This window comes from Phoenix dactylifera, chromosome 15 (assembly GCF_009389715.1).
Source record: "Phoenix dactylifera cultivar Barhee BC4 chromosome 15, palm_55x_up_171113_PBpolish2nd_filt_p, whole genome shotgun sequence".
Classification (NCBI taxonomy): domain Eukaryota; kingdom Viridiplantae; phylum Streptophyta; class Magnoliopsida; order Arecales; family Arecaceae; genus Phoenix; species Phoenix dactylifera.
Genome location: NC_052406.1, coordinates 6,950,265 through 7,092,177, shown reverse-complemented (window position 1 = coordinate 7,092,177; position 141,913 = coordinate 6,950,265). Strand labels below are relative to the sequence as shown.

Below are 141,913 nucleotides of genomic sequence, written 5' to 3'. Positions count from 1 at the left end.
GAGCAAAAGGAGCATCAGACCGATGACTTTCTGGATCACAATGGCCATGTTCTGGGTTCCGTGGGGTATGTCTTAAATCTTAATGGGTGTCTCTGGGGGCTCCACACATGTAGGAAGAGTTTCGTGATGAGATTAGCACATCTGCAAGCACTTAATGTGTGAGAATAACTGTTCTGGGTGGCCAAAAGGAGTGCACGTAGAATGCCCTAAGGGAGGTCACCAAGTGTGTGGCAATCTTATAAGCAGGATATAATATTTCTAGACGACTTTAACGTGCCTTTACGTGCAGGGAAGGCAATTGAGGCTAATGTCCCATTTAACTTGCTACAGTTTATCAGGTTAAAAACTCCCATCCAGATTCTTATTAGGTTGTGCTCAGATGTTCTCCTATTCAAATTGAAGAACTAGATCTATCATGTGCAATGCCATGGATAAACTTTTCTTTCGTTCTTTTTTGTTTTCCTGATAAAAAATCTAGAGAAAGATTGGAATCTGTCGGGACCTGTGTGCATGTTTAATGGAAATGGTCTCATATTAGACGATCAAGGTCTCAGCCAGGACAAATTAAGCCAAATTAATTAAGTCCAGGTGGCTTTGGTTTCCAGGTTGTGTTAGACTCATTCTCTAGCCATCTGACACAACCTTGACTTTGTCAGATTCTCCAAATTTGAAATGCTGAAAAATGTTACTTGCATAAATAATTCAGACCGACAATTAAATCCATATCGAACATCTTATGGCATATAAATATAAGCATATTTTGACCATTCCAAACTAAGTTTCCTTGGCGGCCAATCCACCCTCCAAAGTTTCAGCTCTTATAAATCCTTGTCTTCATGGAATCAACACTACCGTAGAGTCTTGCCAGGTAAAAGAAAGGAGGAAGAAGAGAAGGGGAGGTCTCCATATTAATTCTTGCTGGTTATGGCTCCCATGGGTGTTGATGTAGCTGAAATATGTGTCCTCAAGAAGCTGCATAAAGAGAAGATAAAAAGAAGAGAAGAAGACAACGTTTCCAAAGAGAAGAAATCTATATGGGGTATACTCCGATTGGTTAAGAAAGTCCATCCGAGTACTGCACCAAGGGTGAAAAATGGCAAGTTGGGTGGTTAACGCGTGTGCCAATTTGATTAGGAGTGGTTGCTCAAAGGAAGGTGGTGTAATTCACTTACTTGTAAGAAATGTATTGTTATAAGATTCTATATAATAGTTAATCATCAGTCGCATTCTTTTTCTTATCTGAGCAAATCTATTCATTCATATGGCTAAGATTTCTTGTATTTCATTAAAGAGATGCTTCAGTTGATGTAGTTGGTACAGTACCTACGAAATCGATGACCATTTGCTCGTTTGAGGATCGAGTTGCAGGTGGTTTGGTGAAGGGTGTAATCAGAGTTGAGCACACCAATTTGCACCCTGGTATTAGAGTACTACTCGTCTACCATTTTGAGGAGCCCAAAACAGAGCTTCGTCTCTCTCCACCATCCGTTAAATTTATCTGAACTTAAGCTTACTACAGTCCTTATGTGGTTGGAATTAAGTGTTATGAAAAGAGGCCTCTTATTGGTTATGTCCTAATTCAAAAGGACAGTGGCTCTTTGATCTATGAGCTTCAAGCGAACAAGATTTTTCTTATAAGTCCGTGGATTTGGTGAAGTGATGATGCTGTCTCTCCATCCTTTTTCTAGAAGAGAATAATCTTCTTTGTTTTCTAGGGTACATGTAGCTCTGCTCTATTTTATTTTATCTTTTTAGAAAAAGAAACCTTGGTATCTAACTCTACAATCTTAAATATATGCTTTGAATTAGCAAAGACTCAAAAAACCAAAACTACCATTTAAATCATTCATCGATCTACATAAATCATCAATAGTTTAGGGGGAAATAGATCTTTAATCATGAAGCCTTTTTTTTGTTTTTGGAAAAAAATCACAAAGCATAATATATCCGACTGGTCATGGCCTAATTGAGTACTTGGAATGGATTGCATACAGCCTTACAGTTACTGTAGTAACTCTCTCGCAAAGCCCAATTAATTGAGACTACCAGCTTGGGAGGCTGAATACAATACCCTCAGTGATAGGCTGCACTACTAGTGCGAGCATGAACGTTGCCTCGACTTGGTGCAACGGTTGGCCCACACTTATTTCTTCAGAACGAAGTAATGGCAAGCTACGTAAGGAGTCACCAATAGAGAGCCTTGTTCTCCAACCAATAAGAAGACAACACCATGGATGTATATATATCTACATAGCCCTTGCCTCCATCTTTTAGTCCCGTGTTGAATTTTTACAGCTAAAGCTTCAAGCCTCCAAAAAGACATGGTTCCTCTTGGATTCAGCTCTGCCCGCATCAATATGCTAAGAGGACGAAGCAAGGAGAAGATGGAGAGAAAGGGAGAAGGGAGGGTGGCAAAGAAAGAGAAGGGATCCAAGAAAAAGGTTCATCCAAGTGGCTCTCCGGCGTCAGTTTCCACTGGAGAAAACGGTGGAGCAGCATTCTCGGAGGCTAGAAAGTGAAGTATGTCTGCTGCTATAAAAGTCAGGTGTACGTGCTGAGTGTTTATTAGCTCTGTAAATTGTTATATGTAATCTAGTTGCTTATTTAGTGAAACAGAAATATGGGAAGAGAAAATATGTGGTGTCTTATATTCTCTTTGTAGTTCACATTGGAGAGGCGTCATTGAGGCATAAAGGCCTCAAAAATTGGAAGTTCGCATTAATATGGCTTGATACCGTGCCAGAATAGAGCTTATTGAGGTTTTCCATCAAAGATACGAACGTCATATATATGCCCTTCGACAACAGTCCTATAGTGGTAGGCAGAAAGGGGTGAATGTTCCCACATATTTGCTTTTATATTTGTTTCTTTTTCATGACATAACTAACTATCCAACACCTACATATGTCCATGCGCATAGAATTCAGCTTACACTATTGGAATGAGCCGAAGGTAGAAATTGGCTAAATATGAGTTGAGATCCTCTATAGCACGTATATTTTGCACCGTAGAAAGACTGTACAATCTTAAATAGCTGCTAACCTGCTACATCATTTTTCTTAGAGATGGATGGCTATTGTTCGTCTCTCACATGTAAAATTGTGTTTGGCGCTGAACGTGACTGTTCGGATTTCCGTTTTCATTTCTAATATGGATGACTTAGTGGCTATGTAGAGCTGTACAGTATTCTATGGTTCGAAAAGTGCACCAGAGAATCCGAACAAGATTAGTATATCTTAATCAACTCCCACCTTTTTTTTTGATTGTTTTGTTGGAGAATATCATTCAAGATCCATGGGACCAAACATGCCTATAACTTGGTCAGAGATAACATTTGATATATGTGAGATTCGGTAGTTAGCATGAAACCTTAACGTAAGAGACATTGTTCTGGCTGCAAGGGGACGTGGCTGACGGCACCTAAGCATGGCGCCATTGGCATGTCATACCTGCAGGCTAAAGTCGCATCCTTCTTCCAACAACCCTTTATGTTTAAAAATAAAATAACAATGAGATGGGAACATCACCATCTAGGTTCAAACACAGAACTTCACCGAGATCCACTGTTCTCAAAAGAAAAAGAAGCGTCATCGCCTAGGTTCGAACCAAGTTCCTCTGCTTCCCGCCAGCAACTTCCCCTTGGACAAATTATTTAAGACTTTGTAGATCAAAGTTGGTTTAGAGAAGTACAAATGACAGAGTGCTTGTATAGAAACTTCTTTGCATGGTCAATACTATCTTGGTGACTATTTCATGATAACTTTTGAGAATATAGTGGTTATTTGCTTCCATTTAGATTTAAATCTAAGTTCTTTCAATTACCAAGAAACAGCTAAGATTATTGGCTTTATTGCATGGTAACTCATAAACTGACACAAGTTACTGCCGTATCGTGCATTGAAGCCATTGCAGTCAACATGCTTCTTGGTGTGATAACCAAGAAATTAGTGATTCTAGACAAGGGTGGATAGGATGTTTTGAGAGAGCTGGTGGATTCAAACAAAAATCTTCTTCCACTTGGGGGGGCTCGGCTGTCCATTTCATACGAAATTCTGTACCACCCCTCTTTTTAGTTGCCATATATATATATGGTGATACAAATTCTTTCCCCTCAATATCTCATTTTATCACATAAGGAGAGAGTTAATGTTTGCAATATGATTTGTAGTCTAAACTATTAGTTCCTTACTGGTGTTTTTTCTCGGGTCATTTCCTTTGTGTTCCTCATTTAATGAAAATTATTAGGCTATCAACTAATCTCTCTCTCCAAAAAATCACATAAGGAGAGAGCATCTGTAAAAAAAGGTGTCAGAAAGTATCAACAAGCTTTTTAAGCCTTTGATCCCATTTGTATAACAGGGGAAATAAAAGTGCAAATGGGTTGAGTTAGATTTAAATCTAGCATGGTTACATGTCTCACCTAAACAAGCTTTTTAGGTCTTTGATTCCATTTCCATCACATAGATTAAGGAATTATATTTAATAGGAAACCATTTTAACTTACAAGCAGGACTAGTTTTCAGCACATGCAATGGAAGTGCCCTGTTAAAAAGGGAACTTTCCTGCAGTCTAACTAATTGATCACAAGTATCCATCGTTCCATCAAAAAAAAAAAAAAAAAGGGTAGTATGCATTGCAGCACTAGGTTTTGATTATAATTACTATTCTTTTCCTCTTTTTGAATTTATTTAACTATGTACCAGAATAATTTAACTATGTGCCAGGCTAGATTAAGTATGTTCAAAGCTTATTTAACCGTGTGCCAGGATGATTTAATTGTGCGCCAGAGTAAATTAAGTATTTTCCAAGCTTATTTAACTGTGTGCCGGGATGATTTAACTGTGTGCAAGGCTAGATTAAATGTGTTCCAAGCTTATTTAATTATGTACCGAGATGGTTTAACTGTGTGGCAGACTAGATTAAATGTGTTTCAAACTTATTTAAGTGTGTGCCGAGATGATTTAACTATATGGCCGCCGGCACCAGAAAGGAGTCGAGCCATGGCGGCCGCGGAAGAAGGCCGAGCCGCGGCCGCTTTATTTATTTATTTATTATTTTATTTCATTACAATATATTATTTATTTATTTATTTATTCATTCATTCATTATATATATATATATATATATATATATACATATGTATGTATATATGTATGTATTTATTTATTTATTTTTCTCTTGTTTTTTTTCTTCTTTTCTTTTTTTTTTGCCCTTTCTTTTATTCTTTTTCTTTGCTTTTCTTTTTTTTTTCTTTTCTTTCTCTTCCCTTCTTCCCTCATCCTTTCTTCTTCCTTCTCCTCCCGCGAGGCCGGCGGCGCCGGAAGGGGCCGGGCCATGGCGGTCGCAGGAGGAGGCCTGGGAGGGGGCCAAGCTACAGCCGACCGCGGCTGCCCAGTGATTCCTTTTCTTCGGCACCTCCCCACCGTGGGGCGTTTTCAGCAGCATGTAAGGGGGCAGGGCCATGGCGGCCGCGGGAGGAGGCTCGGAAGGGGGCGGGCCGTGGCCGGCTGCAGCTGCGGCTGGCCAGCGGTTCCTCTTCTTTGGCACCTCCCCACCGTGGGGGCGAACGCATTTCCAGCGGTGCTGAAGGAGGTGGGGCCAGCGGCGGGCACAGAAGGGGCGGGCCGTGGCCGTCGGCTGGCGCGGAAAGAGGCTCGGGAGGGGACGGGCGTGGCCTTCGGCGGCCTTTTTCTTCCCCTCCTTAAGTGGGAATGGAAGAAGCGGAGGCATTTCGTCTCATATTAAAATATTAAAATATATTTGGATCGATCGTTAAACAACCGAATGTTAAAGGCCGGTCAATAAATGGACCGGTCAAGTCAATATTCGCCCGCGAAGTCATTAGCTTCCGCGACACAAAGCTTCCAACGTCAGCGTCAGGTTTGCCAATTCGTGGGCTCTTCTCTTAGGAGCCACCCTTGACCGGACCAAAACTTTGAACTATACGTCGTCATGCATGACACCATTCATCTCACGTCAACCGCCCACCGGCCCACCACTAACTACCAACCAGAAAACACGTTCCCAATATTTCATTTTGGCTTGGCCGCCAAGCCATGACCAGGCTCTATAAAAATCCATCTCTAGTGGCCTACACATCACCAAGCTCTTAGTTGGAGCAGGAGGAGGAATTAGCAGCACTAGTTGAAGAAGAGAACAAGAGGAAAAGGAAGGAGGAAGAGAAGAAGAAGGTGTACCTGGCCCTATATTCACTCGAGTCATGGCATCCACGATGGGAGGAGACTTCGCCGAAGCCTATGTCAGGAGGAAGCTGTACAAGGAGAGGATGAAGAGAATGGAAGAAGAGATGGGAGGAAAGAGGCTTGAAGAGAAGAAGCCCAGCAGAGGTTTCTTTGGATTAAGAAAGAAGGTCCATCCAAATGGTTCTGTGTCATCAAGTGCAAACGAGAACGATCGGAATGCCGGAGAAGTTGCAGTGGCCCGCTGAGAGGATCGGAAGAGCAGTGACTATGTGTAACTATCTCAGTGAATGGAACCCAACCTACTGAAAGTTGGTTGGTTATGACCTTATGATGAATTCTTTGTGTTTTTGTAGTAATTGTTTCTTTTTTTTTAAGGGAATTGTTAGTCATTATTTCATATGTAGTTTATAAGGTTTCTTTATTCTGTAATAATTCTCTATATAGATTCTTTATAAGAGTTGGAGAGGGAAAAACCACTCAAATTCATAAAAAATATATGTTCAAGCTGTTGAAGCGATATAAGAAGGTGTTGGTAATTCTTCGGGCATGTGTCGTGACAGAGTATGTGCATGCGTCTCGCAAGCTTTGGACATGAATAGAGAAGTCTACAAGCTTAATAGTCATCAGGACCAAATTAATTTTAGTGTGGTCTTGTCCATTTGATCAAGAATAGATCCAAAGTTACGTACTAAACCAACCAGCTTGAGATCTAAATCCTACTCTAAACAAAGTTGGGTCGGGCGGCTTACAGCCTAGAGTATCCAAACTAAACTCCATTAATTTACACCACTTGTTTTCTTGCTTAACAAGGCTAACAAAATTCCCATTTGAGTGACACCATTAGTGGAAGTGGAAGCGGAAGCACTGATGCTTAATGAATTGGTTACTAAAATGACTGGTCGAATCAAATGCCTCCAACTTCCTGAATGGAAAGAAAAAGCCTTCTTTATATTATTTGGTCACTGAACAAAATCTTAATTGGTATTTACAATGATATGTTATTACTCAGAATATGTGTGACAGAGGTTGATTACACACCCCGTGGAGACATATGAGGGAGAATTATATTTTCTTGCCATTCTGAAAGAGAATAAAAATTAGAACATGTTTCCATAGATGCGAACTCAATGACTGATGATTCTAGTACCAGATCAGCTAAAATAATTGTAAAATGAAATTGGTGAAACAGCCAAGCTCTACCTAGTCTAAAGCACTTTGGTTCCCTCATCACTTGGAAGTATAGAACAAGCCAATGAGTCCATCTGTGTCTATTCTATTTCCTTTACCTCACAAGGTGGCTCCAATATAAATAACTTCTTGGTTCTTTGGACCATAGCCCACACTTTAGGACAAGTGCTTAAATTTTAGACATCGTGTACCTAAAATAATCGATACTTGAGTTAAAATTGGGCATAAAGCAATCGATTATTGATGGGGGACTGCAGGAGTGCATGAGAAATGTGTTGCTGAAGTCTCCATAATTTCCTCAAAGAGACCAAAGCTCTCTGGGCTCCAGTAGTGGGACACTTTGGGCATCCTAGAATGGCGTATATCTAGATTAATCTTCTGAGGCTGCTCGCTGGCACATGAAAAATGTTTTGACATGCATGACACCATCCAAACCTTGTACACTACTTGTTATTACTTCATTTTGCCTTGGCCACCAATCCAACCACAAGTTAGCCCTATAAATTCCCATCTCTTATTTCCTAGAGCTCATTTCATCCAAAGAGTAGTAGCACAAGGAAAAGTGTATTATAGACTTTCAAGTTCGAAGTCATCGAAACCATTTGGATTGATTTTTCCAAAGTCTACATCAAGGTCCACCAATCTGATAGTGGGGCTCGTACCAGTTAATGACCAGTATGGTAGGATATCGATATGTACCATACTGAGTTGGGGCGTACTGAACCATGAGGAGAGAAGGGAAGGAGGGAGAGGAAGGGGGAGAGGCTTACCTTGAGTGCGGCAAATAGCATTGTGTTGTCGAAGAGGGTGGGGAGAGAGCGAGCGAGCATTTGGCAGAGAGAGAGAGAGGGAGAGAGAGAGGGAGGATAGAGTAGGAGGGGAGATAGTCGATGATGTCCAATGGAGAAAGTGAGTGAACAATCAAACCATTGAACTGGGTGGGGGGGAGGGGGAGAGAGAGAGAGAGAGAGAGAGAGAGGGGTTTTACAAACTGAACAATTTCAATTCCATGTCAATTCATTTCGATATGAGCTGAATTGCCCAGTTCGGGATGCTTCGGTGAATGCTTGTTTACATCATGAAAAACATCTGAAAAGAGAAGATGAAGATAGAAGAAGAGTTTGGGGCGGAGTACTGGTGGGTAAGAAAGAAATGTCCATCCAAGTGGTTTGGCGTCACTGAAATTGCTCTGAGTGGATCCAAGGAGACTTGGCGATGGACCAGTGAAATGAGGAAGTGTGGTGGTAGTGCCCGTCGTTTTTAACTAATTGGTGGTTGGTTGTCCAATATAGTGGTGTAACAATGCATTGAATGGCTCCTTTTGAATTATTTGTGAACGAATATTTGGCTGATAGCTTCCATGAAAAATACTTGCAACTCGAGCGTTGTCTTGAAGCATTTGGGAGGGGCCGAGGGGGAGGGGGGTATTCGCTTCTAAGATCAATGATGGGGACTTTCAAGATACTTTGGATATGAAAAGAAATTTTCCTTTTATCATTATCTCCTGAAAACCCTTTTATAGGTGTTACAAGTACTGAGGCTGCCTAATAAACCATGTAAAGCAAAGATAATGATATTGTTTGGTTTAAGAAAATGCAGAAGTAAAAACTCTTATTGCAAAAAATCTAATCTAACTGCACACATTTCACTGGTAATGGGGGCACAAGTACTTTATAGATCATTCTTTCTGAATCAATTGCATGTCTAGCATGTATCAAAATATGAGTATATACATGACATACTTGGCGTGTGGAATCAGAAAACTTCCAATGAAAATCTTCAAAAATCTGGTGCATTGTGTTTGATTTGTGATAAAGGCACTTGCCTACATCTCAGAGCCCACGAGGGAAATCAATCAATCCATAACCATAATATCAAGACTTGCCCCAACTATACCAGCTTGATTTACTCTAATAGTTCCCACATTTCCTGACCACTTCCATTCCTGCTTGCAAGAGGCTGATTTGAGAAGTTTTCTTTTTTTTTCCCTTTGTTTTCCGGGGCAGGCCTGAAACAGAACGAGGGATTCTCATAAATAGAATCAATCTTTTAAAAAAGAATCATTCAATAATACCAAGATCATAGCAAAGTAGCAACAAGTAGTTCTTGTCTCAAAACTCCCAGTTATATAGCCACAACATGCTTCCAATTTCCTCCTGCACAATCAGATGGGCTAAACCCCAGAACCGTAGCAAAACTCTAGTCACAAAAAGATAGCCTATTGTCATTACGTATAGGAGCTCCGTCCAAATAATGATGCAATGGCAATGCCATTTGACTGATTTTTTTGCACCCCGCTAATCACCTAGCCATGAAAATATTGACTCCAAAGAGCCGACTGGAGATGATCTAAGGAACTACAATCTGGTATCACAGGATTGTGCATGAACATCTGTTCTGCTTTGGGGCATTTGCGAGTCGTTTCTCTGTAGAAAACCATGATCCATGTTAGTATCGTACAGAATCAATGACATCTTCAGGCTAGCATGATTCCATGTATGGCATCCATAACAAAACTCATGAATAATAGATAACAAGTTTATTTCATTAAATAAAAATTTTATATCCAGAATAAGATATATTGACACTTAACTGGACCATATATCGAAATCAGAGCATTAAGATTCTAAATTCCTTATCAAAAAAAAAAAAAAAATCTAAATTCAAACTAAATGTTAGATGCTGTTAGACAAATGAACAACATCATAAACATCTAAAGCCCAAGCATTTCCAAAGCCCACACAGATTAAATAAAATCTTAAGTCCAGCTCTATATTGGAAAAATATCAAAGCAAATACCTAGATCATTAACATGGGTTCTGATCACTTCAAAAATTAATCATATATTATCTGTGTTTATCAAAAGCAGAAGTAAAGGTGGCTTGCAGAAAAGGGAAAACAAGAAAGAAGCATGGGCATTGGTATGCATGGGTATAGGTACATACCTTGTGAAGCCATTATCGATACTCTATATTCTCATTTCTGAATTGTATTACTAACCATGTAATATGAACAATCAACAGATCCAAGAATGACGTGGAGGTATCTCAGTAAATGCTTCTATAAAAAATTCTCTGGGTTTATCTTACTGTCATCATTCCACAGCTGCTGATGCATGGATGCTTCATTCATGTAGCCAATAAATTATCAAAGAAAATACCACCCAACAGTCTTCTGAGTTGAATTTGCACATGTTTATATAGTAAAACAGCATAAATCAAATGATTCGTTTGTCTCAGGTGTTTCATTAACAAGCTTGAACCAGAGACAAAAACCTGTCCCAATTTTTCAGTCGCAATGATGTTGTGCAGCAACAAAAAGTTAAGAAGATGGTTCATAAAAAGTGAGAATAGAAGCAATTGTAAAGAAGTGGGATTACTTTTATCCATTCACAACTAGAGTTGGGTCTAATAAATGTGCCACGAGAGATATTTCTTGTAAAAGCTTCCAGAAACAATTTTAGAAGAGGTGCAGGGAACATTAGGCATATTATCTTTGCTTAATTGCACTCATTCATTTAAAAGTTCCTCTCTCAACTTCCTAGCCTGACAACTAATCATTTAACAAACAAACATACTTCATATATCAGAGATGAGACTGGTAGTTGAACATTTTTCGATGGTTACCTGGGTTTGTTCTGACAATCAGAGACTGTAAATATCTTCCTCAATTATCAGATATGTAGGACCAAACCCAACTAGCTTACTCAGATTTAAACAAATTATATTATTGGATATTCTCTCATAATTATACAAGGACTATCATGACAAGCCCAACCCAAACAAATCAATACAAAACGTTGAATTGGATTGGTTGCTAGGCTTAAGCTAAATAAGTTTGCATGTAAAATTTTAAATGCTTGACGTGGCAACTGGTATTAACTTGTTGCTCTAAAATCCTAGAAACCTTAGGCTCTAACTTCCTGTATTATCTTCCGTGCTCCTCTATAAATGGCTAGTCAAAAATCCGTACCCTCCCCAACAGAGCCAGGGGTGTACTGGCTTCTTAAAAAACTCATATGATATAGAGACAAGTTCAGCCAACATGATTTTGCCCTCAGTTTGTTCCTTAAGGAACCTATATGTGATGAATTACGTCTAGTCTTACGATGATTAAAGACTTAGTTATTCATTTTAGAATAATACAAGTATGAACTGTTGGTTCAAATCTTAGCTTGTTCATTTACTAACTCGTAATTCATAATTTGATTCTATCATTTTGAGGATTTCAGACTTAGATATGCCTAAAGGAATCCAACCATAGTAGTGTCAGGCTCATCCTTGGATTGACCAATCATTTGTTTCTTAGACGAATCAAGTTTCAGGGTATTCTGTCTTCAGAGATCAATGATCTAATCTTCCAAGATTTGGTAGCCCACCTTATTAGGGTGAAATTCAGTCTTTACTAGGATGAACCTTTAGTGCATTCCTTAGGGAACCCATATTTCCTAATTTAGGTCCACCTTTAGTGAGAATAAGATTTCGACCACTCCATACCTTATAAATTTATTATTTGGATATTCTCTGACATATGTTGAATTAACAGTTCACTTAAGGTGAAATTCTTGTTTTGTTCCATGAAGCACCTACATTTCCTTAAGCTAGGGAGACTAGGGACTATCTCCTTCTTTAGGGTATCCAACTGTGTAGATGCTAGATAATCTCTTGGTAGACACCTAGATTGCTCTTTTGATAACACGTTGCTCACATTGGGTGTTCCATTCCTAGAAACTTAGCAACTAAAACAACCAATCCATCCCTTTCTTCTTCCCCACTCCTTTAGACATGATAGATTATTTGTGATAGGAACTCAAAACCCATAATAAATGCCAAGATAAACTCTCCTAACATATCAACCATTTTCTCCAATGATTACCATCTCCTTAGATTAATTTCTCCTGTTAGCAACAAGCCAATTTGCTCCTGCAAGAATCTTCATCAACTTGATCCTAAGAGGACATTTATAAAATTATAGCTCATCTACATTGTTCCTAAAAGAATCTAAATCTTAGCTTGCCTTATTCGGGAGAATCCTCACCCCCCCTCCCCCAAACTTAGCTCGAGTTATTTTACTCCTGAGAAAACCTACTCTACCTATGCCTCCTATTAAATTGAGCCTTCTTACTCCTAAATGAATACACACCCTGTCTTAGATAGAAACATTTTTCAATGAGAACTCCTTGACTCTTTGCAAGTCATTTGCTCCCTTTTAGATCACCATGATTCTAAAACAGGAAAACTTTGACTTTTTCACCAAAGCTCCTTCATGCCCCATTGGAGCCCTTATGGAAGGTCACTCTAGTCCAACCCAACTTTCTTGATGGCAGTAGCAATGCTACATCTCTCAAAAGCAGTAACATTCAACAAACAATATAGTAAATCAACAAGATTCTCTATAAAATGGTATGTAGGTAGGTTTGCAATCTCGATATTGAATCCCATACAAGTACCATGTTGATATAGTATTGGTACGCTTGGTATAGGGATCGGTTCGGCATATTAAACTTGGTATGCCTCCTGTACCTAGTCTCGGTTTGGTGCTGGTGCATAAAATATATTTTTTAGCAATGAACAAATTATACAAGCAGAAGGTATGCTGCCTTAGAACAACACATCCTCAATGTCAGTGCTATGAGATGGTTGGTGATCAACTCTCTTTTCATAAAAAGGGTCCTAAATCAGATATTCACTTTCATACATAACTTGAGAGCATGATATGCCGTACTTCACCGGACGGTATCAGGCATACCGTACTATACCAGACAGTACCAGGCGTACCGTACTGGTTCGGTACCGAGCGTACCATACTGTACTGGTTCGATACTGGTATTGGTGGCGTACCAACCCTCAGTACGTCAAAAAAACTCCATACCGTACCGTACCAATACTATGCTAGTGTGGCACCGGTATGGGATCCGATATCGGTATGGCAAACCTTAGTTGAGAGGAATGAGAAAATTTTCAATGATAGAAAAAAGATGCAGGAAGCCCTACTGGATAAAGTCCTCTTCTTAATATATGATTAGATCAGGCTTGTCTCATAAAAAAACCGTGAGTACTTGTATTTCTTTCTTTTAGGAGGGTCTCCTAGGTAAGATCCCTTTTCCCTCTCTTTACCTTTTTCTTCTTTCCTTTTCTTTCTGTTCTCCTTTGAGAACATGTACATTACTTCTCTTAGTGAATTTAGGCTCCAACACATTTCCTCTCTCAAAAAAAAAGGATTTACTTTCACCTATGGATGATTTAGTAATTCATTGACTATTAAGAGTCCACTGTCAGAAAGGCATGTCAACCCCATGTACTCTCTCTCTCTCACACACAAACACTCACTCTTTTTATTCTTGCCTTCAAATCGCTTCTCCATGGCTTACTGAAAGTGTAGATAGGAGCGGTGTCGATGGAAATCCCTTCAATCTAGGTCTACTGCAGTAGGAAGTAAACAAGTTGTTTCCTTCATAGAGGAAATCTTTTTTCTTAGAAAATAGCAAATTATTTCATCTAATACATAGTAACTTGTTTCTAGAGAATGAATAACTTGTTCAAGCTTCCAATTACATATTTAGGTCCTTTTTTGTAAGCAATTAGAGAGAAAGTCTTAACTAATTTACTACAAAATGCGAATGCAGGCAAAATGTTGGAGGCAACCTTGTCCAGTCAAAACTTTATATAATAATTCACTTGCATGACTGTGATCTTACAGCTGGTCACCTCCAACTAGGATGATCCTTTCTCTGAAAAAACAGCATGCCAATGTCATAACCATACTGTACAATTTACAACCAAGCCCAGTTTTAATATCTAATCCAATAAAGTTCTAATTTGCATATTAAACTGCAGACGAATGTCATATTGATTCAACCAAACTTTTTTACACCTGAAGGCCATTACCCATATTGGCTAATGCCTTACTTCAAACAAGTTAGTAATTTCTTAACAAACTCCAAGTTGAATTACAAATGATGCATCAGAATCTAAATCCAATGAGAAAATAGTCCCAAAATTCCAAATTGGCTTCTCATCAAGAAATGTAAGTGTGACTACATATTTACTGAAAGCCCAGAGGCTGTATGACACAACTTGGTTAACACTAGCAAGCCTACATGCAAGACCTGGCAAAAGTCTGACCTCTTGACATCCTTTTCCAGATAGCAAACAGACCCATTCCCGTATAGCTCAAGCAATGTTCCAATATCATGTGATAAGGGCTCACAACATAAACCACACAAGTAGCATCATATTCTGCTATGCAATAACCAAACTGAAATCTAGAGTTATAACCAGCAATAATAGCAGTTTTCAGTTACACACTGATTGAATAGCAAACATAGATGTCATTTTATAATAATATATTCATTAATAAGGATGAATTCCACTTTTTGCAAAGTAGTCTAAGAACATATGAACCAAATTAAAAAATGATAATCAAAAAAGAAATACCGCTGTTTTTGTCAAGTTGGGGAGGCCGCACAACAACATGCATGGTTATTACACCACCAGGAAGCTCTCCAACCGGTACCCTGGACTCAGCAAGAGTCCTGTTGTTCTCCAATATTTTCCCAGCATTGATGAGCTTCAAATCATTTATTGTTTTTGGAGCAATTTCTTTGTCTATCAGCACAGCAATTTTTCAGCAATAAAGCATTTAATCAATAACAGAAAGACAAAAATTCTCAAGTTATAAGAGATTGAAATGTTTCATAATAATATATATATTAAAAAAGTAAAAAAAAATAATGTAACACATAATGACAAAAATGTTCACATTGATAGACTAGATAACACTTACCCAATTATAAATAGCTCACGGTACTTATCTATGCAGGCTTATCATAAATAATGTTTTTCACAAAAAAGCCTGTAATGATTTTCTTTATGCAACTCTTTCCTTTACAATGAGGTATGTGATGGTACGTTGTTGCTGTTCCATCTGGAATTAGGCATTAATATCCATACTAGACGATATTTGCTGGCTGTGCATATTATACTGACGAGCTACCAATAACATTCATGCCCTATTACAGTTAAAATAAGGCCCAGAAACACAACGATTCCCTTTTATCATGGTTGTTTTACAATTATTTGTTGATTAATACTTCTCAGAGGCTCATCTTAGCACACAGTTGCTCTTCCTCACAGCCTCAACTGAAATTAACATTTATCTCTCCTGTCTATCCTTGCCAGTGGCATATTACATGTCATGACTCCTAACCTTGGATCCAATTCTTATACAAAACCCCAATTCAGACAGGTGAGATTGCAAGATATAAATCCATATCAAGGAAAAGCAAAAGACCAATAGCAAAGCAGGATAGCCGGCAAATACAGTATTCGCTGACATGAATTTCATCTTGAACTACAAGTAAGAAAAGAGAGATGTCATAAAGTCGCAGAGGCATTTGCATGATCCAGAAACATGATCCATGATGAACACAATAGAAATATAGAACATGAGCTTCCAAGAATCTTGGTGAAATTGATCCACAGATTTTACAGTCAGTACGGAAGCAACAGAACCTAAATGAGGTCATCTTAAAATTGCTACCTTTACTGTGGCATCAACTTTTATGACAGAACCAGCATTTTAATATTTATTGCCATTCATTTCATCAATAATGACAAAGGCCTTCAGATGCAAATAGATGATGATCCAGTAAGATGCTTGATATCAGATGGAAGAATGTAATTTTTCTTTGTAGCAAATTTGCACTTAACCAGTTAAATTGCAAGACTTGCTACTTTGTTTAACTCTTTTTTGAAATATATTTATAAATCATGTTGTCTTTTTGGTTAATATACGTGCCACAGCAGAAAAAACAGCATGATCATGCAAAATTTTTCACTTTAACACCTTCTAATATCCTAAATTTGGAAGATCATGTTTCACACATTCAGGACAGAAGATTCCAGCATCAGCATGTTGAACAAACAGATAAAGCAACCATATTTAGTTACCATAACTTGATATGGCTTTTGTGTCTTTCAAGGAAAATGTATCACACTTGAGTAGTAAGATGATTTGCTGTTGAATGTTTCACCACTCAAACACCAATCAGGTAAATTTATTTATGACTGAGCTTATGACAATTAGGAATGCAACATGGCAAAAAATTGAGCAATTAAGAGCTACTTCACAAGCCAATAGATGCATATAAATGGATAAGGTTAATGAGGCAAAATCAGAAAGGAGAGAATCAATAATAGACACAAGACCAACTAAAGAGACATTCTACCAATTTTTGGAAAGTTACAACTTAAGTAGGAATAAGCAGATGCTAAATATGTTGAGAAAGAACCAATTGATGATCCTCACATTGAGATTGCCCCGTATTACAGTAAGGAAATTGTGGTCTTCAAAATGTGAACTTAGAACAGCCGGTCATCATAGTTAGTGGAACTGGTTGGTAGAATATGTTAAAGAGAACAAAAAAAACAGCTAAAGCAATCATTAAGAAGTAATCTCTTCCAAGAAAAGAAATGTTCAACATCTCTTCAGACACACAACTAGGAGCAAATGTTGAGGTGACAGGTTCAACAACAACATTTCTGTGAGGGTCATAGCAGGAAGGGCAAAAAGGAGAAAGTAAAATCATATTGCTGCTCTACAAAAGGCTTTTGCATTCCCGAGCATAATTTTAGCAATTATCAAATATTATGACAAGTAAAAACCAAAGGACTTTTCTAAGCTTTTAAAAAGACAAGGAAAACATACATAAATCTATTGTCTCCCTCGTGCATACAGATCACTTGCAGAAATATAAAGATATTAGGCTAGTAGGACTGACATCTAAAGATGTTCACTCTGTAAGCCATCAAACATGCACATGCACGAACGCAATAAACAAATCCAACCAGAAACCCAAGATATATGCCATCGATTTTCTGAATTAAGTCAGGAAATTAATCAGCCCGAATTTCATGCTAAGGAACAAACTAATCAACAGTTTCCAGTAAATATGCAGAACCACAATTAGAGGAAAATAAATCAAACCGCAGAGAGAGGCGCCAAATACTATCAAATCTCACCTTGAGGCCATCGAGCCAGGATGAGTTCTTTGAGAGATGCAACGGTGGTTGAAGGATCATACTTGTTTGGCTCGATGTCCGTGCCATCAAAAAGCCTAAATTTGAGCTCAATCAAATCATCTCCAGCCATTCGAAAACCACTTTAGATGAAGAAAGAGAACCCTCCACTCAATTCTCCATGATCTCCTGCCCACAATTCAAATCAATCCCACCTAGAATCATAAATTCCGACGACTTCTGGAGTCAACAAAGCCAAATCCCTCACAATTCACATCAAAGTCAACGATCCGTGATGGATCTTTAAAGAAAACAGCAATCAGCAACACCCATGTCAAATTACAAGTTTCCTCCACAACCAGCAACAAAATTCCTCAAAATCTCGGATAAAAAATGGCCTCCTCGCCTCGAAAACCAAATTTTGGCCGATTTCGACGACGACCGAGATCGAATTTCCGGATCCCACAGCGACAAATCAAAACCAAACCCCTCCTACCACGTCAACTTTCGCTTAAAAATTGGATTTGAGGGATTCCGACAGGCCAAAGAGGAATCCCAATTGGGAATCCCCCGCCCTCCCCAAACGTCGTCGAAATCGGTGAGAGGAACGAACCGAAGAAGAGCTCGCTTCCCTGCCAAAACGACCCCCTCCCCCGCCCTCCGTTATTGCAATCAGTGGGAACCGAAACCAAACACAAACATGCAATCTTCTCCCGGCAGGGTATTTGACTCAAATCTATCTTCTAACAAAAGAGCCAAGGCAAAGGAAAGGCCTTGGTAGTATTTAAATTAAAGAATCTTTTATTTGGATTTACCTAGCTCTTTTAAATAATTTCTTATTTTTGCATGAATCTTGTTACACATAGACACTGGACATATTTAATTCACAAGTAGATTCTACCTTTTGATTACACTTGCCAGTGTTAGGTATAACCAGGGTACTAGTTATTTCTTAACTGTCTTATGAGAAAAACAAACCATTAAAACCCTAAATTTTAAGTTGTACTTCCTAATAATCAAAATTAATATAAAGATTTCTAGAAAAGATTCATATGGGTGGTAGCATAATTCTACTGATGTGGAGCATCTAAACCTCCATTTTTCTCTTTTACATTTGATTAGGATGATAGTTATCAATTCGTAAATGGCACTCAACTATCTCTTATCAACTTTGACCATTAGCAAATATGTTTATAATTTAGGAGATGAGAGAAGCTATCAACTAAAACTGGAACCCTAACTCTTAATGTATTATGATGATAAAGCTAATACTAAAATAATTAGATAAGATTCATAGTGATAGCAATATAGCGCTACTGATGTGGTGCATCTGAACTTTTATTTTTTTACTTCTGCATACAGAAAGGGTGGCAATTATCCATTCATAAGTGGCCGTCCTTTCATCAGCCTTGATCACTAGCAAGTATTTGTATAATTTAATGTATGTGATGTGAGAGATTAGCAACCGGAACCCTAATTCAAAGTATGATACAATTCATAAGGGTGGTAGCACAATGCTAATAATATAGAGCATCTAAATCTCGGTCTTATAATTTTTTTTATTTATAATAGCCACTATAGCACGCGGACTGTGAAATTTATTAACAATTTGAATGATTCCAATGGATAGAGTCTAGGAGGAGAATAAATTACTTGAAGATAAGTACATGAGAGGTAGTTTAGTTACTATATGTGAATTCTCTCACATTACTAATACACCATGAGAATAGTTTTTGTTGAATAACGTGTTGTCTGAAAAAATCAACACTAACTTTGGTAGAGTATTTGATAAATATACGTATTCAACTAGTTCTAATTATTAGAATATAGATACAGAGATGTAATTTAAAAGGATAAAATTTACTATTACACATAAATTCTTTATTTTTTGATATTATATATCAAAATATTAAATATATAACAAAACAAACTGCAATACATGAATATTTTGTTGCCAAATTTATGAATCAATTAAGAGTTTCCCTATTTATCATCAAAAAGGCAAAGCTGATGCTTGCAAATAAATTTGATAAAACTGAAAGATAAAAAGATAGCATAAAAAGATCTCAAGTAAAATGATCGTTTAAAACTTAGAGATATAGTTCTATGACCCTAAAAAAGTGCTAAAGTAGAACAACCATAGAGTTTTTCATTATACAAATGGAATGAAAATACGAAAGTTAGATAGACCTTCAACTAAGAGATTGAGAAACAATTAAACAAAACTTATCTCGTCATTTAATGTCATGCTCGACACAATGGAGACCCCCCTACTTGGTCAAAAGATCATGTCTAACCTCATGTTTAAATAACTCGTATAATTGATTGCAAGGATCTTTTTGCAGCCAATTGGATTTGCTAGGACATGTATGTAATAGCTAGAAAGCAATGGATTTACTAATATTATTAACATATATTAAGTATTTCATATAAACAAAGCATATTATTAGCATTAGATTCATCAGTCATGTCAAATGGTAGCTTATGATTATATGGAAAGCTGTTTTCTGAACTTATTGGTGTTTCATAGCTCTAATATGCTAAATCGCGGTGAAATTATTATCAATCAAGAGAAAAATCAAACACTAGCTCAGTGCAACAATTCTCTTTTGAGTTGGGGACTAGAGGAAGCAATCTAACATGCATGAATGGTAGTCTCTTGCATCCTTATCTGAGACAATATATTGACAGACAATTGGTGCTATTATAATCTCGGTCGCGTTATCCATGACTATTTTTGTAGGTTAAAACAGACCATAAGATCGGTGGACCCTTCTGATGATTCCACCGGCATCAGCCATTCTGGGACTGCCACAAAGTCCATTAGTTATTTGATGCCAAGGCACATCTTGATCAATCAGAATTCACCCCAATTTTACAAGCATAGGATCACATCAACATATCTGGTCCCCTCCACTGAAATGCATACTTGTGAGTAGTGACCAGGAACCAATAACAAGGAAATTGGTCCACCACTTTGGCTAGAAAACTTTATAATCCTTAGTTTTAAATGTGCTGATTGAGACATCGCACCTACCTTCCCGCAGGAGGGAAATTGTCTGGTGCATGTCAAGAAATAAAAATTTAAAGCAGAACACATCTTTGATGCCTTGCGTGATTGTAGAACCCACAAGGCTTTCTATTTCATTGCAGGCAGGTAAAGAAGTCCAAAACAAGTAACCATACATCATCAAGAATAGAAGTGCAAGTTTTCTTAGCCTCAGATAACAAGTATTTGAAATTGCTTTGATTTTGCTTGTAGTTACAAACATGTTAGTTTATTTGGAGTCATGTAGGCAAGTGTAGGCTATCCAAAATTATTCAACTCCTATCATCATCATCAAAAAAAAAAAAAAACTGATGAAAGGAGGGGCTCCACAGCTCCCACCTGCCACTCCCTTGCCCATATTCTTCCACTGATGTTGGTAATATCACATCAGCATCTTCGTCAACATCACTACATTGAAGATGTCAATGTGCAATTGCTTGGCATGCAGTCACCCCAATGCAATATTCTAAGTAATGTGAGACCCACCTGGGCAAAGATTCAAATGACATAAGTGCAAGCAACCCCATTAGATGCAGTGTAGGAATCGAACACTTTGAGAAACTAGCAACAGAGGAACAAAAAAGTATTAGCACTACACTTTCCTTGGACATCAAAATATTCAGAGATTCTATTGTTGACATTAGCAAAGAGCAGGCTGGGTGGTAACATTTATGTGGGATCTATTTTAAGGGGGAACTTAGTTGCTAATTAGCTTGATGCATCAGAAGGAGAAAAGAATCTTAAAACATTAGAATAGAGTATTAATATGATAACCAGCAGAGGACATCCATGGGATGACAATAGTGGGTACAAGCCATATTCTTTCAAGTTCACAGATTAAGGTTCTGCCCAAGAGTTCCCATAAATAAAGAACAAATCTGAGTTAAATCGAGATAATCAGGTGGTAAAGAGTATGCAATTTAAGACTTTGAATATTTTTTTCTTGAAAAGTTGGATGGCGATGAAAATCCTGGAATCTGAAATGTCATTGGGAATGGTTTGGAAACCATCCTGGATTCAGAAGCAGAAGATATAAACAAAGTAAATAATAATTCATCTCAAACGTTAACTATTAACCTGCCATAGTTTTTCAGGCCTTGGTCGATTCAGCTAATTTTGAGGGCAGTGCAACAAGGTCACGTGAGCAAAGTTTCGCAGCTTGCATTATTTCTCCATGCAGGGTGCAGTGGAGTTGATGATATTGGCAATAGCATTCAACAATTGTTACTGCCATTATATGAAAAAAAAAATGAAAATTGAACATCTCATTAGACCTAATTTTTTTTTTTTTTATGATGTAAAGGGGAGGCAAAAGGAGCCACTCAGTTTTTATTGAAGATTAATCATATTTACAATAGAGATGAGGGACAGAGATGAGTTACACTGTCAAGAGAGGAGAGGAACAAATGCGAGAAAAAGAAGCTAAATGATTCCAAACCAAGTGTTGAATTGTCGAATTGTCTAGACTAAAATATTAAAACTAAAGAGACATGCTTCTGTCGAATTCTCTCGTTCCAAAATCTCTATCGTTTAGAGATCTAACAGTTTGCATCCATCCGAGATGAAATGCTATCATGGGCAAGTGCTGAATAACTTTTTCACTGCAGGAGCATAAGGAAGCATATACCTTTGAAACTATAACAAATAGCTTTCGTAAAGTTGCAGCGCATACAATTGAATGAAGAAGCTATTACATTCTCAGAGCAGCCAAAAAGAGAGCACTTCAACGATAAACAAGAGGCCCACCATCCATTTTTTTAACATGCTTCCTATCTTCAAAAGAAGCATAAGTGAATGTAATGGAGAAAAAAAATTATAGGTGACAACAAAGATAATAAGGTGGCATATATCCTCAAACAACACGAAGAAACAAAGGGACAAAGTCCTAATGAATACGAACAAATCATCTTCTATTTTTTTGTGGAAAGCCAGCATTATGTTCCTTCATGGCACGTCTTCCAAGCAATTTGGGTGGCAACCTGAGAAAGAGAATTAAGTGGAGCCTAATCTCGAATTTAATATACTTAACCTAACTAAGCATGATGTTACCTATCTTAACAGCATATCAGCAAAGAAGTGTGCAAGGTACGAATACATGTGCATACCATGTCCGTATGTATTCTATCAAAATATCGAAATAAAGATAACTGCAATTTTTTTGCTTTAGAATTTCAAAAATAAATCATCCAGGATCCAATAGATATGATGAATGTAAAGTTTCTAATGATCACAAATCTTTGGTCAGTATAAATCCAGGAAGGACGCATCAACATGTTGCAAATTTGATCAAGCCTTGCATGAACCTGATACGATGTAACTGCCTTAACCAAAATACTAATTATTAATGGAATGATGCCCTCATATAGAACCTTAATAACTTCTCAAACAAAAATGTACAAGATTTATGGAGAGTTCCCAAACCAGTGTGTCTGAGGGCTTTTTTGCACCTTCTGGATTTCTTTTTTTATTTTATCAATTAAAGATATTCAGTTCCGAATTAAGTAAATACGCTCAAAGGTAAAAGAGTTATGAGGTTGCAACAACTAACGACTACATTGGACAAAAACTTTAAGCCTAACATTTCAAAATTTCATAACTTATAAAAATATATCTTCCTCTACAATAGTAAGTGGGAATACTTAGGAATTCTCTAAAAGCAATATCCATATAAGGCTTTCTGAAATAAACCTAAATAAAAGGCTCATGAATGGTTTACCAACAATAGATACATATATAATTTGTTGTATATATATTAAAAACTATTAGCTTAGCTAGTTGGCACATCTCTTCAAAAAGCTTGCTCTTTAAGGAGGTCTAGGGTTCAAAATATGCATATTTCTAGTTTTATTACAATTAAGAGAGACTGACATGGAGGAGAAGGCCGGTAAGCAATCTATATTGATTTCTGGTTAGTAAGACTCAGGATGGGAAGCATTCTGAGCTCCCTATGAACAGACAACTTTAACTTAGAGAATTATGATTTAACCAAGGCCTCAATATTAGCATTGCAAAGATAACATCTTCTTCATCCAGGGCTACAAGTGAAAAATTGATGTAAGGTACATAACATCCTAAAATTATTTTTCTTGATCTCAAGGAAGTCATAGGAAGCCACAATAGCATCTTCTTCTACCAGCCTTATCTTCCGATTAAAATAATTATTAATATGAAAATAATATATTATACATATAAATATATATTAATTCTATAATAATAATTTATAAAATAATTTATAGAACTAACAAATATATTTTTATAAAATATAATAATAATTAATATATAAATAAGAATATTAATATTTTATTATAATATATTTTATATGATTAAAAATATATTTTTATAGAATATATAATAATTTTGATATTTTATGATGAGTGATGTTGAATTTGTATAAAATACTGGATACTTGGGATTTTTTTTTTTATGCTAAGGATACTTGGGATCCTTGAGCACTGGAAAATAGCATAACGAAGATTTTAAATCAACGATGATCGGATCAGCTGGGATAAAAATTACTGGTGATTCAGGATCATCTTGTGATTTCATTTTGTCGCCAAATGCCGCCATAAAGTTAAAAGCTATAAAATTTGGTGGTGCGGCCACGTGTCATCGCCGTAAGGGAGTTGGCTGTCGGCGAGCACCGATTCCACAGCTCCGGGCCCAGTGCTTTCATAAAATCCCTAAAAATAAGTCTCTGCGAAGAATAAACCATGGCACTGTTTTTTCTCTTAAAATCCACCTATTCTTTTGGCACTTTTTCTATCTTGAGATCTTGTCTCAAAACCCTTTGAAAAAAGAGTTCTCGATTCGAAAGCAAAGTCTAGATTTCCCCCAAAACTCAGTCGAGAATCTCGTACCAAAATTTCATGGAAAATAAATAATCCTATTCTCCTTCTTCCTAATGGTGAAGTAGTTTATTTCTACTAATTTTTCCCAGCTTTTCTCTACAAAATCTCTTCTTTGTTCTATATCCATAAAAAAAAAAAAAATCTGTTCTGTTCTCGATAAACCCTTCAAAGGAGGCATTTTTATGGCAGTTCCGGAGGAAACTGTGGTTCTGATCACAGGATGCTCTGAGGGCGGTATTGGATATGCGCTTGCCCGGGCCTTTGCTGCAGAGGGATGCCTTGTTGTTGCGACGAGCCGGTCTCTGAACTCCATGAAAAGCCTCGAGGATGATTCCAGGTTCTTTCTCCAAGAGATCGATGTTCTCTCGGAGGAAAGCATTCGGAGAGCTTTGACAAACACATTGGAGAAGTTTGGCCGGATTGATGTTCTTATAAACAATGCCGGGGTTCACTTGGTTGCGCCACTCGCCGAGGTTCCGATGTCTTCTTTCGAGCATGTCTTCAGTACTAATGTCTATGGTAATCATCTCTTTTTACCTGGTGGAAAATTGAAATTTTTTTTTTTGTTTTGTTGTTGTTCTTTAGTTTTGGTTATTGTGATCATGTACCATTGTGGTTGCCATGTGTTAATTTGGTGTGTATGTTATTTCTATGATTAATTGTATTGAAATTGTTGAATTGAAATGTTTTTGATTTTGAGAATTATTATTTGTGAATGAATATTTGCCTTTATGAAGTGATTTCTCTCGATTAGAGATCTGCCTTTCAATCGATACTGTTCGTGTCTTCAATGCTGCTTTGTGATATTGCTGACTTTTTCCCCCGATAATTAAGATCTGGAAACATTTCAAACATTACTTCCAAGTTAAAGGACACTGGGAAGATGGGGATTGGTGCTTCAAATAATCATTTCTTACAAACTTGAATGGTTTCTCTTTTATTTCTATCGGATCAGTTTGTTTCAAATAGGCTCCTTTATAGCACTATCAGAGGAACCAGTGGTACTTCTGATCACTGGCAACTCTGAGGGCCAGTTATAAGCTATACTGTTGCTAATCCTTTCCTTCAGAGGGATGCCTTGTGATCACTGCAAATTGATCTCTGAACTCCATGTAAATCCTCGAGAATAATTCCATCTTCTTACTACAGGAGCTTAATGCTCTTTTGAAGGAGGGCATTTGAAGAGCTCTGACAAACACATTGCATAATTTTGTCTGGATACATGTGCTTGTATCAACTTGGTGGAACTTTTGGTGTTTTTTTCTCCTTTTTTTTTTTCTGTGCAAAAGCCACCCAGCATGGATAAGGGGCTTGTGGTACTTATTTCATTGGGGTTGTATTTGTGAATGGTTTAATGGTTCCCATGAGTTAATTGGTTCATATTCCAATTCTCTCACTAGTTTTATGGAAATTGGTTATTGAGATCTCCTCAGATTTAAAAGTTATAGTTTTCTAGTGATTGTTGTTTAAACTGGATTTGTTTTGAGTGGAGAATCAGTGCTTAGTTTGGTGTCTCTCCATTTATATAATGTTGTCTGTAACATTGTGAACTTAGTTGCGCAAAGATCTCATTTCCCACTATTTAAGGTGGCATGTTACTAGTTCGTGGACCATGTGCTAGGAAACAGTCATTTGAATTTATTTCATAACTTCAGTGCCATGCTCAGTTATATTTTCATTAAAAGTGGAATATAGAAGCTGAATTTACAATTTTGGAAATTGTGTTTTAAGATTTCTGCAACACAAGTCCAACGTGGATCCAAAGTCATTCGAATATTATTGGGATTTTTTTTAAAAAAAAATCAGGTGAACTAGAGATTGATAGAAGAAATATTTGAGGGTACTTTTTGTTTGGCATAAGCTCTACTGAGAAAAGTTAACAATAACAAGCTTGATGGGACTAGAGGGCAAAGTCAGACAGAGTGCTAGAAAGGTCTTTGTGGATGGTATTCTTCATAGTAGGTTGCCTTCATTGATGCATGCTTTCTTGTGGTGAGCTTTACTATGGGAGGAGCATGTAATCGTCTTTCTTTTTAGACTAATTGTGCAGGTTTTTATAGCTTTAATATTTCTCCATGGTCCACAGTTGAATCTCTTGCGAGCTTCAGACCATGGACTTAACCTAGTTGGAGGTGAAGCTTCTATAAGTCTACTTTTGTGGTAACTTTCTCTAAGCATGTTCTTATAATTGCTTCATCTTTTACTATATTGCAATCGATTTGCAGAGAATAGAATTATGATAATTGCTATCAGAGCCTCAGGGTTAATGGTGAAAAAGACTATGAGCAACTTAATTTAGGGAACTTTAGTGCCAAGCCTGTTCTGCTTTATGGTAGCAAAACATGAACGATGTTAACAAAGACTTATGCAAGATGCGAAACAAGGTCAACTAAACAAGTATGCAAGATGATGAAGAGCAGATTGGGAATGACACTGAGCACTATCTGACCGTTACTCATATATACAATGCTATTTATTGGTATTTGACTCCTGATTATGGTTATAATCTGAGAGTGTTAATAACGTCATAAGTATTGTCTTTTTATCTTAAATAATAGAAGTACTTGTTCTACATGAGTGTGCGAATTAATATGGACCATTTGTATATGTTCAACAAGGATAGCAATAAGTTTCTAGTAGTGCAGTTGAGGTAGAGGACATAGCTATGGAGGATTTTTTTTTGCTAGCATATTGTCCTATTTTCTTAAGGAAACCTGCTTATGTTGCTGTACGGAAAGGATACCGTTGAGTTAGGGCCACAACAGACATTTTTCTTGCATAGATATGAAAGGAGCTCAGCAGTTAAGAATTTAATAATCAAGTGGATGCAGTGAGGGACATTAAAAGGCCAAAGGCAGAGTCCCCTCCCCATTCATTTGGGCATGGTATGAGCTGAACTTGTCTACTCAAAAACATTTTATGATTTTTGGGCTTGAACTGAGCCATGAGTATCGTGAGTTTGGATTTGCAAAAGTTTGCATTGAAGGAAGTTGTAGACATAGGAAGTTTAATGGTGAAGGGGAAACATAGGTCGGACTTACGTGTTTCCGTTATGGTTATGGCAATCTGATGTTGATATTTTAATCTTGGAATTATCCATTGGTTGAGCAAGCCATATAATAAATTTAATGTTTAATGTGTCTTCCTTGTTCCTTATCTTGATGAATCAGGTGGTCTCCCTCCCTTTTAATCAAAAAATAGTTTAATGTTTATTTTTTCCATATTTTAAGCAAAAATAACAGGTTCTTGGCGAAATTTGGAGTGCCAAAATAACATATTTTAGGCCTGTAGAAAGATCTAGAAGTACAAGGTTAAGTAAGTTCTAATAAGATTAAGCAGTTGTTGATGGAGTTCTATTTTTCTCAGAATGACCAAATCTAGGTGTCTCTAATGAAGTAGTTTGAGCAATGTTGTCACATCTACCTTGCTAAGGCATCTTGGTTATTCACCCTGTTTCGAATGGAGTAAACTGCTGGCTTTAAGCACTTGCTAATTACCATTGGTGCAATGTAGTTTGAGCATGAGGCTTAGGTGTCAAGTTTCCTAATGTCCCTGGTGACAAGTATATTTGGTTGAAAATCATATTGCTAATGAAGATCAATCCACTTTGCCACTTTGAATATTTGATAATAGAAAATCTGGCACTCATGTTAGTAATTCGTTTAGTAGGGGAACTCCATAAACCTATGCTACGTGTCTGCACTATGGGCATCTGTAAAAGATACCTGTTCTTAGAGTGCCAAAAGATGTTATTCTATGTTATGTTGAGTACAAATATTGACAATTATTGATGAGGGTTCTGGTAACACCTTCTTTCAGACTGATGGTTTGTACGATGAAAAGTACCTCCTGCCTTTGACCTTGGTTGTGCACAAAAAACTTTATGCTATTTCTAAATTGCTTTCATTATCTATTATTGTCCTGTTCCTAACATGTAATTATTTTGTTTATCTAAACAATTTGAGGGGTGCTTGGCTGAACCAAATTACTAGGCTTGATTTCTTTCTTAAGTAAAACAGCTTAATTTCTTTTCTATATTGGTTATTCCAAGGTTGGCGGAACCGTCCGGTTCGGGGCATCCCGAGCCGTACCGGCGGCAGACCAGGACAGCTCTGGCAAAAAAACGGAGACGCCGTCGCCGAAGAGGAGGAGGAGAAGAAGGAGAAGGAAAGAGAGGAAAAGAGAGAGCGAGCGGAAAAGGGAGGGAGAGAGAGAGGGAGGGAGGCTGGCGAAGGGTGGCGATTTGTCGATTTTACTTAAAAATCGCAAAACTTTTTAGTGGTCGGACCCTTGTCTCGAATGAAATAAGGGTCCGGCCGCAGCCTCCGCCACTTGCACCAGCGCCGGCCTTCGCCATTTGCACCAGCGCTGGCCTTCGCTACCCTCCGTCAACTTCCCTCCCTCTCCCTCTCCTCTCTCTCTCTCTCCCTCCCCCGCTCGGTCTCTCTCTTTTTCTCTCTCCCACGGTCTTCTGTGTCGGTACAGATCCGGTACGGCACGGTGCTGCCGTCTCGTGCCGCCGGACAACCGGTACGATGCCCGGTACCGGCACAGCAGACCCTGAGTTATTCTATTTGATTTGGCATGGCATTTTACAGCGATAATGATGGATAATCATTCCTAGCTGATTGTTGGCATGATCTTCTCTATTCATTTTATTGTTTTGCTTGCAGGTCCCATGAGGTTAATTCAAGCTGTAGTTCCCCACATGGTAACGAGGAGAAAGGGTAAGATAGTAAATGTGGGAAGTATTACTGCCTTGGCTCCTGGACCATGGGCAGGTGTTTATTCGGCATCGAAAGCTGCTCTTCATGCATTAACTGATACTTTGAGGTCTATACGAGTACGCTTTATTTAATTTTCTTATCCATGGAATTCCAGAAAGCTTTTCCCATGTTTATTGCCTTCTAGTTGCCATATTTTAATTCTAGTTTTAACCACTCGCCGGTTCTTATCTTACTGGATGATGGTTTGAATATGTAATGGGCTTGCCAACAATAAAATTGATAAGAATGATTGCTGAAAGAGTTTGGCAAATATGTCATGCTATATTAATCCTAACCTACTGGTACCATCAATTGCTTTGTTACCTTATGCATGATTAATGAACACATTTTAGTTAAAAATTATGCCATCGTAAATTTTCCTTTCACTCTGGTGATTCAAATGCATTCTAAGTGTACCAACCAAGATAAGATATGATTCCATTAGAGAAGAATAGTTGTTGTGGCTCTTTAAATCTAGTATTTACAGAGCAGGCATTTCATGTGGAAGTCAGTAAAAAAAAGGGTTGTTTGTTATTTATAGAAATATGATGCCAGGTGTTCTATAGTTGGGTGATGTCACAGAAAAACTGGCTCCGTTTGGTTCCCTTATCATGGACTTCTATTTTTGGGTCATCAGACATTAGATTGTTTGTCAGACAAGCTTTTTATTGTCTTATCATCTGAATATTCCTGCCTATTGTGTTTGAAATGATTTAGGTCATGGTACAGTTATGTTATAAATTTGTAATTCCATATCAAAGTTAGGCTCACTGCATCAACTTTATTTGTTTTCCTTTGAAGGGGTAAATTTTGAAACCCTGAACTATATGTCTCAAGATATTTGCTATACCATGTAAATATATCAGCAAAGATTATTTAATCAGTCCTTTGCATCTAACGAAGTTTTCTTGGTTAACAAATATTAATATCATTGTGGTAAATTAATGTGTCACCTTTTTACTCAAAAAATGTTGATGTCATTTTTACCATATTAGCCAATACTTTGACATCTTGATATTGGCTTAATCTCGGACACTCAAAATTTCTTAGCTTCCATCTTGGCCAAGATTAACCAGAATCTCTATTCATCAAATAGCCAGATATCGAAGATTAAATGCCTTGCTCTTGTTTATTAACTTCTTCTGTAATCTAGTTCATGATGCTTATTTTCATAGACCACTTTGTACTTGGCTCCTGCTTAGTTCTATAAGTTTTAAAAATTCCACCAGCGTATGATATGCTGTAATACATTATTTCAGATTGGAACTCCAAACTTTTGGCATCAGTGTCATAAATATAGTTCCTGGTGCTATCAGATCAAACTTGGGAAATTCTTCAATAGCTACCTACAGCCGGATGCCCGAATGGAAGTTCTACAAACCATTTGAGGCTTCAATCCGAGCAAGGACTGATATCTCTCAGGGCCCCGGGTCTGCACCAGCAGAAGAGCTTGCAAAAAAGACTGTTGCATTGGTACTCAAGAAGAACTCACCAGCATGGTTCTCTTATGGCCGTTTCTCTACAATTCTAGCAATCCTCTACTACCTCCCACTATCTATTAGAGACTACTTCTATAGGAAGGCTTTGAAATGTTAAATGGGGTGTTTGCTTCTCTATAGTTCAATGGAGTTAAAGTGGTAATGTAGGTAGGCATGTAAATGGTCTTGGAGCAGATCATCTCCGTGCGGAGTATTAGAGCACTGTAATGTTGTGGTTCATGCTGTAACCAAAAGCATGTGTTACTTATATAAGAATGATCGGTGTACTCAATTACTCATGCTTCTCTTTTATTGCTTTGGTTGGTCAGCTGTTGTTCTCTTTTTCCAGTGCATGTGCCGGCTGCCAAACCCTAATCCTGTTGGCATTTTATCTACTGCTTTTCTTAGGCCAAAAATCCGATCTTTTTAGTGTTCTCCTTGTGGCTAAGAAACAAAACTGAGTTCTGTATTGGCATAATAGGCATCGCCTTTCCGGCGGCTCATAATATAGCATAAGATTTGGTTTGCCGGTGGTTGCACGACAATTGTTTATATAGCACATCGCATGGTCGCCACCGGCATAAAAATATTGCTTTAGACAGGTTATTGGATACTATTGTATAATTTATGTCGTGTAATACTGCTGGTTTGGATGCTATATTTTCTTTCTAAAACAACTTGTGGTGTTAGTTTCCAGATTGGGTGCTGCTAGCTTATGGAGACAAAAAGGTAGAGTCAGGGAGGAGGAAGGCCCTTTTTGGTTAGGATATGTAAAGGTCTTATAAACTTTTAATACCATGTAAACAGCATGCCCTTTTTTTAAGTTTTTCTCCCCTCTTATTTCTCTTTCAATATTCTTGTTGCAAAAGCTCATTTCAAACCGCACCGACCATATTTGTTGAAATTATTTCAATTGCTATATATATAAAATATCCGCTTAAAAAAAAAAAAATATAGTGATCTCAAATATATATATATATATATATATATATATATATATATATATATATATATATATTTGAGATTACTATTTTTTTTTTGCTAAAGCGGATATTTTGTACATTACGAGTACGGATACACTCAATAGAATCAGCAAAAAATAAGTCACAAACAACTCTTCCTCTCCGGCGCATAGGGTGCTTCCGGCATGCCTGTCCACATATGCAGCCACCCAGTCCGCCGTCTCATTGGCCTCTCGGTACACATGCTTAGCCTGAAAGGTCACTTCATCTCTTACCATCGCCAAAATGTCTTGAAGCAAAGGGTGTGCCCCTCTACCAATGTACGGGCCCTCTTGAATCCAGCTGATCACGATGGCCAAGTCACTCTTCAGCATGATGAAGCTAGTCTGAAACACTTGCCGCGCATGACACAGACTGGTCTAAGCCGCCGCAACTCTGCTTTAGAAATCGAGATGTTAAAGATTTAGCAGCTATCGGTAATCAGTATATCTCTCATTCTCCAACCCCTTTAGCACGTACTAAATTATTTTTTACCACTCTAATTAGCCATGTCACCCAATTTTGAAACCACTATCCTAAGTTGTCATCAATGCTCCATTTAGTATCCTTCGTATAATTATTGCGTTAAGTATTTATAATCTCTTTACTATATGATGCAAACAATCAGATTTCACTTTCAACATTAAACTACTTCGTCGCCTCTCATTTGTTGCAGAAGTAAAAAAGATTAAGGATTTTTGTACATACCACACATAAGATTTTAACAAAATTACATGAAGACCTTCCCTTATCTCTCTCTCTCTCTATAAATCAATCAAGGTAATATCGACCCTTTTTATAGAAAGCACCTTGGGCTCGTTTGGTTCGCGGGAAGTATTTTTCCTTCTAGGAATATGATTCCTGGAAATCAGATTCCTAGGAAGAGGATACCTAGGAAAGCACTTTTGGCATGTTTGGTTAACCATGGAAAAGTGACAAATTTCCAAAGTGCTTATGTTTGGTTGACCATCCCACTTTCCTAGGAAAGTTATGTATAATTTCTATTATGCCCTTAATAAAAATTAGGTCTTTAATGCCTCTTTAATGCTTCTTTAATGCTGAAGGGTCTTTTTGGGAAAAAATAAAAAAGGAGTGATTCCCACCTCATGGGAAAGTAACTTTGCCATGTTTCTCATGGGAAAGACTTTCCCATGAAATGTGGGAATCATATTCCCATGGGAATACAACTTTCCCATCTCTCTCCTTTGAAAACTCCAATCAAACAAGAGGCATTTCATTACTTTCCCGTTGACCATACTTTCTCCCCTCCCTTTCCTGCGAACCAAACGAGCCCCTTGTGTTAGGCTGACTTTAATACGATAGTGGATGACTTTTTTGTTTTTGGGTTGGCGTTCGGTGGAATCCCTGCAAGCTAGGGACAAATTACCGTCGTTCTGATTGTTATCAAAAAAAAAAAAAATCTCATTCTTATTTTGATTATAAGATTTGAGTGAAAATAGCCTGGCTCGACCTGCCCGGTCTGGTTTCGAGCAGCTTCTTCCTTCCTCCTCCTTGTCCTTGACGACGGCGGCGGAGGACGACCAGCGCCACCTTTCCGGCGGCTCATGCGGTATGTCAAATCTCCCTCCCTCTCTATATCTATCTTTATCTCTCTTCCGACTGCCCGCCCTACTCCACCGCTGCACCACCCCCACCGCCATCGCCACCGGACTTACTACCGCCGCCTCCTCCTCCTCCGGCCTCCAACGCTGCGGCACGGCCACCACCATGACTCTTCCTTCTTCCCCATCCTTGCGCCACCAAGACTGGAGAGATAAGATATCCTGGGCCTGCAGGATAAAAGCGGACCCGGTTCGGGCTAGGAAGGAAAAAAAGCCCCAAGTCCGACCGTGCCGGGCTTATCGAATGATGTTTTATTTTGTCTTTTTAGAATCCTAGTTGTTGCATCCAAATTTATATCTGTCAAGTACAGATCGCTCATTGCTCCCAGTTAGAGCTAATTCTGTGCCTGTTTCTGATTATCTTGCAATTACTGTGCGATGTCCAGAGAACTATTTTTCGACATCTAGAGGATCTAATGGATTCACTTTTGCCACTTTGTTCAGGATCATTTACTACTTGCTTCCAAGCAATCTTAATGGTGTAGTTCCATCAGCATTATGAGGGCCTTGTCCACTTCATGCTTGTAAGTCCTTTTCTTTTCTTTTGAAGATCATGTTCAATTGAGTAATTCCATATGATTAGTATCTGAAAGTGGCTGGTTTGTGACTGCTATATGATTGCCGGCTTTTCTCAATATTTGGATGTTTTTGTCTTGTAGAAAATATACATCATTTGTCATGTTCGATCTTAAACTTTCCTTGGTGTCATTTTGCAGGTACATCGATTTCTTGGCCGTTGAGTATAGCTGGCAATTTATGCACATTTATGGTAATGATCCTGAAGAGGCTAGGTGCACTTCTGCAGCAGTGCTCCAAAACCAAGGCTTCCAACCATGGCGCCGCCGTTCATGCTGTTATCATCAAAATGGGTTTGGGATCTGACCTCGTTCTCTCCAACCATCTAATCAACATGTATGCTAAGTGCAACAATTTTAAAGCTGCACATAAAGTTTTTGATGAGATGCCCAACAGAAACCTTGTCTCATGGTCAGCTATGATTGCTGGCTACGATCAGTCTGGCAATCCTTTAATGGCTCTAAATCTCTTTGCTCGAATGCAACTCCTGCCCAATGAATACATCTATGCCAGTGTGCTCAGTGCATGTGCAAGCATTTTGGCCCTGAATCAGGGAAAACAGGTTCATGCCCACTCACTCAAGTCTGGATATGATAACGTTTCTTTCGTTTTCAACTCTCTTATGTCCATGTACATGAAATGTGGTTGCTTTGATGATGCCTTCATCATCTTTAGCAGTGTCTCAGAACCCAATTCCATATCTTATAATGCGATGATCACAGGTTTTGCGGAGAGCTCGCAACTTGAAAAAGGTCTGGAGTTGTTCAGACTAATGAACCAACGAGGTCTGCATCCAGATCAGTTCTCTTGTGTGGCTGTGTGTGGAATTTGCACCACGTTGGAGGATTTGGAAACAGGACGAGAACTCCATTGCCAAACGATCAAGCTTGGGGTTGACAGTTCAGCATTTGTTGGCAATGTTATTTTGACCATGTACTCAAGATGCGGTTCAATGGAGGAGGTAGAAAGAGTCTTCCGATCAATCACAAAGAAGGATGTCATTACCTGTAATACATATATTGTTGCGTGTTCCCATTGTGGACAACCTGCCAAAGGTTTGATGGTTTATAGAGAGATGGAGGAGATGGAAAATGCCTTCGGGATCAGGCCTGATGACTTCACATTAGCCAGTGCTCTGGCTGCTTGTGCCGAGCTTGCTTCAATCCAGTATGGTCATCAGATCCATGCTCGTCTCATTAGAACTAGGATTCATTTAGATGTTGGAGTTGGCAATTCGGTCATCAACATGTATGCCAAGTGCGGTTGCATTGCATATGCTCATCATGTATTTCAACGCCTCCTCAACCGAAATCTGGTTTCTTGGAACACAATGATCGTTGGGCTTGGAAATCATGGCTATGGGAAGAATGCTGTGGAAATTTTTGAGCAGATGAAGACAGCAGGTGTGCAGCCGGACTCTGTCACATTCATTGGGCTTCTAACAGCTTGCAGCCATGCAGGATTAGTAGATCAAGGTTTAGCTTATTATAATTCCATGCAGGAAATTCATTCTATATCTCCCAAAATCGAGCACCTGTCCTGTTTAGTTGATATGCTGGGTCGAGCTGGGAGATTAGAAGAGGCTGAAGTATATGTTAAAGTGTCTTCTTTTGTGAATGATTTGGTCATTTGGGGTAGTTTGCTGTCTTCATGTCGGCTTCATAAAGATGTCATTGTTGGGGAAAGGGTAGCAAGAAAGCTGCTGGAGCTTCAACCTAGCACGAGTTCACCATATGTGCTCTTGTCAAATTTGTATGCTTTAGATGGGAGATGGGATGGAGTTGCAGAAGCGAGGAGGCTATTGAAGGGCAGCGGAGTGAAGAAAGAGCCGGGTCATAGCTTAATTCAAATAAAGGGCATTAGCGAAAAGTTTACAGCCGGAGATTTTTCACATGCTAGAATTGAAGAAATAGTAGAAACTTTGGATAATTTAAATTTGAAGGCAAAAAGGTTTCATTTATAGTTATTTTTTTAATTATTTAATTTATCTATTGTTAGCCTGGTGAAGAGAAGATGTTGTATCAGACTTCATATTTTGTTCCAGTGCAATCAAACTCCCGAAAGATATGACAGATACAGCTGTGTACTAAAATCGTCATATATTTAAACCATCAATAACCTAGCTCTTGCTTTGGCAAGATGGACAGAAGGCTTTCACTGTCAAATATTAGACTTAGTATTTTTGACCCCCTGTTTTCTTGGATGGCTACCAAAATCCAGAAGTATTTAAATCCCATTTTATGGTTAGGCTTGGATTGTCATTCTAAATATTTCAGAAATTTGAACTTTAATTCTTTTGTGAACAAGACCTGGAAGACTTGGTCATTAACTACTAAAGGTAGCTAAAATTATCGTTCTCATTTTTTTTTTTTGAGAAAAATGTGAATTTCTCACCACCATCTCATTGCAAGTATGAAATGATACAACAGGGAACTCACAAAATAGACCCCCTGAAAGAAAGAAAAAGAAAGAGAGGAGGAAAGAAAAAGAAGAAAAGAGGGGAGGAAGGGAAGAAAAAGAAATGGAGCACAAGGAGGCTTCAGACGACCCTAAACAGGTGAGAACAGACTCCTTATCATTCCTCATCTTGCCCCGTGAAGCTTTGCTTTCGCCTCTGCCGCTTCATCTCCTCCACAAGATGAGAGGGGGAAAAACTCTAGAGGGGGGGATATGGGGCAAGGGGAAAGAGTTAATGTTCAGAACTTGGTATTCAATTTTCTGCCCTTATCTACATGCTCAACAATTTCCTTGTGAGCTACTTATCATTATGAATATGCTCTTCAAATGCTCAACAGACAAGATCTGTAAATGAGGTAAAAGTCTGCCACTAGCCTAATCAATAGTAACAGTACTTCTACCATCTGCTTTTTTGTATCAGCAGCAGGATAGATGTTGATCATTCTGGATTTATTCAGGAATTTGCTGTGGTTGTCTTTATGTAAGCACAGAATGCCGATAGGTGTATACCGTTTAGAATACAAACATGCAGTTGACTCTTGCTCTACCTTTCCCAAGTCCCATCATCTCTATTGGCACTGTCCTCACTTTTGAACCGTATATAAGACACCTGGTGCTTGTGAATTGTGATCAAGGCTGCAAACTCTTAATTCTAAGAGCATAGTTTCATGCATAATGCCTTCAATAATTATTATCTTTTAAAACACAGAAAGCATGGTCCATGATAACTTTGTCATTCAATTATTCACCTGGTTTTGAAAAGCTACACCTTGTCTCATTTCCTATTTGAATTGATAACATTTAGTTGCCTCCTTGTAGAATTCATTAAATGTGGAAACAGAGGCCTCGATACCACTCTCCCAATCATATGCTCTACAAGATGAAGAGAACCCTGATATTTCCAGAAAAGGGGAGGGTGCCGATGCCTTAGCAATGTTTTCCAAGAATAAACAGGTTATTTCATGGCAAGAACCTTTACATTGTAAATGCATTTTCTACTATTATGATACTTAGTCAACATCCATTTTGCCTTTCAAAAAGCTCTTGGTTGCTTTCTTTTGTGATAATGAAGGCTTCAGTATCTACAATTGAAAAACCAGAGGACAAGAAAACTTCTAAAGATGGAAAAATAATACTTGATTTAATGGAAGCTATTCGTGCTACTGAAAGAAAGCAAGCTGAAGCAGACGCTTATATCTTTGCTGAGGAGAAAAGGAAGCTAAAGGTTTGCTTTCCTGAATGTTAGAAGTTATTTGCAAATCTTTGGTGTGTTTGTTTGTTTTTGTGTATGCATGCATGCAGTGCTGTATGGACTTTTCTAGCATAGTATGGCACATGCAAAGGAATGTGAAAAATATAACTTATCTGATGAGAAAGAGATATCCAAATTATGGTACATGATGTATCACTAAAATGATAAAAGAAGGTAGCAATAATAGTATGGCACATGCAAAGGAATGTAAAAAATATAACATATCTGATGAGAAAGAGATATCCAAATTATGGTACACGATGTATCGCTAAAATGATAAAAGAAGGGTGGCTTGGTGCACGAGGCTCTTGCAATTGCAGGGTCTGGGAGGGTCAAATGTACAATAAATTTTCTTTAGATATTGTTTTTAGATTTTTTTTAAAAAAATATAGGTGCATTTTTGTACAATAAATTTGTATTGCTTCGGCATCACACAGTTTGATGATTAAATTCCTCTAGTCCATTCCTTGTTTCAATATTTTGTTAATTTAGAAATCATAAGAGCACCACCATTTTTCCCCATAAACTACTGGTCTTAATCTCTTCAGAATGATTTTTGTTCAAACTTGTTACTTTGTTCATTTATTGTTACCAAGATATAGAATGTCAATAAAACCCATAGTTTCTTACCTTTAAAATTTTGATAACAATGCACTTTTTTCAGGCTAATTTCCTTTGCCTCTACATTACACAATTCAATTATAAAAATCCTCTAATCAGTTTTTGTTTTGATATTTTTCTAGTTTAGAACAGTGCCTATCTTTCTCGATAATCTAATGATCTGAAATCAGTAAATAAATTTCGTTCAAACTCTTCTGTTTCTGAATGATCTAGTTAACTGAACCTTTAAGTCGTAGATATTTTTCTTTCTAAATGAGATGTATAATATATAGTGATCTTGTTGTTTTATGAACTTCCTACATTGATCAATGATCCATATCCAAAAGATCACATTGATATTGATGTCAATATTGACATTCCATTAGTTATTTTTATATGTACCTATCATATCATATTTTATTCAAAGAAGTCATTTACTGCACTAAATATGCCGGCTCAGATAAGGAAACAAAAGTTGTGAGATAGCTTCACTTGGCAAGTCTCTACAAGGCATTGACAGATCCTCTTTTAGATTCAGCACTTGCATCTCTTCCAAAAGAAACACTAAACTAAGGAACAAAGTAAGATGCAATTGAATTAAAAGGCAAGTCAGATTATTCCCTTAGACTCATGGTTGCTTAGCTTGCATTTTCATTGCTCTTGCTACTGCTGATTTGCTGCTATTGTAGATTTCTGTATGAGTGCATCATTATCTACTTGTGGCAAAATTGATTGCATGTATTTGTTGTATTTAAATTGGTGATAGAACTTTCTATGTCATTTACATATGCTCGAAGACTGCTAATCTATCTTCTTTTCCTCAGCATAATTTTTTATGAGTATCAATTGATAGTGATCTACAATACCAGTATGTTAAATCAGAGGTTTGCTGATCTTGTTTTGTCTTTTATTACAATAATGGAATGTATTCATTTGCATGTTGATAATGCATGAAGGGATTAGAGAATTCCATAAGAAGAAGATAAAATTGTGAACTTGTAAATAAAGCATTATTCTTGTGTTGCAGAGGTTCTAATTCATGAGCAAAGGAGGGCCTTTTCTTCAATGCTATTATTTTCTCAGATCTTTGGCTTTCTGTAGGGTCATAGGCAATGTCCTATGCAATGGGGGGTCGGCCTGATCAATAACCCAACCATGACAAAGGCAGATCAAATCCATGTCCTTGATACAACCATCAAGAGACTTTACGAGCTTGCTAAGCTGGCAGTTGGGAGAACTTGTGCAGGCATGTGTTTAGTCTCACATTAGTTGTTTTGTGGAGATCTAAGGTACTTAAGCAGGTCTGATGACCCCAAATGATAACATTTTGGCCACGTTTTCTCGAGTAAGGTCTTAGGTCGTTATAAATAGTATCAAAGCAAACCCAACCCCTCGTTCATGTGCCTAAGGGACTGCAGCACAGTCCTTTTGAGGCTAACCACAGTGAGAGATTTTAGTGTTTCAATGAATTCTACCATTTCCTCTCGCCATTTAGTGTGATGGCTACTAGTAAATGCTCTTATGCTTCTGTTCATCACTATTATATGCATGCTAACCTGTTGGAGAATTGCATAGAATTTTTGAAATCTATTCCTTTTTTTTCCTAAAAATGCGAGGTTTAACTAATTGGTGGCACTTGATTAATCACCCATAGAATTTCCACTTTTCTTTAGCCTTCTGTTTTCTTTTGGTTTCAATTGATGCTTCATGCCTTTTTATCTTTTTACTCAGGGATATGATTTTTCAACTGCGCTTAGGCACCTGATTTAGGGACAGCTCTTCATTGCAGTTTGATTCCTTAAAGTGAACCCTTAGCCTTATCCCAGCTGGGGGTGGTGGCATCCTTGCTCATACTGTAGCTCACATTGAATCTTCAACAATGGTAACATAATGTAGCAGCATGTTGCTTTGAACAAGGGATGCAATTCATCTACCAAAGTAAATATTACAAAAATAACTTTATATGGACTATTAAGAGTTAAATTCTTTTCCTTCTGGTCATTATTTAGGGGCCTATAACTTGGCAGTGCTTTCACATTCAGGACAACATCTGTTGATTTTTTCCAATGCAATGATTTAGCCACCTGTGGGTCTAGAGTGATCAAATCATTAGAACTCTTATAATCAGTAGGATATTGATCATAAATGTGGAGTATGCTTTTAATTCCTTTTCCATTCGTTTTAGATGAAAGAAGATCAATCTGGCTGCGGCCTCGAGTCTGACATCACTGAAGTCAAGAACTTTTTGGTAGAGGAATAATTTGCAGAAGCAGCAGATGTCTTGGAAGGAGGAGTTCATTGCAGCCAAGCAGAGGAAATCGTCATCGAGTGGGTGAGGCAAGCAAGGAATCACGCTATTGCAGAGCAAGCGCTCTCTCTTCTTCAAGCATACGCCACATCTATTACCTTTGCCTCTACACCTAGATGGTTTACCATTCCGACGGTCCATGTAGGTCCTTTTGGTTCATGTTACGACCCTCACATTACCATTACTGCTGCCTGAGTACTCAATCAGTCTGGTTTGGACTGAGAATAAAATTTTGTTCCTTTCGTTTTTGGGGTTATTTGCCCATTGTGAGATGGATATTCAAATACAATTTACAGACGAGTGAAATTTTTTTATTAGTTATCACTAGGAAATGCAGAGTTGTGATTTCAGCATGTGGTGTACTCAAGATTATCCCATTATTCGCATTGAAAAAGGGATGGTAAGTTGCTTTTAACCATTCAGAGTAGTAAGAAGTCAATGCTGTTTTCTCTCTTCCCACTCTCTCCCCCACGAGAGAGAGAGAGAGAGAGAGAGAGAGAGAGAGAGAGTTTCAGTATCTTGTGCAAGATATGCTGAGAATTGAGTTAGGTGGAAGGATTGAGTGAAAGGCACGTCCTACCAAACGGCAGGAAAATAAGACAGTGGGTGCAAAGAGTTGCAATCATTAGGGGAGAATTAAAAAGGATGCCAAACATCTTGTGGTAGGAAATGTGGTGGTCCTTGCTTGTTTGGACTATTTAAGATATCATTTCTTTTGACTTTCATTATCTATCTTGGTTGTGAAATAAGAGCCAGCATGGGCACATTTTGATGATGCATGATAGATTGCCTAAAATTGACTTGAATATCTAAAATAAGTGATCATTAAAATCCCTTTGGATGAATTATTAAGTGCCACTCACTGTTCACCACTTTAATCGCAATCTATATATCCAAAAATTGACTCTTTGAAGTCCTTGTAACACATGATGGACCATTTTAATTGCCATCTTCGATTGGTTTCATAATTGGAAGCTGTCATTTAATTTAGAATATATATCGATAAGCTGAAAACTCTTCTTTTAGATTTTTAATTCAATCATGCTTGCTTGCACATCGGGTCAACATGGAAGAAAGCATGCTTTATTTACATGTAAGAGTCCATGAGTGACCTCAGCCACTCATGGTAACAACCATGTTCTAGGAAGCATACTGACGTAATTTGTAGTTCCAGGCTCAACTTGGAAAAAATCCAAGCAAATTCATGGCTAATAAAATTGCCATAAATTCTTAAAATAGTTTATAACAATCCAGGATCTCACTCAAAATGGCTAGTTGGAAGGTATTCTTTGGGTCTTCTAATCTAAGTACCCAAAATCTACTTAGTGAATAACGATGTAGGATTAAACACACGCTTGCATGGGCCGTGGTCGGCCTTAATGGATCCGTGTTGCAGTGTTCCCTAGTTCATATAAGTTATGGGTTGCGTCTGCTGATATTATTTATAACAACTCAGGATCTCACCCATAATGGCTATTCGGAAGGTGCTATTTGAGTTTCTTAATTCTGTATAAGTACCCAACATCTATCTAGCGAATAACCGATGTGAGACTAAACACACGCCAGCACGGATCCTCACATAACTGAAAATGGATCAAAATGGTGCGATTAAAAGATTCATTTCACCTTGCTTCATAATCTGGCCATTGAGGATGATCTTGGGAGTCGCACTCTTGAAGCTAAGCAAAAGTTACGCTTCTTGCCATGGCTTTACAATTTCAATTTAATCATTGGTACGTGCCCAACTACTTGACATCGACTTGTTTCATACCACTATACCAGAAAAAAAAAGGACAAAAAAATAAAAGAAAGGCCAAGAGCCACTTATAACAGCAACATAAGAGCATTAATAAATTATACCAAATAGCACAAAACACGCTTTTATGTAAAAATAGATTTCCGTAGATTTGTTGAACCATCCTAATCACGCCAATAGAATCTGTTACCTGATCCCAATCAAAGAAACCACGCCTCCATACATTAACTTTAAGTTCTGAAACTGTTGTTGTGCTGATCCAGAACGTAGATGAATGCACCCCGAGGTCTGTGATCTCCATCCAATGGCTCTGGTGGGTCTTCAACGATCAATTCTGGATGGTATTGATCCACGCAGGATATGGTAATCCAGTGTACCGTGGCTGAAGTCCCAGGGGTCCCCTCTTACAGCTGCTTTCCAACTGCGTGGAGGTTGGAAAAATGCTGCTTCTTAAATTGTCTCGCGCCAGCCAATTTCAATGTCACTGTTCAACCTCCCCTAACTACTATTATCTTAGGGCTCATTTGGTTCGCGGGAAGTATTTTCCCTCCTAATAATATGATTCTTGGAAAATAAATTCCCAGGAAGAGGATGCCTAGGAAAGTACTTTTGACATGTTTGATTGACCATGAGAAAGTGACATTTTTAAAGTGCTTATGTTTGGTTAGCCATCTACTTCACTATATCTTTTTAAATAAAAGTATATATACTCTAGTTAGTTAAGTTATTGTTTAAGAAGAAAAAAAAAGCGAAAGAGATGCATATGATAAAAATGAGCATTTCCCTTGATATGATAACAATTAGTTTATATATTTTCTTATCACATGCATTGCACGATGACATAGATACAGAAAATTGGAACTTGCCAACAGGAACATTTTCAAGGTAGTGTTGAGGAATAAAAATCATTTGGGGTGGGCACCATAAAAAAGAAATATGGGGCAGGTTTTTTTTTTGACATATTTTCTCAAGCACTTATCTTAAAGAAAAAATCTAAAAATCATATAGAAATAAGAGGATTTCTATTAATGGAGTCCATCATAACTTAACTAAAAAAAGGAAACAAAATTACATGCACCAAGAGAGACCATCCATGAGGAAAGATTATTATCATCCTCTTTCTTTCTCGTCAAGCCTTTCTTTTATTTTCTTCATCATCAAGCTATTTCTCTAATCCGTGAGGGCTTTTTTCTCCTCCCGAGTTTCTTTCTCCCTTCATTTTGAAAACTATGCATCGATTATCTAAAAACGTGTATTGTAATATTGGATGATTATTTTGTTAGGTGTATATCACTTAACCGTGCAGTGTTCACTCATGAATACCATGTTTTGGAAAATATGTACTGATTTACCTAAAGATATGTATTGGATTGCTGTTGGGTGTGTATCAGAAAAATTGACAATATGTATCAGAAAGCCAACAAGCGTGTATCACTTTGCCATGTAGTGTATACTGATGAGCATCATATTTTAGACTATATTGATTTACCTGGAGGTGTGTATTGGAATATCGGATAACAATATTGCTAGATGTATATCGACTAGCCATATACTATGTATTCGTGAACATCATATTCTAAAAAGTATGTATCAATTTATCTGAAGGTATATATTGGACTGCTACTAGGTATGTATCAAAGAAGTTTGTGGTATGTATTAGAAAACTGATGAGTATGTATCCCTTGAGAAAAAAGAAAAAAAATGCAATAGTTTTTTTTCATCTCCGTAGTATTTAGTTATTATCTTATTCTTCATGAATTTATTTTTATTTTTTTTAAAATTATAAAATTGAGGGACTCCGTTAGTCAGAAAAGTTTTATTTTTATTTATTTTTTTATTTTTTAAAGATGGGTATAAGAGAAAATATGGTAAAAAAAAAATCCCACTTCATATAATGTGCCCGCTCCGTAAACATCCTAACAAAACGGTTTCGCATTTGTCGCTACGTAATTAGTGCTTTGGATTGCGTCTCGCGCCGATCCGCTACGAGCCGAAGCGGCCGCCCAAACTAGCTGTGTAAATTGTCGGCGGACGTCGGAGCGAAGGAAGAGAAAGTCTGAGCTTGCTATAAATAACAACTCATTTTACCGGACGAAATTTCGAAGGCCAAACAAAAAAAAAACTTGGAGACTTTCTCTCCGCTGCTTCGGAGGCGGAGAGAGAAAAATCACCGTCGCTGTCCGAAAGATCTCTACCCCACTGTCTTCTCCCGTTGTAATCGAAGCTTTTCTGCTGCTCGTATCCATTGAGGTTATTCTCCTCTGAGTTTTCTGGAATTTTTTCTCATTTTTTTGCTTCATTTTTATACTATCTGTGAGACTTGGACTGGGAGAGGACGATCCGGTCTCCTCCGGGGAATCCGACATTAATGCGCTCGTTTGCACTCTGGAATTTACTGAATTGTTGGATTTTTGGGGTCCTTTAAACGGAGGTGCATGCGATCTTTGATGTTTTTGAGGGATTAGATAGTGATCTGGGAAGTGTGAGTTGAATTTGGAGGGTTTGTTTGGATTCGGTTTGATTTCTGAGAACAGTTTGGGAACACTGAAATCATCAGATCTGTGGATGGAGATCACTGGCTTGATGATTTGAAGTTGGAGCAAATGCCAGTGATTGAGATCTAGGTTCTCCAAAGTTTAGTGGGATTTTTTTTTTCTAACTTTGACGAGTTGCTGATGCTACTCATTGATTTAAATTTCCCTTCTGCCTTTTCCCCCCTTTTTAGCTTGTCCACAGATTTGGTGTCCTTACTACTTATTTACATTGCAGTGCAGATCCCAAAATATAGTTTTGTTTTAATTTGTTTTGGTTGTTTTGATTTCAGAGCAGGTTGAGGGCGAAGAAGAGAGCTAGATCTACTTAGCTAAGGGGCTCCTAAGCTGCAGTAAAGCTGGCGACGACACTAGCGTGGAGGTACGCGAGCAGCAATGGCGGCAGCCACGGAGCTGCGGATCTGGTAGGTTTCGTCTTTGTTGTTCTGTAAGTGAGCCAATGATTGCTGTTGGATCATGGCATTGTTTCAGTATCTCTCAGCTCAGTAAGTAATAGCTGGAGAGTTAATTTCCTTAGACACTGGGTCCTCCGATCTCGTGGTTCAATGTAGTCTATGGAATATTTTATTGTTTTTGATGATATAATAACAAAAATAGCACTTTCCTTTAGATAGATCCCTTATAAATTTGGTTTAGAAAGAGATAAAAAAAAAGCTAAATTTAGGTTGGATTTTCCATCTGAGTCCCAGTTGTACTCTCATGCCCAAATCATTCACTTTCTTATTTTGAATTTGAAACAAGACCTAGCGGAGTCTGTCAATGAACTTTTGTTGGTAGTTAAGATTCCAATCATTTAGCCTCACTCACAGTCTTAAATGAATTAAGTGTTAGAGTTTGTTCGTATGTAAGTGGGTATACTGAAAGAAAAATACTGAATGATTTCATTGTTTTAGTAATACAGTCTTGAAATCATCTGATAGTCATGTTTGAATTACTAATTCTTTTTTTCTGCCAACTTGTTTTGTAGTGTTTATAAAACAGTCATATAGTGAAGCCAGGTCAGTAATTATCTGTATTGTGGCTTTTCCAATTCGTACCTTTTTGCTGATTCCTTTCTCTGACTAATACCATTCAGTTTATTCTCTTTAATTTTCTTTGTGCAAAATAATTTACCGAATAATCCTAATAAATGCCTTTTTGCCAAGCTTATTAGAGGTCGTGTATGCACTGGAGGTTACCAATATAAAAACTGCTTAAATGCGTATTTGATGTTGTTGTTTTGCTGGAAACTATATGTCCAAAAAAAAAAATGAAGTTATGGAAGAGTGTGGGTAGAAACAGGTCCAGGCCCTCTAAGAGTAGCCCTTTAATTTCTCCATGGCAGCACTAAAAACTGGCATCTGCCACCTAAAAGCCCTAGGGCTTCAAGTTGATGCCAAAGGTAGACTTGCAGACGTGCATCGCATATTTGATGATGGTAGGATAAGCTTGTCAGATCTTCAAACGCTAAAATTCACCCACTGAATCTAATTGCCCTGGCCTTGTTCATAATAAAATTACATGTTATCAAAAACACATGTTCAGGATTTTGAACTGCAGAAATTTCTCTTTTAACTTATCAGATCTTAGGGCTTCCTTATATCCATGGACTGGACCCAATAGTTTACATGTGGCATCACATAATAAAAACACTAAGAGGTGACTTAGATAGCTTGATATGTTAAAAAAGCAACGTGATATTTCCTATGCAACATATATCTCCAACTGACATTATTTCATCACGGTTAAGCAATGAAAAAGATAATCATAGAGATAACTTATCAATCTTAACCCTCATACTGCTATGGATAAATAATATTAAACTATCTTGATAAGAATCACGACTGAGAAAGTATTGATTATTTGGTATTTTGGTGGTATCAATTCTATATGAAACCCAACGACCTTTTATTGTGCATTCTCATTTTTGGTTTGAGCCAGTTTGAACTGACCATGGGTTAAACCTGCGAATCTGTTGGTTCTACTTAGTCATAGATTTAAAGTGGCACTCATATATGTTGATGAACTTAGGGAGGATCAAATGGATACCACTGATTTCATATTATATAAAAAATTAAATATATTTGTCAACTTTAGATTCTACAAAGATATCATTTAGTTAATCTGCAAGCCATTTTAATGAACGCCAAGTTATACATAAATTAGACAGTATAACCTTACTGCATACAGCACTTTTTAGATGATAATGGAGCTATTCATGATGTCTCTTATCTCGACTATTGAATAATTTTGTATAGGTCATGGAAACTAATCTGTTGCCTTCTTTGATGCACTTCTTATGATTAATGTTCTTTGTCACTGTACAATTACAGGAGAGAAATATGGATACTAAAGTTCAAGATTCGGAGCCCCCAACTCCACACTCAGTAATGAAGATGGGTTTGAGGTGAGTTTAGAATACCTCTACATTTTAGATTTCATCAATACACAACTCCACAAGGGAAATGACTCAAAGTTTGTTTATATTATTTATTTATTTTTTAAATTTATGATTGACCATAACTTGACATCAAGAATATGAAGTTACAAAGTATGTACATGCATGAGACATTTCCTAGTGCAACAGATGTTATGGCACAGTGCCTAGGTGCAATTTGGACCATTCAAATCAGTAATTCAATCCATGTATCAATATCTGCATGTTGTGAAATATCTATAGAACAAAATGAAAGAAAAAAGCATTTTTTTTTATTAGAAGACAAATGGTTATTCTGATCCAATTTCAGAACATATCCTATGCCATTGGAATTTGGTCTGCATGCGATTCAAACTTATGTGATCATGACAAACTGTGTGGATTATCCATTTGAATGGTTCACCATGAATTTTTTGGCACAAGGAATGACTAGGTTATGCCTAGGGAACATTAGGATCGTCATCATATATATATATATATATATATATATATATATATATATATATATATATATATATAGATACATGAGCATATTAGCTTTATATTTCATAATCTTTTCCTTGCTATTTGTGTGGTTTAACGATATACTATGACATTTAGTGCTTACTGTTTTTGTCTATGAGATCCATGTGTGTTAGCAATATATTGTGGCATGTTGCTTGCTGTTTGTTAGTAAGGATCTGTTAATTTGCACAAACTTGTAAAAGAACTAGTATAATGGAAATATGCTACCCAGACGTTATTGCCGTCTGTATATTACTCAATAAGGGGCAAGAAACAGTTACTGTAAGCTCACATAACATGGTCTTGAGCTGCAATGTTTACTTGATTTAAGAAAATATGCCAAAGATTAATTGCCTGAGCTTATGTTAACTAAATTTATGATTTATATAATACTCATATTATGCAAGCTAAACTATTTGAGTATCCTCTTAGTTTCAATAGCATATCAGGAGATTCAATCTGTACATTGTTTCATGAGAAAATTATTGCTATAGGCATGGACTTTCAAGCCCTACTGATACAAATTTAAATTTAGCCTGGGACTTGTCTGGTTGCATCTCATTGCCATACAGACATGTATTAGTCAAAAGTTTAGCTCGTCATTGCATATCTCATGCAGGCCCATCTTTCCAGTCATGCAAGATTGTAATGTTTGACAAGATAATGATCATTGATATATCACTAGTGGAAATGACAAAAAGATACACAAACATAATATTTAGCCTTTCATGTTAGTTTTTAACAACTACTCTCAAACTCATGGCTGATAGTTGAGTGTATAGTCATATGTGACTTTGTTATAGGATGTCAATGGAGGTATAAATGATGAATTGCATATTACCCTGTTGCAATATCAAAGAAATGGGCAACCATTGTGACACCTGCACCAACCGAAAATCACTGATCCTTTTTTCTTCTTTTTTATTTTCTTTTCTCATTGCATTAAATATTTGAAAATGTAGTGATTGACCCGAAAAACAAATCAGATGTGTGCATGACCTCATAGGCATGTATATAGCTATAATATAACCATAACTACAACCAGCAAGCCTTGTCCTGCTTGTTGTAGTTTGATTTGACAAATCCTGCATTATAAAATTCCTTATATTTGTCATGGATGCAAATGTGTGGGTACACAACAAAAAAATTGTTGTACCATGTGCACTACGAGCATTAAGCTAACTAATGTACCCTATAAAATTTCAAACCTGGAACTATAATATGCAGCAGAATGAAAAGAGAAAAGAAGAATTACAATTGTATCAATAATTAAAGATTACTTATAAGTATGTAATAGGACTCTGTCAAGATCAATGTTTTCATCATCACCATTGGCAGTGTTTAATTTTGAACCAGACGATAAACTAATTTTCTATTTTTTATCAGGTTCAGCACATAGAAAATATAAGGCTTGCTATTTATTTGTTTTTGGAACTCTAGATGTGTTTCTTTAATTGTTATATTCCAACATGGATGGAAATGTATTTAACTGTCAAAATTTTCTTGAGAAACACAGATTTCATAGACACATCAGTGTTGTAATAGCAACATTGAAACAATTTCAACACTTCAACATGCAGAGCCTGTTGGCCAATTTTTTTGCATGTTAACATAACTATTACTTGCATAATGTTATTACGTGTACAGTATTTGAAAAAATGACCCTCTTAAGTGGGAAGTTGAATGTCCGGCTATCCCTTAATAAATGTTTAAAGGTTTTGTATAAACTGATTTTAGAGCACAAAATTTAGTCGATCAGGGTTGTGACCATTCTGCAGTACTAAATGCCTGCGGATAGATTTAACCTATGGAATTTTCTCAATATGTTACTTTCAGAGACCGTGCTAGCATGGAGGATCCAGATGGAACACTTTCAAGTGTTGCCCAGTGTATAGAGCAGTTACGTCGGAATTCTTCAACTGCTCAAGAGAAAGAGAGCTCCTTGAAACAGTTGCTAGAGCTTATCGAAACTCGTGATAATGCCTTTGGAGCAGTTGGGTCACACTCCCAGGCAGTTCCAATTCTTGTTTCCCTTCTCAGGTCAGGATCATTAGTAGTGAAGATATTGGCTGCTACTGTTTTAGGATCTCTTTGCAAGGAGGAAGACCTAAGAGTAAAAGTGTTGCTTGGTGGTTGCGTTCCTCCATTGCTTGCTCTTCTCAAGTCTAGCTCAGACGAGGGTCAAATTGCAGCTGCAAAAACTATTTATGCTGTTTCTCAAGGTGGAGCAAGGGATCATGTTGGATCAAAGATCTTTGCAACTGAAAGAGTTGTTCCTGTTTTGTGGGAAAAATTAAAACATGACCTTAGAAATGTTAGTATGGTGGATAGTCTGCTTACTGGAGCATTAAAGAATTTATCTAAGAGCACAGAGGGGTTCTGGTCAGCGACCGTAGAATCTGGTGGGATGGATATACTTATAAAACTGCTTTCCTCAGGACAAACAAGCATGCTTGCAAATGTTTGCTATCTTCTTGCATGTGTAATGATGGAAGATGCATCTGTCTGTTCTCGAGTTTTATCTGCGGAAGCCACTAAGCAACTCCTCAAGTTACTGGGGCCTGGTAATGAAACTTCTATTAGAGCTGAGGCTGCAGGTGCTCTTAAATCTCTTTCTGCACAGTGTAAGGAAGCCAGGCGTGAGATAGCTAATTCTAATGGGGTCCCTGCTTTGATAAATGCAACTATAGCTCCATCAAAAGAATATATGCAAGGTGAATCTGCTCAAGCATTGCAGGAAAATGCAATGTGTGCATTAGCAAATATATCTGGCGGGTTGTCATATGTTATATCCAGCCTTGGAGAAAGCCTCGGATCATGTACTTCACCTGGACAGATTGCTGACACACTGGGTGCTTTAGCTTCAGCTCTAATGATATACGACACTAATGCTGAATCCATTAGGGCTTCAGACCCTTTAGTTATTGAGAGCATATTGGTAAAGCAGATTAAACCTAAGTTGCCATTTCTTGTGCAGGAGCGTACTATTGAAGCATTGGCCAGTTTATATGGGAATAATATTCTATCAGGGACACTTAGCAATTCTGATGCAAAACGCTTGCTTGTTGGTTTGATAACTATGGCGACAAATGAGGTGCAGGATGAACTTGTGAAGTCTCTTCTCATACTCTGCAACAAAGAATGTAGTCTATGGCATGCATTGCAAGGTCGTGAGGGTGTTCAGCTTTTGATATCTCTTCTTGGCCTCTCATCAGAGCAACAACAGGAATGTGCTGTAGCTCTTCTTTGCCTCTTATCCAATGAAAATGATGAAAGCAAGTGGGCCATAACTGCTGCTGGAGGCATTCCTCCTCTTGTTCAAATTTTAGAAACAGGATCTCCAAAAGCCAAAGAAAATTCTGCGTTAATCCTTGGAAATCTTTGTAACCACAGTGAAGACATACGAGCATGTGTTGAAAGTGCTGATGCTGTTCCTGCTTTACTATGGCTGCTAAAAAATGGAAGTGATAATGGAAAAGGGATTGCATCAAAAACGTTAAACCATCTCATCAATAAGTCAGATACTGGTACTATCAGCCAGCTCTCTGCTCTACTAACCAGTGATCAGCCCGAGTCTAAAGTATATATTTTAGATGCACTAAAAAGTTTGCTTTCAGTTGCACCCCTCAATGATATTTTGCATGAAGGAAGTGCTGCAAATGATGCCATTGAGACCATGGCAAAAATCTTGAGTTCTACAAAGGAAGAAACTCAAGCTAAATCAGCATCTGCACTTGCAGGTCTCTTTCATTGCCGCAAAGACTTGAGAGAAACTCATATTGCTGTAAAGACTCTCTGGTCAGTAATGAAGCTGCTAAATGTAGAGTCTGAAAAAATACTGAGGGAGGCTTCCTGCTGCCTTGCAGCTATTTTCCTTTCAATTAAGCAAAACAAGGAGGTTGCTGCAGTTGCTAGAGATGCATTGACTCCACTAGTCCTGCTTGCCAATTCCTCGGTTCTCGAAGTGGCAGAGCAGGCAACACGAGCTTTGGCTAACCTTCTTCTGGATCATGAAGTGTCTATGCAGGCATCTCCAGATGAGATTATTTTTTCTGTTACACGAGTTTTGCGAGATGGCACTATTGATGGAAGAACTCATGCTGCTGCTGCAATTGCACGTCTTCTTCAGTGTCGCTCTATTGATCAGGCATTATCTGATAGTGTAAACCGTGCTGGGACAGTCCTTGCACTTGCTTTCCTTCTGGAATCTGCTAGTATTGAAGATGCTGCTACAGCAGAAGTTCTTGATGCACTGGTCATATTGTCAAGATCAAAAGGAGCAAGTGAACATGTAAAACCTCCATGGGCAATTCTTGCTGAATATCCCCATACAATAGTCCCTCTAGTTTCATGTATAGCTGATGGAACTCCCTTGTTACAAGATAAAGCTATAGAGATTGTGTCAAGACTTGGTCATGATCAGCCTGTTATACTGGGTGGTGTAGTATCGGGCACCTCTGGGTGTATATCATCAATTGCAAGAAGAGTCGTTGGATCCAACAACTTCAAAGTCCAAGTTGGGGGAAGTGCTCTTCTTATTTGTGCGGCAAAAGAGAACGGCCAGAAGCTGGTAGAAGCTTTGAATGAATCAAGCTTATGCGCTCATCTCATTGATTCTCTTGTTGGTATGCTTCATTCTACAAATTCATTGGCTGACCAGAGAGATGGTGAAAGCAACATAGACATAAGCATTTATAGGCGTCCTAAAGAGCAATATAGAAATGGTGAAGTTGAATGTAGCACAGCTGTGATATCTGGTAACATGGTTGCTATTTGGCTACTTTCTACACTTGCTTGTCATGATGACAAAACTAAAGCAGTCATAATGGAGGCTGGAGCCATTGAAGTTCTCACTGACAAGATCTCTCAGTATGCATTCCAATCCATGCAGGTAACTGGCAATGCCTTTTCAGCAGTTTCATTCCCTATTTTATGAGCTGTGCCTGTATCCGTATTTACTGTATGTGTATTTTCATTTGTGCACTTTCATCAATATTTTTCGTCAACTATTTACTTTCTTCACTTAATGCCGTGATTTGTTCGCATGGTTTCTGAATCTTATGGTCACTCTCAGAGCCTAATCTGACTTCTATAAGCATAAAATTTTGCAGTGTGATTCTAAAGAAGATAACAGCACATGGGTTTGCGCTTTACTCCTTGCAGTGCTGTTTCAAGACAGAGATATCATACGATCAAATGCAACAATGCGCTCCATTCCAGTACTTGCGAATCTGTTGAGATCAGAGGAGTTAGCAAACAGATATTTTGCTGCACAAGCTTTGGCTAGTCTTATTTGTAATGGTAGCAGAGGGACTTTGCTGGCTGTTGCTAATTCTGGGGCAGCTAATGGGCTTATACCTTTGCTTGGTTGTGCTGATACTGATATAGCTGATCTTTTAGAATTGTCAGAGGAGTTCTCTTTGGTGCGCAGTCCGGAGCAAATTGCATTGGAGAGGTTGTTTAGAGTTGATGACATAAGGGTTGGCGCAACTTCTAGGAAAGCCATACCTGCACTTGTTGATTTACTCAAACCAATTCCAGACCGACCAGGTGCACCTTTTCTGGCATTAGGCCTCCTGAATCAGCTAGCAGTAGATTGCCTTGCAAACAAGCTTGTAATGGTTGAAGCTGGGGCTCTAGAGGCACTTTCTAAATATCTCTCACTAGGACCACGAGATGCAACAGAAGAAGCAACCACGGAATTATTGGGAATCCTGTTTGGCAATGCTGAAATAAGACATCATGAATCTGCAATTGGTGCTGTTAATCAACTTGTAGCAGTCTTACGACTGGGGGGAAGAAATTCCAGGTACAGTGCAGCTAAAGCTTTGGAGAATCTGTTCTCCTCAGATCATATCAGGAACAGTGAGTCAGCTCGGCAAGCTGTTCAACCGCTTGTAGAAATTATGAGCACTGGCTTGGAGAGGGAGCAACATGCTGTTATTGCTGCTCTTGTGAGGTTGCTTTCTGATAATCCATCAAAAGCCCTTGCTGTTGCAGATGTTGAGATGAGCGCAGTAGATGTTCTTTGCCATATACTTTCTTCGAACTGTTCAGTAGAATTGAAGGGAGATGCTGCTGAGCTATGTTGCGTCCTTTTTGGAAATACAAGAATTCGGTCTACGATGGCTGCAGCACGTTGTGTGGAGCCTTTGGTGTCTCTGTTAGTAAGCGAGTCTAGTCCTGCACAGCATTCAGTAGTTTGTGCACTGGATAAGCTTTTGGATGATGAGCAATTGGCAGAACTAGTTGCTGCACATGGTGCCATTGTTCCTCTTGTTGGTCTTCTATTTGGTAAAAATTACATGCTTCATGACGCAGTTGCTAGAGCTTTGGCAAAGTTAGGAAAGGATAGACCAGACTGTAAATTGGAAATGGTGAAAGCTGGAGCAATTGAGAGCACACTGAATATACTCCATGAAGCTCCTGATTTTCTGTGTGTTGCAGTTGCAGAATTACTTAGAATATTGACCAATAATGCAAGCATTGCAAAGGGTCCATCAGCAGCCAAGGTTGTGGCACCACTTCTCTCCCTATTAAGTAGGCCAGAAATTGGTCCTAGTGGTCAGCATAGTACCTTACAAGTTCTTGTTAATATTTTGGAGCATCCCCAGTGTCGATCTGATTGTAACCTAACACCTCAACAGGCCATTGAACCAGTTATTGCTTTACTGGATTCACCTAGTCAAGCAGTACAACAGTTGGCTGCAGAACTATTATCCCATCTCCTATTGGAAGGACACTTACAGAAGGATGCTGTAACAGAGCAAGCAATTAGTCCCCTAATCCAAGTTCTTGGATCAGGCGTGCCAATTATACAACAGAGGTCAATAAAAGCCCTTGCTAACATTGCGCTAGCTTGGCCAAATGCAATTGCCAAAGAAGGTGGTGTTTATGAGTTGTCTAAAGTAATATTGCAAACTGACCCTCCCTTGCCACATGCTATATGGGAATCTGCTGCTTCTATCTTATCCAGCATTCTGCAGAATAGTTCGGAATATTTTCTGGAAGTGCCTGTGGCCGTATTAGTGCAGTTGCTTCGCTCTGGAATGGAAAGTACAGTTGTTGGTGCATTAAATGCACTTATTGTATTGGAAAGCGATGACTCAACCAGTTCCGAAGCAATGGCTGAAAGTGGTGCTGTAGAGGCACTATTGGAACTTCTTAGTAGTCATCAGTGTGAGGAAACTGCAGCAAGACTACTAGAAGTTTTGCTTAACAATGTGAAGATCAGAGAAACAAAAGCCGCCAAATCTGCTATTTCACCATTATCCATGTATCTCCTAGATCCTCAAACACAATCCCAGCAGGGAAGGTTGCTCGCAGCTCTTGCTCTTGGTGATCTTTTCCAAAATGAAGGCCTTGCTCGAACTACAGATGCTGTTTCAGCATGCCGAGCTCTGGTAAATCTTCTTGAAGACCAGCCAACCGAAGAAATGAAAGTAGTAGCGATATGTGCCCTGCAAAATCTTGTAATGTACAGCCGATCAAATAAGAGAGCTGTTGCAGAAGCTGGTGGTGTTCAGGTTGTGTTGGACCTTATCAATTCAAGCAATCCTGATACATCTGTTCAAGCAGCAATGTTTGTTAAACTTCTCTTCTCTAATCATACCATCCAAGAGTATGCTTCCAGCGAAACAGTGAGAGCTATAACTGGTAAATTCTTGTGACTTCTGTCATGTGCCTTTTAAGTAAATTCCTATTGAAAATGTTTGTTTGTTCTGGGATGTCTGCAATTCAATCTCAAGCACAAACAGATGCATAATTGAGATAGGATGCTGCTTGAAGAATTTTTCTTTTTTTTCCTTTTTGGTACTTCTCCTAACTGTGATTGTTAGTTATGAGAGTCTAGTGTACATGTCTGGTGGTCATTTTGACTAACAAGTAGCTCCATTGAACTGGACTGTACCTGAATATTATCCCTAATACGAGTTAATACCCATTTTTGAAGTTATCCTCTATTCCAGTTTTGCTTATCCTTTGCTTTTGAGAAATCAAATTAATTATGCTAAGCATGTAATGAAGAATTATAGCTTAGACTTATGAGTGTTGATTGTTGATTTCTTATAAAGTACATGTTGGTTTTAGCTTAAGCTGTTTTGGTAATCATAAAAAAAAAAAAATCCACTCTGATTCAAGGCTCAGAATATCTCATTGTCCATCCTCATGATTTACAAATAAAGTTGATAAATATGTTTAAAAGTTCATTGGCTTTGGTATTATCAAATCTAGTGTATAAAGTTCTAGCATGGATACAAATTTAAATACAGGGGATCATAAATGTTAAGTCTGATTATTGAAGTTGAAGAGTTTTTGTATTATATATGTAGGACTCTTACAACACAAAGTCAAACATTGTGATTATCCTTAGTTTATAGAATTATTCTCTATGAGGTGGTGGTCAGCAGTACCTCTTAAGCAGGAGAGTATATCTGCATTCTGCAAACCTGAAGTTTACTCATCAAGTGCCTCTTTAACAAAGAGGCTGGCTGAAATTGAGAGTTACATTATATTTGTTGCTGCCTTTTAATTAACCATAGGGCCAACATTCTATTTTTCTATTTGTCCTTACTTTTAATGAAGTATCATTAATTTTTAATTAATTAATGCTCATAATATTCATTACCCATACCCATCAATGTTTTATCAACACTAAAATGGAATATTATTGGAGACTAACACTGAGAATAAAAACTTTTCTGAATATTGTGATCATTGTGATGTTGTTTCAACATAATTTGTTGAGGTTTTATGTTCAGAATGACTACTTTTCTAGCTGAAATTCTTTTTCATTCGCTTGTGCTTTTCAAGCATGCAGTGTCCTTTTTGATGCCTAATGAGTTTGATTCCTTTGCAGCTGCCATTGAAAAGGATTTATGGGCCAATGGAAGTGCAAGTGAGGAGTATCTAAAAGCACTCAATGCACTCCTGAGCAACTTTCCTCGTTTGAGATCCACCGAACCTGCTACGTTAAGCATTCCCCATCTTGTAACATCTCTCAAAACTGGCTCTGAGGCAACTCAAGAAGCAGCGTTGGATTCACTTTTCCTTCTCAGGCAAGCTTGGTCGGCATGCCCAACTGAAGTTTTCAAAGCTCAATCTGTTGCTGCATCAGAGGCTATTCCCTTATTTCAATACTTGATTCAGTCTGGCCCACCTCGGTTTCAAGAAAAAGCTGAACTTCTTTTGCAGTGCTTACCAGGAACACTTACAGTTATTATAAAGCGTGGTAACAATTTAAGGCAGTCAGTGGGAAACCCAAGTGTCTACTGCAAACTCACACTTGGCAACAATCCACCGAGACAGACAAAGGTAACATCCAATGTCTAATCACACTCTGCATGTATGAAAAGAAACTTGTGAACTCCTTTGCTTAGGACTGTTGTGCTCTTATTCTGTCCTGCCTTCTTAATACATTTATGGTATCCTGAAAGCACTATCCTTATCTTATTAAGATCAGCTTGTTTCTAATATATGATGGAAAGCTATTTTCGATTTGAGTCAGTAATTTAGCATTACTAATTTTGTAGTAATTTCAATTTTGTTGCATTTATTATTAATGTAAATTTAAATAACTTATGCTACAGAAATAGTATTTACATAATTAATGCTATAGAAGTCGAAAGTCATAACTGAGAAGGCTTATATTTTTATTTAAAAATATTCGGATGTTTTTTGTTTTTTTTTTTTGCATATGCATAAATTAATAGAAGTTCAGCTTAACCTCTATCTACTAATTCATTATGGTAGGGGATTAATTTTTGACTCCTTTCCATTTATTTGGGAGGTCTCAATCTGTCTCTTCAACTGCACCAAGTGAAGTTGTTAAGACATCTCAATCACAACTAAAGCATAAAAGAAATTATGAAACTGCAAAATGAAGCTTGGATACTGGAAACTATTTCTTGAAAGCTAGGCTATGATGTGGTTTAGTGGGAATGGCATCTCATGATACCCTTCCGTCCCTTCATAAATTTGTTGACCGCATTCATGCCAGCCAAAATAACTTCAACATCATTGACAAAATATTATTGAGAGGGTGGATGTCTATTGAGGTCAGTCAGGGAAGAACATAGTGTACGTAAGAAGGTCATCATGATTCCTCAGAGTGGTTCTTTGTGTATTGAACTTCTAAAGGTTTTATTTTTTAAAGACTCATTTATGACATGTAAAATGTGATTTATTAGAATTTTAAAGTGTGAATCTGCATATAACATAGCAGGATATTTGTATGCATAATAAATATAAATTTACAATATAAAACATGCCAAGAGTGTGGCAGATGAAATTCTCCATGACATGGTGAAGGATGGTTTTAAAACCCTTGTTGGCTTAGGGCTTGCACCACCTTTGGTGAACCATACACAACAGACCGTATCACAACTAATTTGGACCAGCTCTATGAATTCTAGCTCAATATTAGTTCTTGTACATGGTCAAATTTATGCAAATGAATCAACATCCAAAATGTTCGCTATTATTATATTGATTTTGTTCTTATTCATCTTCCTCTCTTCCTTTTTGCTGCTTCTACAAGAATCCGTGGCCGCACAGTGTCAAGGTTGCCTTTAACCTATGGTCAAGCCATCTCAGTTTTTTTCCATGAATAGTGCCATGCTCGCACACCCTTTTTTGTAGTTCTTGCACTTGCCATTACTCACTAATCAAATATGCATTGCTTTAGATTGCAATCAAATTCTTGGGCTACATGGCCAATTACTCACACAATTGTTCTTTAATATTTTCTTAATTTCATAATTAATGATATTCCAGAAGGAACTTTTTTGTTACTAGAGTAATATTTGTTCAATGTTGATAAGCCTTTCTTTTTTTGTTGAACTTTAATTTTTGGATTGTATATCCACGGTGCTCGTTACTAAAATAAAATTAACCATTTAGTTTCTTAATTTATGTTTTTTGAAAAAAAGTGCAACCAGAAAATAGTTTTATCCATCACAGTTTTGTGACCTTCCATTTGGTTAAAAAAAATTTCATCAACTAGCATTCTGAATATCATACAAAATCTAGAGCTATATTTTACGGGATAAAAAATCTATTTTAATTCAACAATTAAAATAAAAAAAGAAACTTTCTTTAATGTATATCAGCACCTTTGGAAAATAATGAATTGGATCGCTTTTTTACATCACCTTGCCCTGCATTTTATTCGGTATGTGCTTATCATATACTCTTGACTCATTCCTTCCCATTGACCGCATATTGTAACACTTAAGAACTACAACTGGCTGCTTAAACAATCCTCACTCATTCAGCATTTTGCACTGTTTAATCCCTTGTCTCTATTCTGCATAGGCAGAAAAGTCAGTGAAAAAACATTAGTATCTAACAAACAGATGGGTGGATAGACGTCGAAGGACCTTGTCTTGTTGGGTATATGCTTTGTGCTCAAAACCTCTCTTGGCTCTTGCAAGTATTCCTTGCCCCTTTCCATGTTTTACTAGTTGCAGAACCTTTCGAGACTATATTGAAGTGGAGTAAGGACTCAGAAGTGTGAATGTTTCTTAAGTTCAGGAGTTAGTTGAAAGGGAGCCCCAGGGCTTACACACCTTGGCTTATTTAACAAGCCCCCTTGTCAGGTTCGTTGAGGTTTCTTGGAAAAGGAGTTTTGAGGTGTTATTTTTTTCAGTTAAGTGACCATGCACTCATCTTTCTTGGAATCTTCATAAAGTGACTTGCTTAGAAGAATTATGGACAGAGTATCATCTGCACCCGGCCAGCACATACTATGCCAGTGCCTAATAGAGCAGAACCACGACTGCATTCTTGCTGTCTGCCAGTGCTTGGCCATCATGCTAGTGCATGCCAGCATCAATGCTTTAAATCTTGAGAAGGATATGTTGAGTAATCATATTAAATAATGTAGAATATCCGAATTTAAGATCTTTATGTGCTTCACTCTTAGAACATCATCAAATTTTGTACATAGATTGCTCTGCATTGTGGTCAAGCTTGAGCTTCATAATTATCTACTCGTCATAGGGATTATAATTATACTCCAGCATGGCTATTTACTTTCATATCATCTTCCAATTTCAGATTGTGTCAACGGGTCCTACACCTGAATGGGATGAAGCTTTTGCTTGGGCATTTGATAGTCCTCCTAAAGGCCAGAAGCTTCACATATCTTGCAAGAATAAAAGCAAATTTGGAAAGGTATGGACTCCAAAGAAAAATTGATAGCTGTTATCGCCCTTTTGGTGTAACAAGTTGCTTCAAAATCTTTGTGCTTTTGGATCTTTGTTCTATTGGAAATTGACCACCTCAATTTCTTCTGTTTCTGACTGCAGAGCAAATTTGGAAAAGTGACGATTCAGATAGATCGGGTGGTTATGCTGGGATCGGTTGCTGGAGAGTACACATTGCTTCCTGAAAGCAAAAGCGGACCCCCTAGGAACTTGGAAATCGAATTTCAATGGTCAAATAAATAATAGTCCTATAAGGTGTGCCATCTTTGTAATTTTAATTTATAAAATTGAAATTGCTCCTTTTTTCTCCCTTTTATCCTTGCTCTCTTTATGTATCAGTGTATATAGTCTGCAGAGGAAATTGTCATCTTTGTTATCTCTGCCTTAGAAAATCAGTCGTGTTGGGGTCTATTTTTTGTTGCTTGTAACAAATTATTCTTTATTTTTTTGTTAAACATTTGCCTTGATAAGCTTCGGGAGATTGTAGCTTGGGAACTTTGATTTCCCCCATTTTCTTGTAACAGATGTTTGCATAAATGTGTCTAATGTGCATTGAGGAATGTTTTTAAATCTGTTTTTCACAGTTGGAACTATGAAGAGAATTATTATTGCCTAGGACTGCAATAAGAGAGCTTGGTGGGGAGGAATAGGTGCTGTGAAACTAATGAGATTAATCTCTACCATATCAAAAAAGTAAGAGCTTTGAAACTGAGGACTGTTTGTAAAGATTCTGTCATCTTTTCTTCTTTTTTTGAGGGATGTCGTACCATCTTTTCAAAATATTCTCCCTTCCGCACCATCGGAGGAATGTATAAATGGTCGGCTAATCAATATCTGTTTTTGCTAATGGCTTGAAATCAAAAGCGTAAAGGAAATATGTTTCACATATACAAAGAATTTGCAGCAAGATATGATGAAACCATTGAAGTCTCATGGACTTCGTTTTCGAGGCCTTAAGAGGGATCAAAATAAGGCCCCTAATGTTTACGGCATTAGTTCAGAATCTTCAGATTTCAATTATATTTTAATTGCGCATCCAAGTCATTTAATGTTTACTGCATGTTCCTGGTTTGCTGGTGACCTCTAGTACAATTGGGCTAAGTGGAACTGGTGGATCTTGAGCTTCCTTTTTAAGAGCTCGCTTATTTATGTGCCTTGGGGTCTTTTTTTTTTATTTCTCTCTCTCTCTCTCTCTCTCTCTCTCTCTCTCTCTCTTTTTTATGAGAAATATGCCTCTTGGAGCCTTGATAATGTAAAATACCAATAGCGAGTACAAGGCCATGCGGATCGCCAAGGTCTAAATCAGGAAATAATTAGAATTCTAAGAGTACGATTGAGATTGTCTTATGCTATTCTAGGACGCAAGAGGGTGTGAAAATAGACATCATTTTCTTTGGGTAAATTTGAATTTATTATCCCGGTCTCTTATAAATATATCCATGAGAATAGAAAATAAAATATCTAAAAATTCAGAAAAAATATATGTCACAACAGTCTATAAAGTAGTCTCTATGTGATTCGCTATATATGTTGTATCCTATCGGAGTCATCATGATCTCTTGTGTCAATATTTTTGTGAGGATACATACGAGCTTGTGTTTAGTGAACGTATATGGGCATGCACTGGGTAAAACCTGGAAACTTATACAAAATTAAAAAACTCAAATAATATCTTCCAGTTAATTTTTTTAACTAAAATCTTAAATTATTGTAAATAGTATTAGATAGAACCTGGCCCGTCGCCAATGTGGGCTTGAAAACATTGCATCATGGATCTTTTTGAATCCGACCATAATTGATCGTGGTATTTATAATTAGATTTGATCAGATTTGGACTCTTCGCTTAGCAAGAATGCCATTGCTTAAATGAAAAAGTGAGGACTCGCAAGGGAATGTATATAATCCCATATCAACTATGCACTAGATAGATTTTGAGTACTTGTACAGATCTAAGCACGGCATCATGCTCGGCCCATGGTCAGTTTTAATGGGCATGTGTTGTGGTATCCCCTAATTCACATTGGCTATGGATTGAATCTGCTTTGATACATTTTTAATAATGTAGGTCTCATATAAGTGCCTAAGATCTATCTAGTGGATAGCCGATGTGAGATTAGATACATGTCCGTATATGTCCTTACAAGGTTCGATGCTAAAACAAGATATTTTTTTGTCTTTATAGGTGCAAAACTTTTTCTTATGGGCTAAGGCTTGAGGCAGGAAAGACGGGGGGCTAAAATAGATGCAGCCAGTGGCATCTAGCCTAAACCTTTCCGCAAGGAAGTCAAAAAAAAGGTCAAAGCGAAAGATTCTTTAACCATTAGCAGGATGCTATGTTTCTTGCTACTCCAGCTTTCCGGCTTGCCTTTAAGAATCTTCTATTCAATCAAATCTCCGCAAAGTATGCACGCAAAAAAGCTTAGGGGAGAGCATGTCCACATTGGCAGAAATAGAGAGCACCCACTTTGTTGGTAGGATGAGTCCTTGGTAGACCTCTTTTCCGTTCTTAGTTCTCCTATAGCTGGATTCTCCGAAACCATAAGAAGGTGCGTGAGAGAGTGAGAAATTTTATATGACCCAGGTTCATTTCAAATCCAACTACATCCTTGAGCAAGGTTTGTCATTTGGATTGGTATTATGCCGTGCCATATCAATACCGAACTAACATGTAATTTTATGCTGTGCGGGTACTCAGTATGTCCTATCATCTCATACTGTACCATATATCAATACTGTGATACGATGATATTGATGGAGTATCCGATACCAAAAATGGCGAATTTTAAATCCAGCTATTCATAGCGCGGCAGCACATGACAACAAAGGCAAGACCAGCATCATAATGACCATTTCGCCTCTTTGTTAATAAAGGCATGCAACAGACTTTTCTGGCCGTTTGTTTCATGAAATGCATGTAGGGCTGTCATTAGTCTGAGGAAAAACTAGGTTACTTGAGAAATTGATTACAGGTCCCTGACACCTGTCATAGCGACCAAAGAAAAAAGCCATTTTTGTGGTGTTCCACTTGGACAGTCCCACCTCCAATCACAGCCTAATCACTCATTTTTTTTAAAAGTCTTTCTAAGAAGAAACCTTTAACATACTTCCCATCAAAAAGCAGCAACCTAGTGGCAACCTAGTCAAAACTATCATAGTCGGTAGTCACCCTTCCATTTGTTTTTTTTTGATACACACCCTTCCATTTGTTCCTTGTGCAGTTGGCCCTCTTAGATATTTAAACGTGGCCGGCCAAAAACATCGCTTTATTGATGGACCGCACCGACTTTTACTTTGTGCCGAGAGAGAGGAGAGTCGTTTTCACTGAATTTTCCAATGAGTTCCGGTTGGCTCCAAGGCCCAAAGCTTGCTTGCACCTCAAGGCCCGAGCTTCTCCACTCTCACGCACGACACCGTTTATATTATTTTGGAGGTTAGAGTCCCAACAAAGAGCACACGAGTGCACTTTCTTTTTGGTGGCCTCCCTTTCTCTTTTGAATTTTGATCCTTGGGTGGTGAGGTTGCACCGAAGGAAGGAGGAGAGAAAGAGGTCCTCTTAGAGCTTCTCAGGAAGACACCCCCCCACAGAGAGCTCTATAAGTTCCTAGCTCCATTTCATAGTTTCTCTCCAAGAGCAAACCATGTTAAGGTTCTCTCCATTTCTCTTCTCCCGTCTTATGTTCCCACTCGCTCTCCTTTCGTAAGACGACAGTGTTCTTGCTTTGCTCGGTCTTTGATCACGTCAACAGCCTTGTTTATCTCTGGTTTGCCTGCCCATTTCAGGGAAAAGCTGTGAGTGGTCTTTTCCCAAGACCTTTTTGTGATTGCCCAGAAGCAGAACACTAGCCTGTCTTGCTCTTTATTAGTCTTTTCCCAGACCTAAATCCAGTAATCCACAAAGCTTATATTGAGCCACTCTGCCTTATAGTTTATAGGCACCTCGATTCTTCTACTCTACTAGTTCTCTTCGTTATTTTTATCTAAAAAAAAGGAACCATGGGAGGACCTTTAGAATACTTCGTAGGCTTGTTGGGCGGTAGCCACAAGCGCAAGAAGAGGAAGCAGCTCCAGACCGTGGAGCTCAAGGTCAGGATGGATTGCGAGGGCTGTGAGCTTAAAGTTAAAAAAGCACTCTCCTCAATGAAAGGTATCTGCTCTTCTCTTCCTCTACTGGATGCTAGGATCTTGCTATATATATAACTCATGCTCTAATATTCTCTCTTCTTGCAACCTTTGAAGGAGTTCAGTCCGTGGACATCAACAGGAAGCAGCAGAAGGTGACTGTGACCGGCTACGTTGAGCAGCACAAAGTCCTGAAGAAGGCCAAGTCCACAGGCAAAAAGGCAGAGATATGGCCTTATGTTCCTTACAACCTGGTCTTGCACCCATATGCTGCTCAGGCCTACGACAAGAAGGCACCTCCTGGCTACGTGAGGAATGTGGAGGCCATCACCATCTCCAGCCAACCATATAGGCAGGAGGACCAGCTCACCAACTTGTTCAGTGACGACAACCCAAATGCCTGCTCAGTTATGTGAAGGAGTTCTCCTTTCCTATCATTCCAGAGGCCCCAGCTGCCCAGTTTCAGTTTCCCCTACTATTATCAAGTGAAGAAGAAGAAAAATAGTTATATTAATTTGCGTCTATATATGTATCAAAGTTTAACAGGTTAGGATTAGAAGAGGTGCAGCTTTGCAGTAAACAAGTGTTGGTGTCTTATCCTTTTTTTTTTTCGGGTGTCATGGATGATGGAAAGGTTGGTGTCTCATCCTTTTTCTCTGGTGTCATGTATGATGGGAAGCAGTCTGAACTAGTGAGACTAAGCCATAGTCTCGCTCTTGGGACCAGTTGGAAATGAGGTGTGGGTTGTTATGGAACAACAACAGGTTATCTACTCTGTTGTCCTTTTGTATATAAGGTTTCAGTTTCCTTTTTTCCTGATTTACTTCTTATTGGGTGACATCTGTGCATTGACTCCTGTTCACAAGTCTGGATGCATATCTGAAGGGTCACAAGAAATAATCAAAAACAAAAGAAAGGTGCTGTCTGTCAGAGAAACATAGAAAACAGAAAGGGATGCAGGTGTGCCCATGGGAAAGGTGGAGACCAGAGCCTAAATTTAAAAAGGATCACTTTTGATTAAATTGAATTTAATACAGGATATTTTGCAAAGGACTCTTCTAAGCCTTCACCCTTTGATGATCATTAGATTTACAGGTGTGGCCACTATGTAACATATTTTTACAAAACAACCCTGTAGCTGCACCTTAATCCAAAAACTTTAATATTGTTTGGACATTCCACTGGAAGTCTTGTTTTGTATGTTTCTACCGCTAATTGTGGCTCTTAATGAACTATGGAATCCAAGGGATATCGAACACATTGGGATTCTAGATTCAAACAACATGTGCATCCGAATGCTAGATTTTGACTGAAGAAGCATCTGATGCAGCAATTGCATATAAAACTCTTCATTAATTATCCCGTGCCAGTTCAAGAAGTAGTTCAACACCTTAAGAGTTACAAACAGGAAACAAGGAGTTGGTTTTACCTCTTAAAGCTCCAATCTTGAAATCACTCCAAGGAACCTGTGCAGATCATTATAAGAGACCTTGTTTCTGCTAGGAGTAGGGTGCAGAAATATCTAATAAAAAATTTCCATAAGTTTACTGCCCAAAGCTTCCCACTTTCAATAATAATAAAGAAAGGAAAAGGTTAGGAAGCTTCTGTTTCAATTTGCAATCAGTTTTGTAAGAACTGAAATGAGTTTTGAGGACACCTCATGAGGGTAAATTTTTCACTTATAACATGGTTTTACCTCTTTCTCTCTCTCTGGCGCACGCGCGTGCACGCACCCACGCGCACACAAAAGATTTGGTTTGCCTGCTCAGCCATCTCTTAACATCCGTTATGGGAAACAGAAAATTTTCCAGACATCAAATTCGTTAGGGGTGTTTGCATAAGTATCAATTACGATGCGCTTAGATATAATAGGAAGATCTTTTCTAGGGGTCCAAGTGCAAAGTGGTCCTTTTCACTGCATTTCTTTATTTTAGGTCATAATATCATGACCACTACCAGGTTAGAAAGAGCTAGCATGAACTACTCAAACCCAACCAGCTAAAATGATCATTAGGTTCCAGCATGAAGCCTCCTCTTTTCCACCCACAAGTTCCATAGAAAAACGTGGATACGACATAAAAAAATAAAGGAGTCCAATAGTTCTATACAAACATACAAGATGGATCTCAGGATTCAGATGATAGAAAAGGGGAGAAGAGTGCTGATTCTTGTGCCTGTACAAGGCAGCAAGAATTTAATTCTGTCATGAAAATTTTGTGCTTCTCAGTAACAAAAATTGGCAGTAAGTACCGATTGTTAGGTGAAAACCACCCAGTGTTCAAGCATCAAGTAGTCCTCTCACTCTGCTTCCGAACTGTCAGCATCAGCAATGATGTGCTGCAAGGCTTCCTAAGAGTGAGTCATGGTCATAAATAAAGTTTGATATGGAAAACCCCAAAGGAAAAATTCAGAATTCGAAAATCTCACCGTTTTATCATCGATATGATCTCTTCATCCACCCAATACCGCGAGTTTATCAATGTTGATGTTCACTTGTAGATTCCGACAAAAAGAATGTCATAGAAAAGTGTTGAATTACCTGGGATGTTGCAATCTCCTGTCGAAAATGAGTCTTCAATTTAACTTAGAGCTTGGATTGATAGAAAATTCTGGTTTCAGATGTTACAGTGCTGCCATGTTGTTTGTCTAAGAACTAGGACAGCATGTAGATTGTAGAATGTAATAGAGCTTCTAAATCATTTAGCTATTGATATTCATCAATATCTAAATCAGGTTGCAACAAACGTGTCTTGCAGTCCTTCAGAACAATGAACTTGTAGGCAAAACAATAACAACCCCCCCCCCCCCCCCCCCCCCACCACCACCACCACCACAAAAAAAAGAGCAAGACTTAAGAGCAAATTTTGATAAAATAACCTAATGTTTTAGGCAGTGATAATGTCTGGATTAGGATAAGAAAGCTATTTATGACTGCTGAAAAGAATTACAAACAGGCCAATCAGCCTTGGCTTGGTTGGCATCCCTCTCCAGTTGGCAGAGGTCTAGGATTGAAACGGTTGGTGGCATCTCACCGTATCTCTCGAGAAAAGAATTGCGTACAACAGTTGAAGCATTAATCTATGAGGTGTAAGTTCAAATAAAATAGGCAGATTTAAAATACTAGACCAATGTGGCGAGCTTTATTGGAAGAAAGCAAACAAAGATATTAAAAAAAAGGGTTGATAAATTCTTGCAGTTGACCTGAAAAGCAACCCACTGGTTCAGGACCATATCCCAACTTTGGAGGTATGAGAAGCTTGCGTTTACCCCCTGTCACAGTTTGGAGACAATTGTATAACTTAAGTGAGAGTACCACATGATGTGTTTCTAACAATTCATTGGTTGAAATCGTACCAACAAGCATTGGAGGTACGCCACCACCACCTAATATCCCCTGATCCAATCCTGGTAAGACCTGCGCACATAATTGAAAACTGAGCAACACTGCAAACGAAATCTAATATCGTGGCAGTTTGGTGTTAAAATTCAAGAAAAGAAAATGATGAAGTTGCACCTTTTCCCATTACTATGGTGCATGGCCAGGATGTTTAATAATAAGGACAATACTAGCATTCTTTCACAATTGCCAGGAAGCAATGATAGTCATGAACTTTACCTTTTTACTCCTTTACTATAGAAAGTAACTTATTCTGTTTGTCTATTAGTCATGAACTGAAAAGCTTTATCACAGTATTTCTAAAGAAAAAACTTTATATCAACTATTTGGTTCTGCTTTCTTGATAGTTCTTCACATTAAATTCCATAAATTCGATATGATTAGTTTTCTTATTTCAAACAATATCCTTTTTTACTAAAAGATTCAAAACAATCCATCCTAAATTGCTATTGGCTAAGAAAAACTTCCAATGTCTTCTTTATTCTACAATTGTAAAAATATTATATTTAATCCAGGTCGATTCTGTTCCATCAATTCTTCTAACTGATGAGAGAAATTGAGTTGTTATCAGAGCATTCTTCCAGTCTTCCAACCATGCCATCATATTAAAACCCTTCTAATTCCAATGTCATACGATTACCCTGAAATTAATGCTTGATTAAATATTTTATCCTTACTCTATCCAGCTCGCAATCAAATGATCTAATCATACCAAAAAAGGTTGCAATCTTTTTTCTACTAGCATGTTCTAACGATGCAAGGCAATGCAGTTTAACTTTGATTTTAGATCCACTTGGTAACCAAACAGCCCCCACACCATTATGTCTTATAAACCATGAAAAAAACTGCTTCTCTATTCTCAATAAAACCGGTTCTTACATACAAAAGCTCCAAGATAAGGATTTTTTTTTAACAAGAAAAGTGTATGCACATATAGCCAGATATACAGAATGAAAGTAATATTTAGAGACCACACCCACATATTAGCGATATATTAATTTTGTGACCGCTTGTTTTATGAGCCTGCATTATCTGGAGAAATATCTCAATTCAGCATATGGAAAAACAAAAGATTTTTATCTGTTCATTCTGTAAGCTCCAATATAGAGTACCTTGCTAATACGATCAGCTATACATGCCAATGCACTGACATATGGATTATTACTTGGTTATCATACATATTTATTCTGACACCAACAGAAACTAATATCAAATGTAATACTGTAATAAAAAAGTTGAAACATCATTATTACTAATAAAAGTACCTTGCCCACACCTATTCGCAAAGTGAGTGGTCTCCCACGCTTATAGCTACTATCAAATACTGTACCATCAGCAAATCTTGCGGTGTAATGAATCTGTAATAAGAATGAAAAAAACAGTTGATAAAGGTTCGATGATACCGGACTGATAAACCATTCTTGCACTAATAGCCCATTACTACACTTACTACACTTATGATGAGCATGTGATTGGAGCTGAAACTAAGGTACAGAACAATGTTTTTAAATCTTATGCTGTTAAGAACATGTCATTAGCACTATTATGGTAGAACTTTTTAGACATGAAGCAACAACTAGTCTTACAATCCATAAAAGCCACCATTGGATTTGACAAACATTGTTTTTCTCATTAAGCCAACAAGTCACAATTATTGGATTTACACAATGACATCGAAAATAGGACAACATACTTGGAATTTCATACATACAGTTTTTTAGACTCAATGAAGAATAAAAGAAGTGCATCCATATTGCATCAAATGAATTATGCCATATAAATATGCACGGATCATAGAATCATATAATTGATTTCGTTTCTCTCCTGAAACATACAAAGGCAGACCATTAACAAAATAAAATGAATTCAAGTACCGGAAGCAAACTAAACAAAAAAAGATCATCAACATGATTGTAATCGCATCACCAAACTTTATACTAATTCTTAAGCCTTGGGACGACTGAAGAAGAAAGAATTATGACAACTCTGTGACTCCTAAAGTTGCCTGAAGTTGCCATTATGGTGGGTGATATGTAGTGTCTCGCAAGCCATAAACAAGAAGAGTGTGCCTCCAAGTTTTTAGGGACAATATGAGCTCCAATCAGTAAGAGGGATTTTATAGGAGAAAAGTTTCATAGAGACTTTCAAGAAGCAAACTTATAAGGGGCAATGACAATAATGCATGTCAATATAGAACCAGGACCAGGTAATTTAAACGAAACTAGCAGAATAGAAAACAACAAAACTTGGGAAAAAGCTTCAGTTGCTTAAAGAAAAGAATAGTGTCACTTTGAAGAAGTAAATCAAGTAATAGAATTAACATCAGGCATCACATAAAGATTTCAAGTGTACTATAATAACTATGAAGGAATGCAGGTAGGGAGCTTGTGTAGGCGTGAATCATGAAAAAAAAAGAAAAAATGAAAGCAAGAATGCTCTGAGGACTTCTGGATACAAATGCTAATTTAAGTAGAATTTTTTGAAGTAAAAAGAAAAGAAAGAAAATAAAATTCTCCACCTACATATGGGTTAGTTATAAAAACTATATTCATAATACCTATAGCATTGGCTTCTCATTCGTGAAATTTTAATTCTTTTACATTATAGGGATACCATCATTTAGTCAAGGGGAACAGAGTCAAGTGTTTGCAACAAGTTATCTCGGCTCTCTCCCTCATTAACAAATCACAATTGGAAGAGAAAAAGAAGATCCAATCAGGATATGGTTTCATTATAGTGTTTGTTCGGGTGGCAGCAATGTTTGTTAGTCTTGTAACTTGGAGAGAATCTCTCCTTGGCAGGTATATCCCAATACTACAAGCCAATACCAATGTTCTATAATCTCTATAAAACAAGAGTTACTCATGCCAAATTGCTTGTTGAAGTCAACTTCATATATCAAATTAGTCCACATTTCTTTATCCATCTTCCATAACATAATTAGTATTTCATTCAGTGATATCCACGACTGGCTAACGAATTAGCCTGTCCCTGCCATAGTTACACCTCCATCTACACAACCTACAGACTTCAATAAGCTAAAAACAAAAGAGGCAAAAAAAAAAAACGAAAAAAAGGGAAAATGGGTGATTCTTTTCGTATGCAGGGAACCCCAAACCTATAAAACCCGTTCACTCCAACTCCGATAGGAATCAGTGCTCATAAAATATGAGAAAAAACTATCAAGAATGCAAACATAAATAAAAATACGGTTCTTTACTGTCGATTTGAGATCTGCTTCACTAAGCCCATATCACCATTGATTCGTTCGTAGTCCAAGAAAATAGAAGAAAGGATAATAAAGGATAAGATTTTTTGACTCACATTGATAAGCTCTCCCCGAGGAGGCTGGACACCGGTCCCGACTGCGACGTCGCAGTAGCCAAGGCCGGACTTTGCGAAGCTCATGTCACAGAGGGGCTCCCCAACAGTGGCGTAGTACTCGATTCTCGTCGCCTTGGCATCCAGATCCACCAAAAAAGACGCGAAAAGCCCAATTCCCACTTCGAACAGCCTCCTCCTGCACACAGGGATGGATCCCAGACCGGCGGTGGCCGAGGAGGCCGCCTCCTCCCCTGAGTCCCGGCTCGAGAGGGAAGAAGAGGACACAAGAGAGGGGAGAGGAAATGCGGCGTTTTTAGCGAAGAAAGCAACGGGTTTGTGGGGTTTGCAGAGAGGGGGGAGAAGGTGGGGGTTCGAGGTCGCGACGGATAGAATGGAGATGGCCATGGCCGTTGGCTTCCCTTGCCTCATCTCCAACTAGTGGGTTTGGTGGCTTTAAAAGATTTTGAACTAATTCCGGCGAACTTTTCTCCGGGATTAGTTAAACTTGAGAAAAAGAATTTTTCTTCTTATTTTTTTTGCAAAAACCCCCCTCTAGAATAAAACAACGAAACAACAACAACAAAAAAAAAAAAGAACGAGAATAAAGGACTTGGACGGTGAGGAATTTGTGCGAAGGCGAATCCTTCTTTTGCGCAAAAAACACTGGAACAGGAGAATAGTGAGTAATTTTTGTTCTATTCATCAGCTTGACACTATTTGGTGGCCCAATTGTCTCATGCTCACAAAATTATTACAATGAAGGCAGCTCCAATATAATTTCCAAATGAAAATGATACCCGAAGATGCACCTTAGATTTTCCAAACTCAAGAAGTATCCTCCTAATATTTGGCTCCCCATCCGAGCAGGGGCGGCCCAAGCCTTAGGCGACCTAGGCGGTCGCCCGAGGCCCCGGCTCGAGAGAAGGCCCCGCGCGATGGCTCGGCCAGGCCATCGCCCATCATTCCTCTCTGGCTCTCTTTAAAATCCTCATCATGCTCCGCTCCTCCTCCACTCCTCAATCCTCTTCTGTTCTGTTCGACTGTTCCGTGAAGGCGTGACTGCCTGGGTGACTGGGTCGTCTACTCGTCTCCTCCGCGGCTCCGCGACCAGCGCCTCCGCCAGTCCGCCTCCCCACCTCCCCGGGCCCCGGCATCCCGCGACGGTCCCCGCCTCCCCGCCGGGAGGAGACGACCGCGACCTCCTCCGTGACCCCGTCGGCCCGTCCGGCTCAATCCAGCGAGCCGGCGAGGTCGTCTCCTCCGCCTGAGCGACGAGCGCCTCCCCGGCATCCCGGCGATCCTGCGAGGCTACGACCTCCTCGCCTCCCTCCCGGGCCCCCGGCTCCTGCCTCCCTTGACCAGTGAGGCAGTGCCGCAGCCCGCAGTGACCTCCACGGCTCCACCTTCTCGCCAGTCGCCTTCCTCAACGGCCCCAGCTCTCGTGAGGCGTGAGGCCGTGAGCCCGTGACAGCGTGACCTCCTCGCCTCCGGCCTCCCTCCCCGGCTCCTGTAGACGGTAGTCCCGTCACCCCGGCGGGCCCGGCTGTCCCCTCAGGCCTTCACATCCGTCTCACTGGGTCTGTCAGTCTGTGAGATAGTGACAGTGACTCAGTGCCTCAGTGGGTCAGTGGCACCTGTGTGATTCTTCTAATCCCCTCTTTGTTTGATTATATTTTCAACATCCAGCGTTTAATTTCCCTAATTTTATTGCAATTTCTATAATTTTGTTATAATTTTTCTCTAATATTTTTTCTCTTTTATATTTTAATTTATTTGTAGTAATTGTCTTAATTGCTTTGTTTGGTAATATAATTTTTAGATTCAAATATCTAATAGAAAATATGAATGTGGATATGAAAAACTTTAAAAAAAAGAAAAATCGAAAAACTCGTTCAATCTCAAAAAGGAACTCTAGATAGATTTATTATGACAAACAAACAAAACACTACATCAAGTTCAACTCAGGAATTAGCAACAGAACAAGCACCTGAAATAGAGCTAGAAGATGACATGAAAAGAATGAAACAAATGCATTAGGCCGCCCCTGCTTATTAAAAATTTATTATTATTATTATTATTTTAAAAAGGCCTCATTTAGTGAGTTCGTCCTAGGCCCCAAATGCATTGGGCCGCCCCTGCATCCGAGACTGACTTCACATTGATCCTAGGAGTCGAGAGAATCTGGTGAGCTAAATGATTAGGTGAGGAATCTCCTTTGCAATTGCAACCATCAACATCGATATGATTGATGACTAGTTGCTCATGATCGACTAGATCCATACGACTAAAAGTAGCCATTTTGATAGAGGACATAACTTGAAGCCATGGATCCATGAAAATTTTAATTTTGTTTCCTCTTTCTAGGTTTCTCTCCTCCATGCTGGCTTTACCGGCTAGTATACTAAGTAGCATATTTTGCTTTAAATAGAGATGAGATATACCGATGCCACCGTGGCTCTTAAAAGAGCATACCTAGTCCCAGAATAGAAGATGCATGCCTCTTTTTTAATTGATCATACCCCCACAAAAAGCTTCTCATAGTTTTCTCAAGCCCACTGATATTCAGCGGATTGTGAAAATAATTGTTTAATGTGATCCACTAATAAGTCTTCTATGTAATTATGCTAAATTTGAAGCAATGCCGGTGGTTTGGCTGCCGGCACTAGTTCAAAACTTAAGCGGAGATTTATTGCATATTCAATGTACGGGCTTACGTATATAACTAGTTTGGGTTGTATGTTGTGTAGAGGGGAAAATTTATAAACTATTATTATTAGCTTTATGGTATCTCCCTCCACCTCCTCCCACTCAAAGGCGGTCGGGATTAGATTAAACAACAAAGATTCCACATTAGTGATCCATTGTTATTGGATATGGTCTAGTATTTCTAAATTATTTATATACAAAAAATTATGTGTTTTGGAGAATTCTAGTTTCTGCATCAACTAGTCAAAAAAGCATACATTTTTCTATATTATTTAAAGTATTTAATTTTTTAATTATTTGATATATGAATTAGGAGTTTCCAAATTATATGATTTTTGGTATTTTGGCAATTAAAAAAATAGTAGATCATATCTAAAAGTTCGAATCATCAATGTGGAACTTTTATTGTTCAATAAAGATCTAACTAAATTTGAATGAATATCTCACAAGTATGCCGTACTTTCATGGAATCCATAAAGGTTCTATACGCATGATAAACACGATGGAGAAGAAACCGTACCAAAAAAGAGGGAAAAAAAAAGAAGGAAGGTGAAGAATCACCCCTTACAATCTCTGAAGAAGCATCAGCTCACTTTGTCCGATCACATCGAATGGACCATGTCCGATCAAAAACGTGTCCTCAGCTAGAAGCAATAGATCTCTCTTTCATCTACTCCCAGAATGGCTATCTCTTGGAATCTCAGCAAAGAAGAGACAATGACTTTCATCAAGAAGGCTAGAGATCAGATATGGCTTCTAAAAGAAAGCTGCTATCTTCTAATCGCTTGGCAAATTATTGGCCCCTGCCCCCGCCATCCCAACAATTTATAAGTAAGCATCTCTTATAAAATATGAGCAACACCAAATCCATCTAGAGCCCAAACTTCCATTTCTCCAACTCGTTGTCCCCCTTGCTTGGCCCTTCCCCCTGCTTTTTGTTTTTTTTGATCTCCCAACAATTAACAAGCTTGTACCTTTACTTCGCACTGCTTCTCCTATGCGAAGCAGGTACTAGGTACGGATCGCATCCTCCTTGAGAGAGATTCGACCACGGTGATTGAGTGGATCTGGAAACGGGGGTGCTCAGTTGAGAACCGGCTGCTGTTCCACGATATTTGCAGAGCACTGCGAGAGGTAGAGGTGGGCAACGGGCCGTGCCGGGCCGGCCCGGCCCAGGCCTCCCGGGCCCAAAAACTAAACGGGCCGTGCCTGGCACGGCCCGTCCAGCACGGAAGGCCAGCCCGGCCCGGCCCCAGGCCCCTCTATTGGTGGGCCGGGCCGGGCACGGCCCGTAACGGGCGCAAACGGGTCGTGCCAGGCATGGCCCGCAACGTCTCCAAACGGGCCGTGCCTGGCACGGCCCGTCTGGAGAGGGGGGAGGAAAATAGCCGTTTCCAACGGCTATTTTCGTGAAAATGACCCTTTTACCCCTCCCAACAGTCCAATAACGGCTGAATTGAGGGGTATTTTGGGGAAAAAATTTTTGGGCTTCTATAAATAGCCCATTCCTCCCTCATTCTCACCACACCAAACCTCTCATTCTCTCCTTCTCTACTGCTATTATTTCTCTCTTCTAAAGTGCTCTTCTAGCAATTTAATTTTTAGTTTGTTCAAGTGCTACACAAGAGGAGGTTCCTGTTGAGAAGAGAAGGTCGCTTCTGTTGAGAGCACAAGAGGAAGCTCGGAATCTCGGCTCTGCCTCTGCCCTCCGACCCTCTACTCAATTCCTCCTTGCGGTTAGTTTTTATTTTTTGAATTAATCATAGATATGTCATCTTTTGAGGAAAGTCAGTTTGGCATTCCTGTTTCTGAGGGAGAAGAAACTAATCCCCAACCCCCTGTTCCTAGTTCCTCTAGAACTGGTGAACCTAGTGAAGGTCAAACCTCTTCTCGTAAGAGGACTAGTACTGTATGGAATGAATTTGATAGAGTTATGGTTGAGGGAGTCTGGAAAGCTAAATGTAAAAAATATGCCAAACTTTATAGTTGTAGTAGTAGTGGGGGAACAGGGCATTTAAAAAGACATCAAGAGAGTCATAGGATGCATGATTCTCATGCTCAAACTCAAAGTACCCTTAATATACAAGGGGGATTACTTGTAGGTAATTTTGCATATAATCATGAAAATCAAAGAAAAGCACTTGTAAAATGGATAGTTAAGGATGAATTACCTTTTAGTTTATGTGAATCTTTTAATTTTGAAGAATATGTTCAATTAAACCTACAACCTGCTTACAAAAGAACTAGTAGGCGTACATTTAGAAGAGTAGCTATGACCAATTTTTTAGCAATGAAACAAAATTTAATTGAAACACTTTCTACTTTAAATGTAAAAATTTCATTAACTTCTGATATTTGGTCAGCATCTGTAGGTAGTAATTGTTTTATTGCCATTACTGCTCATTATATTGATAATGATTGACAATTAAATAAACGTATTCTTGCTTTTCGTGCTTTTGATTTTCCACATTCTGGGCAACAAATTTCAAATATAATTTATCAAACTGCATGTTCATATAATATTAATGATAAAATTATGTCTATTACTTTTGATTATGCATCTAATAATAATTCTGCTGTTGTATTATTAAAAGACTCATTGCATCCCATATTAGATGGAAATTTACTGCATATTAGATGTGCATGTCATATCTTAAATCTTTCTGTTCAAGCTGGCATGGGCATGATTCAAGATGTGATTTCAAAAATTAGAAATGCAGTTTCTTTTATTCATGCTTCTAGATCAAGACTTCAAGAATTTAAGGAATTATGCATAAATCATGGTAAACGTTTTAAAAAATTTAAACTTGATGTAATTACTCGTTGGAACTCCACATATAGCATGATACATGATGCATACCCATATAAAAATTTATTAAGTGCATATATTAATGATCGTGGATTAGGATTTACATTGACTGAAACTGATTGGAATAAAGAAAAAATTTTGGAAGATTTTTTGCTTAGTTTTTATAATGCTACCAATGTTCTTTCTGGTAGTTATTACCCTACTTCATGTTCATTTTTACAACAAGCATATATAATTAGTCAAAAATTTGCAGAACATAGATATGATGATGTTTTAATGCCTATTATTGACCTAATGGAATCTAAATGGAATGAGTATTGGGACAGGATATGTCATATGCATAACTTAGCTGCTGTATTTGATCCTAGAGTTAAATTAAATGGCGTGCTAATTTTACTTGATGCATACTCTGAAAATATGAATCAAGATGCTGAATCTGCTAAAGATGAGGTAAAAAAACTTCTTTATGATATTTATGCTAAATATGATGAAAAAATTCGTGGATCTAGAACACAAATACAAACCTCTATTTCTCCTTCTAGTAGTTCTCGTTCGTCATCTATTTTTTCATTCATTGCACAGAGAAGACACACACATGCTTCAAGTTCCTCTTCATCTTCTTTATCTTTAAGTAGTGAACTAGAATTTTATTTACGAAATGATCTTCATTCTGCATATGATGAAAATCAAATAGAGAATCTAGATGTATTATCTTGGTGGAAGAGTGTTAGAAATCAATATCCTGTTATGTCTGCAATTGCACGCGATATTTTAGCTGTGCCGATGTCCACGGTAGCATCGGAATCCGCTTTTAGTGCAGGTCGGCGTGTTCTTGACGAAAAGAGAAGTAGGATGACGGGCGAAACGGTGGAGATGCTTCTCTGCTTCAAGGATTGGCTGGATGCTGAGGCAAGACTTCAAGATAAAGGTGGACATAATACAACATCCTCTGATGATGATGATACAAACACTACTGAAGACTGAAGACTGAAGACTGAAGAGTGAATACTGATTCACTGAATCACTGATGATTAGTAAGATTTCTTAATTTTTTATAATTGTACATTTTTATTGTATTCTGGAGGTCAGACCAAGGTCCAAACCTCGGCCCTTTCTTAGTTTCTTATTGTATTCTAGAGGTCAGACCAAGGTCCAAACCTCTCTTCATGTACCATTTTGATTTAAATTAATAAACTGGTAGGGGTCTATGCCAAACCCCCCACCATTAAGGTGGCTTTATATTCATAAATCATAAATTCTTAGTGTTCAATATTTATTAATTTATTAAAAAAAATTATGAGGCCCGCGGGCCGTGCCGTGCTTGGCCCGCGGGCCTAGACCGGGCCGTGCCGGCCCAGGCCCGAAGCGGGCCGTGCCAGGCACGGCCCGCTGGCCAGGACCCTCTAGCCCAGCACGGCCCTCTCAAAGGGGCCGTGCTAGGCACGGCCCGGCACTGTAGCTGGCGGGCCGTGCCAGGCACGGCCCGCTTCGTGCCGTGCCGTGCCGGGCCGTGGGCGGCCCGGCCCAGTGCCCATCTCTAGCGAGAGGGTGACTCCTACCAGGCCACACATGTATATCGGAAGACGAACGGTGCTGCAGACTGGGTTGCTTTCTTCGCGGCTCCTGATCCGAAAGATTTTTTTTGGCTAGACTACGGGGTTGTGTTTATACCTTTGCACAGCATTTTGTTTTCTAATTTTGTTGGCTATTTTCACACCCATCAGGTGTGAGTTGTCGATGTACCAAAATAAATAAATAAATAAATAAATAAAATTTAAAAAAAGTAGATGGTGTTATATAATGGTCTTCTCTTTTTTTTTTTTTTTTTTTTTTTTTTTTTTTTTTTTTTTTGGTGTCTAGGGCATTTTTGATGGGTAATGAAAACCGCTGTTATGATTTATGACCTTTTATTCAAAATATCTGCACAAAAGACTGGTCTGGGCAGATATTTGTGCTGCTCCTGACGTGACGTTAAATACCAATGGTCTAACAAGCGAGCGGCATGGAAGACCTCGCGGCAATGCCTCGCCATTAATTATTTTGCATGCTGGTTGGGCTTTCAGACGAGAATTTGTTAGGGTGCATGGAGCCAAACTGGGCAAGCCCACCATTTTCGGACCAAGATCCACCCTGCAGAAGAGGTTCTGAAATCCCTCTCCATCATCCTCGCTCCTCATTCCTCGCGCGCCCTGTCCTCAAAACCTTCTCTCTCTTCTCCTCGCGGTGTCTCGTTTGTTTTGTTCCGTTCTCTCTCTCCTCTTCACTTTTTTTGAACTTCCACCCTTCTTGGGTTTTTTTTTCCTCTCTTTTTGTTGGCTTTTCTGGGATCATGGGGCGTGTTAAGCTCCAGATAAAAAGGATAGAGAACAACACCAATCGCCAGGTGACCTTCTCCAAGCGTCGCAATGGGCTCATCAAGAAAGCCTACGAGCTCTCGGTTCTTTGCGACATCGACATCGCCCTCATCATGTTCTCTCCCTCCGGGAGGCTCAGCCATTTCTCCGGCAGGCAGAGGTGGGATCCCTCTTACCCCCCTAGTTCTCTTTTTGCATCACCAACATGCATGTCTTCCATGAAGGATCGATGCATGTTAATTGCATGAAATAGAGAAATAGGGAAAGCCAATATTAAAAGAAAATAATTAAAGTTTTGCTTCTTTTTTTTCATGAACTAATAGATCGTCTCAAAAGCTTTTGTAATTTTTCGCATTTTCTTTTTCTTGTTATAGGATCGAGGATGTGCTTGGTCGGTACATAAATCTCCCGGAGCATGATAGGGGAGGGTACGATTTTATAATTTCTTATTATCAAATAATTTTAATTAATTAAGAGATGTCGTTGTATGTTTTGATTGGAAATTTTTGGCATGGTAAACCATGAAACTGATCGATATTTCTCTCTCTCTCTCTCTCTCTCGCGTTCGTTATGGGTGCAGAATTATCCAAAATCGAGAGGTAAGAAGCTTCAATCTTCTCCCGATTCCCCTCTGTTTTTATTAAGAAAATATAAACAGGTTTGTGATGAGGGTGGCTGGTTTTTATTAAAAGTTTTGCATGTATTCTTGCAGTATTTGATCCGGACGTTAAAAAAGCTCAAGTGTGAGGGCGACATGGAAGCTGAATTAGTCAAGTATGTAACCTTTCCACCTTACAAGAAAACATGGTCATCTCAAATCTCATGTTGGTTTCTATTGCATGCATTTTGGTCCATGTTGCTCATCCTAACAAGTGTGTTTCGGCTTTTCTCCCTTCCCTTAAATGATGCTCTGAATCAGTCCTGGGGCTGTTAACTCCCACGTGGAGGTACACAACCTCTCCTTTTGTTTTCCCATAGTCTCCGGTTCAATACATGCGTGTAATAGCTTCATCTCCTTCTATTGAATAATATGATTCTTAATTCTGTTTGATCTTGCATGTAGGAACTTCAACAAGAGATCCATATGTATCAGCATCAGCTGCAGCTCTCTGAAGAACGCCTAAGGTAGCCACCCCATCATGGTTATGAATCAGATCTCATGTAACTTATGCATGTATATATGCCATGACTTTGTGAATTATAATAGAGTTATAACACTATTTATTTGCTGTTGTAATCTGAGCAGTATTTTCGAGCCAGACCCCCTTGGCATCACTTCTATGGATGAGCTTGAATCATGCGAGAAATTCCTCATGGAGGCCTTAAGGCGTGCAGGAGAGAGAAAGGTAGGTCCATATATATACACACACATATATACATACAATATACATACATGCATGCATGCATCCATATGTGTGTATATATATATATATATATATGGATGTACGCAGGCATGCATGCATGTATGTCTATAAATATGTGTATATGTGTGTGTATGACACACAAATTAATAAAATCAAGAAATAAGAAGGCGTTATGCATTTAAGTCTTTCATTTACCATTAACTTTCCTATGATTAACCAACCTCATTTGATGCAAGAAGAATCAAAATGTTACAAAATGAAACAATCGATCGTCCCTTTCTCTTTTTGCTTCCTAATTGGTTAAACTTCATCGACTTATATTGTCGCATCGATGTTTGAAAAAAAAATGTCTTGTAACCAAAACAAAATGCCTTAGTAATTTCCCCGAAGAACTTTGTTACGATGATCATCCATTTTCAACTATTAAAAATAGATTATTTAAATATACATGCAAATAGGTATCTCCTAAAAAAAAGTGTAATAAATATTACACATCAAGGTAGAATGTGGTTCATGGTTATGCTGCTTAAGCAATTACCAAGTGCTATATTTTATTTGACTGATTTTATTTCTTTCACTGCAGAAGTATTTGCTGAGTAACCATCTGCCTCCGTACGACCCCTCGGCATCCAGCATGCAGGTACTTGATGCAAACGATCATACATTACAGCAAATAAATTTTGAAAGAACCATTGTTTGACACGTATCAAAGGACGTCATTCATTTCACCGTGTGCGCTTGCATTCATTACGTGTCATGCGGCCATTCGCTTTAAAGGCAGAGATGATATTCCATTAACCGTAAAACCTTTAATGACGTGCAGATGTACCTGCCGTCGCAACAAGAACCGATGCCCAATTCGTTCGGGAGCGAGGTGGTGCAGTGGGTCCCAGGAACGACACCCAATCCCGGCAACCAGATCTTCATCGGTTCCGACCTCCTCATGTCCCTCAGGTACATACTACCGCCCATTGCCTTCCCTTAACTCGGCGACTATTTCGGTTTTAATGGGCTGGATTTATTCGACGTGCGGCCAGGGATCCCGGCATCTACGGCCCAATCTCTTCGGGCACGGGCCTACCGATGGACCCACGTGTGGGGAGCTGCCACGTCAGCAACCAGAACGATGCATGGCATCAAGCATACACGTCAACTGAGCTCCTCTCGGCCCTCATCCCATCTGCCCCCTTCCCTCTCATCCAGGTACAATCCTATCAGACGGTCAGGATCGACTAATTCGCCACATTTGAAAAATGCACACTTGCACAAGGTGTATTATGCGTCGATCATCGTTGCTAATGAGATTTACATCATGTTTGATGATATGCCAGCATCCGATGGCACTGACGGACTTGCCACCGATGGTGCTACCGGCTGAGCAAGCAGAGGCCCCGACAAGTTGCCCGCACATGCCAGGAGACGAGCATGGCACGTGCGCTACAACATATGAAACCAAACCACCGTCGGTGAATGCCGGTTGATTTCATCTGTCCGATGAGCGAATCCGCAATTGCGCATCAACCCCTTTCAAAGCTCCAGGGAGCCACTTGGAGATAGGTACATGTAGTGCTTTAGGGAGAGAGCTTTGTTAGGGTTACCTAGAGTTCTTTCTTGACAAGATCTGTATCTAGCGAAATGAATTATGAAAGTTGGAAAAGAAAGAGATTGGATATAGAAGAATATGGACGTTGTAATTTACGATAGTTGTAGTAAACCTTTTTGGCTGGTTCACTTGGTGGTTGAATTGGGTTCATCCGCTCTACTCATTCTCTTCACTTGACAAGAGATGTGATTTTAAATGGAAAAATAAACGGTTATGGCTCTAATGTGTGGTCAACCATGTTAAATTATTGATGAATTTTTTTTTCACGAGTGAACGACTGCTCAAATTATTTTTATTAAAGTAAAAGATTTGTCCAGCCAAGTAGCAATAATTGGTTCTTTGCTCTATTAGTGCCTTCAATTGCTGCTACTATTATGTGTTGTTGAGCAACCAAGTATCCATGTCACAAGGTAATGCCATATTGAAGAGCGCAACGGGCCTATTGGCTAAGCAAGCGGCAACCCCCACTTTATGCATCATAGAATACTTAAAAATACAAAATTTTACTTGGGGGAAACTTACCTATGGCTAAGTTTTAGGAGGTCATTTAACGTAATATAGAGAGTTCCGAATACCCGGGGCTTTCTTGGCCTCCCTAATTTTTATTTAGCATGCCCCTGGTATGAAAAAAAAGGATTGAGGCCTAACGCTAAAACCGAATTAGATACAAATTAGAGGCAAATATATCCGTATTCATATTTATTTTGTTTGACGAATATATATACGATGGAAAAATTCATATTTATATTTGTTTTAAATGGATATGGATATAAATCGGATATTAAAAATATGGACATAAATACGAATATAAGTCAGATAATTAAACTTTATGACCATAGAATCAAAAAAATATTAAATAAAAGATAAATCAAGCTAATAGTATGTTAATATGGTCATTTATTTCTCTTAAAAGTTCATGAGCTCTATATAAAATTAAATAAAACTATAAATAAAATCAGATATTCGGTTACATATTGAGCGTTTGTTCAAACATGGGCCAAGTTTTTTAGTTGATTACCATTGCAAGTCAACGGTATTGTCACAGCACAGGATCTCACCTAAAAAAAAGCTAGCTAAAAGGTACTATTTGAGTTTCTTGGTCTTATATAAGATCCAAGATCTACTCAATGAATAAGCAATGTGGGACTAAATAAAGCCGTAGGGATCCTCACATACTCCCCTCATTTAAGCTCTAGCATCCTCGCCAACCATGTCATAGACCGGATTCGCTCTGATACCATTTTGTCACAATCCAGAATCTCATATAAAAAAGTTAGCTAGAAGATATTATTTAAGTTTTCTGGTCCTGTATAAGCACTCAGAATCTATCTAGAGAATGTGGAACTAATCGATATGGGACTAACCATATGCCTGCACGAGTCTTCGTAGGTATAATACACTAGAACTCAGCAAAACCAAGCTTAGAATGATTCGAAGCAAAATTTTCTTTTCTTTTCTTATTTTGGATCCTCATATGCTGACCATCTAGTAAGATTGCTCCTTTGGGCATGTAAACTAAAATCCACATTTGTCAATGTTTCGATATCTCATAGGCGTTGTGCATCTGAAATTAAGAAAATCACCGCACTGGAGGAGGCGGAATGATGTGAAAGACTCAACCGGGCGCAAAGCACGCGCTTTGACAGATTAAGCGTTTCATCACTTATGGCTTATAAATGGGCTTGCCAACTTCTTGCCCATCGGCTTCTGTGAGAATATAGGTGCTTTAATGCCCTGTAGGTCAAGAGAGTCCACATGGACATGACTCATATTACCTATCCTTCTCATCCTCATGCTACATCTCCATATATATATTTTAGTAGCCCAAAAATCTCATTAAAAAAGTCACTCAGCTGGTATATTGGAACACTATTTCTCCTTTTTGAACTAGAATCATGAAGTGTGCCATATATAATGAAACTGATGGAGAAAATATTGGACGCCTTGATCTCAAACTATACCGACCTTCTTGACCTCGGACATAAACCAAGGTGAGCGATTTCGGCCCTAGCTGAGAAACTGGCCAATCAACACGTAGCGGCAAGGATTGACAGTTCTGGCAATTGGCAGTCGTGGCAGCTCTGCATTCGGCGCGTGGTCAGTACACCGCCAATGCAAAATAATGCCCATGCCGTAAATGTACGACTAGCCGTTGCCTGGCGACTGATGCACGTCACATCAACTCAGATAAATGACAAAATATACTCTCTCATATAAAGGGATATTTCGGGGGATCTCAGATATGCGATATCATTCACAAAAAACTCGACTCTACGGAAATCTCTCCCTTCCATACTATTGCTTCTCTATCCTAACTTAGGCATCAGATTGTCTCCGCCGAAAACTCTTCGGTAAGTAGACTTTTTGCAGGCCATCCCCAGAGAAAACCAGCTATCCCCACCTCAGCCAGTCGGTTCAACTTGGTTTTCATTGACCTCAGGATCATCCAAGTTGCAATCTGACCTCGGTCCGGATTTAGCGACAACAGAATCTAAGAAAACCTGAAAGCCGCTCGAGTGATTTTGGGTGAGGTTTTTGAGGATTTGTGTTCTTCCTGTCACTTAGAATATGATAATACTCAGTCTATAATCACGGTAACTTCATATTATTCTCATGATTATTATCTAGAAAGTAGAGAGGTTCCTTGTAATTCTTTGTTTGTTGGCTGGTTTTCTAAAGAGTATACGAAAGAAGCTAGGAACATAAAATTCAAACCAGCAATCTGTCACAATTCTCAGGCACGCGTTATGGGCACCACTCCTACGTACACTAGACACCCAAAACCAATATGAAAATAAAATCTCATATTATAATGGCTAGAGATATAAATTATCGAGTCCACTGCGACTTTGCTCAAAGAAGAGAGGTACTAATTTTTCTCGTGGCCACAAAATTAATAGAACATAGATTCTTTGTAGTGCACGGATTACACTGTATGTCATGCTCGATGGCCATCATCAAAAAAATGGATGGCTATTATCATATAAGACAGCTTTACATGCCATATATAATGTATCGTTGTTGATAGCTGCCTATTTTCTGATAGCAGCGTGGTACAACATTCTACGGTGGAAATCACGTACTGCAGAGAATCATGGGGCAAATTAGTACAATTACTTTATCAAACAGCAGCAAAACGATCAACCACATCCCATGGTATTCAACAAGGACTCAAATTTCTTAATTCCCATGCTACCGTTGAAAACCATGGTTTGTATTGTGTCTTGCAAGAAGCTTATGTGAATCAACAAGCCTAATAAAGCCTAAATTGACTTGTTTGAGCTTGACTCCTTTTCATGGGTGTGATCAGATCCATTCACGTCCATTCTAAATGCCCATTGTAGCTTTTGCAGTTTTGCTGGTGTGGTGATGATTTTTGTATGGTAATTATAGCAAAGCCAGGCTCACATCCATTCTCCGTGTGGAGTGGATTGGGATAGCACAGGGTTAGGCGGCAGTACAAAGCTGCATACAGGGATAGCACAGCGTTAGGCGGCAGTACAAAGCTGTACTTTATACTGTGTTATGCATCTGCTGCAGTACATAGGAATAGTATGAATGAAGTGTTCATCAATGGATGGAAGAATTCTGGACCGTAAGGAAATCTCTCTCTCTCTCTCTCTCTCTCTCTCTCTCCCTCCCCACACGCACGCACACAGAGGCGCACATACAAAAAAACACACATCTATATTGTCTGCTATGCACACAAGGATCAGGCGGCGGTGCTCAAATAGATCTAGAGGCGGCCGAGAAAAAACCCTTGGATGGCGCTCGGCCGGGGTGGCATGCCGGCCACCGAAGAAGGAGCAAAGAGGAGAGGTTCGACGGTGGGTAAATGGCAGAGGAAAAGGGGCTTTTATAGTGGATTTCCCAAGGGGAGGTCGGCTCGCTCGCTGCCACGATTCTCGCGACGGTTGATTAGAATTGGCGGCCGTTCAAGTGGTCGCGGGGCTGCCACGGAACTGCCGTGGCACCCCCATTCCCATCTTGCCCAAAGAAGGCGGAGCAGGGGATCGCGATCCCGCTGCTATCCAAATTGGACTGAAGTCGGCAGGCCCTGCTAACTTCAGTCCAATATGGCCCAGTGCCTGGTCTTACATTCTTTCATCCTTAAGAAAATTTCGTCCTCAAAATTTGAAAATGTAGGCCTTCCAAATTTATAGATGCTCAACCCATTGAGTAACATAAATCCTATATTTCATTTCTCGATAAAAATCAATGTGATAGATAACTTTGGATCAATTGTTAAAAGTTTCATATAAACTAGCAGGATTAGCACTAGATAAGTGACTAACTAAAATCGAAGATTGAAATTATCATCTTGATGCAAGTTCACTTCAGATCGAATTGGGATCAATTCAAAACAGGATCAATTAGAATTAGTTGTGTTTAGATAGAACTTGAAATTTAACGGATTCAATACACATATTATGGTAGAGAGTTGATCCCACAAAAGATAATGATCAACCTTAAAATCAAATCATTATTTGGTTAGGAATATGATTCACAAAGTGAACATGCAATGATGGTCATCAGACAACAACGGTCTATCTCAAAAATGATTGACATGAAATTACAAGAGAAAGTTTGAGAAGGCAAAGTATTAATACCATGATTCCATATGTCACAAGGCTTAAAATTTAACTTAAATTTATAAATCATAAAGAGGGAGCAAATGTTGCATGATTTATTTAGATACTTAACAAATTAGACTATTTTTGATCAATAATTAACTAACCCTGGTCATGATATACTTAAATTTTTTTTCTTAGCATACCAATAATAGAAGAATCTATCAGAGAGAGAACAAAGTTTTATCATGATTAACTTGATCTTCCCTTATTAACAAAAACCTTATTTATTGAACTGTCTAATCTTTCATCATGACTTGTTATCAAAACACAGTCAATATTTTTTGACCAGTTTAAAATGACTCAGTCCACCATACTTTCGCGGCGCAACTCTGATCAATATTCTCCAAATTTTTTTAATGATCCTAGATCATCATCATTTTTTTCTAATAATATCTAAGCAAAAATTTTATCCTCTTTCTGAGCATAATAGATCAAGATTAACCCTCGAGATAATTGCCATATTTGTAACATTGTATGATCAAGCAATCATATTCTAGATCCAATGTAAACTAAGCCAACTCTAGATTCCCTTGACAACAAACAATTTGATATTGACTTCTCTTTTAAGAATATCAATTCTATGCTCCGATGAATTAAAAGATTCCGGATTAACTTACTCATGAGCATATTCTACCATCTCGAATCTTTTATTTTATATTAAACTTATTTGGGCCTCTCATGAAATCCCACTAGCATTTCTTCTATGGTGATACAAAATCCATAATGTACTCATGGCCTTGATTTATCAATATTTAACTCACAAAAATCTAATAATCTGGTTCAAAGATTTACAAGAAATTCCATCAAGATATATGCTCTATGGTTTTATTGGAGATGGTAAAGTATTCATCTTGGTGTAATGATTAATAATTTTAATTATTGTCTTTCGATTCAAAGAATAGATCCCTTAGGGGATTTGTCTAGCCTACAAATCCCTTAAGGCTTTACATGTTTGGAATCACCACAGCCCATGATGGCTGTGGGCAGCTTCCCAAGCTTGTCCACACCCTCTTCAAACACAACCCCCATGCCCATGAAGAAATGCGACTCAATGTGACAGTGGAAAGCCCACACTCCAGGGTTATCGGCCCGAAACCTCAGAGCTGTCCACCCATAGGGTTGCACTGCCACTGTGTTCTTCATAATTGGGTCCACCAAATTGTACCTCTTTGGATCAGTCTCCGGATCAAACTTCCCCATTCCATAGCCCAACACCCAGAAGTCATGCCCATGCAGATGCCATGGGTGTGTCTCACTATTGTTCTTGTTCTTCGTGTTTGCATTCTGTAAGATCACATCCACCGTTGAATTGAATACCAACCGGTGGATCGAAGTGCTTGCCTTTGCATTTAGATTCTTCTGAACGTCATAAATGTCATAATTGTTGTAGTCATAAGTCTCTGGCGCTGGTTTTTGATCAAAGGCATGGAGCATCCTCTCCCTGAGGGCGATGAGGTATGGTGTCTGGGGTAAATTCAACGATACATTATTCACAGACCACTTGACATAGCCATCAATCAAATTTTGGGTGTTCAGTAATATGATCATGCGGTCGGAAGTCTTCGGAGGAGGCTGGATGTAATCAGGATGCGATCGGATGGCGACACTTTGATTGAATCTGTACATAGTATCATTCCAAAGGGGACCGGTCGGCGGGACGGTCGGAGGGAGCCTTCTAGGATGGTTTGGGTAGTAATTGAGGATGGCAGTGCCGGTGGGAGTGCCTGGTTCCCGGCTAACCACATTGATAGCAACCCAGTAGTTGTGGGAGGAGTCTTGGTCAGCCTTCAAAAGCATAGAGTAGGTCTCACCTGAGTAAATGTTTAGGTTCTTCACCACGAAAGGCTTCACGTAGTGACCATCTGCTTCGACAACTGTCAAATTGTGTCCCTGGCATAATCATAACGACAATATTAGCATTGGTTAAGGGTTGAGTCTACTATAAGTGCTGACATTGATATTATGCTTGAATCTTTTCGACCTAGCCATAGAGCTTCAACCTAACAGACTTTAACACTGTTTATTCTTTCTTATCAGATGTTGACAAAGTAGGAAAAAGTTAGCTTATAGCGATTCTATTTTTATGTTCAAATAATATAATTTGGATTAAAGATTTTTTTTTTAAAGAAAAGTGTTGGTGATATTACCTCAACTTCAAAATTTAGAGCCGAAAGAGAGGTGATGCTTGCAATCCGAAGGCGGTATGTTTTGCCCGGGATGACTGTTAACACATAAGGCGAGCACTCGGGATTGGTTGCATTGCATACCCCGCTTCCTGCGTTGGAGCAGTTGAATTTCCCCCTTCCATTGATCAAAAGTGACTGCAAGATTAAGAAGACCCCACTTAGTACAACCTTCAGAGGGCTCTAAGAAAGTACTGTTCCAATTTCTGTTGGACGAAAAAATCTTGGCGAGGGAAAAAAATCCGTCAGGAAAGACGAGTTAAAGATAGAAATCTTAGTACAGGAGGAAGGCTGAAAGGTCATGGTCTGAAAATTCTACTGGGAGTATGAATAATCAATTGCATCCACTTAGAAGTATCATTTTTTCTGAATTGTAGAAACGTTTTTCCAACACGTTGGAACGCAAAAGTTTCTTATAAAATTAAGATTTCTTTGCACCATACCTTAGGCTCTCCAACCCAAGTGAAGTTTTTGGAGTTCAGGCCAACAGCCTGTTCATAGGTGTTCTGGTGCCACCAGTCATTAAGGATGATGCCCCGGTCATAGTCGTAGATGAACGGTTCGACCACACCGGCTGGGGGCAGAACTCGAATAAGACCGTAGAGTCCCGCAGACCTTTGCATCTCATAGTGTGCATGGTACAAGTAAGTTCCCGGCTGAGATTTCAGCAAAAGACGGATGAGTTAATCCAATGGCCTCTTAACATCTATACAGAAGTATATTTCCATTGAATTTAGTTTCAACTCCCAAAACTTACTCGATCAACAACAAATCTGTAAGTAAAAGTATCCCCTGGCTCAACCGGACACTGTGTCACCCCCTCTGTGCCATCAAACCATGGAGTGCCAATCTACAAAACAAAGCAATGATTATTATAGCAATAGAAATGTTGGTAATTTCCATTCCTATCTCCAGAGGGCTAGGAGTAGGAGGAAGATCAAAAAATAATAATAACTAATAACTTCTATGGTGTTTCTGTTTCGAAATGAAATAAAAAGTTAAGAAGTCCAGGTCTTATTTTCCAAGTATTTGATGCAGATAATTTGACTACGTGGTGCTTCCACTGTTAGTTAGGAAATCTAATAAAACACAGAGAGAGAGAGCAAAGATAGGTATGAGAGTAGTGTTGAGAAAAGATTTGGCCCCACCCACAGGGCGATATCACCAATCCTGCTCCCTGTGAGCTAGAAGCAAGAAGAGGAACACAAGGGGAACAAAGGACCAACATATTTATGTGGTCTCTCGCATGAAAACTTATTTATGTTGTCTATGATTAAAATGGAAATAAAGGTAAGAAGTTAGTAGAGGTCAGATATCATAAGTCTGCAAACTTGCTTCTAGGTTTGTATCAGTACCTGCCTAATCCCATGCCAGTGAATGGCTAAGTTCTCAGTGAACAACGCATTCTTGACATCGATGACCACAGTGTCTCCCTGCCCGGCAATGATGGTTGGGCCGGGTGTTCTCCCATTGATGGTGATTGCCAACTTCTGGAAGCAATCTGGGGACTTGAACTGGTATGCCACCTCCCATTTTTGATAGTGGATTTTAGCTCGAACAGAGCCAGTGGTCGCAGAGATGATGATGAGAAACAACAGCGTTAGCTTAGCTGCCAACCCAACGCCGCCGGGCCACAAGTCCATCTTCGACCAAGAGTCTTCCCTCCGGCTCCAAGTAGCGCTCCTGTCACCCCAAAAGTTTTGCGGATCTATCGAGGGGATCTGAAACTACTAAGTAGCAATCTAAGAAGGCATTTGGCTTTTTATAACCTCGGTCAATGGCATTTTGCTAATGAAATGGATTGGACCATGCCCCAGTCTCTCTCTCAAAAAAAAAAAAAAAAAATCTTGGTCAAAAGAAAGAACAGGTCGTAGTTGGTGGCTACAGCGAAATTTCTAATGAATGCTCATCAAAATTTCAATTAAGAAGTTTCTTATGGAAAACATGGTTTACTAGGGGGCACCGGGTGCGCCAAAAAGGCTATACATTTGTTTTTTAAATAAGGCTCTTTGTTTTTTTTCTGGGTAAAACGGAAAACCAGGCTGCAAAAATGAAAGTCCCATACAATCAATTTGAGAAAATATTATAATTGAAATCTCTACTTGCCAGCTAATGCGCAGAATAATTAGCCTTTCTAAACATATGATTAGCAGTGGAGAAATTCAAAGATGCAGAAAGATGGAGGATATAAAAAAGAACAGAACTTGATGGTGCAGGAATTGTTTAAGAGTAAAAATTGTTGCTCTAAACCCTTTCTACGAGGCTCTTAAATCAGTCATAAAAATAGAAATAGCTGAAATCGCCTAGTACCACCAAAGATAAAGTGGCCATAATGATCTCGAATGAGAAATCCAATAGCACCTTGATTACTTCTGAGGGAGCTATCAAAGCTGATCTTCAAAGTTCTAAAGGATAGGGGACCTAATGAACCTATAAAAGAAAGGAAGAGGAGCTACTAGAGTTGTTGATGACCCAGCACAGATATCAACCAAACCGAGATGTCATCTCTTGTGAGGACCCGTACGGACGTATGTTTAATCCTATATCGATTATGCTGGAAAGATCTAGGATAGTTATACAGGACAAAGAAATCCAAAAAATACCTCCCAATTTGCCATTTTGGGTGAGGTCCTAGATTTTTATGAATGGTATCGAGCAGACTCGACTCATAGCCCATGTGGACTAGCAGACACTGCAGCACATGTTCATTAAGACTAACCACGGGCCGATCGTGGTGCTTGTGATTAGATTTGAAGGGATTTGGACCCTTAGCCTGACGAGAATGTCGGTGCTTAAACAGGGAGAGTATGTGAAGACCCATACGGACATGTGTTTAGTCCCACATCGATTATTCGTCGGAGAGAACATTAGGTATTTATACAAGACTAAGAAATCAAAAAATATCTTTCGGCTAGCCATTTTGAGTGAGGTCCTGAGTTGTTACATTCTTTGGACATTTGGGTTTAGTTCAACTGACAACATCCCTGATTTCAATCCTTGATTCATAAACTCCTAGTTTCATGAGATCTAGCTTGCCTGGGAGTTAGATGAGATGGGTATATGTAGCAGATGGATTCAAAGCTCATGGATTGGAAAAAAAACAAAAATTAATGATAACAATTGCTAGGCCTAAACAATTGCTAGGCCTGAATATAAGTTAATTATATTAGTTGATTATTATCAAAGATATTGTTGTAAATTGAGAGCCTAAACAATTGCTAGGCCTGAATATTATGATAAAGAAATTGTAACAACACAAGATCTCATCCAAAAAAGCTAGTCAGATGGTCTTATTTGGGTTTCTAGGCCTAATATAATTATCTAAAATCTATCCAGTGCATAACCGATATGAGACTAAATATATGTTCATACGAGTCCTCGATCACATACTCTTTCCATTTAAGTCCTAACATACTCGCCAAGCTAAGGGTCCAAATCTATTCAAATCTAATCATAGGCATTATGATTGACCCATAGTTATTTTTAAGGATCCGTGTCACAATGTCCCATAATCCATATGGGCTATGGACCAGATCCGCTTTAATATCATTTATAATAACACAGAATTACTTGGATTATTTAGCTCTACCCAAGATTTACCTAGTGCATAGTTGACGTAAGACTAAATATGCACCTGCATGGTTCCTCACGAAAATAGATTTGCAGTGACCTATCAATGGAAGCATAAGAATTTAAACTAATATCACTAGAATTGTATCCCATCTAGAAGCTAAAATGAAAGGTCACATTTTGAAAAATAATTGGACAAATGTACATCAAATTTGGCCTGTTTCCGTCACGGTGGTGGAGACACGAGGATGGAGAAGTTTCTCAGCAAGTGAATAAAGTATTTTTTTCCCTTTATGCGTGTTTGCGTGTATCTGTTCTTGGTGCCGGCCACTGATTATTTTTTGCGGTCTTACCCGTTCCCACTGCAATAATGTCAAGCATGCGAACTAACAAAGAAAGAAAGCCTATACCCTTCGTGCCACACAACACGGTTTGGTAATAACAAAACATTAGTCCGATTACTTAGCTCCAGAAAGCAAGAAATCGATCTTTTCTTCCGTGGTAGCGTATCTTTTAGAAAAGCAGGCCTTGCTTTTTTTTATTTATCCATTTGAAAATAAGAAATATTTAAGGCAACTCAATTCTGAAAGCAGCCAAACACAAACCCTCCCACTCGCCGTAACCGAGGGAATGATGGTTCCTTGCATGTCAGCGACTTGCGTGACCTTGAAGTGTTGTCGCCAAAGGCTGCTTTCCTCGAGGAACATTGCTCATCACCAGATTTCAACCTTTGATGATTTTACAGTTCAACATAAGAGGCAAATCGGGTTGCAGATTGGCTCGTAGACAATCTGCTGCAAATGATTTCCAAGATGATTCTTCCAAATGGATGCTGCTGGCGTTTTTTTTTTTTGGCTGAAGCGGATGTATTATACATGTCGGGTATAAATATATCCAAAAAAATCAAAAGATAATAAGTTCCAGAGTGCACCGGATAATTCCTTCTTTCCTAGCCATAGGGTCTCCCCGAAATGGTTAGTCACATATGAGACTACTTAATCTGTTGCCCCATTGGCCTCACGATACACGTGCTTTGTCTGCAAGGCCATCCCGCCACTGATCATGCCTGGATGGTTTTTTGCAGCGGGTGGCACACGCCCACCCCCCATACTCCTGAATCCAACCAATAACTATAGCCGAATCGCCCTCAAGTATAACAGCACGGACTCGCATCTCGCGCCATGGCTAATGCTTTCACTCCTCCTATTCTTTCTTCTATAGTAATTTTTCCTTTTGCTTGGTCTTCCATTGTACCCCATCCACCCTTAAAAAAAAAATAATGTTCTTAGTTGACAAAACAGATAATTATTAGGCATACATGTTTTATACGTCAATTTGATTAGCCTAGAAAATATTACGTGTGCAACATCAATTTTAAACATTGCTCTTAAAATAATTATACATAATTATTAATTTTTTAATTTAGAAAATACTGCATCTACGTGATGAATTATCTCATTTAGAAAATACCTCCCCGGGGCAAAAAAAAAAAAAAAAAATGCTGCAGTAATATAAAAATCTTATACAAAAATTAATTTTAAAAATTAAATCTCAAAATGAAAAACTAGGGGCCATTATGACGGGACTATAGCGTTAGTTAAATCTTGATGCATACCTATTTTTTGAAAAATAAATTATTACCTAAACAAGGTGGTGTCAGAGAGTCAAGAGGCGCTGGTCGTGCGCTTCGTTTCTTTGAAGCTGCCCATGGGTGACTTGGACGCAAAAGAAGTTCTGTCGTCATGCACGCGGTGAATGCGTGACGTGGATCTTTTGGATTAATTATTTCATTGTAGTACTCCAGGAAAGAAAGAAAAGAAAAGAAAAGGGAAAAAACACTACATACCCATTCAGTTAGCGGTCAGTGCAAGCAAAGAATATCCACATATGCCATTCAAAGGGCCCTTTTCTTTGACCTCATGGTATATATGCATGACCACAGTTATATCTGAGCTAATCACCTATGAGATTGATTCCTAATTTATGCTTCTTTTTATGGTCAATTAGTCCTAGTTTGTTCCAAGATTGAAAGTTGATGTTGTATGATCGGTTTAATCTCATATTTATTTCACGGGAGTTAATCTACAAACTTTCTATTATTCTTCAATCCGATTCTTTCTTCTTTTTTTTTTTGCTGAGACGGATGATTCATACAATTGTTGATATCAGATCTGCAATCTCCAAAAAATTATTAAGTTGATAAATTGATATAAATAATCTATACAGATTTGTCTCAAAACTGTCTGTTTTACATGGTTAACTATTTTCTGCATACATTTGCTGCATATATGCACATTTTTAGTGTGTTAATCTAAAAACCGGTCTCACTTGCTGTTACTCCTGCACACATTTGCTACTACCTTGCACAGAATGTATTTCATCTGGACACAGTGATCTGTAATCTCTGAAAATTAAAACAAGAGAGAAGTCAGCATGGCATGCATCTTAGACATCTTAACTTCTCAAAAATACTAAAATTAAAATTGTGTCCTTTAAAATCAGGAATGGAAAGCCCGTTAGGTTTTGGGAGGACACATTTCCTCTTTGTTCCTGCTTTGAGGAGCTCTATTCGACGATCTTTAAACTGAACTCGCCGGTCTCTTCCCAATGGATTTAAAGAAATCTTGCTTGGAACATTCAACTAAGAGGACCTCTAACTTGGAACAAGATGTGCCATGTTATGAAGACCCACACGGGCATGTGTTTAGTCCTACATCAGTTATTTATTAGATAGATTTTGGGTACTTATGTAGGATCAAGAAATCCAAATAATATATTTCGGCTAGCCATTTTGGGTGAGGTCCTATTGCTTAATGTCCTATCAACAATTAGTCCATGTCATATTACAGACGTGCCGGTAATGGAAGCTTGCTCCTAATGATCTTTTCTCTGTTGACTCTTTCTGAAACTTACTGAACCTTGATGGCGTGCCGGCAATGGAAGCTTGCTCCTAATGATCTTTTCTCCATTGACTCTTTCTGAAACTTGCTGAACCTTGATGGCCTCAAATGCCCCTTTCGCAAAAATTATTTAGAAAGCAGCAGCTCCAGAGAAGGGGAGAGTCTTTTTGTAGCTAACGGTGAGGAATTAATTATATGTTTTGTGTGGTTCAAGGGTTGAGTCAGTCAACCACCTATTTTTTTTTTATGTTCATTTGCTAAGAGTTTGTGGACCATCATCAGGCTGCAGCTGCATCTTAGAGGGCGGACAACGAGTTTCCACAACCTCTGGATTGAATGGGGAAGGAAGAACATTCTCAAATTGGATAAGAAAGTTGGGGACCAGCTGATTACCGCCATTTGTTGGCAAACTTGTTTCTGACTTGGAAAGGCTCCGTTTGCTCAGGGATTCTGAAAATTCTGCTCCCCTGTCGCAGCCGGAGCCTCCTATGCTCTCCCATACGGTAGATTCACATCAGCACCTTTGGAGCAGACTACTATCCTTGGTTCATCCCAATTTTTCTTGACTTCGACTCCAAAAATTTTCTGAGATTCCGGTCCTCGGAATTGTGTTTTCTTTTACAGTGCTGTTAACCCTGTAAGTTGCTCTCTGTATTAACTCCTACAAACATGATCCTTTCTCAATAAATCGGGGGAAGCTCTCTGCTGCCTCCATTTTCCATTAAAAAAAAAAGATAATACGCATAAGAGAAATCCAACGAATATGTTTCTCTAGAACTCTCTCTCTCTCTCTCTCTTAACGACTTCCCAGATTTTTTAGTGGAGGTCGTGGATCAGCAGGGGAAGAGGGACATGACACTTGGCGCAACGTAATGATTAGAAGCGAGGCCAGGATATCGCATTGGTCTAGATGGTGACTACATGATTGTTGAATTGTGCGAATTAATACAAAGGAGTCGGTTGTTGATTTTAATGGGAATCTTTATGAGTAGCCCGGCCGACAGCATCTCTATCCGCCGAGAGCGGTCATCGCAGATAGATTTTATCCATTCAACCTCATTCTTTGACCTGTTACTATGCAAGACCATAAATGCCATTGAGATGCTTGCACAAGAGCAGTCTAGATGGCTATCACTGTCGATCCCGGAACATCAAGATGGACCGCTTTCGAAAATATGCGAGACAACAAATTAATTAGGGTAAGAGCTTAGCGGACTGGCTCCGACCAAGCCCTTAGGTAACCAAGCCCTTCGATACTTGAGTTATAGAGGATTTATAGTAGGAATGGAGGAGGAAAAGGACAACAGAGATACATAGTCTGCCCTAGTTAAAATGATTTTTCATTAATTTATTATCTTTTCATGAGGGCCTTTAGACCTATTTGTAGCTAGAGCCCTGAATCTTCTAGAATCGGATCCCAACAAATTCGAGATCAGGTCGTAACAAAATGTTGATGTGGCGTAACAGTTTTGGAGATTTGCTATAACAATCTAGCACTTGATTGAATTGCGTGCGCCTTTGAGGCAAAAGGACTGAGCTGCTTATTTAACCGAGAAGGCTCTTCTCGGTTCGGATCAGCTGTCGAGATCACCGAGCTGGGCTGAGAGGTGCTGGCCTCGGAGGTCGACTCCTACTGATCTGCTTAGCCTAGCCTTCTGGTCTGCTTGAAGAAGCCCAACCATAATGCTTCAGAGAATTTCTAAGTACATCGAATCCACCATATAAGTTATGAGCTGGAGAATCTTGGTGCAGCATATCATGCCAGTCATTCGCTACCACAACACCGAAAATTTTTAACATATATCTATGAAAACTTTTGGAACCTGTCCAAAATAAATGGCCTTGGATTAGGTCAATTTATATTTTGCTTGTGTTTGGATCAAGCAACTTGATTATATATAATTTGTAAATGATTCAGGTCCGAGCTAGGGCAATAAGATAGTCACAATTAATAATGCGGGAGGGCACGGTCCAGTGGATGCTTTATTTAGATGAATATCAGGGCTACGTAACATAAAAGAAAATAACGCCTAAAGTTCGGTGGGGGCAGGCTACTCATATTTTTCTTACAAACCTATGGGATCCCATGAGATATGGTACCAATGTTTGACGAGAGTTTCTTTTCAAATTTTCTGAGAATCGATTTCCTTTCGATTAAATTATCAGTAGCCTGAAGTTGCTGTGTAAAAGTATTCTTCTTTCAGAAAAGCTTGCTAAATGACACGTTACATTTATCTTTGAAAAAAAAAGTGTCGACAATCACTAACCTCAGCCATCTGTTAATTGGTAATTGGACCCAACATGCCTTTTTTTGGTTAACAAAAATGAGATGGTTTTGATGTCCTATATTGCATATCATATTTGATTGGTAAGGAATGAACATGCCTTCCAAAGTATTTATTAGCGTCCAAGATTGATTTTAGTGAGGGTATCCACTCCAGCCCAGAACTTCATTCAAATGACTGCCTTGATGGGTTATTTGATAGCAGGAATTCTGCATTCTCTCAAATGATGTATTTCTCTTAGGAGACGGCCACCTTCCTGTTTCCTCAAAATTAACTTTGATGGTTGTGTTCTAAATAAAGGTGATTATGGCGGAGCTAGCTTACTTATCAGAAGTACAAGCAGTATACTAGTAGTAATACGTGGCATCAAACTTTTTGAGACGATGGTATCTATGGCTGAGTTGCATGCTACATGGGAAGGATTGATGTATGGGATGAAGCATCTAAAGATGACCCACATTATAGTTGAAGGGGACTCATCCATCAACTACCGAAACTAGTATAAGGTAACATATGTCTATAGAGAAGCAAGCTAACAATGCTGCTCATTGGACAATAGTTTATATAGAAAATCATACGGAAACTACTTTATAGATTGCATCAAATATTTCTTCTGATTTTTTGCATATTTTATTTTTTAATTCATATGGATGTATTTTCACTAGATTGACATAATAAACCTAGCCTTAACAAAAAAAAAAAAAAAAAGATGGCCATTGTTTCATTTGTCGATTGCACGGCTAAAACCCAAAAAAAATAAAAAATACATACCACATTCAAATATGTGCACCAATATAAAAGTATTTTAGTTAAACAGTATTTGGGATAATCTAGTAAAATAATGATGATTATTTTTATCATTATCTTATTTTCAAATAATTTAACCTAGAAATAGTTCAACATTACAAAACTACTACAATTCACTACGCCAAAAAAGTAAATTTCCGACTCTTATTTGCCGACGCTTATTCCAAGTGTCGGCAAAAATTTTTCCCCCGACGCTTAAAAGCGTCGTTAAAGTTAATATGTAATTGACGACGCTTTTAACGACGCTTTTTAGCGTGGTTAAATAACGACACTTTTAAGCGTCGTTAAAAGCGTCGTCGGAAGCCAAAAAACCATCTCATTTTAGTCCCACATCGGCGGATCTGAAAAAGAAAGAACTGTTTATATAGCCAAACCCAACCACTCTGTATGGATGGAATGAAGGTACCGATTGGGGAGGTTGTTTATATTTCTCTTTGTGTTCCATCAGCACCATGGAATGGAGGAGAAGATGCAGACCGCCAATGGTAATTTTCTTGGCAAATGGTAATTAGCGACGCTTTAAAGCGTCGCTAAATAGTAATTAGCGACGCTTTTGAAAGCATCGCTAAATAGTAATTAGCGACGCTTTTGAAAGCGTCGGAAAATGTTTTTTCCACTGTAGCATAGGCGACGCTTTACCGACACTTTGTAAAGCATCGGGATAGTTTCTACCGACGCTTAAAAGCGTCGCTAATAGCCAAAAAAAGCGTCGCTAAAGTCCAAATTTCTTGTAGTATTGTTGCAGCGGTCAGCAACGATCTGAGATAGTGGGTTTCATAACTGCCAATAATTAAAGGAAAAACTGGGGGCTATCATGAAGGGACTATGTCGTTAGTCAAATCTTGGTGCAAACCCTGTTTTCTATAAAAAAAATAATCATCTAGACTAAGTTAGAGACAATAAGAGCTGGTCTTTGGAGTTCTTTCTTGGAAGCTGTGCCCAGCGATGACTTGAACGCAACGGATGTTCCGACGTCATGCGGGTGGTGAATGCATGACGTGGATCTTTTGAATTAATCACCAAGGGAGAGTTGATCTTTTTTCTTTTTTTTTTTGTTGACTCGAAGACTGAAGGTGGCTTTCATCGTAGTAGTCCAGCACTAGAAATCAGGCCCTACGTACGTACTCCTTGCTTAGCGATAAGTGCAAATTAACAAACAAACGATATCCAAAAATTCCATTCAAAGGGCTCCTTTCTTTGACCTTATGGTGTGCATGACCACAGTTATATATGAGCTAATCACCTATGAGATTGATTCCTAATTTATGCTTCTTGTGCAGTCAATTAGTCATAGCTTGTTCTAAGATCGAAAGTTGATGTTGCATGATCGATTTAATCTCAGATATATTTCACAGGAGTTTATCTACAAATTTTTCTGTTATTCTGCAATCCATTTCTCGTCTTTCTTGTAAGTTTATTCGAAGCACGTGAAGGACTTGCGGGGCCTCAACCTCTACATACTTGCATTATATATGTTGGGGGGCTATTTAGACAAAACCATGATCTGTTATATCCCTAGTTTTTTAGGAACTTTAAAATATTTTGCATTAGTTTTTAAACATCATTTCAAAGCAATTTTCAGATTTATGGCTAATTTCCGCCAATACTACTCTAAGAGAGCAGGAATGGATTTTAAAACCATATGTCTGATTTTTATGAGAAAAAAAAAAATCATGCTACAATTCTTGGTTTAATATATGCATAGCTAATTTTAGATGCAGATTTTTAGTTTCTAGGACAACTACTAACATAAAATATTTTTCTGGTCAAATTAAAGAAGTCTAAAATCCATCATCAGTTTCTTTATATCAGATCAGAAATCTCCAAAATATTATCAAGTTGATAAATTGATATCATAATCTATATATCTTTGGCTCAAAATCGCCTGTTTCACGTAGTTAACTATTTTCTATATACATTTACAGCATATACGCGCACTTTTCCTGCATTAGTTTAAAACCGGACACGTCGTACGCTTGCTGCATGCTATTGGTGCACACGTATGCTACAACATTGCACGGAGAGTGCTTCAACATATTTTCTGACCGTGTACACGCCTGTGGTGCTGTTTCACATAGATATTTTCTATCTGGACGGAGTGATCTGTAATCTGAACACACTAATTTATTGTATTCATGTCAGTTATCAGGTATGGCTATACTTTCCTTGTGACCAGTTTAAAAAAAAATATTGATGTTGTGCACTTCATCTAACTTGTGTTAGTATAAATCTAAAAGGAGATGTCAAGGTGGGAGAGTTAGATGAGGAGTCTTGCTTCTAATGACCCATCAACAGCCAGGCTATGGTAAGTTATATGCTTCATCACTGTAAAGGCAGTACAAATTAATGCATCTACTGTAAAGGCATCTGCCGGTATTATTATATACTTCATCCCTTGGGGACGGGCTGCAGAAGAGTTCCATCTAATATTTCCAGTTTGAAGCTACAAGGGAAGCCAAAAAGTCAGCTTCTCAGTAGACATGTGAAGCTTAAAGAAATCCAACTACAATTGTGACGTGCCATTGGTGGGTTGTTACGTGCGGGCTCCCCACACAACCCAGTCGTCGAAGGAAAATACGCATGATTATTATTTGGTAAAGAGTTCTAGTTATTGGTATAAGTCAGCTGTTGCTTTAGTCAAGAGTCCCGGAATTGTTTGAATAAGTCTAAGAGTATTTGTTAGGTTAGGTAATAATGCATGAATCAAAGGCTGTTTAGAAGTTGTTTGTTAGTTGTGATCATGGGTAAGTAGGCAATGGTAAAACAATAATGCAAAGTATGTTTCACATGAGAAGAGCTAGTCATCTATAAAAGTCCATGTAATCAGCCAGAAGAAGGCCACCATAATTCCTTCGAGGTCATGCATGTGGTAGGTGAAGGGTCGTGCTGAGGGTCGAGCCAATTACATGATAGTTCCACTATGCATCATTACCTCTATTAATCATATGGATCTCTCACCAGGGGATACCAAGGCCGATGAAGATTTGGTAGGGTTGAGTAAGATTTGGGCCATGCATAAACCCTCTGTAATAGCCTAGTTCCTTTAGGCTAGTGGGCCGCCCTGAAGAAGCCAAGCCCATTAGTATTCAAGCATGTATAAGGTGGAGAAGGAGAAGACTCCAACCCAATATTGCTGGACTCTGCAAGTCCTGAGCTAATCCAAACACCGGCCATATCTTAGGAAAATCCATCTATTTAAGGACCTCTTTCTCCTCCGTTAAAACCCATCACAAATAGATTTGAAACAAGCCACCAATCCTTCTAACAAAATGGGCTTTTGGGCTATGGACTAATAAAATGGATGCCACATGGGCTTACTAGCCTCAGCTGGTTCTCCTTCTAGCAACATAAGCTTTTGGGCAATGGTATATGGTCATTCTCTAAATATCAAGAAGTAATGGATGAACATCAATATAAGGACATCGCAACTTGCTGATAAAACCTTAATAGTTAAGGAATCACCTTGAGGCCGAATGCGTGGAGCACCTAAATTATGCATCGCAAACACCATACCATTCCAAGCAACTTCTGGCATGGCAATCGTAGTGTTATTAGGTGAGTGGCTCCAATAACAAGAATTTGGCTGTGCCGCATGACCAGGCTTGAAGCTTGCTCCTGCACAATTGCCTCCTTTTAAAAGGCTACCATCAAAATTTATTTTCTAAACACAATAAGGTGGAGGTTCCAAGTGAAGAGAATCACTTAAAACCTTAATACTAAACCCACCAACATGGGCTCTCATATGCTCTATTGTAGCATCCTCATTAAGCTAAAGGTCCAAATTCAATCAAATCCAATCATAAACACCAAAATCAACTCATGATTTGCCCTAAAAGGGCTCTTGCTATAGTGCCCCCTTATCTACATGTGCCATGGATCGCATCCATGCTGGTACCATTTATATGATCCACAATCTACTAAAAAAGATTAGCTAGAATATGTTATTTGGATTCTTTGGTCTTATATAAGCATCTAAGATTTCACATAAACAATGTGAAACTAAATACATGCCAATATAGACTCTTACAATAGTATTTTATGACAGTCAATTCTAAATTACTTTCCACCAAAATAGGGAGACAAGTAGATGAATTCTAAGTCTCCAAACTAAAGACGTATGAACAATAGATGGAATACAGTTATGAAATACGTGTAGATTGCTGACTATTCCATTAAATATATCCATTTTCTAGATTATATTTTATTTTAATATCATTAATCTCCTAAATTCAGTTATTTTTATCAGTTAAATATTAATTCGAGGCTTGAACAGATATATAATTCAAGCTCGACACAAGATTGAACTTATCCATAGTTGATTAAATATGATCAAGCTAATCATTTAAGCTTGTCTGTGGCTGGATTCCAATTTAAGCTCAATATAAATAAATGAGTAGATAGATTGATCGATTTTAATTATTTATTATATATAAAAATATAATTTTATATTTTATATTTGTTTAATGATTAATACAATGTATTAAATAGCTTGAGTTCCAGTTAAAATTAAATTACTGGTTCTGGTTTACAGCCTGCGACATGGTAGAGCTATTCCTGGCTCGCTGGAGCTCGGCCCACCTACACTTCCATGCCTTATGCCGTTACTTGATGGGCTGTCGGAATTAGCTGCAGGCTGAAATTTTGAAATACGGACATAAAAGGTGCCTGATTTGAAGGATAATTAAGATGGAGTAATGGACTTTGTATTCTTTTCTTTTGGTTCATTGCTTCTGGCTGTTACATGTATTTCTTTATTAGATGATGACCATGACCTTGTACTCATTAAATCATCTAGAAGGCTTGTAGTTTGAAGGATGTGTCATCCATATATAGCTCATCTTTAGTCCTTTTTTTAAAGAAAGAAACGCATTTCTATAGTCAATAAACGAGAAACAAATACTGAAAAAGTAAACTGAACTTTAAATTGTAGTATTTTACTAATGACGCTAACATTAAATACTTTACCTTCATATCTTTAGTTTTAAACAACTGAAACATCACTCGTAGCAACAGGCCTTATCCTATCCACCGAGGCAGGCTCTAGGAATCCTTTTTTTTTTTGTAAGCTTCTGTTATAAGCAACATCCACTATTTGATAATGCAAGCAAATTTTGTTGAAATCACGACTTGTCCCAAAAACTTAAGTTTCAGCTAATAGAATGAGATAGATTTATTTATATATTTCTTATTTTCTTACAAATTTTCATCAATTCTCTCAACTTCCGTCTACGTCTACAGGGAGGCCAAAAAAATAAAAAAAAAAGTACACTATTTGGTGACGTTTTATGGAGAACGAAAATGGTGTGGATAATGGTATAATATGGAGCATCACCTCAGGGCACTTCAAAATCTAGTTGACATTTCTTACAATTACCCAAAAATAGTTTTTGCTAAAATCTTGTGCCATAAGAAAGATAAGCCAGAGTTTGGGCTGGATCTTCGTTTCGTTGAATTACAAGCCAAGAACTGAGATAGGTGACTCCTCAGCTGGCTGAGGATAGTATATATCCAGATCTTCTTGCAGACTAGACTAGGGTTGCCGGCCGTGAACTTGCAATCTATTTAACCTTTCCTTTTTCTCTCGAAATTTATCCATCAGCTTGTGTTTTAGAATTAATTTCTTAACTTACTGGACTGGTTGTTCAAATCCTTCTTTGGTCTATTATTTTGTTATTTTATGATTCTATCATGTCATTTTTTTTTCAATCTTGTACTTTGCGCTTTCTCATTTTCTTGATGAAATGTTAATTAGGTTTCTCTCAAGGAGGCTAAAAAAAACAACTTCTACACCCGCTAAGGGATAACATACGCGCGCACTGAAAGCTACAGGCTTATGTCAACTCACAAATGTGAGTAGACCTCCAGTTTTGTTATTGGGTATTGACTCCAGTTGATAAGATCAACTTAATCGGGTTGGATGTCAACTCTCCAACATATGGAAACTATTTAATGTTGAAACAAAGTGCTATGACAAGCAAGCTTCAAGGAGGAAGACCAAGTCATTGATCTTCCACATGCGAGCCAATCTTCATCCACCCCACTCATAATATTGAGGGCTCGTTTGGTTCGCAGGAAAAGAAAGAAAAAAAGTGTAGTCAACGGAAAAGTAATGAAATGACTCTTGTTTGGTTGGAGTTTTCAAATGAGAAAGATGGAAAAGTTGTATTTCTATAGGAATATGATTCCCACATTTCATGAAAAAGTCTTTTCCATGAGAAACATGAAAAAGTTACTTTCCCATGAGGCGGAAATCACTCCATCTTTATTTTTTTTTCTAAAAAGGCCCTTCAGCATTAAAGAGGCATTAAAGACCTAATTTTTATTAAGGGTATAATAGGAATTTCATATAACTTTTTCAGAGATGGTCAACCAAACATAAGCACTCTGAAAATCTGTTACTTTCTCATATTTAACCAAACATGGCAAAAGTACATTTCCAGGCATTCTCTTCCTAGAAATCATATTTTTAGAAGGAAAAATGCTTTTCGCGAACCAAACGAACCCTAATAGTTTGAGCCAATTTGGCACAATTGCCAGCTCTACTTGGAAGCCAACTCTTCAAGCAATGGAAATAATTGGAGAACCACGTAACAGATATATCTGGAACATGCACATATCCACTTGTCGTTGGCTTGCGCAATAAAAGCTCGCATGTGCGTTTCTGTATATGCGTGCCATTATAAAATCTCAGCCAAGTCAACGAGGATAGCCCAATCCATGGTTCTTGCCATAGTTATCTAATTCAGTAAATTACAGACAAACTGTGAACCAGTTTGCGTCCCACCGGGTCGCAGAATAGTGTACTGCAATATAAAAAGATATCCAAGGTATATAATTTTGTATACGTACCCTTTGTCTTCCTACCTTTCGGCAGGCCTCGTCGTCTCGTGCTTGGATTCAACGAATGTGGACGGCTTTTCACGTCCACTTCCCCGGAGTCATTTTTCGGGGGTCGTTCCAGGTTTTGCTTCCGTTCATTCATTTTTGGAGTTTCGAGTCGTGGGCCCCGCGGCCGCTTTTAAGACTTGTCAGTGCCGTCAATGTCAAGGGACAAAAAAAAAAAAAAGACTTCACACCGGTTTGGGTCGTCATCAGCATGGTTCTTTTTTTTTTTTTTGCTAAAATCAGCATGGTTCTTGAGCTTTGGGCTTAAATACGGTGAGTCTAATTAATATCTCCTTTTTTTTTTTATTTTTTTAATTATAATTATGTAATATGTATATATGAGGACCGTGCGAGCACATGTTTAACCTTTATATTAGTTATTCATCTTAAATACTTTTACAAGATTAAAAAATCTAAATAATATTTTCTGACTGAATTTTTTAGATGAGATCTTGATTTGTTACAATATTACTATAATAAATATCATATGCTAATCGTGGTATTTGTGATTAGATTTGAATGAATTTAAATTCCTAACATGATGAAAACGTCGGAACTTAAACAAAAATAGTATATGAGGATCCGTGCGAGTGTGTATTTAGTCTCCACATTAGTTATTCATTGGATAGATTTTTAATATTTATATAGAATCATAGAACTTAAATAATACCTTCTTACTAATCTTTTTAGGTAAGATCCTAACTTATTACAGTATTAGTATGACAAATAGAATTATTTGTTTGTAAGAAGATTTAGTTAATTATTTTGGGACCTTATGATGGATCCCAAAATATATGAAGGCGGATCTCCTATCTTCTGGAGAAAGGTATCTCCTACTTTTTCGAGAGATATGCCTAAGGGATTTGATAAGATGTTAAAAAGGAAAATAAGTTACCGGTCTACGAGAAAGAGGAGGAAAGGAGAGGTCGAAGGGAAAACGAACCATCCTAATGACTCTCAAAACAGGGCAACTCCTCGAACACCACTTTTCTTGGGAAGCAGCTTTACTCCTCCCTTTTTCGCGAACTAGAGAAATCCAGCATTTTAGCATCTGCTTGACTTCGTGAATTGGATCCATCACACTGGTATTAGCACAAAAGGAATCTCCTACTGTTTTTTTAGTTTCTATTCTTTAGTTCATAAGGTGTTGGTGGTTAGGGGAGGGGATACTTGGATTAATTACCTCTATAGTTGTTTGGGTTGCTTGAGATGTTTAAGTAGTTTGCAGTGTTGTGTAGGATTTTTCTTTTTCAAGGTCATTTTTCTGTAAAGAAGAGTGTAACTGAGGGTTTCTTTTGTTATACAATGTTTGTTGATTTCTCGAGTATGTTCAGCTTCGAGCTTTTCTTTTATGCTGGTCTTTGCCTACTGTTGTAGAATGGCCTTTGGTGTCCCTTTGGGGCATATGTGAGCTAAGTCTTTCTTATTTCTATGTTGTTTCTGTTGAAAAGTCACATTCCCCTAGAAGAGCACATCAGAAAGCAAAATGGAGCATTGTTTATCCAGTCACTCATTGAAAATTTTAATCTCTCTGAAATTGGAACATGAGAGATGATGTCTGATCTGTGAAATGACCTCTAATGGTGTATAGCGAAAACTTGTCACGTAGGCATTCTCCGACTGTTTCATCTGCCAAAAACTTTGCAGCTCTGCAAAACAGGAAGTGAAATAAAAGAATGATAGCAAAATGGTAAGTATGTATCTTTTTTTTATTTGAATTTTACTGGAGAAAGCTGCCAGCGACTTTTGAAGAGCCTCTTCTGATAGTGTGATGCAATTATCCAAAGTCATAGGGCTCGTTTATTTTGCAGACAATCACGATCAGAGAAGCCTTCTCGTGCGACTCCCCTCCAATAATATCAGTGGAAGTCTCATAACTTGATTAGGAAAATGAGGTGATAACGAATGATGGCAGAGAGATGGACAGGTCATATCAGCTGAAATAATCTAAGCATCAAAGTCAACACCGCCCTTCAAGTTTGTTTATTAAATTTTTAGAAGATCATTAGGAAACAAGCAAGAAATGTATCCTTTGTTGCATCAATCATTGCTATTTGTATAATATCATGCTTCTCAACTTGTCTGCTTATCTTGAATGTGGCAGGAATGAGAACCAGATCCATAGGGGTTCTAGTTGAATCTTATATAAATAGCTTGTCTTAGTCCTCCAAGCAACAAGAAAGGACCTGCATTCAAACACACATAGCCACTGCTTCCTCTCATATTTTTTCCATTTAGCACCTTCTGTTTCCTCTAGTTACCAAATTTTGTCCTTGAGCCAGACACTTTAAACGTATCATATCATCAGTTACTCTGCTCCCAATCTGTCTGTGGTGCTTAGCATGATCACCATACGTGTCTTTATCTAAATTTGGCTTTGGCTTGCTCAAAGGCAACAGAAAGTAAGGCTTATGAGGTCATTGTGTTACATACTTGGATCCATATATAACATTTTCCAGCAGTAGTCCGGAAATTCAAAACATCATTTGATGATGATTTAATGGCCTTCTTTGTGACTGCAGTTGAAATGTAATTGTTGGAGTAGAACTGTGACATCTTATTGGAGATTAAATAAGACTTCATTTTGTTTCGTCTTCTTTGGGTGCATGCGACTATAATGCCGCTAAGGTCACTGTCAATTTGCAGATCAACTTTTGTTCTCTTCATCCTTGACGTGCAACTGAATACCTAGGCGTACAGCACTTCGATGGGTCATCCTGTTTCTGATGAAGCTGAAAATAAGGAAATGGACATCACCAGCTTTCCTTCCTCGCGCCGCCGGACTGAGAATGAGCCATATGTTTACAAGGTGGGATATCCCCCTAGGAAGAAGTTGGCGAGAGAGTTCGCAGACACATTGAAGGAAGCACTCTTTCCAGATGACCCTTTACGCCAATACAGGGACCAACCAAGATCAAGAAAGTTCATGCTAGGCCTAGCATACTTGTTTCCGATTTTAGACTGGGGAAGAGGCTACAACTTAGTCAAGTTCAAAGGAGACATCATTGCAGGACTCACCATTGCAAGTCTCTGTATTCCTCAGGTACAAACTCATCTCAACATAGAAAAAGAATGATCCGATTATCATCTGTCATCTAACATGAGTTTCGGCTTATCAAAAAGGACATCGGGTATGCAAAACTTGCTAATTTGGATCCACAATATGGACTCTGTAAGTTCACTAGTGCTGATTGCAGTAAAGAAACTTCAATAGCCTTCCCTTGTTGCCCCATGCACTGATTCTTGGCTATGGGTTCATTTTTCCTAAATGATGCAGACTCTAGTTTTGTGCCGCCACTGATCTATGCTGCTATGGGGAGCTCCAGAGACATTGCTATCGGACCGGTAGCAGTTGTATCTCTCCTGATGGGATCCCTGCTCCAAGATGAGGTTGATCCAGTGAAAAATAAGGAGGAATATCTACGGCTTGCTTTCACAGCAACTTTCTTTGCTGGTATTACCCAGGCAGCGCTTGGATTTCTGAGGTAACGCTAACAGTATTGGTAGCTTTATCCTTCATGTTTATCTGAGCAACGTGACTATAGCTTCTATCTTGTAACTTAACTGGTCTCATGTTTATCTTCAGAAAGAAACCAAATTCTGTAGAAATATTTAATTTCATATTCAGAAGACAGAATGGTTCTTGGTTCCTACACACTTTATAAGTATCTGAAAGAGTGACTCTGTATATGTACTTAGTCATGTCACCTGACAGAAATCACGGAGGCCAACTCACAAATCCTCAACTCTCTTTTTCTCATAAGAACAGCACATCCCATAGTCCATTCATTCAACACTTTTTCTCAAAAAAAAAAAAAAAAAAAAAAAATCATTCATTCTACTTCTGTTTATCTTTCTTCTTGCTTTGGTGGTTCGACTTCCACTGGCACGCAGACCTCATTATTATTTGTTTTTCAAAATCAATGGTTTCCAGGTTGGGCTTCCTGATTGACTTCCTATCTCATGCTGCCATTGTTGGATTCATGGGTGGTGCAGCCATCACGATTGCCATCCAACAGCTAAAATTATTATTCGGTATAAAGAACTTTACGAAGAAAACAGACATTGTTTCTGTTATGAGGTCTGTGTGGGGTTCAGTTCATCATGGGGTAAGAAAACTATTAGCGTGCTATAGTATTCATACCAAATAGAACTCTTTTAGTTCTAATTCCTATCAATATATCTAACTAAAATGTGTTGTTTCCACAGTGGAACTGGCAGACGATACTCATAGGCACAGTCTTCTTGGCATTCCTTCTGACTGCTAAGTACATAGTAAGTGTTCAACGTAAGATTTTTATATTCTGAGCAAAAACAATGCATAAATTAAATTATTAAGAACTGAATACTACTAACTATTAACACTTGTGTGGTTCGAACCATGAAATAAACAGGGAAAGAAGAACAAGAAGTTCTTCTGGCTGCCTGCAATTGCCCCATTGATCTCTGTTATACTGGCCACATTTTTTGTGTACATTACCCATGCGGAAAAGCACGGTGTTCAAATAGTGAGTACCAATTCACCAAATCTTTGAGAAACTCATATCCAACTGTTATATTTGTAATTTTTGAGAATGATATCCTTTTTTTGAAAGGTGAGGCACATAAAGAAGGGCATCAATCCATCATCCTTCAATAAGATATACTTCACTGGTCCATATGCTGGGAAAGGTTTTAGGATAGGCGTTGTCACTGGCATGATAGCCTTGACGGTAATAATAATACTACACCCTCTCCTAAGTTTCATGGAATTCAGTTGTGTTGCTGCGAACTAAATGCTACAAGTTTATCAGGAAGCTACAGCTATTGGAAGAACGTTTGCTGCTTTGAAGGACTATCAGTTGGATGGAAACAAAGAGATGGTTGCATTAGGAACGATGAATGTTGCTGGTTCGATGACTTCTTGTTATTGTGCAACAGGTAAACGTTGAATAATGTTCAGATCAAGCTAAAAGGGCGTCAAAACTTCCTCTTTGTGAAACAAAGGACAATAGGGATCAGGCATGGACCCCTATTATCTGGGTTTATTAATAAAGGTTGGAGAAGGAACTAGACCAGACTTTCAGATCTAATCCTTCAACCCCACCTATATGGACTTGGGTTTCTGCTCTGTGTTTGAAGGATATTCCGAGCTCCAAACCTTATTCTCTACCTTACTAAAGTACAGGCTCTTAAGTGGCAAGAGTATTATAAATTTATAATGCATCAGCCTCTTTTTCACAAAAAATTATGATGCACCAACCAGGAACCCATTAACATGGATAAGAAAACCTTAAAAAGCCTACTTTTCATTGTTATGCATCCCATAGGATGGTTAAAGAAAAATTCAAATTAATGCTCAAGTCTATGTTTTTGTCATTTATGTGTTCTTGCTTCTCTTTCAGGCTCTTTCTCACGATCGGCGGTCAATTTCATGGCTGGCTGCCAAACACCCATCTCCAACGTAGTCATGTCAACAGTAGTACTCTTAACCTTGCTACTGATCACTCCGCTCTTCAAATACACTCCAAATTCCATCCTTGCATCTATCATCATTACGGCTGTGATCGGCCTCCTTGACTTCGAAGCAGCATATCTTATCTGGAAGACTGATAAATTTGACTTTGTTGCCTGCATGGGAGCATTCTTTGGTGTAGTATTTAAGTCGGTTGAGATTGGCCTCTTGATCGCTGTAAGGAGCAGTATGGCCTTTAAATGTTTGTTCTCTAGGGAACTGATATGTCCTCTATGGCTTGAAGTTTTATTTCATTAACTCTTTCTACCTGCAGGTCTCAATATCATTTGCAAAGATCCTACTCCAAGTAACAAGACCAAGAACAGCTTTACTTGGAAATCTCCCAGGTACTACAATATACAGGAACATCGAACAATACCCAGAGGCGTCGAAAGTGCCAGGAGTCCTGATTGTGAGAGTTGATTCTGCTATCTATTTTTCCAACTCCAACTATATCAGGGAGAGGTATTGTTTCTTTCAAGCCTCTTTGCTTATTTACTCTATAAATCCTTAACTGGATTTCACTAAGTCCAGAGATTGCCTTCATATATAGGAATTATTGTGAATGAGAAGTCCTAAAGCCAACACCCGGTAGTTTTTACAGTGCTAGATGGCTATAGTTTCGAAACTATAGCCATCTTTAACGAATGGCATCTTTGAGCTGCCCTCCATGGTGGCAATTATAGAAGCAGATATCTTTTCATTCGAAACTAGATGGGTCAATGAAGTTTGATCATATGTGAACTTAGGTAGAGCAAAATATCTTAGGAAGTCAAAACATGTTTTAGGTGAAACCGAGCACAAACAAATTTTGGAAAGCAGATCATATATGCTGTAACTTGATTATTGGTACCATTTTGCTAGATTTGTAATGCCTTAAATAAAATAAGTAGGACATAACCTATTCGATTTCAGAATTGGTTCTTTTAGAGACCTAAGAAGGAAAATTTCCTTTCAAATCCAAATGTAATATAGGTAATCAAATTATCTAATTGTTAATGATGATAGGAGAACCATTAGGAATTCATAAAAGTTCTCCAAAATTCACAAACCCTGTTTCCCTGCATTGCTCAAAGCACAATTCGTAAAAACAATTATACCAGCCAGCATCAAAATCTTATGATAAAAAGTTTTATAGGCTGGCTATCCAAGTCTAATCAGGAGCGGCCCAATGTATTGGGGGGCTTAAGGCCGTTTTGTCTTTGAGGCCTTCCCTACAGTAGGCCAGCCTAAAGCGAATTCACAGGGGACCTTTTTTTTCCATTTTGTCTTTAAAGCATTTCTTGCGGTGGGCCTTCTTTGGGCCGAGGCCTTAGGCGACCGCCTCAGTTGCCTAAGGGTTGGGCCGGCCCTGAGTCTAATGATAATAATTTATCTTTTATCTTATTGCTGCATTTGTTATACTAACTGCCTAGCAATGAACCAAAAAAAATGTCTTGGTGGTTTCTGATAAATGTGTGGTCTTATTCCACTTGTAGAATTTTGAGATGGTTAGCAGATGAAGAAGAGGAAATGGAAGCGAGAGAACTGCCTAGAATCAACTTCCTGATTGTGGAGATGTCTCGTAAGAGATCCAGCTCTATCCTTGATTCGATGTTTAGCAGTAAAATAGACATCATATGTCTTATAGGCTTACAACTTCGTTCTCTTTTCAGCGGTGACTGATATTGATACCAGTGGCATCCATGCCTTTGAAGAAATGTTGAAGAGTCTTGAAAAGCGGAAGGTTCAGGTGAAGTTTGAAATTTCCAAACTAAATCTTTTCATACAGAAAAGTTATTGTCATTGCTCCGAACCCATCATCCATGTCGGCCATGCGACACAGCCGCATGCTGGTTCATGTCCTGGCTGGCTCAAATGCGAGGTTAGGCCTCACATTTATACTAATGACAATCATGAAATTTCCATTAAGTACAAGAAAACAATAACATTTTGTCCCATAAAAGTAAGCAACAACATCAACTAAATCTATATGACCAGCATTAAAAAAAAAAAAAACAATTATGTGATTGCTACATTTGATACCGATTGAGAAAATATAATGGCACTACTCCTAGGTTAAATGAAAACTTGTCCAAGAGAATGAAGTATGTCTTATCGGTTGATCGTTGTCTCTTCCAGCTTATACTTGCCAATCCCGGGCCTGTAGTGATCGAAAAGCTTCAGACATCCAAATTCACGGAACTGATAGGCCATGATAAGATCTTTCTCACGGTTGCTGATGCAGTCATGAGTTGCGCCCCCAAGGAGATGGTTGATGTTTGAAGAAAATGAAGACTTCTTGTTCATTTGTGTACTATAACTGGGACAATGGTTGCTCTTACAAACCTGTTTCTGTAACCCCGTAGACATTTCTGTGGCTGCCCACAAATCAAGTGAGTGTCCCTCTCTTTTGGAATGAAACCTCGTGCATTCGTCCAACAAAATTTATTTTCTTCTCGATCATGGCACGTGAACTGCATCATGTTGGCAATATAAGAATGAGCTATTGCCGAATCCAAACTTCAAATCAGATTTCCCAGGTTTGAGTGGGACAAGGTAGCATTGCGTGTCGCAAATAAATATCACCCTTCTAAGGATCTTGTGGTAATTTTCACGAATGCTGACATAATTTGGACTAGAGAACATTCTAATTTTATGCCACCGTTTTCTTCAAGGAAAAAAAATTAAAGGAGTTTATTTAAATGTATACTATATCATCATTTACCCCAACTTCAATCTATTGGATACATCCCTGATGTTTCTTTTTGTTGATGGAACATGTCAATTCCGTCGAGGGTCGGGGTTGTATCTTTTACACGAAAGAAGGATTCGTCTTCCTTCACATAAATGCATCATTGGATCAGCCACTGGCCACCTTGAGATCTGTACAAGCGAATGAACGGCGGTTTGGGAATGCTTTCAGAGATGCACGGTGGGTGATCCAACGGCGATTCATGTAGAGAAAGATGAATCCTTCTTCCATGCAGAAGATAAAACCCATTCCATACTATGAAGGCTGCAATGGTTAAATTTTTTTTATTAAATGGCTACAGAGATTTTCATAAAAGATGTGGATATACGTAATCATAAAAATATGCACGCATGCATACCCAGCAATCTAGTGGATGCATCCATGTTTGTTGCGTGGATGAAACATTTCAAGTTCCTTCTTGTACTGCAAAGGCCATAATTAATATTTATGATTCTTTTATAAATAGCCATAGGGCTTTAAAGGCTCAAAAAAAGGGGGTGCAGTTGGAAGGTCTCTTAACCCATAGGGGATGACCCCTGAGCAAGAAGTATTCCAGAGGTGTCCAAGACTAGTGAGACAAGGGGATCCTTCTGAAAACTAGTTAGAGACCAGGTAATAAGGAAGCTGGGGCCAGCTAGTGTTGGGCAACAGGCCGTGCCGGGCCGGGCCGGCCCAGGCCCACCGGGCCCAAGGAATAAACGGGCCGTGCCGGGCACGGCCCGTCCAGCACGGAACGCCAGCCCGGCCCGGCCCCAGGCCCGTCTATTGGCGGGCCGGGCCGGGCACGGCACGCCACGGGCCGTGCCAGGCACGGCCCGTAACGGGCGCAAACGGGCCGTGCCAGGCACGGCCCGCAACGGCTCAGCCCGTCTGGAGAGGGGGGAGGAAAATAGCCGTTTCCAACGGCTATTTTCGGAAAAAAGACCCTTTTACCCCTCCCAACAGTCCAATAACGGCTGAATTGAGGGGTATTTTGGGAAAAAAATTTGGGCTTCTATAAATAGCCCATTCCTCCCTCATTCTCACCACACCAAACCAACTATTCTCTCCTTCTCTATTGCTATTATTTCTCTCTTCTAAAGTGCTCTTCTAGCAATTTAATTTTTAGTTTGTTCAAGTGCTACACAAGAGGAGGTTCCTGTTGAGAAGAGAAGGTCGCTTCTGTTGAGAGCACAAGAGGAAGCTCGGAATCTCGGCTCTGCCTCTGCCCTCCGACCCTCTACTCAATTCCTCCTTGCGGTTAGTTTTTATTTTTTGAATTAATCATAGATATGTCATCTTTTGAGGAAAGTCAGTTTGGCATTCCTCCTGTTTCTGAGGGAGAAGAAACTAATCCCCAACCCCATGTTCCTAGTTCCTCTAGAACTGGTGAACCGAGTGAAGATCAAACCTCTTCTCGTAAGAGGACTAGTGCTGTATGGAATGAATTTGATAGAGTTATGGTTGATGGAGTCTGGAAAGCTAGATGTAAAAAATGTGCCAAACTTTATAGTTGTAGTAGTAGTGGGGGAACAGGGCATTTAAAAAGACATCAAGAGAGTCATAGGATGCATGATTCTCATGCTCAAACTCAAAGTACCGTTAATATACAAGGGGGATTACTTGTAGGTAATTTTGCATATAATCATGAAAATCAAAGAAAAGCACTTGTAAAATGGATAGTTAAGGATGAATTACCTTTTAGTTTATGTGAATCTTTTAATTTTGAAGAATATGTTCAATTAAACCTACAACCTGCTTACAAAAGAACTAGTAGGCGTACATTTAGAAGAGTAGCTATGACTAACTTTTTAGCAATGAAACAAAATTTAATTGAAACACTTTCTACTTTAAATGTAAAAATTTCATTAACTTCTGATATTTGGTCAGCATCTGTAGGTAGTAATTGTTTTATTGCCATTACTGCTCATTATATTGATAATGATTGGCAATTAAATAAACGTATTCTTGCTTTTCGTGCTTTTGATTTTCCACATTCTGGGCAACAAATTTCAAATATCATTTATCAAACTGCATGTTCATATAATATTAATGATAAAATTATGTCTATTACTTTTGATAATGCATCTAATAATAATTCTGCTGTTGCATTATTAAAAGACTCATTGCATCCCATGTTAGATGGAAATTTATTGCATATTAGATGTGCATGTCATATCTTAAATCTTTCTGTTCAAGCTGGCATGGGCATGATTCAAGATGTGATTTCAAAAATTAGAAATGCAGTTTCTTTTATTTATGCTTCAAGATCAAGACTTCAAGAATTTAAGGAATTATGCATAAATCATGGTAAACATTTTAAAAAATTTAAACTTGATGTAATTACTCGTTGGAACTCCACATATAGCATGATACATGATGCATACCCATATAAGAACTTATTAAGTTTATATATTAATGATCGTGGATTAGGCTTTACATTGTCTGAAACTGATTGGAATAAAGGAAAAATTTTGGAAGATTTTTTGCTTAGTTTTTATAATGCTACCAATGTTCTTTCTGGTATTTATTATCCAACTTCATGTTCATTTTTACAACAAGCATATATAATTAGTCAAAAATTTGCAGAACATAGATATGATGATGTTTTAATGCCTATTATTGACCTAATGGAATCTAAATGGAATGAGTATTGGGACAAGATATGTCCTATGCATAACTTAGCTGCTGTATTTGATCCTAGAGTTAAATTAAATGGCGTGCTAATTTTACTTGATGCATACTCTGAAAATATGAATCAAGATTCTGAATCTGCTAAAGATGAGGTAAAACAACTTCTTTATGATATTTATGCTATATATGATGAAAAAATTCGTGGATCTAGAACACAAATACAAACCTCTATTTCTTCTTCTAGTAGTTCTCGTTCGTCATCTATTTTTTCATTCATTGCACAGAGAAGACACACACATGCTTCAAGTTCCTCTTCATCTTCTTCATCTTTAAGTAGTGAACTAGAATTTTATTTACGAAATGATCTTCATTCTGCATATGATGAAAATCAAATAGAGAATCTAGATGTATTATCTTGGTGGAAGAGTGTTAGAAATCAATATCCTGTTATGTCTGCAATTGCACGCGATATTTTAGCTGTGCCGATGTCCACGGTAGCATCGGAATCCGCTTTTAGTGCAGGTCGGCGTGTTCTTGACGAAAAGAGAAGTAGGATGACGGGCAAAACGGTGGAGATGCTTCTCTGCTTCAAAGATTGGTTGGATGCTGAGGCAAGATTTCAAGATAAAGGTGGACATAATACAACATCCTCTGATGATGATGATACAAACACTACTGAAGACTGAAGACTGAAGACTGAAGAGTGAATAATTCACTGAATCACTGATGATTAGTAAGATTTCTTAATTTTTTATAATTGTACATTTTTATTGTATTCTGGAGGTCAGACCAAGGTCCAAACCTCGGCCCTTTCTTATTGTATTCTGGAGGTCAGACCAAGGTCCAAACCTCCCTTCATGTACCATTTTGATTTAAATTAATAAACTGGTAGGGGTCTATGCCAAACCCCCCACCAATGGTGGCTTTATATTCATAAATCCTTAGTTTTCAATATTTATTAATTTATTAAAAAAATTTATGAAGCATTAATTTTTATCGGGCCGGGTCGGGCCCAGGCCCGGACCGTGCCAGGCCCGCGGGCCAGCCCGGCCCAGGCCCTTATGGGCCGTGCCGGGCTGGCCCGCGGGCCGTGCCGTGCTTGGCCCGCGGGCCTAGACCGGGCCGTGCCAGCCCAGGCCCGAAGCCGGCCGTGCCAGGCTCGGCCCGCGGGCCAGTACCCTGTGACCCAGCACGGCCCTCTCAAATGGGCCGTGCCAGGCACGGCCCGGCACTGTAGCGGGCGGGCCGTGCCGGGCCGTGGGCGGCCCGGCCCAGTGCCCAACTCTAGGGCCAGCAGTAACAATTACAGCAGCTATTAAAACATTTCTCAAGACAAAAAAAGCAATCGAATCTCTAAGCCAACGCGTCGTTTATTGCTGTCAATTTACATGAAATGTAATGATCGAATTCAAATGAAAGAAATGTAATGAAACTAGGAACAATAACCAATTACGGTTAGCCAAGAATGTTTTTTTTTTTGTCCTTCATCATGCTTCTCGAGATCCAACCTTTGCTCTCTCCCGATTATCCGACCGTCTCCTCAGTTCATGGAGTTGGGCCTCCCATGTCTCCCTGAAGAACTCCAACCGCGCCTCCTTCATTGTCTTGCTCTTTCTCAACTCGTTGTCATACTTGTTACGCAAAGCGGGGTTCGACAGTGTCTCGTAAGCTCGGTGTAGCTCGATGAACATCCTCGTGGACGACTCCTTCTTCCCAGGAGGGCAGGCGTCAGGGTGGTACCTCAAAGCCATGCTTCTGTAAGCCTTCTTTATCTCTTCAGCACCCACGCTTTCGGACTCCAGGGAGAGTACTTTGTAGAAGTTGGTCTTAAGCCCCATGTCGAAGTTGCTAGCTCTACAAGCTAACGTGTTAAGCTTGGTCCTTCTTGGAAGAGCACAGCCATAAGAGCTAAAGCTGAGGGTAACACCAGTACCCATTGTTTTTAAAAGCTTAACTTTGGTCTAAGATAGACTTAGGGATGAAGCTATGGAAGGGAACGTTGAGGAGAACTCCATATATATACAGGAAATGGAGGAAGGTAAGGAATGAAGAGGAGAATCTAGCCATATAGGTGACAAATAGCCGTTGTGAGACGCGTTTTTGGGTGGAAACCTCGAGGTTGGTTGAAGAGGCCGGAATATTTTTTTTTCACGGGTTTGAAAATTTCCTTGGTATTTTTTTAAAATTTGGATCGGTCATAGATTCTAACGTTTGAACAGAACATGACAAAGGATCGCTTGGGTTGCATTGACCTTATAAAGATTTTAATCAGGCAAGACGGCCACCATGCTGACTCTCGGTTGGAAAAAACTTGGAAGCTTCAAGCTTGTGCTAGGTAACAGTTTTTTGCCATATGGATGCAAAAGGAGAATCTAATGGAAGGTTATACCTGATGCACCGAGGTCCGCCAACACTAAAACCTGCACACCTTTATTAGTGGTGTGCTTGAGGTAATTGGGCAGTTCGATTTGAAATTAATTTGAGTTTAAAATTTGAAACAAAAGGCCGAGCTATTTTTATTAGTTTGATAACTATTACTAAGCTAAAATCAGTTGGAGCTTGAGCTTGACTCAATCTTAATTCTAACGTCAACTCAGACCGGTTCAAGCTTGAGTTCACTTCATGCATGATTTAGTGACTAATTATATGTTAACTGAATTAAAATCAGCCATTAGATTAGATCCAATACTTGATATTAAGGGAATATTTATAAATTAATAACAAAATTAATGATACTTTTTTTTTCTTTTTGAGAGGTAATACGGGAGAAGTAGGGCACTTCCCCTTGTTTTATTAATTATTTAGAGTAAATTATAAAAACTTCTTTAAAATTTGCATTTATTATACTTACATCCAATAGTTTATAAAACCTACACTTACACTTCGTTAAATTAACAGTGTTAGTGAATCTGTTTACCTCATGTGAAAAATTAAATTATCCCTGAGTGATGAGTGAATTACAAAAACCCTCTAAGATTAAGGGTAAATTATACTTACATCTAATAATTTGAAAAACCAATGCATATCCCTCTGAGGTTTATTTTTATCCAACACTTCAACCTATAATTTAATAGAATGTTAGCTAAATTGATAACTTAAATAGAACCTAAATGCTATATCAGAAAAATTTAGAATACAACAAAACTAGCCTTAAGTAATATAACATCCACCGAGGTGGAGAACAACCGTATGGTGTCATGCATCTAGAGTTTGATCATGATAAATCATCAGGAAAAAGCTATGTGCCAAAGAAAAAGTAATCTAGATTTCTCAGGCTAATGGATGTCTCTTAAATTTTCTACTATACGGAACTACTATCAAGAGTTTTGTCACTTGAGCCAGCCTGTTCATGGTCCTGATACATTTTCTAAAAACAAGAGTTCTCATGTACGTACTGATTTGGATCATTTTGTTGATATGCTACTAGAGCTATTATAATTTTATATATAGATATAGGAATCTCCATCCACAGTAACAATGTTAAGGAATCATATCTACAATATTGGACAAGTAGAACTAAGAATCAACCAATGATTCACCAGCATCTCCGATCTATGTGATATAGTGGGCGGAAAAGCGAGAACAAAAGCTGATCAGGACAGACGCTCATTGTCGGACGCTAGTCTGAAATTAAGGATGCTCGTCGTCGGATGCTGGTTGGAAAGAAAGCTTAGCGTCGGTCACTCGTTAGGAAGAAACGCTCATAGTGGGGTGGCGAAGCAAGAAAGAAACTCTAACCACTTAATCTCGAAGAGAAGAAGACTCTTAGAGATGAAGACTTCAAAGAAATCGGAGAGTCAGAAAAGTAAAAAAAGAGTCTTATTTTCTTATAGCGGTAATTTTAACTTTTTATGATAAATAAATGGTTTTACTAATGTTGTCAATTTAATTGGGTGTAACTGTAGGTTTTACAAGATATTAGGTATAAATGTAATAAACATAGACTTTAGGAGGATTTTTGTAACATTATTTTAGTTATTTTAAATTTTTTTCCGACGTGGCATTTGGGTCTCTTTGATTAACGTTCTATTAAGTTATGGGTTAAAGCATTGAATTAGAAAATGGGAGGGGGGAATCTCATATTAATATTTGTAATTTACTCAGTAATTTAATAATTACTTAGTACATGATAAGTGAGTCCTTAAGCATATCGCCTAGCGAGGACCGGTGGATGTAAAGCTAGGTGCACTAGTTTGAAAACATCAAGGCCTATAGATGGCATATTAGTTTCTGCCCAACGTCGTCCCACCTACCTTAGAGAAGACGATGCATGGTCGAGTCTTTCAATTGTCCAATCCCTTCAAACATGTATCTTTATGCCCTCTTTCTGGGTCTACCCAACCACTGTTCTTCTTCCCGAGTACTTCTTAAAAGGAAGCAAATTCAACGTGGCTAAATTAATCGGGTCATGGACTCATGCATGCATCGGGCTACTGATGAAATGCATGGCCCCTCCTTGGTGAGAGTGCGTGGGCTCTTCTAGTTGTCCTTTGCTAAGAATTTTAGACAGGGTCAGGAGCTCACCTTGGACAGCATGCATGATTCATTGGGTTACTAAAATTTTTCGACCAATTGTTCCTTGCCATGAACTCCGCTTCTCTCATTGATCGGTTGTCAGCAAGATGGAACAGGTGAGGAAATTGCAGACGGAGCAGTGTGTCCTTTGCCCGAGCATCTTGTAAGAAAGATATATATTTATTAACTGTGAAGACCCATACGAGCATATATTTAATCCCATATCAGTAATCCACTAGGTAGATCTTAGATACTTCTATAGGATCAAGAAATCCAAATAATATCTTCTGGCTAGCTATTTTGGATGAGGTCTTGAATTATTATAAATGACATCAGAGCGGACCCAACTCATAACCTAAGTAAATTAGGGAACACTGCAACACAGATCCATTAATATGGACCATGGGTCGATCGTGTTGCTTGTGATAAGATTTGAATGAATTTGACCCCTTAGCCTGACGAGGACGTTAGGGCTTAATCGGAGGGAAAACTTTCCTTTTTTAAGTGACAAAGTAGTTTTCCTTCTTTACCATGACGGTTAAGAAAGGAGGTTTCCTGGAGTAATAAATCTTTTGAATCAAGTTCCTCCATGGTTTATCCTGCTCCGAATAATACTTCCATCACCATTTGAGTGAGAGAGATTGATTTAGAATGCTAAGATTGGAGATCCCTAACCCAAGAAGCTCTTTTGGACGACATAATTGCTTCCAGTTAGCAAGATACTTAACTTTGGGGCAGGGTGCATGCCTCGTCTCCCCCTAAGAATCTCTACATACTCTTGATATTTTGTATGACGGCTGCTGGGATTTGCAACACAGTCATCCAGTAGATCGGAATAGCCCTTAGAGAGGCCCATCACGACCCTTTTTTTATTATTCTTTTGCAATATCAGAGGCCCATCACGACCCCTTTTTTTCCCATGCAGACCAGCTACCATGCTATTGGGCCTAACTGACATGAAAATCGATCCAATGGGCCAAACAGCCCACTTGCATCTTGGACACTTTCCAACTAACCTGGTGATAAACAAAGGTGGATGGGTGTGGCTTCTATTAGGCCACACATATCTAAAGAGAGGCGAACAATACTGCTGACTGGGTTGTCTTCTTTGCAGCTTACTATGCCTGATTTTTTGTGCACTTTTTTTTTTAATTTTGTCAGCTGCATACATCTGTTGTGTATTAAAAAAAAAAAAAAAAAAACTACTTTCCAGGCCATTGTAACCAAAAAAAAAAAAAACCCGATCTACTTCGAGAACGAACATGCCTAATAAAAACGGTAAGTTAGAGGCCAAGACACCATCCACGTGTAAGGCAGGCAGCGCAAGAAATGGATGGAGAGCTTCTTCCCATTGGTCAGCAATCTATCCTCCTTGGCCTCTTAGATTTCCCCGGGATTTTGTGGCTCCCTCATCCCACTTCCTAAACCACACGACAATATAACAACTATACCAACCACTAGCTGGAGAGAGAGCTCAGAGCCTCCCAACCAAAACAACACACACTCCAGTCTTGAAACAAATCAACCCACTCTAAGAGTGTGTTACTAATACAACAAGAGCAATGGCAATGGCTTCCACTTCTGCTGTAGTTGTCCAGGGCCTATCCACTCCCTTCCTCTCTGGCTCAAGGGCTCGCCGGACTCTTCTAAATGCTGCCGTCGGTGCCAAGTCTGCCGTCGCCGGTGCATCCCGGAGGTTGCTTGTCGTCGCCGCCGCTGCGCCTAAGAAGTCGTGGATCCCCGCCGTCAGGGGCGGTGGCAACTTGATCGACCCCGAGTGGCTTGATGGCTCGTAAGTCTTCTATCTCTGTGTCTATGCTTCCAATTGGCATCCAATCTTAAGAAACAGATATCGATCACATACTCCATGGAGGATACATATCTGGAAATCTGTTTAAATTTCAACACATATGCATTGTCTATTTTTTTTTCCGCGAAAAAATAGATAGGAAATCAATTTTTGGCTTTCCTTAAACACCTTTAAAATGGCTATATCTATCAAATAAAATTTTTTTTTAAAAATTATTTGATAATTTGCTCCATTTCTAGTTACATCTGTAGCTTTTCCTTTTCTGGAAAACAGAGAGAAATGAGAAAAAAAATCAAAAATGGAGAAAAAGCATGCGGTTTGCAGTCCACCGTTAGTGCCTTGCATCCGTTGATCTGTATCTAAAAAATTTTTTAGGACAAAAATGTATTTTTTTTTCTTTTTATACCTAAACTTCTAATTTGGTAGCGACCAAACTAGATCTAAGACCAATCTACAAAATATCCATCCTAAAACCAAGCTAACCAAACAATGAACTCGGCCATACCATAGGAATCTGGGTTGGGTTGAGCGACATAGATTCAAGAGAGGTTTAAATTGGTTTGAACTTGAAGATCTACATTGAAATATTAGAGCAAGTCTGCGATGGGATGGGTGCTAGCAACCAACCAGAAAGAAGAATTCCAATTTGGAGTCAAATTCTGTCAAGTTGGCCAACCTTTTAGTGCAAACCTGACAACCTGAACTCAAATTAGATCAAGATTTTCTAACCCAAACTTGACCAGGTTGGTTTGGGTCTAATTCACCCCGGAATGACAAACACAGCGTTTCTTCTTTCTTTTGACTTGGAGTCAAAACTAGAACATAAATGCATGAATGGGCCTGGCAGGCTCCCGGGTGACTATGGGTTTGACCCGCTGGGGCTGGGGAAGGACCCGGCGTTCCTCAAGTGGTACCGTGAGGCGGAGCTGATCCACGGGCGGTGGGCCATGGCCGCCGTGGTCGGCATCTTCGTGGGCCAGGCCTGGAGCGGCGTCCCCTGGTTCGAGGCCGGCGCCGACCCCAGCGCCATCGCCCCCTTCTCCTTCGGCTCCCTCCTCGGCACCCAGCTTCTCCTCATGGGCTGGGTCGAGTCCAAGCGCTGGGTCGACTTCTTCAACCCCGAGTCCCAGTCCGTCGAGTGGGCCACCCCCTGGTCCCGCACCGCCGAGAACTTCGCCAACGCCACCGGCGAACAGGGCTACCCCGGCGGCAAGTTCTTCGACCCCTTGTGCTTCGCAGGCACCATCAAGGACGGCGTCTACATCCCCGATGCCGAGAAGCTCGAGAGGCTCAAGGTGGCAGAGATCAAGCATGCAAGGATTGCCATGCTGGCCATGCTCATCTTCTACTTTGAGGCTGCCCAGGGGAAGACCCCTCTTGGTGCTCTGGGCTTGGGCTTGTAAGCTACATTTTTTTCTGATTTTTCTTCTCTTTTATTTCCTCCTTTTCATCTGTTTCATTAGGCCTTGCCTGTCTTCTTGGTGTCTATCAATCTACTATCTGGTTGCAAACAACGTAGTAGAATACTGGAATTAATTGGATGTCTGGTTTGGCTCTCTGTACGTAGAATGCTGTGCTAATGGTTATCAAGATATATAGGCATATATGCAGGCCCAGCCACAATTCACAGTGGTGTGGCAGAGCTTAAACTTGGCTTGGCTTCGCTCAAACTGGCTTGGGGCTGTTTCTTTAGACAGTTTTGGGCGAGATTGGTAAGAGATATGTTGATGAGTTGCAGATATGCGGTCTACTAACTAATTTTCTCGGTCTTTCTTTAAAATGGGTTGTCTGTTTTTCAGATTAGGTTGAATGCAGATTCTTATGATTTAGGCCACACCCATGATAATAAATGAGTCAAATCTTTTTTTACGAAGCTGATCCAATTGGAAACGAGTCAAATGTGTGTCAAGAGCCACAAAGAATTATACTATATGTCAAGATACGTAGTCTCGGTATCGGGCTTCGTATTGGTACCACCTTATCATTTATATCGGTACATTCGGCACAAAATCGGTTCGGTGTACTGAATGTTAGTATATCTTTTGCACTGTGTACTGGTACCAAACTAGTCCAGTACAATTGGGTATGATATGGTGTACCATGCTATATGTAACAAAGGCAATATAAAGATAAATAGATTGGTCATAACAAGTGTTTTAAGATTGCCGTGGACTTTAAGTTTATTTTGAGCTTTTCCATTAAAATGCAGAATTAAATACTTATCTCCAATGCCGATGTGGTGATTTCAATAAACTGCGTAGGTACATGCACCAAGTATCAAGTTGGCCCATGCAGAATCAAGGTATCTTCCAACCAACATCAATGCGGGTCTAATTAGAAATATATTCATAGATATCTTAAATAAATACTAGGTACGTCGCATCTGCCATTATCTTATTGGATCCGTACTTTAGTGACAAGGATTAGTACACGCATGCAAGATAATCATATAAAAGCATTGCGGCTCGGTTTCTCCACGATAGAAGAACATGCAGGAGATTCCAAGAACTATAGCCTTTCATTAGTTCATAGAGAAAACGGATGAGAATGACGTAGAGCTTGTAGAAAGATTAGTACACAAAGGCCCGATAGTTAATGCCTTGTTTGTCATGAAGTCTTCTCTAAGGAGAGTGGATTTTTAGCTTCCATTAACACACAAAAAAAAAGCTCGAGTGGTTTCCAGTCCAGTTTAGATCAGAAAACATCCCTCTGGAAAGCATGATTACATGAACTTGGAGCAGCATATGAAATATATAGAGTTGTTAGCATAAGTCTGTACTCTACTTGCAATCTTCAATTCCTCGAAACATGTGCAAACCTTCATTCATATCCAGCTCCATATGCTTTCACCATTTATGAAACAACAACCTGCACCGAAACGGTTACATTGGAATTTGCTTATGGAGCACTTGAGCCTATGGACAGCTCGCTAAACCTCCTTGCAAGGATGGTGCAAACATAGCTCCCCAAGAGGAATATAGGAAGTATATATAGCACAAGGAAAGGCATCCATGTCTAAGATCAAATGACAGTTTTGATTGGTTCAAAGTTCACCCTATAAGGCTCCATCAGCCGACCTTCTTATGAAGAAGTCCACCTGCAAGCTTGTCATCAGGGGTTACTCTCAAGAATGTGAAAACAGAAGAATCCAAGCACTTCAGGCCGGCAGTCAGCTCAAAGACTTTGTTTGTTCCCAGACTCATTCCCTCTTCAGCAATTATAAGGGGGCAAACGTGGCTCGATCAGAACCTGCACCTCTTCAGGCTTGCATTGTCTCCACTCAAGTCAGTCTCAGTGGTTCATCAATCTATTCCAAGAAGAAAAGCCCATCTGCGCATCATCTGGACCACAATGAACTCAAAACAACTCTGGTGGAGCCCGTGTTGATGATTTGAGACTCCACCTTGATTAATTTATTTGTCATGCTTGCATTTGTTCCTGGTGATAGTTTTACATTCTACGCATACGTTAACACAATCTGTTTTTGTTAGGAAAGGCCCCTTCACTAGATGAAAACTTTCCTATCTTTGTGTGAGTAGAATGAGAATACCACAATAATTAATTAATGTAAGAACCACCAAAAATCAAACCACAAGAAAGAGACAAGAATTTTTAGGTGGAAACCCTCCAATATGAGGGAAAAAAAACCACCGGACCTAAGTCCACCACAAACCTCCACTATCAACAATAATGGGCTTCCAAAGTATCTTCTCTAGGCTAAGCTAGAGGATCACATACATCAAGGATCTCTTCCTTGGATCACAAACAAAGAGTATATATGAAAAAGAGTTTAGGCTCCAATAATAAAATGAGAACAATCTCACCGAGTGTAGGTTTGCACAAGATTCTTCTTCCTCTTGAAATGCCTTGAATAAGATCTTCACCTCCTCCTTGAGATGGATTCCATAAGCACTTCTCCCGAGACGGCTACTCTTTTTTTTTCTTCTCATCCACCCTCTAATAGAATAATAAACCCTAACCCCTCTTTTCCCTCTTTTTTTCCCCCTTTTTTTTTCTTTTTTTTTCTTTATTTAAATTGCTGGGTCCCACCTCACATAAGGTGGGACTCGGCCAACAATTCTCCCCCTCCCATCTTATGTGAGAGGCTCCACTAAGCTTGCCTTAAGCATACAAATATCATGCTTCTTCTTAAGCAAAATTTTAGTCATCATATCCGACCCATTCTCATCGGTATGGATTTTCTCTAGATGCAAAAGCTTTTCTTCCAACACATCCCGAATCCAATGATACCTCACATCAATGTGCTTCGACCTTGAATGAAAGCTGGGATTCTTGCTAAGATGAATGGCACTCTGATTATCACAAAAGAGAGTATACTTGTCTTGTTTCAAGCCCAAGTCTTGGAGGAATCTTTTCATCCACAACATTTCCTTACATGCATCTGTCACCGCAATATATTCGGCCTCTGTAGTGGACAAAGCAACACATTTCTGCAATTTGGACTGCCATGAAACGGCTCCCCCTGCAAAAGTCATCATGTATCCCGATGTAGACTTTCGAGTATCAATATCACCAGCCATATCTGCATCTGTGAATCCTTCTAGCATAGTTTTTCCATTTCCAAAGCATAAGCAAGCTTTGGAAGTACCTCTAAGGTATCTAAGTATCCATTTGACTGCAGCCCAATGTTCTTTGCCAGGATTCGAGAGAAATCTGCTCACAACACCAACTGCATATGCTATGTCTGGTCTTGTACACACCATAGCATACATCAAACTTCCTACTGCTGAAGCATAGGGTACCTTTTGCATCTCCTCTTTCTTCCTTTCATTTGTAGGACATTGCTTGTTTGTGAGCTTGAAATGATTTGCAAGTGGAGAGGAAATCGGTTTAGCCTTTTCCATATTAAACCGCTCGAGCATCCTTTCAATATACTTTTCTTGTGATAGCCAAAGCTTCTTGATCTTTCTATTACGAGAAATTCTCATGCCAAGCATTTGCTTTACGGGCCCCATATCTTTCATGGCAAACGACTTGCTTAAGTCTTTCTTCAACCTATCAATTTTGTTAGTATCACGGCAATAATCAACATATCATCTACATAAAGCAATAGAATGATAAAATCACCATTACTAAACCTTTGCACATAGACGCAATGATCGGATTTTGTCCTCTTGTAGTCGTGGCCCATCATGAAAGAATCGAACTTTTTATACCATTGCCTTGGTGCTTGTTTAAGCCCATATAAGCTTTTCTTCAACTTGCAAACAAAATGTTCTTTGCCCTTAGTTTTAAACCCCTCAGGTTGCTCCATATAAATTTCTTCCTCTAGGTCTCCATGCAAGAAGGCTGTCTTCACATCAAGTTGTTCAATCTCAAGGTCCATACTAGCTGTCAAACCCAATATAATCCGAAGAGATGACATTTTCACAACCGGAGCAAAAATTTCATCAAAATCTATACCTTTCTTCTGACCAAAGCCCTTCACAACTAATCTTGCTTTGTACTTAGGTTTTGAGCCGCTCTCATCCTCCTTTAATCTGTATACCCATTTGTTCTTGAGTGGTCTCTTACCCTTAGGAAGCTTTACCAAATCAAAAGTATGATTTTCATATAAGGATTTTATTTCTTCTTGCATAACTTGAAACCATTTATCCTTGTCCTTATGATTCTGCACTTCTTGGATGCATTCTGGCTCCCCCTCATCTGTAAGAAAAACATACTCTGAAGCAGGATATCTAGATGATGCTCTGTGCTGTCTAGTAGACCTTCTGACCTCTGGTTCTGTCATTTCAGACTGACTTGATAGTTCACCATGTTCTGAAGCTTCACTGTGACCATTATCACCTGTAGAACCCTCACTAGCACCTGTATCACTATGCTCACTGTCATCCTGTACATCTCCCCTATCATCATCATGGACCATAGGTGGAGGAACTAGATCAAGATTAATTGGAGAACTGTTCAAATACTTCGGCTTCTCTTGCTTTCCAAAGTCTTCAATAAACTGATCTTCAAAGAAGACAACATCTCTACTCCTGATCACCTTTTTGTCTTTTGGATCCCACAACCTGTATCCAAATTCTTCATGGCCATAGCCTAAGAAAATACATTCTTTAGACTTTCCATCAAGCTTAGACCTTTCATCTTTTGGAATGTGAACAAATGTCTTGCATCCAAACACCTTCAAATGACTGTAGGATACATCTTTTCCTGTCCAAACTCTTTCTGGCACATCACCATCCAAAGGAGCCGATGGAGAAAGGTTGATCAAATCCACTGCAGTCCTCATAGTTTCACCCCAAAATGGTTTTGGCAACTTTGCATGAGAGAGCATACATCTGATTCTCTCTACAATTGTTCTATTCATTCTCTCTGCAACTCCATTTTCTTGCGGTGTTTTAGGAACTGTCTTTTGGAGCTTAATGTCATAGTCTTTGCAATATTTTTCAAATGGCCCTCTGTACTCACCTCCATTATCTGCCCTAATGCACTTTAGCTTCTTGCCTGTCTCTCTTTCAACCATGACATGAAAGTGTTTAAATATATCCAAGACTTGATCCTTGGATTTCAAAGCAAAAGCCCATACCTTTCTAGAATGATCATCAATAAAAGTAACAAAATAAAGTGCACCACCAAGAGTTCTACTATCCATCATGCATACATCACTATGTATCAAATCTAGAATGTTAATTTTTCTAGATATAGGTGTTCTATGAAATGCAACTCTATGTTGTTTTCCGGCTAAACAATCAACACAAGTTTTCAAAGACACACCTTTGGTATTTGGTAGCAACTCCTTCTTGGCTAGAATTTGAAGTCCTTTCTCACTCATGTGCCCAAGCCTTTTGTGCCAAAGCTTTGTAGAGAAATCATCATCAATTGTATTCACCTCTCCTTTCTTTAGCTTTGCTTGCATCATGTAGAGAGTATTATTTTTCTTTCCTCTTGCTATCAACAAAGAGCCTTTTGTGAGCTTCCATTTTCCTTCACCAAAATGATTGCTATAACCTTCATCATCAAGCTTGCCGGTGGAGATTAAATTGAGGCGGATATCCGGAACATGTCTAACATCTTTGAGTAGCAACTTGCACCCTGTATTGGTCTCTAAACATACACTCCCCATGCCAACAATTTTGGATAAACCATCATTTTCCATCCTAACACAACCAAAATTACCAGAAGTATAGGATGTGAAGAAACCACCATGTGGAGTGATATGAAAAGAAGCACCAGAATCAATCACCCAGTTACTATCTTCATATGCAAGGTTGACACAACCATCACTAACAACAATGATATCTGCATCAGCTGCAACTGCTGTAACATCCTTTTCCTCTGTCTTTGCTTCACCTTTTTCTGTGTTCTGCTCTCTTTTCAATGCTCTGCACTCTCTTTTCATGTGTCCTAGTTTGCCACAATGATAGCATTTTATGCCTTTCCTTGACTTTGACCTGCCCCTGGATTTATCTCTATTGTAAGGATACTTGCTTTTGCTTCTACCTCTTCTTTCTGTCACAAGAGCCTCAGCTTCAGGAGATATTCCCTGTTCCTTTCTTCTAACCTCTTCATTTAGCATGCTATCCTTTACCATATCCAAAGTGACCTTGCCGTCAGGTGCAGAATTGCTTAGAGACACCACAAGAGTCTCCCAACTGTCTGGCAAAGAACTAAGAAGTAACAAAGCCTGCAACTCTTCATCTAGGACAAGCTTCATAGTAGTCAACTGATTCACCAAGCCTTGGAAGTCATTCAAGTGTTCTGTCACACTTTTCCCATCTTTATACTTCAAGTTGACAAGCCTCCTAATCAAAGAGGCTTTATTCTGTGCAGTCTTTCTCTCATACATGGCCTCTAATTTCTTCCACAAAGAGAAGGCATTGGTTTCTTGAGCAACATGATGAAATACAGTCTGATCAACCCATTGTCTAATTTGTGCAACTGTCTTTCTATTCATTATCTCCCATTCCTTGTCAGTCTTCTCTTTTGGCCTAGCCTCATCTCCATGGATAGGTTCATACAAATCCTTACAATAAAGGATATCCTCCATCCTAGGTTTCCAAATGGCATAGTTGGAAGATGTCAATTTAATCATGCCTCCCATGGAATCCTCCATTCGAGTCACACAAGAATTTTATCAAACACCTTGTAGGCACAAAACCTTGCTCTGATACCACTTGTTAGGAAAGGCCCCTTCACTAGATGAAAACTTTCCTATCTTTGTGTGAGTAGAATGAGAATACCACAATAATTAATCAATGTAAGAACCACCAAAAATCAAACCACAAGAAAGAGACAAGAATTTTTAAGTGGAAAACCCTCCAATATGAGGGAAAAAAAACCACCGGACCTAAGTCCACCACAAACCTCCACTATCAACAATAATGGGCTTCCAAAGTATCTTCTCTAGGCTAAGCTAGAGGATCACATACATCAAGGATCTCTTCCTTGGATCACAAACAAAGAGTTTATATGAAAAAGAGTTTAGGCTCCAATAATAAAATGAGAACAATCTCACCGAGTGTAGGTTTGCACAAGGTTCTTCTTCCTCTTGAAATGCCTTGAATAAGATCTTCACCTCCTCCTTGAGATGGATTCCATAAGCACTTCTCCCGAGACGGCTACTCTTTTTTTTTCTTCTCATCCACCCTCTAATAGAATAATAAACCCTAACCCCTCTTTTCCCTCTTTTTTCCCCTTTTTTTTTCTTTTTTTTTCTTTATTTAAATTGCTGGGTCCCACCTCACATAAGGTGGGACTCGGCCAACAGTTTTAACTCTGTTTTAACAAAAAAAATATCCTTGCTTATGCTTTTTTTTCATGGGAAAATTTCTAAACTTTGGCTTTTGTTGCGTTTGCTACTAGAATTCCTTGATTCAAAATTGTATGAAAAAACCACTGCAACAATGGATATTAGTCTTTGATTGCTTTATTTTGCAGAGAAATGTGGATTTATATGATAAATCGAACATGCAAAAGATTATTGCACTGACAGAATGATATGTTGACAACAAAGAAAATTATTATCCTATTAATACTTCTCTGGTTTTTTATCATTTGTATAAAATCAACAAATATCTAGACTCTCGGAAAACTGAGTAAATCCGTCAGTATTGTTCTACGTGGTCCAGCCAATTGGCACACCCCTCCAGAATGCACTACATACTTCACCTGACAAGCACTGCTTGTGTTATATGAGACACGCAGGTGACAGTGAAGGCTTAACCACTATTAGGACCGTAGGTGCTGCCATCTCACTAAGACCTGCAGGTGATGGTGAAGGCTTAACTATGGCCTTTAAACCGACCATCCTAAGTGCTCCTTTGGCGTTCGATTGCGACTTGACCCACACCGGCCTCCACCGCGGGCGAGCCTTGCTGACTTGGCCACCGGCCTCCGCCAACACAAGCCTATAAGCTTAGATAATGGATGACAGCATGTTTGCATTCAAAACGAAAAAAAAAATGGACCACAGTATGTTCATGGCACAAAATTGCAAACAAGAGGAGTCCCACATCCACCCACTTTTCATTTTCCTTTGATTAGATGCTTAGGATGGTTGTCTTTATAGCACATCTGAGGTGAGTAGCTAATCAGCATTGCTAAATGAAAGCCTATTCTCAAAACAATGGCAACAGCAACAAGAAGTTTTGAGATACCCTGAAGGTTATGCATTCATATTTTTATCATGGCATCATGGTATTATAGTAGAACTTTTGAAACTCTAATTTGATAAACCAGGAAAAACAGGGAAATGGATATTCAAATAAAAAATATTGAACATATTTGCTACCATGCATGGCCTGTACATAAATAGTGAGCTTTCATGGTGCAAGATTTTTTGAGGATAGCTTTATTAAAACTATGATTTATGTCCTTTAAAGCAGTTGCGAGTTTTCATGATTGATTTGATCTGAACTAATTATTAAGTTTCTGGAGACCTTCATGGCCTTCGCCAAGCATCAGCAGCTAGTTCTCTTCAATTAGATTTTGGTTTCACCGGGGGATACGGAACGCATCTAAGTTTCCACCAAACCAACCATATGAAATCCATGAGTGTATCTCAAAGTGCCTTCCATCATTTGCGTTCTTACCATGATGATAGTTTACACAGTATTTTTTTTTTTTTTTTGCAAAGATATAATCCGATACTATATAGCCACTTGCAGAGGTGGCTTTGGGGTTGGTGCCTTTGAAAACACTAGTTATCGCTTTTAAGGTGGGGTTTTGACACAACATCTTGAGTCCTTGACTTGGGACGAGTGAAAACAACCAATAAACAAGTGGGAAAGGAGTGCCTTGCTCCCAACCCCAAACCACAATAATCTCAGGGCCCTCGTTGGTTATTACAACGGCTGAGGCAAGCCAAAGGAATCTACTTTGGGGACTTAAAATAATGGCATGGCCTCCTCATACACGGCAAGAGATGATGCACAACGCGGGAGACACCTTGTGCGAGTCCCTGAAAACCCTTGAATACCAAACCTCTCCATTATTTTTACATCACTTCCTATAATTGCCATTGATGGAAGGCTGCTTTCACTCTTTTTTTAATGAGGAATACGTTTTGTGCAGGAGGTGAGTAGCCCAATGCCTTCGGAAGCACTTCATTGTTTTATTAGACCTCCCAACCCCATATGGCACAACTAAAAGTTCACTTACTTCCTCACTTAACCCCCAAGTATATGTTCCTTGCTCGGATCTTCATCTTTGTTTATCAAGATCTTGCTCCATTAAAATAATAAGAGCAATATCATTAAAAAAATGGCCTTATCTAGAATCTATTCTTTGCAATGCATGTTACAGAGATGGATTGGTTCGTCGAAAAGGGCAAAGAGCCAACTTAGGAGTTTATGTTCATGCATCGGAGAAAAATATTCCATGCGCATATCATTGAAGACTTATTGCCAAATCTGAGTTTTAATGGTGCTGGTTTATATTAATTAGGTTGAGTCTCAAGCTCAATATATTAGAATTTGTTTTTCAGTAGGAGATAGAATAAATGGTTTTATTAAGGGGATGAGAGAGTTATGTGAAGTTTGCTAGGGGGATTTTTCATGAGGCATCATTATAACAGGAACCAAACTTACTATTTCGGCCTTCATTTTTTTAAAATAAATTTATTTTTTCTCTCAATTTTTTTTTCTACTACTATTGCTTGATTTAATTTGTGTTTGCTCTAAATCCTGGGCTACCATGTAGCGTACATTCTACATAGTTTCAGGGAAAAGTTGAAGTATGGCTAAATGGCATGAAACTTCGACTAATTTTTTTTTTAGCATAATTTTTGGAGCACCTACTTGATTGTTAGTGGTTTTGGATGTAAGATTTCAGTAATTCGTTATGTATGCATGTAAATGTGTAGACTTTACTATGATTCAATATTCGGATCGTTATGGCCGACTTCACTAATATTGATATGGCTGCTTTTACTATAACTTATCTTCATAAGTGGAGTAATGCATATTATCTAATTTGGAAATCTATGATTAAATTATATCAGATAAGACAAGATTTACAAGATATCTTGAAAGATTTAGGGGTGATGCTAATAGATACTCTTAACAATGAGATTATGAGAAGAAGGTAAAATTAGAAAGCTAAGAAAGTGATGTAGGTTATTTAAAGTATAATTGATAGAGAGAATTATCTCCATATCCAAGATATAGAAAAACAGAAGAAAGTATAGGATATTCTTACGGCTATCCATACAAGATCTAACAAGGGAAAATATCAAGGTCTTCTCAAATAAAAGTTGTATGAAGAGTGGGTTTTGGTTCTAGGCTTTTCTAAAAATTCCAAAAAAAAGTGAAATTGGTTTAAAAATAAAGATTTGAAGTAGGAGGAGCTTAATCGATTAGAGACTAGATTAGGTTTGGAGACTCAGAGCATGGCAAAGTTGAGCATCTCAAGGATCAACCAATTCTAGAAAAAAATTTGAAGAGGAGCTTGATTAGGTGGATGCCGTATCAAGTTGAGAAGAAATTGTGATGTGATTAAAGAATAAGATGATTTTGAAATTGCTCGAAAAGAGTCAAATGAAGCTATAGATGATTCAATCATAATGATCCATATTGCAAAGTCAAATTATATAGAAGAGTCTTATACCGAAGCTAACGAAGATGTGAGTGCTTCATGTAGAAATTTAGTCAGCCATGAGGATGAATAGCTGACCAATTTTGAAATAGTTTCAAAAATCAAGCAATAGAACGATATGCTTGGTATGGATAATTCATATTGTGCCTTAGTGTTTGATAAGACTTCTAGTGTGCTAGTTAATTTTAAAGTTACTCTAGAGTTCAAATAGAAAAAACTATACATGATGATTTGATTCCATAAGTAGAAGAGAGCTATATACAAATACATGGAGCTGCTCAACTGGAGGCATGTAAATGTGGCTAAAGTTTTATTGCTCACAGTGATTGCAACTGGCAACTTGATATTCATTGGAATAAGTTGGATACTCAATGGAATCTTGGCATAGTGACTGTGAAGTCAATGCTGAGGGAAAATGTTGCAGGTCATCATAGACTTCAACAAAATGAACCAGAGGGGACAAGTTGATGAATATATTATTATTCGAGCCAATAAAAAAGTTGCATAGTTTAATTATTAGTTCAACAAGTTACTACATGTTGTTTAATTATCAGTTCAACAAGTCATGTTATGTTGTTGTTATTGTGATAATAATAGCAATAGCTAGCGTGACGTTTCATAACATTGGCAAATTTAACATAGTGGATATGGACTTTGCAATTAGAGAGAGTATTGAGATCCATCACCAATTCTGGTCTTATTAGGATTTTTGTTTGTTAGTATTGGTCTATGATTGATTTCCATGGAGAAGCCATACACTTGTATAGATTTAATGGTTAAGGATTTTGATGATGCACCTATATGCACCGACATATTGTTTGGATGTTACTACAAGCAAGATGAATATAATAGTATTATCATGAAAGATGACTCTTCCAACATTATTCTCAAAAACAAATAAATCAAAAATATTCTTATAAAGTTGTGGAATATAAACATGGATCAGTCTGGACATGTTCAACACTATAGGAAACTGTCATGATTGTGGATGCAGATAAAATTAGAGGACCAAGTGATGGCTTTGGAGTATTCACCTAAACTTAAAGCATATATACACTTGTAACTTGATTATCCTAGTAGTAAAGGAGTTTGATTATGAAAATATAACTTGCTGTGAGTGTAGTTGAGTTCATGGAGCTATCAGTTTGAGGTGAGTTATACTGAGTCGATGCAATATATGTTTCTCATGCATCAAGTGGATCCTCTAAACCTGTAAACCTCAGAGGATGCTGATGACTGACGTTAATTTCTCTGGTGCATGACAACGTCACAATTTAGAAGGGCTCGGCCTTTTTTCCGATTTCTTTGCTTGTGAGCTACGTCATACAGCAACTTTGAGAGCGAAGCCTTGAAGGAGAAGGGCATGTGGTGTATGCCGAACCAGTGGGAAAGAATGGACGGTGATAAAGATGGGTTTAAAGGCGACCATCGATGTCTCTTTCCGTGGACCCACTCAAAACAATGTGAAGTGGCCGGAGGCTACAAATGGATCTCCTCCTTATTTCAAGTGTAAGGGGGACCAGCCTATGCAAGCTGACACCTTCCCCACCTTGAGATTCCTATTCCCCACCACTCAGGTAAAAGGGTTCTTGTGCTCACTAATGCATTAAGTAATCATACTTTGATGTAACTAAGCACAATTAAACAGAGTTATGAGGGACCCCCGAGGCCCCAAAAAGTATGATATCTCATATCCAAGATACTATATATAAGAAGAAATAATATCCTCTAGTACATTGCCCATGTAGAAATCTTGTTCTCTCTATTTTCATATGCAAAGAATATTCTCAATTCTTAGGTGCTATCATCCCTTGCTTTTTTTAGATCAACTTTGATGATAGTGAGCAGAAAAGAAGTGATCAGGAGTTCTAGTGGTACTCTATTAGCTGCAGGTGAAGTCAGAATCTTTGATACTATAATTTCGATGGTATAATTATGTGCTGCATAGGAAGGGCTAATTTTTGCTACATAGGTATCGAAAACTTTTCCGATTTATATAAAGGGGGGAGTTCATGATAGTTATTAGATAGATTTTAAACTTACCATCTATAGAGGTCAGATCCCATCTCCTACTATACAATTGCTAGCAAGTGATGCATTTATTATCTCTTGTGAGACTTTTCACATCTATAGAAAAGCTCATAATATAATTAATTGGATTGCAACTTATATGATTAATCGCACCGTAGCTACACTCCATGGTTGAACTTCCTCTTAATTTTTGAATATTTTATTTTCTGATTATTTTATGGATGTATTTATTCTAGATTGATTTAATTTTATCCGATTTACAAAAAAAATATTTTTTATAAATTTTATTTTTTATCAGCAAAAAAAATATTAGAAATTAAAATAAATTCGCCATGATAATTTGTGAAGATCTCATAGGACCCTACCCTACAATGGCGTCCATGATATTGAAGACAACAATAGATTTGCCGACTGGGTCTTAGCTCGGCAATTAGATACGCTGCCCGGAGGAGATCCAAGATTCAGGAAGTGCCATGAATTATGCAACCCGAACTAAAATTTGCATGACCATATTTACTAGTGGAGTATGACATGAGCCAAAGATAGATCAATAAATCGAAATCGTATTATTTATTTTTCAAAAAACATGATGAAAATATGACCATGCAAGTTTAAGTACAGAAGAACTTTAAGTGCTAACCAATTGGCAAAACGAATGGCTCCGGCGGCGACCTTACCATTTACTGTGTGCATGTAGTCTCAAATCTTCCACGCTTTTTCGAACAAAAGTTGGTCCCAAAAGAGAATGGAAGGTTTCGCATCTTTTGTCACCGAAAGCTTGTGCTATTCTCCCCTTCCAAGGCCCAAGGCTAGTAGGAATCACAAGAGACATGGGGAATCACCTGGCTCGTATGAGAAACCTACTTAAATCATAAGCCAAACACAGCCATTTGATTTGATTCACAAGTTGTAAACATATATTCCGCAGGAACAAACAGAGCCCCAAACATGTGCAGGGTCATCAATTCCTTCTCATTAATAAGATTAAAAAAAAAAAAGAAAAGAAAAAGGAAAAGATATAAGTTGGCAAATCCCTTGCATCAGCTCTTTCATACATGTTCTCTGATAACAGCAATGATGCTTGAAAACCAATAAACCCCAACTACATCTATTTTCTTTGTCTTAATGTACTACATATATATAACTGCAAGCTTTCTGAATTCCATTGGAAAGGATGGGGATTGAGCTTAAGCAGCGGCGACCGTTTCACCATTACCAGACTGCTCGGAGCTGCTGGTGGTGGGAGGGGGAGTTTCCTTCATGGAAGTTAGGGAGCACTTCTCCTTCCGCTCATCTAGATTCATCTGCTGCTGCCGGCACTCGAGGCTACAGAAGGCAATGTCGCCCCTGTGGAACGGGAAAAAAAAGAAAGAAAGAAAGAAAGATTAAAACCATAGCCACCTTACAAAAACAATGACCAAGAATACAGTAGAGGGATATGTGAGCTCATTCAGAGCTGATAAGCACGTAGTTTTTGTCCATAATAAGCATTGCATCGTAAAAAAATATATAATAAAACCCACACCTCTTTATTGTTTGTCTCAAAAATTACAAACTATGTGATAGAAAACTTTATATAAGTAGCATGATTGGAAATGAATATATATTAGGATCTATTGTGTCTAATGGAATGGGAACTTTGTAGATCCAAACTACTCGCATTGTGGCAGGGGTGAGGGTGAGGAGGGCATGCAATGCATGAGCACCCAGTATTTTATATGGTCGGGTTACAACAGTGATTTTAGAGAGCATGTACATATGGTTAGTTTGATTGAATGCAGGATTTAAGATAATATATGGTTTTGAAATATATATATAATAATAATAATAATACAAGGTTTTTTATGTAGTTCTATAATTACAATATACCAAAAAAAAAAAAAGAACAGTAACGAGATTTAATTTTCTCGTAAAGATATAAAAAAATCTCATAATAGCAACCAAATATCACTCCCCAGACATCACTAACTTGCTGAAGAATAACTCAAAATAAACAAGTAGATCTCTCTAAATCTTAGCGAGTAGATATTATCTAAAGCCATGTTCCAAAGATAAACCGGCTACTTCTAGATATTCTACAGAAAAACCGAGTTGATGCACAAATATAGCTAAGAGGATCAGCTAAAGCTATAGAGGCATAACCATGAGAATTCTTTATATTAACAGAAAACGAAGAAAATATTCCAAGAGATCATCACATAAAACCAAAAAACGAGGAAAATCCCTATCTTTTTGAAACAATCAGCTGAGACCACCTGGGCATCTCCAAATTTCCCAAGGGAAGATGAAAATTTTCCGCGTAGTACTAAAAAATCGAATTTTTAAGCCGAAGGACGCAATAGATCGATTTTTTCCCCAGATGAGGAATAAAAATCGGATTTTTAGGCCGAGGGACCGTGATCTAGGAGCTGTACCTATACATGAAGGTGTCGCGGCCGGGGCCGAGGCGGCGCTTGCAGAGGCTGCACGCCTTCAAGAAGGGGGCGATCTCCACCACCCCGAAGTCGCCGAAGTTCCGTCGGTTGCCGGTGATCCGGGGGGCACCATGTTTCCGAGGTGCCGCGCCTCCAGCCCCTCCGCCCTGGCGCTCCCGCCGTAAGTCCTCTTTCCCCCTCCTCCATCCTTCTTCACCGATGCCACCGCGCTCTGCCGGTACCTCTGGTGGCCTTGACCGTGGCCGTGGAGGGCCCTCTCCTTATCGGACGGCTGGGGGACCCGCACGTCGGCGAGGACGTCCCCCGCGAACTCCGTCATGCTCGTCGTCCTCCTCATCGGAGGTCTCGGCCGCTTCCCCAACGACATCCCTCTCCTTCTCTTTGCACAAGAAAGCTTTAGAAACCGACGGGGGACGGGTGGCGGGGAAGGGGATCGAGAGAGTCGGAACTGGAGTTGGAAGGGAGAAGGGGGTCCTGTGACGGTGGAGGAGAGGGGGGATAAAACGGAGTCTATTACAAATCTGGACCGTTGATTGGAATTACGCCAGAGGATCATCCACATCATCCCGAATCTGGACCGTTGATTGGAATCTTTCCTTTGGAACCATCCACGTCATCCCACCTTTTTTTCTGATTTTTATTTTTCTTACTCGTAAAATTTAGTAGGCTTGGGGTTTTCTTACCGGGGAGATTACTGTGCTGTAACTAAAGACTACTAGCGAGTTGATGGAGATGGATTTTACAACCAACCCATTACTTTGTGAAGCTATGTCTAGCTAGATCATTTTTTTCTAAAGTTGAGTTCAAATTTTGATGGCTACATCCAAATTTTCTAAACTAATTTATGTTGAGTCGAATCATCAAGTTCATTTAAACCAAATTAGATTCAATTCGATATTTTTAGGATTCATGGTCAAGGCAAATGAGAGCGTCTGGCTTCAAATTATGACTGATACTTTTATGCATAGGCTCAACCTCGAGTGTATGTAGAGAGTCCAACATGGGGTATATGTAAGTTAGTATAGGTTAGAAACTTGTTTGTTCTGCTAGCTTCAACTGTAATTTCTGATTTAAGATATAGACCAAATTCGAACCATCATTTGATGGATTTGGAAAGATCAATTGTCTCTAAGGGCTCGTTTGGTTTGCAGAAAAAGAAGGGGGGAAAGTATGATCAATGGAAAAGTAATGAGATGCCATTTGTTTGGTTGGAGATAGAAAAGTTGTATTTTCATGGAAATATAATTCCCACATTTCATGGAAAAATCTTTTCCATTAGAAACATAGGAAAGTTACTTTCCCATGAGACGGAAATCACTCCATCTTTATTTTTTTTTCAAAAAGGCCCTTTAGCATTAAAGAGGCATTAAAGACCTAATTTTTATTAAGAGTATAATATAAATTATACATAACTTTTCCAAGAAAGTAGATGGTCAACCAAACATAAACACTCTGTAAATCTGTCATTTTTCCATGTTTAACCAAACATGTCAAAAGTACATTTCCAGGCATTCTCTTCTTAGGAATCTTCTTCACATGAATCATATTCCTAGGAGGAAAAATACTTTCCGCAAATCAAATGAGCCCTAAGGGCAAATCAATTGTCTCTAAACTTTGATTCTTATCGAGCCAAAAGTGATGATCATGTCAAAATCTAGGCCTTACTTCAAATATGAGACTTGTACAAGTTTATCCAACCCACGTGCACCTCTCAGATTATGGTCACCAGAGAGTGGGAGGGGTGAGCGAGTACCATCTGCTGCTCAAGAATATCCGGACTATGATCAGTGATGGGATGGCCTTGTAGGCAAAGTATGTGTATCGAGAGACCAACGGAGCAGCAGATTGAGTAGTTTCATATGTGGCTAACCATTCTAGAGAGACTTCATGGCTAAGAAAGAGGAGATTATTCGGTGCACTTCGAAACTTATTATTTTTTATTTTCTTTTTAGTATATTCGTATCTAGTATGTATGATACATCTGCTTTAGAAAAAAAAAATATTTCAGTAGCCCTAGAAAGAGCGACGAGGTTAGGTCAGAGATCACTTACTCCCACCAAAAGTGACCGCAACACTGGCATTTCTTATTTATAGCGTTGTTATTTGTCTCTTGAATATGGTCGTCGCTTTTTGTCACCGAGAGCAATTATTTTTCCGTCTCCGTGGCCGCGTTTGGAGGGACGAGACAGGCCCCCGGGTCGCCTTCCACCGGATGTACCCGGTCGCCCACATCCATCCCCAGTCCCCACAAATGCCCCGCCGATTTATCTCCGTCCCCGAGACCGAAAAACCACGCTGATACCTCGCCGTGTAACCGCTGATCTCGATCGGACGGCCATGAACGATGGGGCACACGAACGACGCTGGGTCCAACAAGGTGGACCCTACGGTATCAGGGTCCATTCACTGCTCCTACTGACGAGCTGGAAGAGGGGCGAGAAGTGGGCCACCCAGGTAACCAGTTTTGAAATAACGACCGTTAATATTAATTTTGCCAGAAAAAGGAAATAATAATACTTCTATATTTATTGTAACTTAAGTAAAATAATATTTTTCTAAATTCAAGCTTGTAACCAATTTTCTCCTCAGGAAGACTGTATAATCTGAAAAAAATATTTTTTCTTAAAAGTGAAAAATAATATATTTATTTTTCCATTATTGTATGATATTGTTATACCATTGTTAAATTAAATTCTTATAACCATGGTAACGTTCATGGAGGTCCGTTCCAACAAAATAACGCCATTATCTTAACCTTCAGGGGCCAAAGAGATTTTTTTTTTTTTACTAAAGCGGACATTTCATACATTACGGATACGAATACACCTAATAAAATCGGAAAATAAAAGGTTCTGAAGTACTCCGGGCATCTCTCCCTTTCCAGTCCATAAGGTGTCATCTGAATGGCTCGGTATATATACCGACACCCAATCTGCTACCCTGTTAGCCTCACGATATACTCATTTTTCTGGTGAATAGGTATTGGGTGCACTCTGGTGGACTCGCTTGGGCAATAGGGAACAAAATTGAGGATCTCTCTCACTACTCGGTCTAGTAAGGAATAAGCGGACTAGGACACAAAATTTTGTACAGAGATAGCTGTTTGGTAGGAAATTTAATATTAGGGCTTTCTTGACTTGGGTCAGAGTAACAAAAATCCAAACCGGCCACCCTATGGAACCCTAGGTAAAACTAGTAGGGTAATGGGTGCAAGTTTGTTGTTTTGCTTTGAGCAGTTTGTGGGTCTATTTTGATTCACAAAGTTTACAATTCTGTTGGCTAATCTGATTGAGACTTGTTAACTCCATCTAAATTTAGGTCGGCACCTTTCTATTCTTGAACCATTTTAAATAAGTATGTAGAAGGGTCCAAAACATTAGATAACCAATTCATATATTTGCTTGACTCATGCTTGGGTTAATGATGAGAACCCCAGCAGGCCATGCTCTCATGTGTTAATATAAGAAATCTGGGTTTGATCCT

The 141,913-nt window shown here is 38.7% G+C and overlaps 12 protein-coding genes across 36 annotated transcripts; 7 read left to right on the top strand and 5 right to left on the bottom strand.

Annotated features, from left to right (window-relative positions):
* Window positions 1-9,007: 9,007 nt before the first annotated feature.
* On the bottom strand, window positions 9,008-18,156 carry LOC103707878 (membrane-anchored ubiquitin-fold protein 3-like). The gene is made up of 3 exons (XM_008792571.4): window positions 17,414-18,156; window positions 14,828-14,998; window positions 9,008-9,817 (listed from the first exon to the last, which is right to left on the bottom strand). Exons 1-3 carry the CDS (start codon window positions 17,541-17,543, stop codon window positions 9,762-9,764), a joined length of 357 nt encoding a protein of 118 aa, XP_008790793.2. The 5' UTR covers window positions 17,544-18,156; the 3' UTR covers window positions 9,008-9,761.
* A 5,995-nt stretch (window positions 18,157-24,151) lies between these two features.
* LOC120113273 (short-chain dehydrogenase RED1) lies at window positions 24,152-30,879 on the top strand. 2 transcript variants are annotated; one of them, XM_039134288.1, is made up of 4 exons: window positions 24,152-24,363; window positions 24,497-24,826; window positions 28,981-29,140; window positions 30,333-30,879. In XM_039134288.1, the coding sequence occupies exons 2-4, from the start codon at window positions 24,619-24,621 to the stop codon at window positions 30,667-30,669; spliced, it is 705 nt and encodes a 234-aa protein (XP_038990216.1). In that variant the 5' UTR covers window positions 24,152-24,363; window positions 24,497-24,618; the 3' UTR covers window positions 30,670-30,879. The 2 variants fall into 2 exon arrangements, with proteins under 2 accessions (XP_038990216.1, XP_038990214.1); XM_039134286.1 differs by having other exon boundaries at window positions 24,152-24,826.
* Window positions 30,880-32,847: 1,968 nt separating this feature from the next.
* LOC103707879 (pentatricopeptide repeat-containing protein At4g33170) lies at window positions 32,848-40,699 on the top strand. Of its 18 annotated transcripts, none has more exons than XM_039134283.1 (10): window positions 32,848-33,122; window positions 33,619-33,698; window positions 33,891-34,312; window positions 34,473-36,088; window positions 36,180-36,307; window positions 37,027-37,161; window positions 37,280-37,432; window positions 39,161-39,305; window positions 39,791-39,941; window positions 40,245-40,699. In XM_039134283.1, the coding sequence occupies exons 4-9, from the start codon at window positions 35,890-35,892 to the stop codon at window positions 39,796-39,798; spliced, it is 768 nt and encodes a 255-aa protein (XP_038990211.1). In that variant the 5' UTR covers window positions 32,848-33,122; window positions 33,619-33,698; window positions 33,891-34,312; window positions 34,473-35,889; the 3' UTR covers window positions 39,799-39,941; window positions 40,245-40,699. The 18 variants fall into 18 exon arrangements, with proteins under 18 accessions (XP_038990211.1, XP_038990210.1, XP_038990213.1 ...); XM_039134282.1 differs by having other exon boundaries at window positions 39,791-39,997; XM_039134285.1 differs by lacking the exon at window positions 39,161-39,305.
* Window positions 40,700-44,188: 3,489 nt separating this feature from the next.
* LOC103707968 (protein CELLULOSE SYNTHASE INTERACTIVE 1-like) lies at window positions 44,189-60,371 on the top strand. Of its 2 annotated transcripts, none has more exons than XM_039134268.1 (8): window positions 44,189-44,373; window positions 44,953-45,079; window positions 46,988-47,061; window positions 49,432-52,486; window positions 52,707-55,251; window positions 56,453-56,907; window positions 59,653-59,769; window positions 59,904-60,371. In XM_039134268.1, the coding sequence occupies exons 3-8, from the start codon at window positions 46,997-46,999 to the stop codon at window positions 60,042-60,044; spliced, it is 6,378 nt and encodes a 2,125-aa protein (XP_038990196.1). In that variant the 5' UTR covers window positions 44,189-44,373; window positions 44,953-45,079; window positions 46,988-46,996; the 3' UTR covers window positions 60,045-60,371. The 2 variants fall into 2 exon arrangements, with proteins under 2 accessions (XP_038990196.1, XP_038990195.1); XM_039134267.1 differs by having other exon boundaries at window positions 44,948-45,079.
* A 2,819-nt stretch (window positions 60,372-63,190) lies between these two features.
* LOC103707882 (heavy metal-associated isoprenylated plant protein 23-like) lies at window positions 63,191-66,141 on the top strand. Its single transcript, XM_008792579.4, has 2 exons — window positions 63,191-63,945; window positions 64,038-66,141. Exons 1-2 carry the CDS (start codon window positions 63,795-63,797, stop codon window positions 64,334-64,336), a joined length of 450 nt encoding a protein of 149 aa, XP_008790801.2. The 5' UTR covers window positions 63,191-63,794; the 3' UTR covers window positions 64,337-66,141.
* Window positions 65,936-71,085, bottom strand: LOC103707881 (photosynthetic NDH subunit of lumenal location 4, chloroplastic). Of its 2 annotated transcripts, none has more exons than XM_026804938.2 (6): window positions 70,642-71,085; window positions 68,583-68,675; window positions 67,275-67,335; window positions 67,122-67,190; window positions 66,348-66,477; window positions 65,936-66,257 (listed from the first exon to the last, which is right to left on the bottom strand). In XM_026804938.2, exons 1-5 carry the CDS (start codon window positions 71,068-71,070, stop codon window positions 66,410-66,412), a joined length of 720 nt encoding a protein of 239 aa, XP_026660739.1. In that variant the 5' UTR covers window positions 71,071-71,085; the 3' UTR covers window positions 65,936-66,257; window positions 66,348-66,409. The 2 variants fall into 2 exon arrangements, with proteins under 2 accessions (XP_026660739.1, XP_026660740.1); XM_026804939.2 differs by having other exon boundaries at window positions 65,990-66,269.
* A 7,400-nt stretch (window positions 71,086-78,485) lies between these two features.
* Window positions 78,486-81,743, top strand: LOC103707880 (agamous-like MADS-box protein AGL66). The gene is made up of 11 exons (XM_008792576.3): window positions 78,486-78,670; window positions 78,885-78,938; window positions 79,091-79,109; window positions 79,223-79,284; window positions 79,430-79,457; window positions 79,574-79,635; window positions 79,757-79,856; window positions 80,458-80,514; window positions 80,698-80,828; window positions 80,912-81,077; window positions 81,206-81,743. Exons 1-11 carry the CDS (start codon window positions 78,486-78,488, stop codon window positions 81,353-81,355), a joined length of 1,014 nt encoding a protein of 337 aa, XP_008790798.2. The 3' UTR covers window positions 81,356-81,743.
* A 5,231-nt stretch (window positions 81,744-86,974) lies between these two features.
* Window positions 86,975-90,012, bottom strand: LOC103707883 (L-ascorbate oxidase-like). The gene is made up of 5 exons (XM_008792580.4): window positions 89,650-90,012; window positions 89,052-89,144; window positions 88,738-88,950; window positions 88,259-88,432; window positions 86,975-88,001 (listed from the first exon to the last, which is right to left on the bottom strand). The coding sequence occupies exons 1-5, from the start codon at window positions 89,935-89,937 to the stop codon at window positions 87,048-87,050; spliced, it is 1,722 nt and encodes a 573-aa protein (XP_008790802.2). The 5' UTR covers window positions 89,938-90,012; the 3' UTR covers window positions 86,975-87,047.
* Window positions 90,013-106,908: 16,896 nt separating this feature from the next.
* On the top strand, window positions 106,909-114,133 carry LOC103707884 (sulfate transporter 1.3-like). 5 transcript variants are annotated; one of them, XR_005515147.1, is made up of 14 exons: window positions 106,909-107,784; window positions 107,865-107,913; window positions 108,019-108,226; window positions 108,676-108,850; window positions 108,951-109,016; window positions 109,136-109,249; window positions 109,337-109,453; window positions 109,535-109,661; window positions 110,126-110,412; window positions 110,510-110,700; window positions 111,714-111,799; window positions 111,891-111,967; window positions 112,357-112,610; window positions 114,078-114,133. XR_005515147.1 is itself a non-coding variant. In XM_008792581.3 (14 exons), the coding sequence occupies exons 2-14, from the start codon at window positions 107,449-107,451 to the stop codon at window positions 112,498-112,500; spliced, it is 1,977 nt and encodes a 658-aa protein (XP_008790803.2). In that variant the 5' UTR covers window positions 106,909-107,143; window positions 107,388-107,448; the 3' UTR covers window positions 112,501-112,656. The 5 variants fall into 5 exon arrangements, 4 of the variants coding, with proteins under 4 accessions (XP_008790803.2, XP_038990192.1, XP_038990194.1 ...); XM_008792581.3 differs by lacking the exon at window positions 114,078-114,133 and having other exon boundaries at window positions 106,909-107,143; window positions 107,388-107,784; window positions 112,357-112,656; XM_039134264.1 differs by lacking the exon at window positions 114,078-114,133 and having other exon boundaries at window positions 106,909-107,143; window positions 107,264-107,784; window positions 112,357-112,656.
* A 2,936-nt stretch (window positions 114,134-117,069) lies between these two features.
* On the bottom strand, window positions 117,070-117,519 carry LOC103707969 (chaperone protein dnaJ 20, chloroplastic-like). The gene has a single exon (XM_008792708.2). The coding sequence runs from the start codon at window positions 117,517-117,519 to the stop codon at window positions 117,070-117,072; it is 450 nt and encodes a 149-aa protein (XP_008790930.2).
* Window positions 117,520-121,535: 4,016 nt separating this feature from the next.
* LOC103707885 (chlorophyll a-b binding protein CP24 10A, chloroplastic-like) lies at window positions 121,536-123,469 on the top strand. The gene is made up of 2 exons (XM_008792582.3): window positions 121,536-121,889; window positions 122,755-123,469. The coding sequence occupies exons 1-2, from the start codon at window positions 121,660-121,662 to the stop codon at window positions 123,308-123,310; spliced, it is 786 nt and encodes a 261-aa protein (XP_008790804.1). The 5' UTR covers window positions 121,536-121,659; the 3' UTR covers window positions 123,311-123,469.
* Window positions 123,470-136,867: 13,398 nt separating this feature from the next.
* On the bottom strand, window positions 136,868-138,920 carry LOC103707886 (FCS-Like Zinc finger 5-like). The gene is given in 3 exon segments (XM_039134263.1): window positions 136,868-137,342; window positions 138,410-138,522; window positions 138,525-138,920. Coding segments are annotated over 3 exon segments (546 nt in total). The 5' UTR covers window positions 138,798-138,920; the 3' UTR covers window positions 136,868-137,182.
* Window positions 138,921-141,913: the final 2,993 nt, after the last annotated feature.

Excerpts from the sequence above, each read along its gene's own strand:
- LOC103707880 (XM_008792576.3), top strand. The coding sequence starts at position 78,486 with ATGGGGCGTGTTAAGCTCCAGATAAAAAGGATAGAGAACAACACCAAT. Across the intron at positions 79,458-79,573 it reads CTGTTAACTCCCACGTGGAG|GAACTTCAACAAGAGATCCA; the intron begins GTACACAACCTC and ends TCTTGCATGTAG. Across the intron at positions 80,515-80,697 it reads CCTCGGCATCCAGCATGCAG|ATGTACCTGCCGTCGCAACA; the intron begins GTACTTGATGCA and ends AATGACGTGCAG.
- LOC103707878 (XM_008792571.4), bottom strand. The coding sequence starts at position 17,543 with ATGGCTGGAGATGATTTGATTGAGCTCAAATTTAGGCTTTTTGATGGC. Across the intron at positions 14,999-17,413 it reads CCTGGCTCGATGGCCTCAAG|ACAAAGAAATTGCTCCAAAA; the intron begins GTGAGATTTGAT and ends CTGTGCTGATAG. Across the intron at positions 9,818-14,827 it reads CCAACTTGACAAAAACAGCG|AGAAACGACTCGCAAATGCC; the intron begins GTATTTCTTTTT and ends GGTTTTCTACAG.
- LOC103707881 (XM_026804938.2), bottom strand. The coding sequence starts at position 71,070 with ATGAGGCAAGGGAAGCCAACGGCCATGGCCATCTCCATTCTATCCGTC. Across the intron at positions 67,191-67,274 it reads CGTACCTCCAATGCTTGTTG|GGGGTAAACGCAAGCTTCTC; the intron begins GTACGATTTCAA and ends AAACTGTGACAG. Across the intron at positions 66,478-67,121 it reads ACCAGTGGGTTGCTTTTCAG|GAGATTGCAACATCCCAGGT; the intron begins GTCAACTGCAAG and ends CATTTTCGACAG.
- LOC103707885 (XM_008792582.3), top strand. The coding sequence starts at position 121,660 with ATGGCAATGGCTTCCACTTCTGCTGTAGTTGTCCAGGGCCTATCCACT. Across the intron at positions 121,890-122,754 it reads CCCGAGTGGCTTGATGGCTC|GCTCCCGGGTGACTATGGGT; the intron begins GTAAGTCTTCTA and ends TGGGCCTGGCAG.
- LOC103707883 (XM_008792580.4), bottom strand. The coding sequence starts at position 89,937 with ATGGACTTGTGGCCCGGCGGCGTTGGGTTGGCAGCTAAGCTAACGCTG. Across the intron at positions 89,145-89,649 it reads ACTGGCATGGGATTAGGCAG|ATTGGCACTCCATGGTTTGA; the intron begins GTACTGATACAA and ends TTTGTTTTGTAG. Across the intron at positions 88,433-88,737 it reads CTTGGGTTGGAGAGCCTAAG|TCACTTTTGATCAATGGAAG; the intron begins GTATGGTGCAAA and ends TTAATCTTGCAG.
- LOC103707884 (XM_008792581.3), top strand. The coding sequence starts at position 107,449 with ATGGGTCATCCTGTTTCTGATGAAGCTGAAAATAAGGAAATGGACATC. Across the intron at positions 109,454-109,534 it reads CTGGCATGATAGCCTTGACG|GAAGCTACAGCTATTGGAAG; the intron begins GTAATAATAATA and ends CAAGTTTATCAG. Across the intron at positions 111,800-111,890 it reads CCTGATTGTGGAGATGTCTC|CGGTGACTGATATTGATACC; the intron begins GTAAGAGATCCA and ends TTCTCTTTTCAG.
- LOC103707969 (XM_008792708.2), bottom strand. The coding sequence starts at position 117,519 with ATGGGTACTGGTGTTACCCTCAGCTTTAGCTCTTATGGCTGTGCTCTT.
- LOC120113273 (XM_039134286.1), top strand. The coding sequence starts at position 24,490 with ATGGCAGTTCCGGAGGAAACTGTGGTTCTGATCACAGGATGCTCTGAG. Across the intron at positions 24,827-28,980 it reads CTTCAGTACTAATGTCTATG|GTCCCATGAGGTTAATTCAA; the intron begins GTAATCATCTCT and ends TTTTGCTTGCAG. Across the intron at positions 29,141-30,332 it reads GCATTAACTGATACTTTGAG|ATTGGAACTCCAAACTTTTG; the intron begins GTCTATACGAGT and ends ACATTATTTCAG.
- LOC103707879 (XM_039134273.1), top strand. The coding sequence starts at position 33,941 with ATGGTAATGATCCTGAAGAGGCTAGGTGCACTTCTGCAGCAGTGCTCC.
- LOC103707968 (XM_039134268.1), top strand. The coding sequence starts at position 46,997 with ATGGATACTAAAGTTCAAGATTCGGAGCCCCCAACTCCACACTCAGTA. Across the intron at positions 52,487-52,706 it reads ATGCATTCCAATCCATGCAG|TGTGATTCTAAAGAAGATAA; the intron begins GTAACTGGCAAT and ends AAAATTTTGCAG. Across the intron at positions 55,252-56,452 it reads AACAGTGAGAGCTATAACTG|CTGCCATTGAAAAGGATTTA; the intron begins GTAAATTCTTGT and ends ATTCCTTTGCAG.
- LOC103707882 (XM_008792579.4), top strand. The coding sequence starts at position 63,795 with ATGGGAGGACCTTTAGAATACTTCGTAGGCTTGTTGGGCGGTAGCCAC. Across the intron at positions 63,946-64,037 it reads AGCACTCTCCTCAATGAAAG|GAGTTCAGTCCGTGGACATC; the intron begins GTATCTGCTCTT and ends CAACCTTTGAAG.